At 39.6% G+C, this 144,179-nt stretch overlaps 1 protein-coding gene and 2 long non-coding RNA genes across 7 annotated transcripts in view; 2 read left to right on the top strand and 1 right to left on the bottom strand.

The window, feature by feature from the left end:
• LOC147366169 (uncharacterized) overlaps nucleotides 1-123 on the top strand; it is a 1,196-nt gene extending 1,073 nt beyond the window's left edge. The window contains exon 2 of the long non-coding RNA XR_015133209.1: nucleotides 1-123. This exon is cut by the window's left edge and continues 21 nt beyond it. This is a non-coding gene — a long non-coding RNA (uncharacterized LOC147366169).
• A 24,434-nt stretch (nucleotides 124-24,557) lies between these two features.
• Nucleotides 24,558-31,970, bottom strand: LOC147366168 (uncharacterized). Its single transcript, XR_015133208.1, has 3 exons — nucleotides 31,832-31,970; nucleotides 25,251-25,330; nucleotides 24,558-24,681 (listed from the first exon to the last, which is right to left on the bottom strand). It is a non-coding gene; the product is annotated as an uncharacterized LOC147366168 (long non-coding RNA).
• SGK1 (serum/glucocorticoid regulated kinase 1) lies at nucleotides 31,722-143,952 on the top strand. Of its 5 annotated transcripts, XM_086317958.1 has the most exons (14): nucleotides 31,722-32,283; nucleotides 76,529-76,744; nucleotides 115,497-115,572; nucleotides 138,649-138,724; nucleotides 139,167-139,242; nucleotides 139,652-139,756; nucleotides 139,860-139,943; nucleotides 140,045-140,176; nucleotides 140,441-140,553; nucleotides 140,896-141,019; nucleotides 141,459-141,554; nucleotides 142,011-142,166; nucleotides 142,270-142,359; nucleotides 142,755-143,952. In XM_086317958.1, the coding sequence occupies exons 1-14, from the start codon at nucleotides 32,215-32,217 to the stop codon at nucleotides 142,920-142,922; spliced, it is 1,581 nt and encodes a 526-aa protein (XP_086174084.1). In that variant the 5' UTR covers nucleotides 31,722-32,214; the 3' UTR covers nucleotides 142,923-143,952. The 5 variants fall into 5 exon arrangements, with proteins under 5 accessions (XP_086174084.1, XP_086174085.1, XP_086174088.1 ...); XM_086317959.1 differs by lacking the exon at nucleotides 76,529-76,744 and having other exon boundaries at nucleotides 31,812-32,283; XM_086317962.1 differs by lacking the exons at nucleotides 31,722-32,283; nucleotides 76,529-76,744; nucleotides 115,497-115,572 and adding an exon at nucleotides 135,136-135,839.
• Nucleotides 143,953-144,179: the final 227 nt, after the last annotated feature.

The raw sequence follows: 144,179 nt of genomic DNA, 5'->3' as shown, positions 1-144,179 counted from the left end.
CCCTCAAAACACTTGCAAAGAAACTGAATGTTTTAACTAGCGAGACTAATCCTGCAGCCTCTCAGATCTACCCAGCTCAGAAGTTACAGTGGAGAATCTGACCAGTGGCAATTTCCACTAAGAGTAAGTCTTTTTTTTTTCCTTTTTCCTAATGACATATCCATGTTGAGCATTTTGAGCCATAAAAATATTGAGAAATTCCCCTTTCCCCACCCCAAACCTCCACCCCAGTAATTTTCCTTTTCACACATGCCTCTTCATTTCCTGATTCTGGTCTGGGCGTGAAGCAAAAGTACCTGAGTCCAGGCAGAAAAGCTGTTTTTAAGATAGTTTTGGCCTAACAGGGGCAGGAAATGCCAATAACTTTATGCAAACTATTTCTCAATGAAAAGCCAAACTGAATGCATAATATGGGACACTTGCATAATTCAGATGATGCTCAGATAAGGTCCAAACAATTAGAAACACCTTCCAAGAGACACTTCGGAGGCCACTGGGTAGGTATGGATTCTCCCACAATGAAATTCTGAAATAAGAGACAATAATCACAATTTTTTAAAAGTGTGAACCCCCAAGAAATAACAAATAACATTTCTATTGGGAATATTGCTCCAAATACTAACTTGACTGTCAAACAGTGGGAAAAAAATTTTTAAATAGGATTGCCAACAAAACCACAAAAGATGAGGTTTTATTCCTTGAGAAAAAAAGATTATTTGATTCACTCTTCAGTCCTTGCCCTACTACACATGTTCACTGCAATCAGGCCCTGAGGTAAAACAAAATGGAGTTCCTTTCCCTGGTGTATTATAAGGAAGAAATAAAGAAAAGGAGAGAGAAAAAATGAGATTATCCAGGCAGAGTGCCTGATCCTTCCACAAAGACTATAAGCCAATTTAAAAAACAACGTGGATGATATTTGACATCACCTACAAACTGGCATTCACTATTGGCGCTTGTCATCTACCTCTGTAAGGATTAAATTATAAACAACTGTGGCTGCTGACGCTCAACCGCTCTTGAAAGCAGTTCAGGGTGCAGATCAGGAATGAAGCACTCAGTCCTCTGAGAAAATCTGACAGAGCAAGTGTTTCAGATAGTTAGATACTCTCAGGAGAAGACTTATGCACCCAATTCTTGCATTTCCTCATATCTAGAAAAAAAGCACTAAAATCCTCCATGATGACCTCTGTTCCTGGTGACTAGTCGAAATCTTCTGCAAAAAATATGTGCTTGACTGCATGAACTCCCCCTTCACCAAAATCACAGGTATACTGACCTTCCTCCTACCTCTTTGGAGCAATTTCTCAGAGCTATCTGGAATGCTGTCTCCCAGGCTATAGTCCTCATTTTGCCCCAAATAAAACCTAACTCAGCTCTCACATTGTGCTTTTTTTTTTTTTAAGTATTTATTTATTTGTCTGTACAAGGTCTTAGGTGTGGTGCACAGGATCATCAATCTTCTTTGTGACATATAGCATCTTCAGCTGTGGCATGTGGGATCTAATTCTCTGACCAGGGATCTAACTCAGGTGCCCTGCATTGGGAGCTTAGAGTCCCAGTCATTGGACCACCAAGGAATTCCCACACTGTGCTTTTTTTTTTTTAGTCAACATATACATCTTTCAGTGGAACACGACATTAACAAACTGATGTTAACAATATCTGGGTTACAAAGTTTGAAACTGAATCATCTTCTTCAACTGTACCTTAAATCCTTAAACTTGGGTGTTTATCATAGTCTCTATTCTACTTCCACCATAGGTGCTTTTGAAATTGTTATTGCTGTTTGCAGTCATGGTTTGTAGTCCTGTTTACTATGCTGGGATTAGCATTCAAGAGAAACAAACATTTTAGAATTTGCATTGGCCTTGTTTTGACCCTCCTGATGAATCACCTTCAGCCGGTGGTTTCCCAGCACTACCACAAGACTGTTTTCCCCCATTACTGCAGAACGCTGTTTACGCTGATTCAAATTCATGTCCAGGCAGGGCTGTTTGAACTGCTTCAGGAAAGAGCACTAAGGCAAGGCCTATAAGTAGCTAACCCCTTTCCCGAAAGTCTAGATGGTAGGAGAGGGTATGAAATGAGACTTTCGAAATAACTCGCTTTCCAGAAAGCCTGAGGTTTTGTTTTCTTTGGATAGTTGATTCTGAGCATAATTCCATGACTTAAAAAAAAAAAATTATTTACTTGGCTGCACCAGGTCTTAGCTGTGGCGTGACGGATCTAGTTCCCTGACCAGGGATGGAACCTGGGGCCCCTGCACTGCGGGAACACCACCAAGGAAGTCCCAATAATTCCATGACTTTTAATTGCTTTGCTCCCAAATAGTTTATGACTGTTGAGAATGGTCACAAAACAGACGGTGGGACTGGGTGGAAGGATGCTGGATGACTAGAAGAGACCCAGCTATTGTACATCTTCTGCAAAGTCCTGCACCCAGAATAAGCACTCCAGTCTGTGTTTGTCAATAGATAATCAAATGAATGAACACATAAAGGAATGAGCAGGAACAGAATACTTAGCTAAACTGTACAGGGAATGAGACCTTGCAAACCCCAGAAGCTCACTTGGGCAAGGGCCTGCTAATTCTAAACACATTACAGTTGGATGGGTTTCCTGGCACTGATCAAGCCCCATCAAACAACCCAGGTCAGAGGTTAAGGATGCGACCCTTCTTCACTGTATTGTTGCTAAATCAGCATGCCTATGGATGACCCTCAATTCCACTGAAATCTCTATTTTACAAATTATCCTTGCTCCAGGCCACTGTTCCTCCACCCACCTGCTACCTACCTAAAAGCCTTTAACTATTCATTTCAATCTCCTCCCAAATTAAAAGGATTAGGGAGCAGACTTAAAACCAGTTTTTCTTTGAATTAAACACTCTCATGAAAATGAGACCAGGAAATAGGGGCGAGGCAATGGTAAAGAGAAGAGGTTGCAAAGCAATTCTGCTATGTGACCGATTAAATCCCAGTCCTCCTATAACTAACACTGTAAATCTGATGATGCTGCAGGAGGGGCAAAATGGAATCCAAACAATAATAAATGAAGTGTAGTTCAAACAATTAAACCACACTGAAGGGGATAGGGGAGAAAAGAATTAACCTGAGTAACTCTGGGAAATACTAACAAGCTAAACAGATAATAAGAACTGTATTCAAATACACTCAAGTACACTACATCTCTCATGGGTGTGGGCTAGCAATTCTGAAACTATCTTGTATGGGAATACCAGACAACCTTATTTGTCTCCTGGGAAATCTGTATGCAGGTCAAGAAGCAACAGTTAGAACCGGAAATGGAACAACGGACTGGTTCTAAATTGGGAAAGGAGTACATCAAGGCTGTATACTGTTACCCTGTTTATTTAACTTATATGCAGAATACATCATGAAAAATGCTGGGCTAGATGAAGCACAAGCTGGAATCAAGATTGCCAGGAGAAATATTAATAACCTCTGATATGCAGATGACACCACCCTTATGGCAGAAAAAGAAGAGGAACTAAAGAGCTTCTTGATGAAAGTGAAAGAGGAGAGTGAAAAAGTTGGCTTAAAACTCAACATTCAAAAAACTAAGATCATGTCATCTGGTCCCATCACTTCATGGCATCATTTAGATGGGGAAACAATGGAAACAGTGTCAGACTTTATTTTCTTGGGCTCCAAAATCACTGCAGATGATGACTGCAGCCATGAAATTAAAAGATGCTTGCTCCTTGGAAGAAAAGCTATGACCAACCTGGACAGCATATTAAAAAGCAGAGACATTACTTTGCCAACAAAGGCCCATCTAGTCAAAGCTCTGGTTTTTCTAATAGTCATGTATGGATGTGAGAGTTGGACTATAAACAAAGCTGAGCACCAAAGAATTGATGCTTTTGAACTGTGGTGTTGGAGAAGACTCTTGAGAGTCCCTTGGACTGCAAGGAGATCAAACCAGTCAACCCTAAAGGAAATCAGTCCTGAATATTCATTGGAAGGACTGATGCTGAAGCTGAAGCTCCAATACTTCGGCCACCTGATATGAAGAACTGAGTCACTGGAAAAGACTCTGATGCTGGGGAAGATTGAAGGCAGGGGGAGAAGGGGATGAGATAGTTGGATGGCATCACCAACTCAATGGACATGAGTTTGAGTAAGCTTCAAACAGGGAAGCCTGCAGTCCATGGGATCACAAAGAGTTGGACATGGCTGAGTGATTGAACCGAACTGGACTGTTGCTGTTGTTTAGTCACCAAGTTGTGTCTGACTCTTCTGAGACTCCATTGACTGTGGCCCACCAGGCTCCTGTTTCCATGGATTTCCCAGGCAAGAATACTGGAGTGGGTTGCGCTTTCACTCTCCAAGGGATCCTCCTGATCTAGGGACTGAACTTGAGTCTTCTGCATCAGCAGCCTGATTCTTTACCACTGAACCACCAGGAAAGCCTCTATGTGTATATTAGGATTGAACAAAAAGAAAATCTATCATGGATAGTGAAAGAAAGATCTCTCAACTGTTGGAAAAATGAGTCACAAATCAGGAAAGGGGACGGTTAGGTAGAATACATCCTGTACTTCACCGACAGTGTAGGATCAGAAATAGAGGCATCAGTATAAACTCATGAATGTAAATGTGTGTACACAAGTGTGCACTCTTAACAGTGATGGCTTAGAATTTATCCCCTCTCCTTTTTTTCAGAGGGCTCCCGTAAGGTCCTTATAGACAGAAGGAAAATATATTTATTCTGTCAGTATTTTTAAGAGAATACCAGGTTCACACTAAGAAATGGCTTTCCAAATGAGGAAATGAGGGTGTTATTAATGAAAAGCAGAGCCTTAGGGCAGCACTGAATAATGGGGTCCAGGAGAAGTTAAGAAAATACTAGTAACAGTAAAAAGGACAAGTATTTTCAAGATGTCTTAATCTAGGAGCCATGTACTAAGTACTGCAAACTCCATCTACTCCATATAATGCTCATAAAATAGTCACACATTTAGAGACCACTGCTTAACTTAAATAAAATCTCTTGATCTGCAGAATTTGTTTAAAGGCTAGTCACACATTTAGAGACTACTGCTTAATTTAAATAAAATCTCTTGATCTGCAGAATTTGTTTAAAGGCAGAAGTCCTCTGGTTTAAAATTTTCAGAAAAGCAAATCTAAACTTTTAGGACACTTTTAGACCATTTTTGAACTAACAGTATCTGATCAAAATGAAAGGCACAACAATTCAAGAGTTGATCTGAGATTCTTCAGACTCAAGAAATTTAGTACAGCAACAAACTCACTTTCTCCAGAAAACTTTCCCTTCTATTAGTCACTTGCACAATTTGAATGAGACATTAGTCAAACAAAGAGGCTTGATACCACACAGAATGAATCACTCCCAATTCAGAGAAGGTGCTGAGGGGATACTGACAAGTAATCTACTTCTCTGTTTCTGAGGAAAGAGTTATTTGTGTGAGATCAAGAAGGAGAGAGGATAACTGTTAACACTTCATATCAAATGAAGACATGAATCAGAGAATTAGCAGGTACCCAAAGACTTAGGTCAGTGGAAAGTATGACAGCAGGCACTCTTCACAACATTGTCTGACCTAGGATTTTCTTGTTTTTGTTTTGCCACTGACTGTGTTGTCTTCCCATTGTCTATAGAAACCTTCAGTTCAGTTCAGTCGCTCTGTCGTGTCCGACTCTTTGCAACCCCATGAACTGCGGCATGCCAGGCCTCCCTGTCCATCACCAACTCCCAGAGTCCACCCAAACCCATGTCCATTGAGTCGGTGATGCCATCCAACCATCTTATCCTCTCTCGTCCCCTTCTCTTCCTGCCCTCAATCTTTCCCAGCATCAGGATCTTTTACAGTGAGTCAGCTCTCCGCATCAGGTGACCAAAATATTGGAGTTTCAGCTTCAAGATCAGTCCTTCCAATGAACACCCAGGACTGATCTCCTTTAAGATGGACTGGTTGGATCTCTGTGCAGTCCAAAGGACTCTCAAGAGTCTTCTCCAACACCACAGTTCAAAAGCATTAATTCTTTGGCACTCAGCTTTCTTTATAGTCCAAATCTCACATCCATACATGACCACTGGAAAAATTATAGCCTTGACTAGATGGATCTTTGTTGACAAAGTAATGTCTCTGCTTTTAAATATGCTGTCTAGGTTGGTCATAACTTTCCTTCCACGGAGTAAGCGTCTTAATTTCATGGCTGCGATCACCATCTGCAGTGATTTTGGAGGCCAGAAAAATAAAGTCTGACACTGTTTTCACTGTTTCCCCATCTATTTCCCATGAAGTGATGGGACCAGATGCCATGATCTTTGTTTTCTGAATGCTGAACTTTAAGCCAACTTTTTCACTCTCCTCTTTCACTTTCATGAAGAGGCTCTTTAGTTCTTCTTCACTTTCTGCCATAACGGTGGTGTCATCTGCATATCTGAGGTTATTGATATAAAAATTGTAGAAAATTTGTGCCCTACTAAATCTGCCTGTGCTGTACCAAACAAAAGCCCTAAGAGGCCAAAAATGTTTAAATCAAACTTCAGTTGTTTGCTTCCTTTGCTTGATTGATCTTTCTGAGAAGTTTACAATAGGAAAATCAAGGAAATCTGAAAGATATTTGTTGTTGTTGTTCAGTCACCAAGTTGTATCCAACTCTTTGTGACCCCAAAGACTGTAGAACTCCAGGCTTCCCTATCTCTCACCATCTCCCAGAGTTTGCCCAAGTTCATGTCCATTGAATCAGTGATGCCATTCAACAATTATATTGAAAGATATAATCATAAATAATTATAGACCCATCCAGGAGCTATTAATAAAATTATTGTGCGCAGACCTTCTTTGAATTTCAAAGCTATGGACCTAGAAAGATTACCACTATGTATGAAGTTTATATTACAGTTCAGCTGAGAGTTCAGGTTTTTTGAAATTTATTGAATAATGTATTTTAATTGAATAAATTAACATGTGTTGAATATTGAGTAATTGCTAAACCTAAAATCTAGAATTCATTTGTGCAACAGATAATAATTGTTTATGACGTATCAGGGAGAAGGAAATGGCAACCCACTCCAGTATTCTTCCCTAGAGAATCCTGTGGACAGAGGAGCCTGGTGGGCTGCCATCTATGGGGTCACACAGAGTCAGACATGACTGAAGCGACTTAGCAGCAGCAGCAGCATGATGTATCAGAGACTCTGTCTACTTACTGAGGAAATAGAGACAAATCAACTGGACACTGCTCTAATGAAGCTTATGAATGGAAGAGGCTATATAAACAAATTAAACAATCTGATGCAATATAAAGTATGAAAAGGATGCAGAAATAGAAAAAGGAGAGAGATTTTCATCCTGGAAGTGTCAGGAGTCTTAAAGAGAAAGTCCTGCAAAAACTGACATTTGAGCTGGTTCTGAAGGAGAAATAGGAAGTGACCAGACAATCATTAGGAGAAAGGAAAGTGGAGGAAGAAAGGGGGCAGGGCTTTCGTGGAAAAGAACATAGTACGTACAGAAGAAACCATGAGATAGTGTCTCATCCTATAGAAGTTAAAATAGCATTATTGATGATTAAATGTGCAAGGTGATAGGGAGCAAGCAGAGCCCTGGGACGACAGGAGCAGACCCCATAGGAGGTCTTCAGCAGGTTGGAGCCGCCTGCAACACAAACACTCTCAGGCCCAGCCTTGAACTAACAGCCAACGGGATGCCAAGGAGAGGCTTGCATTAGTATGAACGTCTCTGGCTTCCCAGGTGGCTTAGTGGTAAAGAATCCACCTGCCAGTGCAGGAGACGCAAGAGATGCAGGTTTGATCCCTTGGTCAAAAGGATCACCTGGAGCAGGAAATGGTAACCCACTCCAGTATTCTTGCTCAGAAAATCCCACAGACAAAGGAGCCTGGCAGGCTATAGTCCATGTATACAGTCTGGTTAGAAATGTTTCTCCCCAGTGTTAATCTTTTAAGAATGTTCTAGCTGTTCTTACCTAATTAGAAACGCTCAAATCCCATCTTGCAATGCCTTTGTTACATGCCCACACTGTACATTATGAAGTTAGTTTGGGGGAGTTATGTCACTCCAAGTTTTAACCAACTCAGATCTTCACTGGGTTGGTATGTGTCTCTGTCTTTTCAGTTGAGGGTCCCTTTGTAATCAACTGATTAATTCAACCCTGTGAGCCCAGTCATCAGTACACATTTTAAAGTTCTTTCAAACAAGATTTGCTATAAAAGATGAAATAGGAAATGTACCTAGCAAGTGAATGAATAATGAAGTTCCTGCTGCTTTTTGTAGACATTCCATTAGACGGAGCAATGCTGGCTTCACCACCAGCGAGAAAAAGTACAAGTAGTTTATACCTGCCACCAGCTCATCCACTCAACATGCTCTGGAAGAATCAATCCCTTTAGAGAAACTCAGATTCATCCATGTTGAGAGCAGTATGTTGGATGGCACTCTTAGGGAGCGGTTTTGTCAGCCATATATTACAGACAAGATCTCAGAAAGGCATGGGACAGGCTCCAAGCTAACCATGAGCTGAGATTGCTCCACCAGCTCTTACATCATAGCCAATAAGAAATTTGTTTTCATAGGAAACTCTCACTACCAAAAGAGCAAGCAAAAAACTAAGCTTCTGGCTTTGACTTTAAAGGAAAGATGCCAGCTTCTAAGCTCATCCTTTAATTGCCTTATACGTAATAGAAGTGGTTGTTAGTGTAGTGAGCAAGCCGGAACAATGACGTGGAAGCCCACGGTTCTCTATTCCCACTATGGAAAGTTCACTGGGCTGTGTGATCTGAAGTAAACCAGAGGATGCAGGAGATTGGAGAAGAGCTCCCTTTCCTTTCAGACACACAGTGAAGTACGATGCCTTTTCTCCTTTGCAAAGCAACCACCAAGTCCTTCTCAGAAAGATGCTACAAAGACGCTTCAACCTAGAACAAGAGTGAGTCATAGTTTATAAAACTCAGTGGTGCTGCCAACCCGCCTCTGCCCTCCCTCACAGTTTTTGTTTTCTTGGTATGATAATTAGTTGTTGGCATTATGAATGTGTCTTCTGAGGGAAAAAAAAAATGTGGGCACGTGTTATTTCTGGAATGAGGATGTTATGCGCCCTACTGAGGTAAGCTATCCACTCAGAGGCCAAGTCCTGGCCAACATGTGGTCACCTAACCCAGAGCACCAGTTCCCTCATGTTATGTTTTACCATGGAACGTGATTTCCAGTTATACTGACTGGCTTGTGCTGAGTTACACAGAAAGCAAACTCTGTTCAGAAGAAGCAGCAGTGCTACAGTTACCCCAAACTTGAAAGTTGTCATCTGGTGGTTTCCAGCCTCAAGACACACTAGAATCACCTTGAGAGCTTTTGTGAAAATACCATTGCTGGGGGCCTCCTCTGAGCAAGTGAGAAAGAATTTCTGGGACTGGGGTCAGCCAGGGCATGGGTGTTCTTTCAAAGCTCCTCAAAGTGTTTCTGAAGGAAAGCCAAGGTTGAGAACCACTGATATCATCCACAAAAACCCTTCCAAATGAAACTGAGATCCAGAGAGGCTGATGGGTTGTCCTAAGGCCCATAACATGGCTTGTTGGTTAGCGTGCCCTCATCTGTGTCTGTCTCCTTCAGGATTATGAAAGCCTTCAGCATTTGAACCACATAAATTTATTTGAACCATATAAATCTAAGTGCCCCACAGTAAATGTTGGATGAGGGCAGAGCCAGGAAGGAAAAGAAGGCTCAGAATCTGTCCTGCCTTTGGTTTCACAGCCTCTAAGAAAAACTGTTACTAGTATAAATGAACAGGAATGTTTTAGCCCCCAAATGAAATAATTAAATATCAGTTTCCCCAGACTTCTGACTTACTCATTTCTGGAAAAATCCTGAGTCAGATCACCCCTAAAATTTCAAGCTGAATAATTTACCTCAGCAAGTCCAGCTGTTAAAGCCAAGAGCTCGACCTTGTTCAATACCTCAAGCTTCACTAAATTCTTATTTTGTGGCGTTTCATTTATTTCCCTGGTTAAACTTGACAGTTTTCAGTTAGTATCCACTCAAAAGGGCATATTGTCCTTCAGTACCAAGACTCCAGAGGGCAGAGAATTATGGCACGTAAGTGCTGTGATTAAGGAGACATAGGCCTAGAATCTGAGAGTTGCTGAGGACTCAGCAGAGGCTTCAAGAGTGTTCTATGACATTATTGGCACTACACACTGCCAGCTACACATCTTTCGCCTTCTAGTCATCAACTCAAGTGAAATCCAGTTCATGAGGCATGGTGTGAGGATTCAGAATTGGGCCACAGACGTCGGGGACCCTGGAACTGTGCATCAGATATTACCGTGTTGGGTCACGTCCTCCCACTTGAAATTCTGACACATTCTGACCAGTTTCCAAATGCCTGCATCCTTTGTCTGAGGGTGTTCTTTGGACCTGAAACCCACTTTACCCACTCATGTAATACACTGGAAGTGCCAGAGAAGGAAAATCTCCCCTCACCCCGACCGTGGCTTTTGACCTCAAACTGGCAGAAACTGGGATGTCTGGCTCCCATCCCCCTCAGGTGCAGGAACTCCAAGGAAGACACACTGGCCTTGTCAATACATGGTCATTTGATTTTAGAAAAGCCACTTAAACTTTCTGAGCATCCCTGGCTTCAAATGTAAAATAAGGAGATGATTTCAGTACTGCTTGGTCATAGCAGCAGCCAAGGGCTGATTCATTTGACTGCCAAAGCCCTCCTTAACCAGCCCTGGTCTGCTTTCTGCTCCCTTTCCCATCTCTAAGTGTACCCCTCCCCCATGCTTCTCTCCAGTCACAGAGAGTTTCTTTGAATTCTTACAAGTGGTACATTTCCCACTTGCCTTAGGACTCTTACTCATGCTGTCCCTCTGCCTGGAACACTCTTCTTCCTTCTGTTTATTTGGCTCACTCCTACATATCCTCCAGCTCTTAGCTGAAATGTCACTTCCTGCAGGGAAGCCTTTTCTGACGCCCCGTCTAGGATCCTGCTCTTACACGCTACTAAATATAGTATTCCTGCCATCACGTCTGGCATGCTTTATAGTAATTCCTATTTTCTTCTCGGAGTCCACCTCCCTCCCCAATAACCACCATCACTGGCTTTTAAGCTCCTTCCAGGCAGAAACCCAGTTTATCTGGCTCACCACTGTATCCCTGATATCCAGTCCAGTGGCTGCACGTGGAAGGTACTTGATAAATAACAGTCTCACAAAAAGCATCCTTGTTTAGTAAACATTAGAGTTGATGAACCGGAGAAGGCAATGGCACCCCACTCCAGTACTCTTGCTTGGAAAATCCCATGGATGGAGGAGCCTGGTAGGCTGCAGTCCATGGAGTCACTAAGAGTCTGACATGACTGAGTGACTTCACTTTCACTTTTCACTTTCATGCATTGGAGAAGAAAATGGCAACCCACTCCAGTGTTCTTGCCTGGAGAATCCCAGGGACGGGGGAGCCTGGTGGGCTGCCGTCCATGGGGTCTCGCAGAGTCGGACATGACTGAAGCGACTTAGCAGCAGCAGAGTTGATGAATAAGATTTTGGAATAGAAGTCAAAGCAAAGTTTCCCAACCAGAGGGTCAAGGTACTGCCTCAAGTGGTTTGCACCCAAGATACAACGTTTCCTTCAGCCCTTCTACTTGAAGAAGGGGTGTATGAGTTGGAGCTCCCTATACTCAGATGAGAACAGCTTAATCTTTTTATCTTAGTGAAGGCTGTCACTATTTTTAACATGAAAAATTTTAAAGTTGGAAAACACTTTGTTAAAATAATCCAGCCCAATACTTTTTAAAACGTGGAGTTGAAATTTGGAAAAGAAAATTTAGTAGTGGAGGGGAGGAATAAATTAGGTTAGGATTAATGTATATACACTACTATATATTAATATAAAATAGACAATCAACAAGGACCTACTGTATAGCACAGGGAACTATACTCAATACTTCATGATAACCTAGGAAATGACAACCAACTCCAGTATTCTTGCCTGGAGAATTTCAGGGACAGATGAGTTTGGCAGGCTATAGGCCATGGGATTGCAAAGACTCGGACATGACTGAGCAGCTAACACCTACTTACTTAACCTATATGGAAAAAGAAAGTGAAAAAGAATAGATATATGTATGACTAAATCACTTTGCTATATACCTGAAACTAACACAACATTGTAAATCAACTATTGTTGTTCAGTCACTCAGTCCTGTCAGACTCTGCGACTCCATGGACTGAAGCATGCCAGGTTTTCCTGTCCTTCACCATCTCCTAAATTAACTATACTCCAATATAAAATTTTAAAAAGAAAATTTAGTAGCAAGCATTGTACCTGAGACATGTCTGGAAGCAGAAGGCATTGCATTCATTAGCTGTTAAGGTCAATACTGCCTTCATAGGTGGGGCCTTTCTGACATTCCTTGAGGCTTGGTGGCCTGATGGGGGTTATCTCAAAAATTCCTGGATCCTCCAGGGATGGGACCAAGTATTGATACAAAGAGCCACGCCCAACACATTCCAACAGCCATCTGTCCAGAGTACAGTCCAAATTCCTAGCATGCTTAGACCTGGGACCCAACTTTGCCTGTCTTCTCTCCATGCTCATCGTCCTCCGTATCCTGCCTCCCACTTGCCTTATCTGTATTTATCTCCAGGCATAATGCTGCGCACCTCTCTGTGCTGTTCGCCTTGCTCTTCTTTCCCAGTCATAGACTCCTCCCTCTCACAGTTCCCGCCCACTCATTACTCCTATTCATCCTCTGAGATGCCACTCAAGTGGATTGGACGTTCCACTCCAGGCTTCCCCTGTCTAACCCCCTGCCTCCCCCCACCCCACCCCCCGGCGTTTTCTTCCAGTGGGTTTACATATGGGTTTCCTGTGACCTACCTACTCCACCCTCAACCAGACGAAAGGCATTTGAGGACAGGACCCACATCATTTCCATCTCTATCTCCTCAGAGTCACAGTGCCTATCACTAAATAGGTATTCAATAAAAATTTGCTCAAATGCACTAAACATTATGTTTCGTGTGTGTGTGTATGAGAGAGAGAGAGAGAGAGAGAGAGAAATTTAACCCTTGTCTGGCCAACAATCGGCCCACTTTAAATTAACTGAAGATAACTTGATTACTTCCAAATTGTAGTAAAAAAAAAAGTGTGCCATGTGCAGTTGAAGTACTATTCAATAATTTGCACAGATGGGCAAAAGTAAACATCTTGGCTTAAAGCCAAAGCAGAACAAAAAGCGAAGTTCTATAAGGTCTACAGGTCTCTTCATTTTGAGTGCTGAGATGGCAGACAACAGCCCTGGTGTGAAACACCTGGGGGAAGGAGCAGCATTCTGGACACTGAACTGCCAAGAATAACTGGCTATTCTTCAGGGTTCTCACACGTGCAAATGGGTGGCAACTGTGACTCTACATTGATAATTCCAAAGAAGTCTGTTTTCTGTTTTAATCAAGCTGAATAGAAGTTGTCCTTTGTTGAGATGAATGAAATCTGCAGTTATGTATTGGAATTCATTTCCAAGGGAGGGGTTATCCTAGAAGCCTTGCTCCATCTAGCACCACCCTGGCGCCTGCCCTAAGCACCAGACCAGCTGTCCACACCCTGGCCAGGAAAGGGCAGGGCTGCCTGCACGGATATCCAGACCCTGGGATGGGGGACCGCCACCCCACTGTCCTGTCCCAGGCTTTCAGCTCTGCCTGAGGTCTTGAGAGGTTGGGTTTGTAGGGATCTGGCTTGTTTAGGCCTTTGGCATACTCCCCACATCCCCTGTAAACCACAATATTGCTATTTATTGAGCAGTTGTCAGATAATGTGCTGCAAATTTGCATAAGACCTATCCTCCTCTCACATGTGGAGTAACTGAAATAATTTTTGAAATCAGTTTTCCAAAGCTGGAGAATAGAAGTGTTGGGTTAACCCCTGGGGGGCAGGGAGGTAGGGGTGATGTATTAAAACTGTAATAATACTTATAGTTTCTTTGTTTTTTCACATATATCAGCTCATTTTATCCCCACAAAAGTCCTTTTAAGCAAACAATATCATCCTCTTACTGATGAGACAGGAAATTGAGACAGAGATTAAGCAAAGGATGGAGAAATGCACTGGTAAGCACGTAATGGTAAGGCTTCCTGGTGGCTTAGAAGTTAAAGCATCTGCCTGCAATGTGGGAGATCTGAGTTCGATCCCTGGGTGGGGAAGATCCCCTGGAGAAAGAAATGGCAACCCACTCCAATATTCTTGCCTGGAGAATCCCATGGATGAAGGAGCCTGCTGGGCTACAGTCCGTAGGGTCGCAAAGAGTTGGACACTGAGCGACTTCACTGACTTAAGCACGTAATGGGGGTGGAGAAGAAGACCACTTCTTGTCTTTTGTTTCAGAGTTGTACCTAACCCTTAACACACACACACATGTACACACATATGTACACACACACACACACACACACACACACACACACAGAGAAAGGTTTCACTTTTGGGAAAAAGAAGCCAGGTGGGAAAAGAATTGGAGAAAGCCAGATGTGTAATTTACATAACACAAGTTCTTCGGTACCATGGGAAATAAATTATAAGATCACTCATGGATAATTTAAGTACAAGCTAGGAGGTCTGGTAGACTTCAAAATTAGCTCACAGTAAGGATAACTGTCTGACTCTTTGCAACCTATGGACTATAGGTTGGAATTCCATGGAATTCTCTAGGCCAGAAAACTGGAGTGGGTAGCCTCTCCTTTTTCCAGGGGATCTTCCCAACCCAGCGATCAAACCCAAGTCTCCGCATTGCAGGTGGATTCTTTACCAGCTGAGCCACAAGGGAAGCCCAAGGATAACTGAGTTCTGCCCTGGTTTCTATCTATCTTTGCTCAAAAGATTAAAATGATGAAAAGATGAATGTTTTTGCAATTTAACTCCACCAGTAAAAGCATTCAAACTGAATTCCATAATAGCAGCAAGAATTCAACTTCAAATGAAGACAGATTGTCTCTTGCTGTGAAGTGCAATACGTTGCCCCTAGATTCTGAAGATCACAAACTGTCCCTTAGTCTGAAGGCCTAGATTGTGGATGAGAATACAGGGTGAAAATAGCTCTTATAAAAATGAGCTATTGGTCTTATGAGAGCTGCCGGGGAGTAAAGTACTTTAAGGGATGAATAAACCTTGCAGTCGAAAGTGTCACTTTCATCCATGAAACAACAATGCTGGTTCCTACCACTTGCCCTGGTCCAATAGTTCCTCTTCCTAGATTAACATCACATTGGTTAATAATGACAAGCCAAACCATGCTGAGTGTCGACCTCCATGAAAGATTGTAAAACTATGTAAATCTAAAGGGGGACATCAAGGAAGGTGCATGACACTGAAAATAGTTTCCTTGTTACTCTGATGATTAAGGTTGACATTAGAATGAGGTCAAGCCATGACAATTTTTGTTTTAGTTTGTCAGTAGGCCATCAGGATTATAGTCACTGACTGCCATCATCACCAACTTTCTAGGTGCCAGTGTTAGAGAAACTGCCAATCCTGCTGGGATGACTTAATACTCTATTTCCAAAGAAGAACATAATACTATATTAAGAAATTAGGTCAATATTTAGCTTAAGCATCATTTGTCAGTAGATAATTTTAAGCAAAGGGCAGATGTAAATTTACCTTGACCAAAAGCTCATCATGTGTAATTTGCTGTTACAAATCTATTGAAATATTAAACCACTGGAATTCTGGAAACTTCAGTTTCCTGTACCACAATAGCCTTCATGTATCTTAAACTCGCTTAGGGGCTTGCCCTTTCTGGTTCCCTTGCTGGCTTGTTTCCCTTTGCCCATAGGGCTCATTGCATGGGCTCCTTTAAGCCTTCATTTGAAGTCACCTTCCCAGAAAGGACTTCCCTGTTGTTCTTTTTATTTAAAATTTTTATTTTTGGCTGTGCTGGGTCTTCAATGTGGTACATGAACTTTCTCTAATTGTGGAGCACAGGCTCCAGAATGCACGGGCTCAGTAGTTGCAGCGCCTGGACTTAGATGCCCTGAGGCATGTGGGCTCTTAGTTCCCCAACCAGGCATTGAATCCACATCCCCCGCATTGGAAGGCAGATTCTCAACTACTCCACCATCAGGGAAGTCCCCCTGCTGTTCTTACATTTAAGCCTTCCTTCCATGAGCCCTGGCACTTCATATGGCCCTATCCCATTTTCTTTTTCTCTATGATCTGCTTCATTTTCTACCTATTTATTTTATTGCTTGTCTTTCTGTCCCCACTAAATATAAGCACCAAGGACTTTTTTCTCCGCTGCTAAAATTCCTTCTCTTAGACGAATTTCTAGTAAATAGTAGCCATTCAGTTGGATAGCAGATGAGTGGATAGACGGATGGATGGATGGATGAATAGATTGGGTAGGTGGATGGATAATTATTGGACCCATGAATTCTTTCAGTTAACTGGCATCCAACACAGAGAACACAGGTCCATAAGTAAGAAAAGGACAAGCTGATTTCTCAGTTCTTCTCTTGGCAACGTTGTCATACAAGTCAATTATTCAATTCTACCCTGTCAGTCCTGAAACCCTGTATTGATCCTATTGCTACATGGTAATTTTTTCACTTATCCAGGACAGCCATGTGATAATAATCATTTGAGTCAATCCTAACAGAACAGCATTTTATGATTTGGTTAAAAAGAGGGATTAAAGTGGTTATTGAAGATGTGTCTATGGAAGGATCTCAAGTCCTCATGTGAGTTGGATGTAGTATAACATAGACCTCATAGGCCAGACTCTGCATATGGTCACTTGTCAGTGCCAGTTTTTATGCACTTAATAATTATTCAAATTGATCTATTTTAAATGCATTGGGGCTTCCCTGGTAGCTCGGATGGTAAAGAATCCGCCTGCAATGCAGGAGATCCCGCTTCGATTCCTGGGTTGGGAAGATTCCCTGGAAAAGGGATAGGCTACCCACTCTGGTATTCTTGCCTGGGGAATCCCCAGGGACAGAGCAGCCTGGTGGGCTGCAGTCCATGGGTCAAAAAGAGTCAGACACGACTGAGAGACAAAGCACAGCAAATGCATTAGATGCTAGTTCTTATACCTGTTCTTTTCTACTATATATTAGGGATCTTGCAGCCCCCAATGTTCTCACTGAAAGAGGAATTTCTTATTGGTTTTGTTGGGTCCTAATTTGATCTGAGAGTTCTGTCTTCCTCATAAGGTGTCTGTGCCCCTCTCATCTCTGCTGGAGGTGAAGTAGAAAATGGATTTGCAGGAGTTTAGCGCCTAAAGATGGTGGATCCTCCAGTCAAGGAGCAGGAGGGGAAAGAGGAGGCCATCATTCAAAGGCTATGAAGGGACCTCATTAGACAATCATCTGCCAGATCTGCTTCTTCTCTGTTTCCTAGTCTTAAACATGGAAGGTTCTTCTCTTCCTCTCCAGTTTCTGTGGTAAATTAGTCCTCTCTTCTCCCTTCTCCAGATCTAGGTTTGTTTTTTTTTTTTTCAGAAGGGAGTAAAACCCTGCTCCCTGCACAATAATAAGCTCCCACTTAGGACAGAGTTTTCTGTGAGGCTTGTTTTTGACTTCACTGTGGCTGGAGGTGGGATGGGGTTAGAGGAGAACAGCCAGATGAAAGAATATACCAAAAAAATACGCACATTAATATTTCAAGATATAATCCTTTTTTAAAAAAAATATATTTTAAATTCACTTCTGTGTATTTAGCGCCTTAGGAGCAAAGAAAATTTCTGAAGATATTTTACAAACTGCTGTGCCTTACACACAGAAGAAATTCAGTAAAAATCTGCGGATGTGTTCTTTGAAGGAGCCCCAATCTGGAAGCATCTGTGAGGAACACATGCCTAAGAGAGAATGGAAGCTAGTGAACACGAAGTGGTATTACCCATCATTTTTTTTTTTAATATTTATTTATTTGACCATGCCAAGTCTTAGTTGTGACATCCGGGATCTAGTTCCCTGACCAGCGATCCAACCCAGGCCACGTGCATTGGGAGCACAGATTCTCAGCCATTAGACCACCAGAGAAATCCCAGTGTTACGAATCTTTGATGTAAACACTCCTATCCTGATATCATGGAGGTCCTGACACAAAATGCAAGGTAAGAGTCACACAGCCCAAAGAAATAATATGACAAAACTGTAGAGCAAAGTTTATATTAATGGTGATGATGTGATGATGATAAAGATTTTACTTTTAACTATGTTCCAGGCACTGTTCTAGGTCTTTTACATACATGAACTAATTGAATCCTTATAATAAATAGTCTATGTGATCTATGTTCTTGTAGGAAACATTTGTGTATGACATAAGACAATCGACTCAATATGAAATAGCAAAATAGAAATTGCAAAAGATTAAGGTTTTGAGTCAGTGTCATTTTCCCGTTAAAAGTCTTAATACTCACCCCAGGGAAGCAGCGTATTGCATGATATTATAGACATTTGCATTTTTTTTTGTCGTGCTCTAAAGCTCTCCATTACCACAGAAGAGGATTTCCACTCAATTAGATCATGAAGCAGAAGATTATGCGAGTTGAGTCCCAAGATGTAAAAGACTTAAAGAGATTGTGTGTAGGGAAAAACTAATTGAAAGCAAGCAGAGCTGTACTGGAATGTGTGTTCATGCTGTAGTAGTGTCTGCTGTGAGCAGTCAAGTATTTATCCCTCTTCCTTTGTTCCTTCATCTGTGTATCTTGAATGGTACCACTCATTTCCAGTAGAAACGAATCATGCATCCTCAAGTTGGATGGGGCTAGCTGAGTCTAGAGGGTTTCAGTCCTTGAGTATCACCCTGTCTAATGTCAGCACTGTTTATTTAGAATGAAAATTAAATTTCTGAGCTGGGACAAACTTGGAGAGAGACAGCCCCTGAATTTGCTGTGGTAGGAGTGAATACCCTCAAAAAATATATTAAAGATGCAAATTAGGGTAATAAAAATGTTGCCATTTTTATCAGTTATTAAATGTTGTTATTTAATCTGATGTTTCAGGACAGTGGAATTTATGGAGTTATAGGACTCCATGGAATAAGAAAAAGCTGAAGGAAGTGAAGTAAGTTGGAGAAAGACAAATACCACTTATATGTGGAATCTACAAAAATGGTGCAAATGACACAAATGACTTATTTACAAAGCAGAAATAGACTCAGACATAGAAAACAAACTTATGGTAATCCAAGGGAAAGACAGGGAAATATAAATTGGTAGTATGAGATTAAAATACAGCTTAAGCTAAGCTAAGTCACTTCAGTCGTGTCTGACTCTGTGTGACCCCATAGATGGCAGGCCACCAGGCTGCCTCGTCCCTGGGATTCTCCAGGCAAGAACATTGGAGTGGGTTGCCATTTCCTTCTCCAATGCATGAAAGTGAAAAGTGAAAGTGAAGTCGCTCAGTCGTATCAGACTCTTAGCGACCCCATGGATTGCAGCCTACCCGGCTCCTCCATCCATGGGGGTTTCCAGGCAAGAGTACTGGAGTGGGGTGCCATTGCCTTCTCCAAAATACAATGTATATGCTACTATATATAAAATAGATAACCAGTAAGGACCTACTGTATAGCACTAAGAACTATACTCAATATCCTTGGAATCCTCCAGGCAAGAATACTGGAGTGGGTAGCCATTCCCATTTCCAGGGGATCTTCCCAACCAAGGGAAGAGATCAAACTTGGGTCTCTGCATTGCAGGTAGGTTCTTTATTATCTAAGACACCAGGGAAGCCCAGATAAATATATATATATATATATACTGTATTTCAATAATTTTTTTTAACTGAAGGAAGTAGTATTAAATTCTTCATCTGATTTGGTGGCTGATTTCTTTTTAAATGTAATAACCTCGTGGTGGTCATTTTATTTTCTACTTGAATGACAGTAATAAAATGATGGTCAATTGTGGTATTTAGTTTTCTGAATGAGGTTTTGTTGATTGGATCATTTGATAGAGCCCTGAACTTGTGAGATCAAAGTTTCACGCCCTGAAATTCATCAGAGCTCGTTTACCTTCACTGCCCCACACTGAACCCCAACATAGTTGTACTGCTTGTCATCACAAGGAGGAGCAGATGGAGGAGCGTGACTAGGGTAGAGTGTAGACGATGCTCAAGAAATAGTTGTAGAAGGAACGCTGCTTGAAATTACAGCCTCAAATGTTACATTTGGCAGCAGTTATCAATAAATGTCATCCCTTTTAGCTACATTTGGTTCTTCCATATTGTAGAGTATGTCTGAGGATGAAGCAATAGGAGTACGAAAGATACTAAAAATAGTCATTCCATGGGTAGCCAGTGAATCATTCCCTGACACAACTTAAAGTGCAATAAATGTCACCATCTGTTAAGAACCAGCCCCCTACACACACACACAGACACACACACACATACAGAGGGGGTCCAGATCTAGGGGGCACCCCACCCCAGACTATGCTATGTGACATAGCTAGCCAGCCTACACCTCCCCAGCACCCAGACCTGAGAAAACCGCAGCCCTTTCAAAATTGTCTTCCTGGAGCCCAGCAACCTCTTTCTTCCTCCCTCTTTTTGGTGGGGAACATGAAAGGAAATGGTTTTATATATCCACTGAGGCAATAGAGAACCTAGAAGGGGCCACAAAAGGCTAGATCCAGCCTATAGATAAATTTTTGTTTCATAGAGAGTTTTTAAAAATTAGGAAATTTTTCAAAAATATATGGTTGTGCAACTTCTATAAAATGTCAGACAACCCAACACCACCAGACTAATGTTTCTGTGGGTGATAATGCACTGGCGCTGAGTAGCAGCAACCCTTTTCACAGGGCCCCATTCATCTCAGTTCCTGACAGTTTCATTCATTTTCTTAGCCCACCTGCCCCCTAACAAGTGTTAAGTTTTTGACTTGGTCTAAACATTGGTGGTGAGGTGGAACATCTATAATAGTGAGAGAAATCTCAAAAATATCAATTCATTGATCAACATGATTGTAGCAACAGTTTTTTGAGTGTTTGCACACATAGCTTCCCTCTCTTTCAACTTCCCATAGCAACAAGCAAATAAATTGCATGAAACTTCTCATAGGTGTGGAAATATTCCAAATTCATATAATAACTCATTTCAATCTTCTCAGAAACTTTCTGAGGTAAGAATATTTTTAGCTCTATTTTTAGATGAGGAAACTATGGAGCGGAAGTTAAGTAACTTTCTCAGTGTCACGTTGCTAGAACACAGTGCAGAGTGAAGAACAAAACCCAAGCAGTCTGACATCAGAGTCTTTGTTTTAGTCATAATATGGTTCCATGCCCTGCATCCATTCAGTTAAAAATTCTGTTCTTCAAAGCATCTCCTAATATCTATGAAATGGGCTTTCCCGATGGGTCAGAGATGAAGCATTCACCTGCAATGCAAGAGACCTGGGTCCAATCCTTGGGTTGGAAAGATCCCTTGGAGAAGGGAATGGCAACCCACTCTAGTATTCTTGCTGGAGAATCCCATGGACAGAGGAGCCTAGCGGGTCCATGGGGTCACAAACTGTTGGACACAACTGAGTAACTAACACTTCTTACTTCTCCTTATAAAGTGCCTAACCCAGTGTCTGGCAGTTAAAAAGCCTTCACAATCTAGTGTTTTAGATACTACTAGAATATTTCATTTAGCATCCTTTTTGTAAAGGCATAACCAGGTCCAACTTAAACTCCTGCCTCCAGCCTGCATGTGACTTCTTTCTCATCTTCTCCTTGTGTTTCTCCATCTGGCAACAAGGACAGAATGCCAGAAGCCACAAAAAAGTAGGTCTCAGCCCCCAAGAAAAGAAATTGTACTTGAGGACTTGTAGTGCAAGGTGAAAGAGGCATATTACTGTTATACTAATACCAGTGAGCATATATTATGTAATATAATACAAAATTGGCATGTATTTTTCAAAAGATAAAACATGACTTAAAGAAAATCTTTACTTGCAGGTGGTTGCTTTGAGTTAATGTCCTCAGACCCCTCTAAAAACTAGGTCCATAGTCCTGTGAAAGTATGGTCCAGCTCCTGACAGAACACTCCAAATGCTTTCTGCCTTCCATGCCCTGAATGCTCCTTTGTAGTCACCGGTTTCAATGACATCTTCCTCTATGAATGTTTTCAGGTAACAACAGCAACAGCAGCCATATCTTGCAGTGTGCCAAGAACCCTGCTAAACAACTCACATATATCTCTCAATTATTCTAAGAACTCAAAAAGATAGGTACCACTGTTGTCTCATCTTTAAAAACCAGAAATAAGCTTGGAAGGCTTAAATCATGTGTTTCAAATCGCATAGCAAGGAAATGATGAAGACATTCAAACCCTGGCATATTTACTATTAACCATTAGACCCCACTGACTCTAGCACAACAACCCATTGTTTCATTATTCCTCTGTGGTTGATTTGAATATTGGGAAAGACCCTGATGCTGGGAAAGATTGAAGGCAGGAGGAGAAGGGGACAACAGAAGATGAGATGGTTGGATGACATCAGTGACTCAATGGACATGAGTTTGAGCAAGCTCTGGGAGTTGGTGATGGACAGGGAAGCCTGGCATGCTGCAGCCCATGGGGTCACAAAGAATTGGACACAACTGAGTGACTGAACTCAACTGAACTGATTTAAATATGCATATTGAATCAATGAGATAAAGAGGTGAAACTCACTGTCCTTTATTTAGACCATATTTCCTTCCTCACCCAAATAGTATTGATATATATCTAGTAGATGACATAAATATAGTTTAGTATATAGACACTTAAAATTAGAGAGGTCTCATTTTTCATAAGATTGTCATTTACCTAGAACGCCTGGCAACAAAACAAATTTATATTACATTTTAAAGCTTTTCAATGGTCCATTTTATTATAAAAATAGCACACACAGGGTAAAAATAAGAGTATTCCACTGAAAGTACACTTTAAGCCCTTTCAGAAAAGTTAAATATTAGTATTTTGTTCAGCCAAAGCTGAGAAGGGAATCAAGGCAGAACTCTCCAGTAAAACCCTATATTAAAAATTAAAAATAGAAACATAAAATAATAGGCTAGATAAGGAGTTTGTATTTTTAAAATATAAATAAATAAACAGGAGAATTTTTAAAGAATATACTGGTCTTTCCCACTCCATTCAATAGCTTCTGTTCAAATGTCAAGCCTGTACATCAGTGACAAGATAGTGTAGAAGGAAAGGCCAAATCCAAGGAGAAACAGTCACTAAAATGTTTAACCATTTTAATAGGTGACCTTTCACAGTCCAAGTGATTTTGATTGCACATAACTTCCCCAAATAGCTAGCTTCTCTTCAGAATGTGCCATTATATTTTGAACTAAACATTATTTTCTCCATCCCATCTAAAAAAACCTAAACCTTCCATTCAAATTCTTATAACTCTCTTGACTAGGAACTTGGAGAAAGTTTCATGAAAACCTTATGACGCAAATTCAATTAAATTCTCAGTCACTTGCCAGGATCCTGTTTGTCTGAGCTTATCTCTTTTGATTAAGAAGGTTACTTACAGGGAGAGGTGGTTTGACTGATTTTGTAATCAGTAAAAAAAAAAGAAAAAAAGAAAAAGAATAGTCAATAAAAGAAGGAGCTACCACTCTTCACGCAGATTTTATTAAAGAGGCTGTTATAACGAATAAGGATTGGCAGCCAAAGGCTGGATCTAGGGAAAACTGAGTCATATCCTAAAGAAATGTGACTGATATTTAGTCCTGAACCCTGTGCCTAAGAAATGACTGAATCATCAACAATTACTTGCTGTCCTATTGCTTGATGGATACATATTACTATATTTTTTATTCTCTCAAAAAAATTATTTATTTGACTGCATCAGCTCTTAGTTGTGACACATGGATCTTTAGTTGCAGCTTGTCATATCTAGTTCCCTGACCAGGGATCAAACCCGGGCCTCCCTGCATTAGGAGCATGGTGTCTTAGCCACTGGACCACCAAGGAACTCCCTCTCTTCTCTTTTGTATAGATTTCATATATTCCTGTGACTGGCTAGATTCAAATGGGAAAGTCACTAACTGTGATTAACTTGGGGCAAGTCAGTCTCTCTCTGGGCCTCCCTATTATCATCTATACATGAAGGGTTTGACTGAAAGATCTCTAGGGTCCTTTGCAGCAGTATGTTACACTCTACAATTCTAGGAACTGGCTGTGATCAAATACTATTCTTTGTAAATGTCCAAACACTAAGCATTGCACCTAAAATCTATGAAGTATATACTCAGAGATGAATAGCATTTTGTTATGCTCATAAATGCTATCTCTGCTCCACAAAGCCTGAGAGCTCAGCTGAAAAATTTCAAACAGCTGAGATGATTCAAATACTTCAGGGCTGGAATTATCTGAAACATTATCTCTTATGTCTGGTTCCTGGGCTGGGTTGACTTGAAAGCTGGGCTCAATTGAGGCCGTCAACCAGAGAACCTACTCCTGGCTTCTTCATGCAGCTTGAGGTTCCTCACATTGTGGTCTTTAGGCCACAAACCTCTTACACAGTGGCTCAGGACTCAAAGTAAGACAGTTGCAATGAACAAAATAAAGCAATTTGACCTTTTATGACCTAAGCTCAGAAGTCACATAACAGCACTTTCACTGTGTTACATTGATTAAAGAAGACACAAGCCTAATCAGATTCAAAGCGAGGGGTCATCAACCAGATCCAACCTGTCAATGAGAGCAAATTGAAGTATTAGCAACCATGTTTTAAAACTGTCATAGGCAGATATAAACACATAGATATAGAAATATGTACACATATGTGTATATCTCCTTTAATGTTCACAACCAACCAATTAGGTAGTATTATGTCTATTTTTAGCTTGCCTGGAATCACATAACTAGTAAGTTTCAGAGGCAGAATTCCAGTCCATCTATACAAAGCCATGCTAATTCTACTAAACCATATTAACTGGAGGGGAGACCCCATTCATTTCAATGTTTATTATTCCCACTCTAATAGTTTTGAGTTGACGTTATATACATGATGTCTGATTTCCCTTGAAAACAAAATAAGCCAAACTAGATGAAATTGTGTTCAATTTAAATAAGCATAATTTACAAAACAGATAAACCCCAGTTAAACTCAGAGAGTTTCAAATTGAAGCCAATCCCATTCAGGGATCAATTCACCCTAAGGCACAGCAATTTCTAGGATACTAAGGTATGAGGCTCCTGGTTCTTTGTCTCTTCCGGGGCCACTCCCACCATTGGATCTATCTACCCAGATCACTTACCCTTTTGATTTGAATTATCTGAGAAACTGATTCAATTTTTCACTGCATGGACCTCTTAGAGAAAAAGCCAAAGATAGTGCCTGTAAAATGGAGAAAACATAACTCTGTTATAGGCTGCTAATTTCCCTCTAGCATCTTCTCAGTCAGTACCAATCCCAGTAGCCTATTGCATCATATACAGAGCATGGCGAGATGAATGACAAGAGCAACCCTCCAAGCCAGTGTTCATTTGTGCTCTCCATAGAGAAACGGTTAATGAACATCTTTTGGACAAATCAAATTGAAAATACAACTTCTGACCTCATTTTTAGGAGTCATATTGAACTTGATCTTAAAGGTTGAATGTTGAGAGAAAAAGGAGAGACATTGCTAAAAATATTCCCCACTGCCCAAAATTGCATCCAATAATAAGGTTATAAAATCCATTACCATCTAGAGTTTCTAATTCATTTCTCAAAGTCATTCAGAAGACAATCTAATTCACAGATGATAATGACCTTTACAGAATGCTCTCCTGACCGGCTCTATTCATTCCCACTGAGTAGGTACACGTATGTGCACACAGAAGTCTGAATTTGTATGTTCTCCAGGTTTCCATCAATGAGACTTTTACGATGGCAAAGTCTTGCTGCCTGTTGAAAGCATCCTAACTCAGGAAGAAAGAGATCACTGTAATAAGGATCGTCAAGTCTAAAGGGAGTTCAAAGGAATATATCTTCTTTAAAATAAACAAGCTTTGTAGGTTTTAAATCCCTTGTATGATTTAAGTGAGGGAGCAGAAATAGATGCATAAATGTGAAATCTGGCAGAGCTGCAAATTCACTGTTTATGTTGAATGAATTATCACTAATATTCAAATGAGCAATTACTAACAAATTGATTTGTCCCCTTGGGCTACATGTTGTCACATTGTCACAAGGAGGAGCCAATTTTTTTAACACCCTCACTTCAGAAAAGGCTACGTCATAAATATGTTTGATATCTTTATTATGTGGAAACAATGAAAGAAAAAACAAAGGAAGAGAGGTCAATGTGTGTGTGGGTTCCTATGTAGGGGAGCAGGCCCAGGTTAAAAGCAAATAACAGAGAAATGTAGGGAGGTATCTTGAATTTTTAATCAGTTGCTACAGGGTCTCTTGAACTAAGGAACTAAATTTTGCAAGTTTATCTAAAAATCTTTCAGGTAATAGAGATAAATAAAAGTCCAGTTTATTTGGTGATCTGGCTAAAACCATACCATGAAAAAAAATGTCAAGTGCCTTAAATGTGAACTAAATATTATCATTAGGTAAGATTTGCTAAGACAAATACAGGTCTTTGTATTAGATTGTTCTTTTTCTTAGAATGACTAGCATATACTTGCCATTCAATAGATAGTCAAATCAGATAACATTGAAAATATATTTGCCAATTAGATCATTTTGCCAATTAGAAGAATATAGTTGATAAATATTATCTCTGTGAGGAAGCTGTATATCTATGAATTGCATGCCTTTTTTTTCTTTTGTAAATATAGTTAGAATGAAAACCAACTCTAAGGCTGTAGTACTTTAGCCTTACTTAGTCTCTTATCTACAAAAGGGATGCCATTCTGCAAAGTTCCATGAACCCATTCTGGTATTGATTCTTCTTATGTACATAATTCTTTCTCTCAAAGAAAAATATCATGAACTGATATTCAAGGCTTAATTTTTCTTTTGTAACTTATCCTTTAATACATGCACGAATTAAATGAAAACTAATTTGGTGAAACCAAAGAATTCTAATTAAAAGAAAGATTCTTTCCTACATACAAAAATAAATCCATAATTCCCAGTGGGCTCTCCTAACTCCTAATTGCATACCTACCACTATGGCTGGAGTTTTAAGCAAACGATCCAGTCATCCGGGTCAAATAGGAATGTAAAACATTTCTCATCATGTGGTCTATTTGTGTCCTTTTCTCCTTAGGGACATTTGTCACTAGACAGATCTTTAGTTGTTTATCATTTTTTATGTTTTCCAGGTTGCTTTGGGGGAAAAAAAAGAATTCACATTCCATTTAGTAACTAAGCCTATGACACAAAAACAATTTGATCTATGGAAGGCGAACTTTCTAAAAAGTACTACAGCAGTATACCTGTCTTACTTCAGTAAAACCAAAAATGTCGAGTTAGGTATTATTTTACAGGCCTTTTTATTAATACATATTATCTGATACTTTTGCTGCAACATGGATGGACCTAGAAATTAACATATTAAGTAAAGTAAGTCAGAAAGAGAGAGAGATATCATATGATATCAATTATATGTGAAATCTAAAAAAAAAATAATAGAAATGTACTTAAACACAAAATAGAAACAGACTCACAGACATAGAAAATGAACTGATGGTTACCAAAGGAGAAAGCAGGAGAAGGATAAATTAGGAGTTTGGGATTAGAATATACATACTGCTAAGTCCCATCAGTCGTGTCCGACTCTGTGCGACCCCAGAGACGGCAGCCCACCAGGCTCCGCCGTCCCTGGGATTCTCCAGGCAAGAACACTGGAGTGGGTTGCCATTGCCTTCTCCAATGCATGAAAGTGAAAAGTGAAAGTGAAGTCGCTCAGTCGTGTCCGACTCCTAGCAACCCCATGGACTTCAGCCCACCAGGCTCCTCCGTCCATGGGATTTTCCAGGCAAGAGTACTGGAGTGGGGTGCCATTGCCTTCCCCAGAATATACATACTTTTATATATAAAATGGATAACCAATAGAGACTTACTGTATAGCACAGGGAACTATATTCAGTATCTTGCAATAGCCTATAATGCAACAGAATATGAAAAAGAATATGTATGCATAGCTGGATCACTTTGCTGTACACCTGAAACTAACATAACATTGTAAATCAACTATCTATTAATGAAATTTATTTTTTGCATTGATACTTATATGCATTGATGCATTTAAGGTCTCTCTAAGGCCTTATGAGGTAGACATAATGCATTTTGTTATTGTTTTACAGATGAAGAAACATGTTCAGTGAATTGAAGGGACTTATTCAAGGTCATACAATTAGGGAAGGGAGATTAGTAACCAGATCTTCCAAATCTCTCCATGTCTTTTATATATTGGTAGTCAGTCCTACCTATTTGCTTTATTTTATTATTTGTGTTATAGTCTAAACATTATACTTGAGAGGAAAAGTAAATATATTCCAAAAAGCAAATAGAGGATTAAGAGATTCTTTTTAACATGAGAGTTTTTTAATAAAAAAGATGTGTCATCCCAGGGTCTCAATGTCATTGAATCTTAAAGAACTGGGAAGAATTAAGGGTCATTGGGTTTAATTAGAGCTCAGTACATTAATAATGACGGGAGTTTACTTTATGGTTTAAGAATTTCAAAAATATTTAACAATTCTTACTAACAGCCTGGTGCCAGAGTCACTGATGTTAGCTTTACACAGTGTTTTTGTTTTTTTTTTCAATTCATTTAAAAAACGTTCATTGAATGCCTAGCATGGTCCAGGCACTATAGTGTAGGCTGAAGCTACAGAAATGAATGAGCATGTTCAATGAAAAAAAAAAGTAAGAAAATAAATTACTTAAATTGAAACAAGTTTAATATGTAAGCAAGATGTTGTAAGAGTCCAGGAGTTATTTTCTGTTCTACCATAAGAGGTAGTCTATGGTCCTTTGTAGATACTAATGAGCTTGGCAAAGGAGAAATTTATAAAAAGCAGTCACTCTGAGCCTACCTGCAGGCAGTTTTATTTATGAAAAGAGAGGTAATAGATGAGAGATGCTTGCTTTTCCCTGAGAAGCCAACACAGTACAGTTAAACACATTATCTATTATTACAGATGATCAAAATATCATCTCAAATAATGGGCTACCTGATCTGGTCAGAACCCCTGCCCTTTGCTTCTCCTTCTGACCAGGGAGAAAGAGACCAACCTCTGACCAACCTCTACTTATTCTTTAAAGTTCTGAACTAACTTTGAGGAAAACTTCCCAGGCCTTCCTCTCTAAACCACTCAGCCACCCCTCCAAACCAAGGTGAAGTTAACACTTGTACATATAGAATCATATATAATTTATATCATTCTTATTATATAAAATATAAAGGCAGAAAGAGAAAAAGGCAACAGAGGATAAAATGGTTGGATGGCATCACTGATTCAATGGACATGAACTTGGCCAAACTCTGAGAGATGGTGAGGGACAGGGAGGCCTGGTATGCTGCAATCCATGGGGTCACAAAGTGCCAGACATGCCTTGGTGACTGAAAAACAACAGTATATATTGCATAATATATGTTATTTCTAACACACAATAATATATCATTCTTTCAACAATATGTGTTTCTTTAGTGGGCTGTGACTTCATTAGGATATTTGCATTCACAGGACCTACCACAGGATCTAACATAGACTCAGGACAGTGTAGCAGCTCCAAAGGGGTGGCATATAGTGGTGAGGAGGGATAGGATTTAGCTTTATCCTCACCTCCTCTATGGTTTCTATCAACCTTCCCTTTTCACTCCAAATAAATGTACAGTGCACTTAAAACCAGTATGTGTGCTGTATCAGTGTGGAATCAAGGCAAGGTCCCTAGTTCCCACTTTCAACAGGGTCTTAGAGAGGCCTTCTTTTGCATATCACTCAAATTCAATTACTATCTCTTAAAATACTTTTAAGGAAGGGGCAGTATGAGAAACAGGAAAGAATTTGAATGGCCATGATTTATTTTAATCAGGTTTATTGAACTGTAATTTATATAGAGTAACATTTTCTTCCTTCATATATAAAGTCTGATAAATTTTGACAAATGCATAATCATATAATCCACCCCATCATCATGATAAAGGACATTCCTACCTGCCTCAAAAATTCTCTTTGGGGAGTTCCCTGGTTGCTTAGCGGTTAGGATTTTGTGCTTTCACTGCCATGGCCTGGGTTTAGTCCCTGGTAGGGGAACTGAGGTCCTACAAACTGCCTAATGGGGACAAAAAAAAAAAAAATTCTCTTCAAACTACCAGAGTTTTAATGAACTCTTTAGAAGAACCCCCAAAGCTATCACTGCTGGAGTTTAAATAATATACTCCTTGCATCTTGCACAACTTAACATATATCTCCAAAATAAAGCACTTATTTTTCTTCAGTTATAATACCATCATGTGGTTGTGTTACATTTTCTTTTGGAAATCTCAAATCATTTAGCTAACAAGATTTCATTGTTATTCCCCACCAAACCTGGTCTAGCTCTAAAGATGTATATTCCAATTCAATGAAATCAGTGCATCTCTTTCCCAGTTAACCTTGCCACAGACCGTCTTATAAATATGTTAACAATGTTAGGCATATCGCTTTTAATGAGCTGCCCATTCATTTTATCAAGTAGACATTGTGCCTTTCCCTCATTTATTAACTATATTCCTTTGTGGTGACATTGAAAAGGCTCTACATCCTGGGGACACTTGCTCCATTTGGATATAATAGATACATGGAATGACACAGCACACAAGTGAATGACTAAGTAAATAAATGAGTGAATGAACGAAGGAGTGACTGCCTCCATTTCATGGATGAGGCACCTTCTGAGAGGCACCATGAGGTCAGTTGACTGGCAGAAAGCCACACACTGATGTAGCAGTGCCCAATTGGATGCCAAGATTGTTTTCTTTGCTCTCTCTATTTAGCTATCAACTTTGTTAAAAATCCCCATAAAATATCGACAGGAAAAAGTAAACATGGAAAAATTGGCCACACACAAACTACGTGGCTCTTCAAAATGAATTTAATTTGTAAAGAACAACATGAGTAAAAAATGAGGAAGGGTAGATTTTCACTTAATGGGGGGAAAACGCTTTCCCCTCTTATTCATTTTGAGTCCTCCTTTCTGTTAAATGGATTCAGTGACACTTTTTGGTAATGCCCTTTGTATTTTTTGCATAAGACACTTTGGATATATGCCCATTGTGTTCTTTTTTTAAACAGATTCCTTTAGTGGAAAATACACACATACACACACACACAAACTAATGTTCACAGTTGCCTATTATATTATGACAAGTAGGAAGAGGACACTAGCAAGGTTCTACATAATGAGAGATCATCCATTGTTACACTTTATTTTTCTCCACATTTGGACAGATCGGGAATAAATTTGATTAAATTTCCATTGAGAACCGTCCCCTCCCCGCCCGCAGGAATATGTATCAACAGAATTTCAATGAGCATAAAATTAAAACATTCTGCATGTTATAAGAAAATCTGATTTAAAGGATCCTAACAACAAAAAGAAAAGGGGAAAAAGCTATTAAAGTAAACCTCCCGAAGGGAGTCAACTGCTTTTCAGTGCATCCTGCGCTGATGCCTACTCTCCATCCGCGCTGCTCAGATATTCATGAATCGCTGTGTCTTCCAGCACTGCTTTCCCTCTCCCTCTGCTTTTCTGGCGCGGCTCTCCCTCCCCCTTCCTCCCCCCACCCCCCCGTTCCTCTGGCTTCTGCTCTTTCTTACTCCTTCTCTCAGCTGCTTAACTACAGCTCCCACTGGAACTTGCACAATCAAAAACAGCTCTCCTCTCCGGCAGCCTCCACAAGCGCATCACCTGGAGCAGAGCGACTCTCCCAGTGCACACGCCGCAGAGCAGCCAGGTAGCTGGGGGCGCGCAGAGGGTGCCCTTCTCCTGCTGGGCAGCAGCCAGAGCCTCTACTCGGAATCCGGGGCATCCTGGGGTCCTGTTGCGGTGATGCCTGCCTTTCGGAGCAGTGATGGAAAGAGAAGAGCCACTGTCGGTGGAAACTGAGAGCGGGGAGAGGTTGCTGCAGTAGCCGGTGCTGCAGAATGTGTGAGTGAAAACCTAAGCCGCGCTGGATTCTCCATCCCGCTCGGTCTTCGTCAACTAGTCCAGGAGGCAAGTCGGGAACCAGATGCATTGACCAGGTGGGGGCCACCCTGGATCTGTTAACCGTGAAGTCCCCACCGTGGAAAATGGTAAACAAAGACATGAATGGATTCCCAGTCAAGAAATGCTCAGCCTTCCAATTTTTTAAGAAACGGGTAAGGACAGGTTTTGTTTGCTTCTTTTGTTTTCTGCTCTTGTCTGAAATGCCTTTGATTGCTTGCCGGAGGTAAGCCCAAGTTTCGGTGGCAAAGCCCCAAATGGAAGTCGTGTGTGTCTGGTCGCAGTTGTCCAGCTGGGAAATAGACCTGCCTTGATGCAGATTTGAGGGTGGGGGCACCTAGGCAGAGTTGCTTTGGGAGGAGGGGGTTGGGCTGAGATGTCCTAAGGATGGTTTAGAGCTGGGAATGGGAATTTCCCAACCAAAGCCACAAGATTACAAACAGTTTCAAAGAGAATTAGCCTGGGTACAGTTATCGGCTAGTTAATTTGGTTGGGGACTAATTCCGTGGTGCGCTCTCGCTCTCTCTTATCTTTGAAGGCTTCAACTTTTCCCACACCTTTCATTCACTCGGTCTCAAGTGCAGCTTTATCATCTTCCTGCCTCAGAAGCATCAGCTTCTAGCTTCCCAGATTCATCTGGCCAATAACTTGCTGAGTCCTTATCTATGGTAAAAATAGCAAAGGACTAGAATGACCTTTCAGAGAACTGATGGAGTCCAGCATTTTAAATCCTCTATTTCAGGTTGCCTCAATTTTACTTGGTACAACCGCCTTTCTTTTCATGGGCAGTGTGAATTCAAGTGATAATATGGGGTTATGCTGCTGTATACTTTTATTTCTTAAATTCTTGTTCTTCTGTTCAGGACGTTAATGATACATTGCTTGTAAATGAGCAAAGAAAAGGGAGGGGGCTTTCCTTGTGTTTCACAGTAAACTCAGTTCATTGTAATGGTCCCACTGGTGGTCTGCGTAAATCTGCAAATTTATACATAAGTGAGAGGTAAGAAATGAATGATTGTTAAGCAACTGATGACTGACATTCTTGTGGAGAGTTTCTTAAGCAACAGCAGCTTCCTCCAGCCCCCAGCTGCCCTGGTCTATTTGATACCCTAGGGCAATTCCATCAAAATGATTCTCTTCATTCATTCCCGGTTCCTTCATTCAGGTCTTCCATGTGCTGCTCCGGAAACACAGCCCTTCACTTAAATCACCAACAGAACACAGTGAACTACACACTGGGCTGGACTATGTCCTGCACCAAGTGGGCAAGCTGGGAAGGCAGGGCTGGGAACAGCATGTCAGTCCAGGTCAGAGGGCCAACACAGTTTCCCACACACCTGTGACTGAATTCCCATCAGTCGAGCTAAACCTTCCCTAAAGTCCATGGGTCAAAACATATTCATTAAAACCAAAGCAAAACCCACGTTGTCCTGGCTTCTGCACCGGAGGCCTCAGCACCTGGCAAGGAGGTCTCCCGCTGGAGGAGACTCAAGTTGAATTGGAGCAAGGCAGTGCCACTTCTCAGAGTCCACCATGTTTCTTCATTTTTCCCTGTAGCCAAGATATTTCTTTCCAAGGAAAGATCACTTTGTAAAAAACAATTTCCAACACAGTAAACAAGTGTTTTGATAATAAATAAAAAATGCCATAGCTCATAACTCAGTAGTTAAACTCTTTACTCTCATTTAATTAATTAACTAAATGAATGAATTAAACTCTTTACTCTCATTTAATTAATTGATTGGTGGTACTAAGGGGACAGTGATGGTGATTTTTTTTGGTTGGTTGGTTTTTGGTTTGTGTTTATTTATTTACTTTAATACTTCTCAATCAGATATATTTAATCAACTGAGTAACTGTCAAGTAGATTTTAAGTTTTCTCTTATTTTCTTTGCTATCAAAATGTGCTATAATAACTGTTAATTTACTATCTAGTTTCTTTTTTGCTTAAAAGCCGAATTTAACAGTAGCCTTCAGTTGCTGCCTCTGTAGACCTTGCATTTTGCAAAGAACTAGCCAGGGTACTGATGTCTAACCTGAGTGCTTGCAGAGAGAAAGAACATGAAACCAAGATATGTAGGAGACCTAAGAGACATGGGTTCTATCCCTCCATCAGGAAGATCTCCTGGAGGAGAACCTGGCAACCCTCTCCAGTATTTTTGCCTGGAGAATCCCATGGACAGAGGAGGCTGGTGGGCTACAGTCCATGGGGTCCCAAAGAGTCAGACATGACTGAAGCGATTTAGCATGCACACACCCATCCAGCCCCGCAGCTTCATCTATCTTTGAATCTGGATCTATCATTTTCTGGAGATAGTATCAGAAACCTCCCCTCTCGTTGTTCTTACTCTTCAAGGACAAAACAGCAGAATATGCCTTTGTGTCAAATCATGGAGGGCCCTAAGGGATAAAGTCTTTGATTCTTGTCCATACATTATCATTTCTGAAAGTTCATTTCAGTCTGTACCATGACTTTGCTATAGGTTTTGCTTTTTTATTCCTTTGTTTGTTTGGGGTCTTTAATTACACAGCTGATATGTAAATAAATGCGTAAAACATTAAGATAATACCCAGGTAAATCCCTCTGCCTTTCTTATCCAGAGGTAAATGTTGACATCTATCTTTCCCAGATCTTCTCTATGCATCTGTATGCATATTTATATACTAGAATGCCTTTGTTCTCAGCTAAGAATAATCCATTTTTCTTATATTCTATTGTTGAAGTTCCACAGATTTCTGCATATTTTATTTTTAACCTACTTAGACAGTCTTACAAAATGAACCTTTGTCCAATGCCCACATTAAACCATGAATAGATCTTGGAAAAAACCCATAGATTTTTTAGGGCTTACTAAAAACATGGATTTTTTAGGGCTTACTAAAAACATGGAGGTTTGGACCCAAATTTTGATGGCAGAAAGCTTAACTAGTGCTTCCTACGCCTCTGAGATATTTCACAAGAAGCCTAAGAAGGTCGCCAAAAGGGAAGGCAGAATGATCCACCCTGTGATTCATTTAGAAGAATAAGTGTAGCACCATTTATTGAGAGCTTGCTATGTTCTAGAAGTTATGGGTCAAGTGCTTTATACGTATTAGCTCATGAAATCCTCAGAGTCATCCTGTGAAGTAAGAAAACATTAAATGTGCAAAGCATGGCTTAAGAGAGATTAAACAACCAACCCAATATCACTTAACTAAAAAGTAGCAGAGCCAAATTTTTGATTTTCCTTGACCCAAAGCCCATATTCTTAATCCAGACTTTCTGTTTTTGAATCACATTCCCACCCCCTTTTTTCTTCCATAACAGAATCTTTTTTTCTCCCCAAGTAAAAATTTTATGCCATTATGCAATTTATAAAACCTACAAAGGGAACTAGTCTTCAGCTGACTCTCTCGAAGCTTCTTTCCAACCCTCAGTCATGACTGAGGCAGCTCTGGGGAACCCAGCCTCAAGGAACACAATCTAAAGAAAGGCAGTCCTGGTGCTAGTTGCCCCAAATCCTTTGGATTTATGCTTGCCACCGCCATGTCTTAAAAGCTCAACTAAATCAGCTTAATTTCATTTAGTTGAGAATAGCTAAGCTAAACTCGGTAAGAATTCTACTTCCATTCTGTATGTGTTAATGATAAGTTAACATTAAATGCCTATGGATTATTCTTTACTCTTAGAATCTCTGAAAAATTCATTTAAGATAAATGGAAAAATGTCCTTATCAGTTTTATTGTCAAAATCTAAGAGCTTTAAAAGGTATAGGGTTTGCTAAAGATAATCCATTTTCATGGATTTAAAGATTTGTTCATGGTTCAGATTCTTGCATGGACTGTAGCCTGCCAGGCTCCTTTGTCTACCTAATTCTCCAGGCAAGAATATTGGAGTGGGTAGCCATTCCCTTCTTTAGGGGATCTTCCCAACCCAGAGATTGAACCTGGGTTTCCTGCGTTGCAGGCAGATACTTTACCATCTGCGCCATCAGGAAAGCCTGCATTATGACTCAGAAAACACCAAAAATGATATTATCTTCAACTTGATAACCCATTTTGGAAATTCCTTAGGTATGTAAATCAGTTCAGTTCAGTCGCTCAGTCATGTCTGACTGTGACCCCACAGACTTCAGCAAGCCAGGATTCCTTGTCCTTCATCAACTCCCGGAACTTGCTCAAACTCATGTTCATCAAGTCGGTAATGCCATCTAACCGTCTCATCCTCTGTCATCCCCTTCTCCTCCTGCCTTCAATCCTTCCCAGCATCAGGGTCTTTTTAAGACTTCTAAAGACAGAATCACATTATCTTTCATAACATTTCAGAGGATAACTAGGCAGGATGGAATTTTGGATTTGGAATATGCACCTTAGAAACTCTTTCATTGACCTACCTATTTTAAAGATGTAGAAACAGTGCTTGACAGGTGAATCACTTACTCAACTAAAATGGGGCTAAGCCACTCCTCACAGGTAGGCTTTTCACTTCCAGATCAAGTGTCTTTTTTTCTTTTTTTTATGCTCTCAAACTGGTTCAGTGCTTCAGGCCTCATTCATTCATTCTTTAAGAAATATAGTAGGGACAAAATCTAGTTCATCTTCCTAGTACTAACTGCCTCGTGACCACCAATTTTGACAAGACACTTCTTTTGAACTTGTTTTGACTCAGTATATCATGATTTTGTGCATTTGAACAATCAATCTTGCATTATTCTTTACTAATGACAATGTTTTATAATGACCATCACTTATGCTTACCCCAGTGGCTCAGCGGTAAAGAATTCGAGTTCAATGCCAAAGATGCAGGAGACCAGAATTTGATCCCTAGGTCAGGAAGATCCTCTGGAGTAAGAAATGGTAACCCACTTGAGTATTCTTGTTTGAAAAATCCCATGGAAAGAGGAGCCTGGCGGGTTACAGTTCATGGGGTCACAAAGAGTCAGACACGACTGAGAGACTGACCACCACCATACTTACACAGCCCTAATATTGTTGACCACTGCTCTAAGAGGCCGAAGTATGTTACACATTTAATTTCTCAAACATGAAAAGTCTATGGGAGATACTATTGTTATCCCAACATGGTAGATGAAGAAGTGTCATGGGCCGAGGTAGAGGGAGTAATCCTACATCATACAGCTAGTTTGTGGGAGAGTCAGGGGTTGGATCAAAGCATATGGCTGCAAAGTCTGTATCCTTCACCACTGCACATCCTATCTGTGATGTTAGACAATCCAGTGTGGTCGAAAGAGACTTGAAGAGGTCTGATGGCCCTAGCTTCCTCCTTTCTCTAAAAATGATGGGGAATAAAGCAAAGGGTTTCCGGCTAGTTATTATGTTTCTTCTAGTGAAGCAGAGAAATGAGATCAACCTCCTCTGAAGTGGTTATTCTACACCACTGTTTCTAAAACTTCATCCCTTTATATTTTACTTCCCTTGACTGTTCTATTTGTTGCTGTTCAGTCGCTAAGTCGTGTCTGACCCTTTTTGACTCCATAGACTGCAGCATGCCAGGCTTCTGTGTCCTTCAACTCCTGAAAGCAGCTGAACTGGAATGATAATAAAAGTCATTTTCTTATGGAAAGCTCTTTACGTCTTCTCAGGGGGCTAGCGTTTACTGAATGTTTCCTAAGGGTCAAGCCTCGCTAGTATAACACTTTACTGGTATAATTGTCACAATCACTCCATTATTCCCATTTCACAATCAAAGAAGCTGAATCAGAGGAGTAAGCAGTCCAAGGTCATGGTGCTAGAAAGAGGTATAGCCAGAATCCAAATTCAGGCAGTCAGCTTTAGCACCACCAGTATTTCCATTGAAGCCACTGCAGTAAATGACAGTGAGGCAATCACCTCTGTAGGGATGTAAATTCCATCCAGAGAGGATTATGTGGGGTGGAGGGAAGTGGGGAGATCATGGTGGTCACAGCTGTGGTGAATGACATCTCCCACTGGACTCCTGGAATGACCTTCCACTGGAAGACAGTAGGAATCAGAAGTCTGTCTTGGATTTATCCAAAATATATTTAATTATACTTCTTGAACTCCTGGTGGCTCAGAGGGTAAAGCGTCTGCCCACAATGAGGGAGACCTGGGTTCGATCCCTGGGTCGTGAAGATCCCCTGGAGAAGGAAAAGGCAACCCACTCCGGTACTCTTGCCTGGAAAATCCCATGAACGGAGAAGCCTGGTAGGCTGCAGTCCATAGGGTCACAAAGAGTCGGACACGACTGAGCGACTTCGCTTTCACCTTCCTGAAACCACAGTGGAGATTTCAATGGCTTCTACTGTACTGTCTTCAGAAGTAGCTAAAGTCTGAGCCATTTGAGTCACCCCTGTGTGCACTCGAGGGCATAGAACACAACTGCAGTCACCCTGTGCTGTAACCCAGGACCCACCTGGAGCTCCCATAGGGCAGGAAGGTCCTTAAGGATAGAGAACCCGTTACCTTGTTCTCTGTATCCCCTCCTGTGTGTGCGTGTGTTAGTTACTCAGTCATGTCTGACTCTTCATGACCCAGTGGACTGTAGCCCATCAGGCTCCTCTGTCCATGGACCTCTCCAGGCAAGAATAATGGAGTAGGTAGCCATTCCCTTCTACAGAGGATCTTCCCAACCTAGGAATCAAATCTGGGTCTCCTGCATTGCAGGCAGATTCTTTGCCATCTCAACCACTTCTATATTTCTAACTAGTCAAACCATATTTGTTAAATGAACGTATGAATCAAGTAAATCAATGAATCCTTGTATTAAGTGATCCCTAAGTGGTTGCCTTGTCCTCCTGTTTCTGTCTTGAGATAGATGAATGGCTTAGGAAGGTAATGCATTTTAGTTCTGTGTTTAGATGTGGATATTATATGTGAGGACTTTGAAAAATAACTTAAATCCAACTCAAAGACAAGTTGTCACTACACTTAGCAGCTGGCAAGGAACCTTGAACTCAGCTCATTTTACGATCAGTGCTCACACCACAACTTCTTTTCTGTAATGATTTCCTTGTCAGGACAAACAAGACAGACACAGTCATGATTCATTACTCTCTTTTGATTTTATATTAATATAAATCACTGACTTCAACACTATATGTTATGCATTGTATATTATCTTACCTAGAATCCTTAAAGCACCTTCCCAGTTATTATGGTTTTTCCTCATTTTTCAAAGTGATCTTAGGAGCCCCTTAGTGTGAAGAGAACTTTGAAGTCAAGAGGTCTTTCCTGCTTTGCACAGTGAGTCTTAGGGGGTTTGGACTGGAGCAGGGACTGGTTAGGTTTGGTTGTGCTAGGGGATGACTCTTCAGTAGCACAGTACACAGGTAAGGAGTAGCAGATATTTGTCACTTTGGCAGTTCTCAAGAAAGCCCTGGATAGTTAGGCTCTCATTCTGCCACAATGCTTAGAAAATCTTGTGAAAGGAAAGTGAGTTCCTTAAAAGTTCCACTTTTTGGAAAACAAGTACACATAAACTGTTGTAAGAGACATTCTGAGTGCACCCATATCTTATGATCTATAAATGCTTAACAAGATAAAGCAAATCTAAAACAGAGCATGGCGAGTCACTGAAACACATGCCCTCATTTGGAGATTTCTGATTATAGAAGTGTAAGGGGAAGAACTGATAAGAACTGAATGGATAGAAAAGCTTAATCAGTAATTTAAGTGATGCTAAAGATAGTTTTAGAAGTGTAAGGGGAAGAACTGATAGGAACTGAATGGATAGAAAAGCTTAATCAGTAATTTAAGTGAAGCTAAAGATAGTTTTTTATTAAAGGAAATATCATGATGTTATCTTTTTTAAAGTGTGATGTATTTTTATGCACACTAGATAATCCAAACAGTTAAGCAATACTCCCCCCACCCCCGCCCCCGCCCTGGCCGTGCCTCGAAGCTTGTGGGATCTTAGTTACCTGACCAGGGATTGAACCCCAGGCCACAACAGTGAAAATGCTCAGTCTTAACCATTGGACCACCAGGAAATTCCTGAAGTCAATGTTCTTAACACTGGCAGATAAGGAGAAGCCTCCTGGCTTACATGGGATGCTGTTTCCTACCTGCTAACTAGAACCTTGGTTCCTAGCTTGGAGCATAGAATCTTCACCAATGATGGGGTAAGGATGTATATCCCTTGCATGGAGTTGAAGAAGGCTAAGTTCACAGGGCATACAGTTTCTCAAAGGGCTTTAACTGGAGCAGTGGCCACTACTTCTCTGGAGAGTCCCATCCTTCAGAAGTCCCACCCTTCCTAGCAGAAAAGCAGGCTGCCCAGGTCCTTAGACTCAATGCGTCCGCCAGAGCTGGGAACAAGAAAGTCATCTGCCAGACACCTCCCCAGATCCTTGGTCAAGGGCAGGTGGCCCCAGCCATTAGCCAACTTCCTCTGGCAGCCTACACAGTGAGCTGGCAAATTTTGAAAGCTTCTGTGTAGGAGGAAGAGAAGAAGGAGGCACGAGGAGGGCAATGGCGAGAGCAGACAGCCAGGGGGGCTAGGTGCTGCCTTGGCTTCCTTCTGCAGCGGCTCCGGCATTTGCGGACAGGATTACTATTAGTGTTTGTTTTCTCTCACACCTATTTCTTCGCAGCATTCTGAAATGATTTCATAAGTATTTACAACAAAGAGAAATGAAAATCAAGGCTGTAACTAGGACGGCAGGAGAATCTTCCCCTGGTGATGCAAGATGCCAAAATATTACTCTAATTGCTTCCCAGAGCCTGCTGTGACATTTTTCTGGGAAGAGTCCGCTGAGCTATTTTTACAGCACGGGGGTCACCTTGGTCTCTTTTGTCCTCCTAAGTCAGGGCAGTCACCCAAAATGCCTTTGTTTGGGGGATGACTAGTCATAAGGTTCTTTTCTTTTTCTCTTCCTCTAGCCCTCCTCTTCTTTTCTCTTTTTCCTTTTCTCCCTCCACCTTCCTCCGTCTCTTTCTCTCCTGTCTCTGAAAGACAGGCTCACATCAAGGCCAAAGAGAGGAGAGCTTGACAGAAAATACCCCTAGACTCGTGTTCCACAGGAAACAGGGAACCTGTGTTCTTCTCATTCAGTGGCTTCAGGAATATCTTGCCACCTCCGAGTCTGGTAGAGTGAACCAGACTCTGGTAGAGTCTGGTAGAGTGAACCAGCCAGTATCAAAGATCCTAACAGCTCCAAGATATTAGTTTCTAGAAACAGCAAGGTAAAAAGGGCCCCCAAATAGTTAAAACATTTTAAGACTCAAATTTTTGTGGAACCAACTTTAAAATATTCTGAGAAGGAAAAAAAATCAAATTGTTCGATATGTAAAAATATGTATTTTCAACGTTTTCTAGTCATAAATATCTTTTCTATAGATTGCTTTTTCTGAAAATTGAATATCCTTTGAAGCCTAAATCTTTGGGTTATTTGTGGGGGGAAAAAGTGTAAGAAAGAAAACTGAGTATGTAGCTTCTAGAGTAGTTAAAAAGATTCAAGTAAAGCTAAGCTACAAAACAATGGAGTAGTACGAAAGTAAAGACATTAAAAATGAACTTTCTTTAGAGTCTCTTATAGCTTCTCTGAAACCTAGAATATAAACTCCCTGAGCCCAGAGATTTTGTCTGTCTTATTCAGAGCTTTGCTTGAGTGTCTGGTACATAATAGTATAATATGTAGTAAACATATGTCAATAATATATGTTTAATGGATCAATAAAAACAAAAGGGTTTGGGGAGGGCAGATGAAGTGTAATTATAATAACAATACTCGGTTAAACAGAGAGGGCATTGATAATGAGAAAGAATTTAAAGAAAATCTTAGTGTCCATTTTTCACTGCTTTAAATAGTGCCGACATGGCAACCCATAAAAGTGAAGAAGAACTAGAACCCAAGGCATTAATGAATTAAAATACTCTAACACAGGTAGTGAAACAATGTTTTTGTTTGGTCAGTCTTGGTACAAACTAGATTTGAGCACAGAACTTGAAATTGGATTCTATTTTGATGATTGGGTTAGTGTTTTTATGCTGTTAGATGTAAATGATTTTTTTAATATCCTTATAATAACAAGAAAAGCTGAATGAATATATTGAAAGTGAGAGTGAAGTTGCTCAGTCGTGTCTGACTCTTTGCGACCCCATGGACTGTAGCCTACCAGGTTCTACCATCCATGGGATTTTCCAGGCAAGAATACTGGAGTAGGTTGCCATTTCCTTCTCCAGGAGATCTTCCCGACCCAGGGATTGAACCTGGGTTTCCCGCGTTGTAGGCAGACGCTTTACGGTTTGAGCCACCAGGGAAGTATTAGTGTTTTACTGAAGAATATGTTTAGCGGAATTGTAAGGCTTAAGGAGTTAAGAGATATCAAAGACATTAGTCAGTTCAGTGTAGTCGCTCAGTCGTGTCTGACTCTTTGCAACCCCATGGACTACAGCACGCCAGGCTTCCACTCCTGGAGCTTGCTCAAACTCATGTTCATCAAGTCGGTGATGCCATCTAACCATCTCATCCTCTGTTGTCCCCTTCTCCTCCTGCCTTCAATCTTTCCCAGCATCAGGGTCTTTTCCAGTGAGTCAGTTCTTCACATCACGTGGCCAAAGCATTGAAGTTTCAGCTTCAGCATCAATCCTTCTAGTGAACATTCAGGACTGGTTTTCTTTAGGATTGACTGGTTGGATCTCCTTGCAGTCCAAGGGACTCTCAAGAGTCTTTTCAACACCACAGTTCAAAAGCATCAATTCTTTGGCACTCAGCTTTCTGTATAGTCCAACTCTCACCGCTATACATGACTACTGGAAAAACCATACCTTTGACTAGATGGACCTTTGTTGGCAAAGTAATGTCTCTGCTTTTTAATATGCTGTCTAATGGGGGAGCTTGGTGGGCTGCCATCTATGGAGTCGCACAGAGTCGGACACGACTGAAGCGACTTAGCAGCAGTAGCAGCAGCAGGCTGGTCATAGCTGTTTTTCTGGGAGCAAGTGTCTTTTAATCTCATGGCTGCAGTCACCATCTGCAGTGAATTTGGAGCCCAAGAAAATAAAGTCTGTCACTGTTTCCATTGTTTCCCCAACTATTTGCCATGAAGTGATGGGACTGGATGCCATGATCTTAGTTTGCCATGATTAAAGACATCTATGGCACTTAATTCATGGCGGTAGATTATAGAATTTCTAATTCATCTCTGGGTGAGAAGTAAGAAAAGCTTCCAGAAACTATCTTTGATTTTCATGGAAATGGAATTGTATCGGTTTCTTAGGGCTGCCATAACCAACTACCACAAACTGAGCGGCTTAAGCAATGAATTTGTATTGCCTCACAGTTCTGGAAGCTGAAAGTTTCAGAGGAAGGGATCAGCAAAGTTGGTTCCTCCTAAGGGCTGCAAGGAAAGGGTCTGTTCCAGGCCTCTCTTCTGTGCTTATGGATGGCCATCTTCTCCCTGTATCTTCCCTCTGTATTTATCTGTCCAAATTTTCCCTTCTTAGAAGGACATTGTGTGTGTGCTCAGTCACTCAGTTGTGTCTGACTCTTTGCAGCTCATGGACTGTAGCCTGCCAGGCTCCTCTGTCCATGACATTTTCCAGGTAAGAACACTGGAGCGAGTTGCCATTTCCTTCCCCAGGGGATGCATCTCCTGCATTGGCAAGTGGACTCTTTACCCTATCTCCACCTGGGAAGCCCTTTATAAGGACATTAGTAAGTTGGATTAGGGCCCACCTTATTTTAACTTGGTTACCTTTGTAAAGACTCTATCTCCAAATAAGTTCACATTCTGAAGTTCTAAGGTTAGAATTTCAATATAATAATTTGGGAGCTGGACACAGTTCAACCCATGACCAAAGTTTTTCTTTATCATTAAAGTTTCAGTTATATGTGAAATGGAGAACATCCCAACAGGATGGGCTCTAAGGTATAATTTTTTTTTACTTTGTCAAAATCATTTGTAAATTCTAGGAAACAAAATATTGCAGGAAATCTATCACACTGGAGAGTATCAGGTTATATACAGGGGTCTGGTACATGAGAATATGTTTTTAAAAATATGGGGATGTGTTAGAAGTAAGTAGTAATTTAGAGAAAAAAAATGCTGCTAAATGTTATGTAATAAAGCTTTAGGAGCTTGATGGCTGATAAGATGTCTAATATAGCATCAAAGAGCTTGCAACTAAACAATAATGATCTGTAAATTAATTTCTCCGAACAATATCAATATAATTGCTTTCTCTTCCAACACTTAACCTAAAAGATTAAATGTTACATAGTAAGAACCAGGACTTGGCACTTACCATATACAGGGCCTTGCTTATCAGCTTTGACAAAGCAGTCATATCTAATTTATTTGTCCATTAGTCAGTTTCTACGTAAAAGGGCCCACACCTTCTCACCTTGCCACTCATAAGATGCTGAAGCCATTGCTAATAATTAGTCTTCTAGGACAAAGGAAACATTAAATCAGTCATCTGAAAGTAACCCTTGGACCTAATCTCAATGAGATGGAATTTTTAAATCTGATATCTTGACAGCTCTTGCGTTATGTATTTTATTCTTTTCCAAAAATCAGAACAATGAAAATTCCTAGCAAAGAAAATTGTCTTTCTTTCTAAAGTCAGTATCTTTCAAATAACAGGTTCAGAATTAGTGTTGAAACGACCCCCATTTTGTTTTTTGTATTATCATCATCAACAGCCAACATGAATTGAACACCTATATGTGTTAGGCATTATGGTAGGAATGCAGATATAAAGATTATATCTTCCTTTAACAAGTACCTACTATATAGCACAGGGAACTAAACTCAATTATCTTGTAATAATCTGTAAGGGAAAAGAATCTAAAAAATTATATATAACTGAATCACTTTACTGTACACTTAAACTATCACAACACTGTAAACCAACTATACTTCAATTAAAAATAAGAAAAAAAGAAATATTTACCTTCAGTCTCCCTATCTTACCCCATCCTCAGGAACTTGGATCACATCTCTCTGGTATATACTGTTTATAATGCCTTGTACTTTTTATTATGGCACTTGTAAATTTGTAATCACATATTGGTATAGCTATTTAATTAACATCCTTAACATTAATTAATATCCTCCTGGACTATGGCTCAAAGGGTAAAAGCATCTGCTTGCAATGCAGGAGACCCAGGTTCAATCCCTGGGTTGGGAAGATCCCCTGGAAAAGGAAATGGCAACCCACTCCAGTGCTCTTACCTGGAAAATTCCATGGATGGAAGAACCTCGTAGGTTACAGTCCATGGGGTCACAGAGTCGGACGTGACTGAGCGACTTTACTTTCACTTTCACTTTTCTGAACTATGATCTCTTTGAGGACAAGGACCTTCTTTCTCTTTTGCTTCCAATTATACCCTCAGGGCTTGGCACTGGGAGGGTTATCAATAAATCCTTGGGACTGGGAGGGTTATCAATAAATCCAATTTATTTATTCAAAAATAAATTGAAACAAATAAAAAGATAGGATATTATGAAATTCTGATAATGGGAGAGAGGAGTTAATCTTAAAATCCCTATTGAAATGAAAAGTCCCTTATATTTAATTCTGCTTTAAATGGAGGCATATGTGAACACTCCGTGTCTGAGACACGTTTGTATTCTAAATGACATTTCTTTGGAAGCTTTTTTTTTTTTTTTCTATCATTTACTGTTCCCTGTGAAGAGATCCACATAATAAATTGCCCTTATAATTTAGCAGTAGGCGAAAGATTCTTCTTTTCTGAAAGAAATCACAGTTAGCATGATATAATCCCACAGGTTTGCCTCAGTTGCCAAGAAACTCAAAGCTAAATTTAAAGGTAAATTTCAGTGAAAAAATTAGACAGATCTTCAGAAATGACTTCTCAGTTGCTGAAGTTGGTTTTGAGCTTGTGTTTTTCTTTTAATTCTGTTGTTTCTCACTGTAACCTGCCTCAGATGGTCTCTAAATCAAGATAGATGGTACATATAATATAAAAAAAAAAGCAAAAAGGACCTATCAAGGATGAGTTCCAACTATTAAAAAAGTGGATAATGATTACACAGATGCATCACTATTATGATACACAGCATACACAGAAGAAAATGTAGTTCTAAACTATGAAGTGCTTCTCTGCTGAGTTTTTCTTCTTGAAAATGCTGCTTGCTTCAGACCTAATGAAATTAACCACTGGACCACAGAGTTAATGGGTTTATCATCTTGGCTGTCCTACGTAAGCCACTGGGACTCAAAGTAAAACTGTAGGAATGTTTACTCTCTGTCCCACCAAAAAAGAGTATACTTTTCTTCCCCCAAAGTGTACTATATTTATGTTGTCTATTGTTGCATAACAAAATAACCCCCCTCAAAAAATACCCCAAATTGAATGCTGAAAACATCCCCCCCCACCATTTCTTCTTCTTCTTCTTTTTTTTTTTTTTTTTTGGCTTATTATCCTATGGATTAGGAATTCAGGTTGACTCATTAGAGTCATGAGTGGGTCCGTTCCATGATGTTGGCTGGGTCCTTTCCTGGGCTGTGTTCAGCTGGTGGCTAGGCTGTGCGGGAATGTTCAAGAAAGCTTCACTCTCATGTCTAGTTCCTCGCTCCTCTATTGGCCTCTCTCTCTCTTCATGTAGCTTGACTTTCCTCACAGCATCATGGGCTTAAGACGGTCAAACCTCTTAAAGGGCCACTGGCTTCTGAGAGGATGTATTCTAAGAGAAAAGTGGAATCTGCCAATCTCATAAGGCCCAGACTTGGAGGTTCTACAGTGTGACTTCCACTGCATTTGATTCATTAAGAAAGTCACAGGGCCAGTTCAGATTGGAGACATGGAAACATAAACTTCACCTCTCAGTGGAAAGAGTGGCAATTTACTTTTACTCCTATTGAATATTTCTATTTGTGCCATTGAGTCATAGTGTAATTTTTCCAAATTGTGTCCAATTGTATTGATTTTTATCCCTAAACATTTTTTTTTATTTATGCATTTGGCAGCGTAAAGTCTTAGTTGCAGCATGTGGGATCTTTGATCTTCATTGCACACGCAGGATCTTCAGTTGCAGCATGCAGGATCTAGTTCCCTGTGACCAGGTGTTGAACTCAGACCCCCTGCATTGGGAGCATGGAGTCTGAGCCACCAGACCACCAGGGAAGTCCTACCTCTAAACTTCTAAAATCAGAACATTCTGAATTACACTAAAAAGTAGCTTAGTCTCTCAGTCATGTCCGATTCTGTGACCCCATGGATTGTAGCCCACCAGGCTTCTCTGTCCATGGGGATTCCCCAGGCAAGAATCCTGGAGTAGGTTGCCATGCCCTTCTCCAGGGGATCTTCCCAACCCAGGGATCAAACCCAGGTCTCCCACATTACAGGTGGATTCTTTACCATCTGAGCCACCAGGGAAGCCCCAAAAGTAAAGAAACTCCCAAACTTTAATAGGACAAAACTATTAAGGCCTTCTAATAGGGATCAGACAAAATAGGGATCAGTCAGATTCTTAGCTGCATTCTTACCAGCTTTGTAATATTGGACAAATGATGGAAGTTCTAAGCCTATTGACTTATCTGTAAAATGGGTTTTAATGACAGCTCTTACCTCTTAGAACTGTTGTGAGAATTAAATGATATAATGTGTGTAAAGCATTTGACTTCAGTGCCTAGTATCTACTAAGTGCTCAAAGCATGTTAGATATTATCAAGACAGACCTCAAAATTAGAGACCTACCTTTCTACCCTTTCTACACTGTCTGTTATGGTGTAAGTTGTGATTTTACTTGTATGTCTACTTGTAAGTATGCTGCTCTCAGACTACTTTGCTTTTGGATTTTATTGCTTAAAGGTCATTTCTCAAAAGACTTATGCATGGTCAGTAGGCTCACACTTTTACTGAGTTATTTAGATGCTTCTGGAGGCTTAAGAACTAGTGAACACAATTAATCTGTCTTCTATGGATACATCTCCCTAGAGCAACTGCAGTGGTCCAGCTTCATTGCTGAAATGATATTTCATTTGCCCAAGATCTCATTAAATCAAATGACACCAAATTACTCTGCTTCCTTAGCTATATGTGCACAAAGCACTGAGGAAAGAACAGATGCCTAAACCCATAGGTCCAACGTGTAATCAGTTATTAATGCCATTCGATCTAAATGTAATGCCAGGTTTTCCTTTCTAATCTGTCTTGCATTGCCAAGTCAAGATTTGATAAGAATTTGAAATTCTAAATCAGAACGCATTGTAACTCATGCACATTCAGATGACTTTTAAAATTCTTTTCCGACTCCCCTTCGTGAAAATATTTCTTATTAAAGGCTCAGAAACTTGAATTGCAATGAATTTTCATCCCTCTGAACTCTAAGATCAAGCTCTTTGGTATTTCTCTTGTCATGTGGACATTTATCCATCATCTCAACTTCCTCTTTCTTGGCATGAAGCCCAGTGGACCACTCTTGCATGAAATGCTCGTGGCCCAGGGCTGACCAGGCTGTCCTCCTACCTCTGGGCTATTTCTTAGTTCCATTTCAGGCTTCTCCTCTCCATTCTATGGGATTCTGGGGGAATATGAGAGTGGTTCAGGTTTTGTGGTTGGCTAACTTGCCTATCTCTCTCTCTCACCATCTCTTTCTCTTTTCTCTCTCCCTCTCATTCTCCATCTTTCTCGCTTTCCCATACACTCTCCTTTCTCTCCCCTTCCTCCCCCTCTTGGAACACACCAATTTGTTCATTCCTGTGCTTTAAATTCAATCCATATGTCTTTCTTAAATTGATCAGTTCTCTAAATGCCTGATTCCTATTCCCAGTTATCTACTTAATATTCCTGTTCAAATGTCTCACAGATAACTTGAATTAATCATGTCCAAAAATTGAACTCTTGATTTTTCTTCCTATCTAATTTTATTCCTTCTCTAATTTCCCCCAGCTCAGTAGCTGAAATTGCCAAAGACTAATTTGTTACAACCAGAAACCTAAACATATTCCTCTTTCTTTTCTTCCAACATCAATGCAATAAATTAATTAGCACATACTATTGAGTTTACCTCTAAAACGACTTTTGTTTTTAATCCCCTTCTCTTTATTTCCAGGGCTTTGGTGCAAGCCACCCCCATCACCTTATCTTTTGGACTCTTTAATAAAAAGTCTTTTTCACTCTCATCTCTAAATCCACTCCTCCTTGCCTTTCACCTCCTTGACTATCCCTTTAAGAAATCTCTGCACTTTAGTCAGATTACAGTGGAGATTTTCTTGAGGAAAAAAGGCAGTGAAAGAGGACAGAACTTCTCCAGAGTCTTGTAGAGAATAGCAAACTTGGCCTTAGAAGCTGAGTTCCTTCTTTGTGACAGTAAATCCTTTCAGATATCTACTGTTGTAGTTTGGTTTTCTTGATGTACTTTTTTTTTTTTTTTAATTCAAAGAAGTATTTCATTTTGTGAAGAACTGAGGTATTTGGGCCCTCTTGAGAATAGCTGATGCTAATATGCTTTAGTTTAAATTACATTATTCATCCCCACCTACCAAAGGGCAAAAATAAAGTCATAGTTTTGCTAATCGCAAAGCTACCAGAGGCTTCAAAACCCTGTCAGAAGGAAATGGCCTAATTCTTTCTCTGAAACTAGAATAAACAGACATATCTAGACACTATTTCCAAATTGGAAATCTTTTTTCCAGATTGGAAATCTTTGTTAGTTGGCTTATGAAGCAGAAGCATAAAATAATATTAAGAACCATATTTTTGTATAGGTTTTACTATAATGTCAGCTGACCGCTTTGGATGGTTTAAGTCCTCCACATTTGGGACACATTCAGCATCCCTAATACCTTATACCCTTTACTCCTTGGCATAACTCATCACCTCTGTTATTATAGGAAGACAGACCCTAGGCCTCCATCTTGTCAGTCTTACCATTCTTCTATCTGAGAAGTCTTATTGTTGCCCATCCCTCACCCTTACCCACACTCAGCTAAATCCTACACTTTTTTCCTACTCAGCTTCATGAGGTCCATAACACTTAACCAGATGTTAGAAATTGCATGGGTTACTTTCTACAAATGCCTCTTCAACTCTTAGTAAATTCTGACTTATAATAATTACCCTTTAGTGATTGATCATATTTACAAGCACAGGTAGCATTTTTATAGCACTTAATTTAGAAAATGTTCAATGATTTCTTTCTCCCTGTGTCTAATAGTTCAGCAATGCAGGTAGGTGTCCTTAGCTTTTCTTTACCAACAAGGATTCTGGGCATCAGAAAGATGAAGTAACTTTCCAATGGTCACACAGATAAGAAGGTCCACGTCAATTGGTGACATTTGAGATCCCCTTTCCATTATATCACATCACTTCTCTAGCAACTGCTGTGGTTTTTCACTGGGCATTTTATACTCATCATCTATTATTGCAGGAACTTCAGATAATGGAAGTGGAGTTCTTTATTTTCATGCTAATATTTGTCAGATTTTTTGGTTTGGGTTTTTTTTTGGTCAATTCTATTTTCTAAATAGCTCTAGCTCCCACTTTCCTTACTTCCTGAATGCCTGCACTGCCTCTTCCCTAGCTCAGGCCCCCTCCATTCTTCCCTGAAGAATTGCTGCCACTATTAAACTGGCTTCCTGTGGCCAGTTTTAACACCACAGAATCCTCCAAATTGCAGTCTGGAAGAACTTTCTAGAACACATGTTGGAGCTTGATGTAAATGCACTTTTAACACTTCAATGTTTCATCATAGCTCTCAAAATAAATTCCTAACTCCTTAGTATTGCATGTAAAGCTTACCAACACCTGGCCCTTGCTTACTTCTCTCACCCCTCCTGTCTTTCTCTTTTTCCTTCTCCTTCCTCATCCACAAATCTCATTCTCCAAGCATGTTGAATAACTTAATTTTTTCCATCTATATATCTCACCATCAATCCTGGGGCTCATCATCTGGGTTCACAGAGAGAGATGTCTCTGGATGGAATCCAGAAACTTGGATGGACAAAACTTCCATTTATTTTCACCAAACTAATTGAACTTTAGTATTTCCTCCAATTATGAATGTAACCAATAAATGGCAGTAGTATTATTAGGACCTGTAATTTTATCACTAATAGAAATCACAGATATTTTTCATATCACATGGCAACTGTTGAAGGTACTACAATATATTATGTATGATTATCATTACAAAGAAATTTACAGTTGTTATTATCTCTCATCTAAACCTTGGTACCTAATACAGCAAGAAAGAATCACATATAGTGCTGAGTATATAGTACTGAAATATTTTAAAAATTTTGCTACCTGCAGTTTAATACAATCAATTGCCTTTGTAATCCTATATATTTTACTTTATTCATTAAAACCTAATTCTAGGAAAGGGACCCCTAGGCTTCACCAGATTGTCAGAAGGGTTCAAGGCTCAGAAAAGGCAAGATCCCCTGTCATCATGGTTCCCTTTCCTTAGAATGTTCTTTTGAACTCCACACTCTTCACCTGGCCAACTCTCATTCATTTCCCTGGATGTGATTTATTCCTTTCTTTTTTTTTCTTTCAATTTGGCTATACAGCAGGCATATAAAATCTTAGTTCTCCAGCCAGGGATTGAACCTGTGCCCCCTGCAGTGGAGGTGCAAAGACTTAGCTACTAGACCACCAGGGAAGTCCCAAGGGTGGAGTTTAAAGGTAACCCTTGAAGGTCTTTTCCATGATCCTCCAAGATTGGGAGAACATCATGTCTGTTTTTTTGGCAGTGAACTTTGCTCAATTATGGACCGATTTCACTATGGTATGATTATCTTTCAATCAACTGACTCTAACACACATTCAAGCTCTTTGAGGCCAGCTCAGTGGCTTTATCTCTGTTATATCCACCATACGCAACATGTAGAGGTGCTCAGTGGTCCTCTGTTCAACTGATTCTTACACCATTTTAGCAGCATGCCATCAGTGCCGTTCATTCATACAAACATTTATTCTGAATCTCCTAGGTCCCAGGGACTTTCTAGGCACTGGAAATAAAGCAGAGAATAATACAGAAAGAAATTCCTCACCTAGATGCTTACATGCTCATGAAGTGAAGCTAGTCAACAAACAAAATTCATGAAGTAAAACATTTCAGTCACAAAAGAACAACTATGTGATTCCTCTGTTACAAGGTACCTAGAGTACTCAAAGTCATAGAGACCAAAAGTAGAATGGTGGTTGCCAGGATCCAGGAGAGGAAAGAGGGATGCTGCTGCTGCTAAGTCGCTTCAGTCGTGTCCGACTCTGTGTGACCCCACAGATGGCAGCCCACCAGGCTCCCCTGTCCCTGGGATTCTCCAGGCAAGAACACTGGAGTGGGTTGCCATTTCCTTCTCTAATGCATGAAAGTGAAAAGTGAAAGTGAAGTGGCTCAGTCGTGTCCGACTGTTATCGACCCCATGGACTGCAGCCTACCAGGCTCCTCCATCCATGGGATTTTCCAGGCAAGAGTACTGGGGTGGGGTGCCATTGCCTTCTCCAAAGAGGGATGAGAAGTTACTATTTAACAGGTACAGCCTTTCAGTTTAGGAAGACTGGTCTGAAGATGGATGGTGGTGGTCACACCACAATGTGAATGAACTGCACACTTTGAAATAGTTAATATGGTAAAGGTTATGTATATTTCATCACAATTTTTCAAAAGTAAAACACACTATATTAGATGGGAAATGTGCTGGAGAAAAGTAAAGATGGGAAGTGGGAAGAAGGAAGCCCTGAGAGAAAAGAGGCTGGGAGAGGCCTCAGAAGTACAGATTTCTTGCTTGTTTTTGCTCAGGGTCTGAGCTTCAAGCACAGACCACCTCTTTGGAAGAAGATTCAGAAAGACCTGACTCTTCTATATGATCATCAGCAGTGGATACGAAAGTAGAGGTTTTTTTTTTAACATGTGTTGCTAAGTTCCCAAGAACTGGTTGCCTTGCATTCCCCTAATGCCTTCTGGGAAAAGCATACATTCAGTGAAAGAAATCTTTAGGAAGAATATTGGCGTCTCTAATTGTTACTTGGACCTACCATTTATCTTTCTCCTCCATTTTTCAGTTTGACATAAGCACTTCTCTACTGTGCATCATCAAAGAATTATGAGACCATTTGAGGAGGTGAATAGGATTCATTTTTGAAAAATCAGATAATTATATCTGATTTATGTCTCTTGTGTCCTCATAAATCACCTTAATATCCATGCTTCTGTAAGTTTGGTTTTATACTATTTATTTTTCTAACTCACGAAGATAATCAATGGAGAGTCCAAGTCTAATTGTAGTCTTTCAGTGAGTAGATTGACTTCTGGTTCTTTTTTTATTAAAATACAGGCTTTTATTCAAGTAAATACTATCAAATTTTGAGGTTTAAAGGTTTGATTTCAAAGTTTGATCTACAAAATATCAAAACAACTGGCTATAAAGTGAAACTTCTATCCAGTCAAGGTTGTTTATGCTTTGCAATATCAACCACAGAGCCTAGTTGATTTTTTTTAGGATATTTTGACAAATAAATAAACACAGGCCTCCTAATACTCTTGTTTGCCTCTAATGTAAAATTTCTGCCATGCAAGGACACTGCGACCAGAAAAGTCTCATGAAACATTGTATCTACTACTCCTTTATAATGTTTTCTTATTTAGTTATAAAAATTGCTTAGGAGTTCAAAAAATTACAAATCATTCTCAATGAAATAGTGAGACTTTCATACCTTACTGGAAACTGGCAAATGATGAGTCATCTTGTCTTGCCTAGATCCTAAAGTACAGATTGCCAGAGCTGAATTCTTTAAATATTAAAAATATTCCTTCCTTCTTCTTACCATCTTCTGAGACATTCAGACAAAAAACATGGAGTTGAACTGAGAACACAACCTAGAAGCAAGCAAGTTATCTAATTATAAAAATGACATGTGACTTAGAGAACAAGCTTCTGTGATCATGGTGCTACCATTAATTTCCCTCTTTGGATCATTTTTAATTCTTTCAAATAGGAACCCGTTGACATTTCAATCATTGTGAAGATGTATTAGTACCACTTCTAACATTCTTAGAAAATGGAAATATTTAAGTGACTGCTAAAATCAGAATCCTAGACTGAATATGTTATCAGCCTCAGGGTTTTAAGGCCAGCAATGTCAGAAACTTTTAAAAGTCATTTCTTTCATAATTTAGATGAATTCTGAATCCTTGTCATTCTTTTATCCACTTTCTATATCTATTTAATTTAACATAAAATAATCCATTCTCTTACAACATGTAATCTATTCCTGGGCTTTATTTTCATAATGAAATTCATTTGTGCACAGTAACGAACCCCATGGTTTCATTAAAGGAAAAGAATTTAACTTGTCTGAGTCTTGCTTTCCTCATCTGTAGAATGGCAAAAGCTCTTATCACCTCTAAGAGCATGATTTGTGAAATGATTTGCTCTCTTGATGTAGTTTGTAACCAATGCACACACCCACCACTCTCCTTCAGCACAGAGCCCGATGATTTCTCATCTGAGCTCTTTCCAAAGACTCCTCACAGGGCTCTACCCTGCCTAGCTCTCTTCACTCCACAAACTATCCCACACATGGTTGAGCTGCAGAGAAACATCTCACATGCAAGAAGCAGGTGTGAAACTGGCTTGCTCCAGAATTTACAAACCCTTAAACCCAAGGTCCTCAGCAGCATGTCACCATGCTTTCCCACTTGTGTGTGCGCTAAGTCATTCAGTCGTGTCCAACTCTGCAACCCCATGAGCCTGCCAGGCTCCTTTGTCCGTGGGATTCTCCAAGCAACAATACTGGAGTGGGTTGTCGTTCCCTTCTCCAGGGATCAAACCTGAGTCTCTTATGTGTCCTGCAACGGCAGGCGGTTCCTTACCACCAGCGCCACCTTAACTCTCTTTCCCACTTGCCTTTCTTCTAATCCTCCTCCTCCTACTCCCTCTCCCCTTCCTCTGTCCTTCTTCCCCTTCCTCCTCCTCCTCTTTCTTATTCTTCATGTTCCCTGCAATTGTTCATTTGGTCATTCAAATATATTTACTGAGGACTGATTCTCTGAGCAATTTGTAAGGTGCTAGAAACAGTCATGAGCCAAACCAAAGAAGTTCCAGGTAGGGCACTACTTATATAAAGACCTAGGTGAGAAGAAGTGAGGAATCTACGAGAAGAGGTGTATAGGCTGAGTGGCTGGAGTAGAGAGTCTGAAAGTAGGGGCAAGTTTGTGGAATAAAGTGAAAAAAACAAAAAAAGCAATAGAACCTCACAGACTTCTTAACGTTTTGTGTAGCTGCATCATTATTCTGAGCACAACGAGAAATTCCATTGGTTGAACAGAGCTGCAATTCCCTGCAATTTTCCTTCCCCAAAGTTAGTGCTTCTGCAGTTTCTGAAGTGTGAACTACACTCTTCATCTCTCCAATTCATAAGCATTATCTCGAGGACTAATTTCAATAGCCATCTCTTCCATGGAAAGGTTCCTCCTCTCCCTAAACCAGATGAACTTGTATTGAAGCCATTTAGCTCCTTATCTCTTTCAAGTACGACACTTCTAGGGTCTGATATGATAGCTACTAGCTCCATGGGGTTATCAAACACCTGAAATGTGACTAGTCTGAATTGAGAGTAAGCTGACGTACATACCAGAGGTTAAAGTCTTTTATGAAAAAAAAATAAAGAACATAAAATACTTCATTGATAACTTCATATTGGCTACATTTTGAAATGATAATATTTGATTATGTTGGGTTAAATAATTATATGTTCATGCTCAGTCGCTTCAGTCATATCTGACTCTTTGTGACTCCATGGGCTGTAGCCTGCCAGGCTTCTCTCTCAGTGGGATTCTCCAGGCAAGAATACTGAAGTGGGTTGCTATGCTCTCCTCCAGGGGTTCTTCCTGACCCATGGATCAAACCCGCTTCTCTTCTTTACCACCAGTGCCACCTGGGAAGCCAAATAATTATATGATTGAAATTAATTTCCTCTTTCATTGTCCTTTTTTTTAATGCAGTTAGTGGAACGTTTTAGATTATTGATACTTATGTGGTTCACATTATATTTCTAGTAAACAATACTCTTCTAAACTGTATACTTCCTGAATGGTGAATGTTTATTCAATTATGTATTTGTTTATTCCCCTAAGGAACATGCTAGCTCATCCATAGTAAAGACTCAGTAAATACTGTTTAAATTCATTGCCATTCTCTAAAGTATTTTTTAAAAGTACTTTGCAATTTTAATACACTTGTCATTTTTAGAGATGTGTAGCCAAAACTCCCCAGTGAAAACAATGGGTGGGGAAGGCGCACGGGTTTTTTCCCCTTGGGCCCCGAGAAGGCTGATGTACAGAACATGTGGTTTGACCATGGCAGACACAGTGGGTCATGACGGATGATTCAGAAGGTTGCTGTTTCCAAAACAAGAATTTTTATTGCAGTATGTGGAAGGAGCATTAAGACAAGAGGATCCTTGTGGTTTCTCACTGTATCTGTGGAAAAAATCTGCGGTTAAGGTTTAAATTAAACTGACATTAAAAGAGCCTTTGTAGTTACAATGCGCATTTTAACATCTGTTGCTATAGCTATACCAACACTGAATATTGTGAGTGATGGTTTAGGAGTGGTGGAATAAAAATGTGGTTTCCTGCCTATGATTTTCTAGGGTTGACTTGGTCTTTTTTAATGATGAGACATAGACTAAGGAAAATTATTAAGCGCGTAGAAAAGAAAACAGAAAGCAAAAATTATTAAGATTCCAAGCACTTCTGGTATGAGGGGGAAAGTATTTAGGACTTCCCAGCACCACAGCTGTAATTTTATGGATTCTTTTGTTTTGGGCAGTTTCAGGTTTAGAGCAGTTTTCCTTATGGTTCATGGAGGCTCTCCCATGGCAACCCTGCACACACATTCTCCTCTCTGTTAAGGGACCTTTGAGGATGAACCAAAAACTATTTTTCATCATAAAATAGTTGGGAACACCTCTTAACCAATTTGTAAAACTGACTGCAAAGATATTTTGTTTTGAGCCCTGGTTAAGATGTTTCATTTTAGACTAGTTTTCGTTCAATTGATTATGGCCAATGGGAAAAAAACCACATTATTGGATTTTCCTCTGAAGAAACAGAGGGGGAGCTGCATCCAGAATTAATAAACACCTCTCTAATATACCATCATCATATGTAGTTATGGTAATGTTGTTTCTGTTTGTTTCTCAATAAATTTGAGTAAGCTCAAAGAACTTTTGCTGAAAATAATTTAATTATGCCAAACATACTGTATATGACAAATTCTAGGATAAAAAGGTGCTTGTATATTTGTGGTAGTGGTATAGTACATTCTGTGGCAAGGCAGCAAAAACGAGTAGATAGGATTCTGAAAAACGATGGACCTGATTCTGATCTTACTTGCTCTGTGACTTTAGGCAAGTCAAGTGGCCTCTCTGAGCCTTAGTATTTTTTATATATATACATAAAATAGGGATGATGTTGGCTTTGTGGGGCATTATGCATAAGAGGGGATAACTGCACAGTCCCTGGGACACAATAGTTCTTCAGTAATAGAAAACTGGTTTTAGTGTATTGAGACATTATTGATGGAAACATTGGTGGAAATTTGACATCATTTTTACTGAAATAGAGTTTTTACTTGAATGAATGCTGAACATTTATGAATCTAGAGTAGGGAAAAAACATCAAACTCAGGTTCTGTAACCTCAGATATTACCTCACTCACAAATCATGACATTTTACATACTCACTGTTAATATAGGGCACCAAAAATTCAATAAAAACAAACAAAAACAACCTCTCGAATAATCATTTGAATTTTAGTGTATTTGATAGCATTTTTTTCCCCTCAGAAATCTAGTCTCTGAGAGGAAAGCAAGAAATTCTATGAAAACTGACTTTAGAAAGAACAGTTAATATTTTTCTTCTTGCTCATTTATATGCAGTAACCAAAATTAGTCATTTAATCACTGTTCTGAGATGATTTCTTTACCAGGCTAGTATATGTAGAATTCTGAAATAAGGTCTGAAAACCCGGGTTAACTAGAAAATTAATGTCAATTACACTTAAGTTTTTCCAAATGAATAAACTTTTCTTCTAGTCAAGGACTAAAAATATTTTTTTCACCACATGTAAAATCTGGAAAATTTTAAATATGTCTGTTAAAAACATCTTCATTTCCAGGAAAATGAGAGAAAATAATTAAGAGCAACATGGAGATTTTAAAAGGTGAAAAATAGTAGTGAAAAGTATATTCAATTCTAAGATTTATGATTTCTCTTCAGCTCATTATAAAATAATACTCTTTTAGAAATTCCTTTTTAAAATATTTCAAAGCCTACATTCTTTTGAATTAATATAATTGCATTTAATTGAATGAAGTAAATGAGAACAGAAACAAGATTATGTTAACCACTATCAGAATACATACAATATCCTTCAAGATAGCTAGACATAGGGACTTTAAAACAGGCATAATTTCTGTCTAAGAACTAATGATTAGAGTTAAAAGTTGTCTCATTTTAAATGAGAAAATCCATTATATTCATCTCCAGTGGTAAGCGATGATTATTATATTGTAATTATATTCTATACTGGCTCCATATCTCAGCCAAAGTTGCTGAAGAGTAGGAAAAATAATTATAGCAAGAAATTCTATGAAGTGTACATCAAGGAATGTAAAACTCGAGGGAGAAGTCTTTCATGAGAATGGCTTGCATGTTGGCATCCGGGTTGGGTACACAGGGCACACATTAAATATGTATTTTGCAGGCTGATTTCTAAGTCACCTCCCAGCGTTGAAGTTATTTTCATAAGATTCCATCAGTAGTATTGAGAGATGCAGACAGTTGCATTAGGCATTACAACATTATAATACCATTTGTGTATTTCAAAAATAGCCTTTTAAAAAATTCTGTATTCTATGCTTATCTATATAGAATAGAATTTGTTTTTCTGGCTACACTCTCATAGAAAAATTTGTGGAAATTGTACATTGTTAAAGCCATTTGGCTGAGAGGTTACCTAGTTTGGTAAGAAAAACTCTGCTATTTAAGTTTATAAATTTCCTAACCTTCTCCAAGTCCTGATCTGTTACAGAATGGTTGGATAACTTCTGAAAAGCATCAGCTTTATATTTTGCAAAATTAGAACCATGTGAGAAGCTTTACTCAGAGGAAGAATATGCAGCTAGGATGTTTAAGCTTAATACAATGGTCCACAAATTAGAAATATTATTTGATGAACCACAGCAAAGTCCAGTAAGAACAGTTATAAGAGCAAATAAAATTCCAAAGAATAATAAAAGAGCTGTAAGGAAGAGACTCATTTAATGCCTAGAACCAAAGAAAAAAGCATCATTTGGGCACTTCACAGAATGAAAGATGCTGTCCAGGATTTGTGGAGAGCAAAGTCAAGTGGGCCTTAGGAACCATCACTACAAACAAAGCTAGTGGAGGTGATGGAATTCCAGCTGAGCTATTTCAAATCCTCAAAGATGATGCTGTGAAAGTGCTACAGTCAATATGCCAGCAAATTTGGAAAACTCAACAGTGGCCACAGGACTGGAAAAGGACAGTTTTCATTCCAATCCCAAAGAAAGGCAATGCCAAAGAATGTTCAAACTACTGCACAATTGCACTCATCTCACATGATAGCAAAGTAATGCTCAAAATTCTCCAAGTTAGGCTTCAACAGTATGTGAACAGAGAGCTTCCAGATGTTCAAGCTGAATTTAGAAAAGGCAGAGGAACCAGAGATCAAATTGCCAACATCTGTTGGATCACAGAAAAAGCAACAGAGTTCCAGAAAAACATCTACCTCTGCTTCATTGACTACACCAAAGCCTTTGACTGTGTGGATCACACAAACTGGAAAATTCTTAAAGAGATGGGAATATCAGACTACCTTACCTGCCTTCTGAGAAATCTGTATGCAGGTCAGGAAGCAACTGACATGGAACAACAGACTGGTTCCAAATAGGAAAAGGAATACATTAAGGCTGTATACTGTCACTATGTTTATTTAACTTACAAGCAGAGTACATCAAGCAAAATGCCAGGCTGGATGAAGCACAAGCTGGAATTAAGATTGCAGGGAGAAATATCAATAACCTCCTTTATGACACCACCTTTATGGCAGAAAGTGAAGAGGAACTAAAGAGGCTCTTGATGAAAGTGAAAGAGAAGAGTGAAAAAGCTGGCTTAAAACTCAACATTCAAAAACCAAAGATCATGGTATCTGGTCCCATCGCTTCATGGCAAATAGATGGGAAAACAATGGAAACAGTGAGAGATTTTAAGGGTCTCCAAAATCACTGCAAATGGTGACTGCAGCCATGAAATTAAAAGACGCTTGTTCCTTGGAAGAAAAGCTATGATCAACCTAAAAAAAAGTGAAAGTGAAGTCACTCAGTCGTGTCTGACTCTTTGTGACCCCATGGACTGTAACCTACCGGGCTTCTCTGTCCATGGGATTTTCCAGGCAAGAGTACCAGATTGGGTTGTCATTTCCTTCTTCAGGGATCTTCCCGACCCAGGGATTGAACCTGGGTCTCCCGCAATGCAGGCAGACACTTTACCCTCTGAGCCACCAAGGAAGCCCAAACAGCATATTAAAAAGCATAGACATTACTTTACCAACAAAGGTCCATCTTGTCAAAGGTCTGGTTTTTCCAGTAGTCATGTATGGATGTGAGAGGATGATCATAAAGAAAGCTGAGTGCCGAAAAACGGATGTTTTTGAACTGTGGTGTTGGAGAAGACTCTTGAGAGTCCCTTGGACAGCAAGAACATCAAACCAGTCAATCCTAAAAGAAATCAACCCTGAATATTCATTGGAAGGGCTGATGCTGAAGGTAAAGCTCTAATACTTTGGCCACCTGATGTGAAGAACTAAGTTATTGGAAAAGACCCTGATGCTGGGAAAGATTGAAGGCAGGAGGAGAAGGGGACAACAGAGGATGAGATGATTGGATGGCATCACTGTCTCAATGCACATGAGTTTGAACAAACTCTGGGAGTAGATGATGGACAGGGAAGCCTGGTGTGCTGTGGTTCATGGAGTTACAAAGAGTCAGACAGGACTAAGTGACTGAACTAAACTGAACTGATAACATGTACACTCATTTCACATACTCACAGAGGGCTCACCTGCCTTCCTGTTACCATCATTTGTTGTCTTTTAATTCTTACCACTTTTTAGATAAGTATGATCATTACCTCTTAAAGGATGGGAAAATACTCAAAAGTTTATTAGCTGCTCAAAATCACACTTATTAAGTCCAAGAAACAACACTTGAAATCAGATCTTCTAACAGTACTACAAGACAGTGAGAAAAACATCAAAATTGACAAAAGCTAAAGCTGTGAATGGATACATGGATGAAAAAGTTGGATCGAAATCATAAAAGTATGATTATGGCCTCAATTCAAGGAAGGTGGAATAGAAAATGAGACTGTGAAATTTCCAAAAACTGGAACCACTATTTCATTCAGACCCCACAGGGTGACAGATAGTTACTTAGCAACTAATACAGCAAATATTTGCTGAACTTGATGCACGCAAGACTCTGCTTGGGGTGACAAGTGAAACAAAGATCTCTAAAGTGAAATCTTTATTCTTAAAAAATTTACCATTGAGTAAATGACACAAGTTAAGAAGTTAAGTTGCTGCTATAAGGCATCTATTCACCCCTTTACCCATATATTCATCTACAAATACTTAGACATTTCTATGTACCCTCAAGACAGTCATGAATAAGATATAGGTAATAAAATGATAATAGAAAATATCCTCTGCAGGGTAGAGATGTCTTTCAACAGAGAAAAGCCTCTGGAAGACTGAATGAGGCCTCTGGAAGACTGAGACTGGGAGAAACTCTTCACCTGGGAAAGCAAAATGATCAAGAACAGAGTTGAGGATTCCTAGGAAAATGAACTGAGCACACCAACCCCACACCTTTTCATGCTGGCTCTTATATGTTTCTGGAGGAAAATGACTAGGCAGGCAACAGCTATAATGAGAAGACAGTGATAAGTAAAAATATTAAAGCCTATGAATAAAAAGCACTTGGTGGTAAAATTATAAGTAAATCACTGATCACTCCCTAAGTCAAATAAATGTCAAAATCAAATAAATGTTGTGGAAATCACTGGTCCAAGGACCTGTTGGAAGTTTTAGAGTAGTTCTCAAGGTCTCCTGCAGTCTCTTAGAAAAAGGAATGGCAACTGGCAAAGAATCAGTCTTAGAGACTGAACCCTCAGGGGAATTCTGAGTATAAATGAAGTCCTCCTAGTTCATATACCCATGACATGTTATTTTCTCCTAACCCTTCTTGTGTGATATTATGGTGAAAAATTCTGTATTTCTCATAATCCCAAGAGAGGAATATACCTCATGGTAATCATCCATGAAAATAAATACTAGCTGGAATCTTTAAAGAGTGCATGAATCATGTTGCCATACAGTATACCGACTCATGTGAGAAGTTTGAAGTAAAAATGTGGGGTTCAAGGAGGAAGATACTTCATGGAGTTGTAATGAGCCTTCATGAAGATGGTTTTACTGTCAGGTTTTCAAGTTTGGGTAAGATTTGACCCTGCAAAACTGAGAAGAGATGAAGAATAAAAGTCACTCCTATTGACAAGAACATATGAGAATCCAGAAGCTCAACAGTCAAAAAATGAAGGATCTGAAGATCAAATCATCTGTTTTGGCTGGTACATGGCAGAAAGGTAGGCGAATCATGGGGAATCAGACAGTAAATGTTACTTGGGCCAGAGCATGGAGAGATTCCAGGTAATAGCTAAACAAAGTGACTTGGCACTTATTCAGTAGAAAATAAAAAGTCATTGAAGGTACTAAGTAAGGAAGTAATATAATCAACACTATGTTTTAGGAAGAAGACACCAGCAGGAAAGTGTAAGGTAAGTTGGAAAGGGGCAAAAGAGAAAGGGAAATGAGCAGGCTGCTGCGATAGTGTTTAATCACCACTTAACCTATGACTCCTGGGTTCCTAAAGAACATTCCCTATGGGACTGAGGAGAGAAAATGTTCTATTGAGCTCACTGTCTGCTGACCACAGTTCTTATTTCAGTGAACAGTGTTTCCTTAATACTCAATTCACTAGAGGCAAGCCTAGAATTCAAATTCCTTGTTTTCATATACTCTGAATTTTTGTTTTGTTTTGGTGGATTTATTACCCAAAGTACCCACCAAAATCCATTTTAAAACTTTTATTTCACATTTTTGAAAGATTCTTTCCTATTTTTTGATTAATTAGGATTAATTTCTTTTATATCAGAATGTGTGCTTAGTTGCTCAGTCGTGTCCAACTCTTTGCAACCCCATGGACTGTAGCCCACCAGGCTCCTCTGTCCATGGGGATTCTCCAGGCAAGAATACTAGAGTGGGTTGCCATGCCCTTCTCCAGGAGATCTTCCCAAGCCAGGGATCGAACCCAGGTCTCCCACATTGCAGGCAGATTCTTTACCATCTGAGCTTGCCAGACCAAGTATTTGCCCTATATTTCTTTATGAAATAAAACTATTTACCTTATGTAATCCTGGACATGGCCAGTCAAATGATTTAACACTTTTTATTATCTTCTGGCACTTGGTGGAGGGTTGAGAGATAGCTGGATTATGGAAAGAAATGAAATTTTGGTCATTATTGATTTCGGATATAAATAAAGACCATAAAATCCAAACTGTAAGAACAATTTGAGTTCAAGCAATTGGACAGTTTTTATGCTATATACAATCTTCATCCTATAGTCTGCTCTGTCATTTGCACAAAGAATAACCTGAATTCCATCTTCTCTTTCCCCAAACAAGGGCTGATGTTCAGTTGATATGCATTGGCAAGACATACTGATTCTGAAGTACTGAAATATTTCTATAAGGGTTAGTATAGCCACTATCCAGAGCCTTCTGAGTGTTTTCTCCCTCCAACCAACCCAGCTGTTCTTGCCTGCCCCAAAGGACTCTTCAAGAACTCTCTACAATCTAAAAGCAAAGAAGTGAAATTGGAACAGTAGGAGCCCCAGACAAACCTCCTGGGCTCTACAGACAATGTCTTGTGCTCTGTGTCCCTGCTGTTCAACTGGTGAAATATTTTGAATTATATCTACCTAAAAGCAACTTTCTTTTCCCAGGGAATTATATTCCTTGCATCTAATTACAATAAAAGTAAACAAATTTTTTTTAAAAACTGCTTACTTTATCTGGAATCTGGGTGTGATGTGTCTCTGCTTCTCAGTTCTGCCTCTCACTAGGTGGATTATTATCTCAGGCTTTTTCATGTGACAAGAGATAGGCTGCTGGTATTTCCTCAAGACGCTTCCCTGCTGCTGCTAAGTCACCTCAGTCGTGTCTGACTCTGTGCGACCCCATAGACGGCAGCCCAACAGGCTCCCGCATCCCTGAGATTCTCCAGGCAAGAACACTGGAGTGGGTTGCCATTTCCTTCTTCAATGCATGAAAGTGAAAGTGAAGTCGCTCAGTCGTGTCCGACTCTTCACTACCCCATGGACTGCAGCCTACCAGGCTCCTCCGTCCCTAGCATCTACTATCCAAAAAGAAGAAAACTCTACCTCCCAGTTTCTGTATGAAAAGATTGCAGAGAAGGATCCTGATTGGTGCTGATTAGGTCACGTGCCAACTCTTGAACCAATCACCGTGGCCAGAGGCATGAGATTTTAAACAGTTGTCTTTGCCTGAAAGTTATATATGATGCTCTCCCCATAAAGCTGAAAAGTTTGCTATTTCCTTTTGAGTTTAATGAGGACCATATTACTATAATGCATTAATATGTATTTCTGGATTATATACTCCTTTCTCATTTACTTATTTTTCCTTCAACAACACTTCAGCTGATGATGCAAAGTATTGCTATCCTTTGGCAGATAACAGCATTTCTGGAAAGGGTGGGATCTCTAGGGATAATGTTTGCTGGACTCTCTCTGATTCTAATTCTTTGTTTTAATATTATTATTAGTTTTTTTCACATCCCCAGAATTCATCTGTCCTGAAAAAAAAATGTCTTTTTCTCCTTCTCCACTTACACAGATTCATAGTAATGATTATTTTCTTCTGTCTCAATTGTCCTGAGGTCGCAGTGAGTTTTCAGATTTCAGCAGTTTTCATAGGACTTTCAAACATCTGCAATTCATTCTGAATCCCTTCTCCCATCTCCCACAGTTTCAGTACCTCACAAAATTCTTGAACATAGTAAGAGACTTACTAAATATCTATTTATTAGCTTTGACTCCCTTCTTGTTTTCAGGGAACAGTTAAATCTTAGCATTTTCTTTATAAAACATGAAGTGAGGGAAAAAATAGAATACTGAAATAGAAACCATTACCAATGCAGCACAAGCATCATTTGGAGGAAAACTGTTTTTGCATAAAATTGAAACTGACTGTACTGTGCAATTTCTTTTATAAGAAGATTCGAGGAAGAAGCAGGAACATCAGGGAGTAGTAATAAGCCCCCATTTTGGATGTTAATCATCCTCCCTTTCATTTAGCACTTGCAATTTAATTAAGGAATGTACACTGTTCAAATAATGAGACTTTCATTCAGTCTGTATCATTGCAATTTAAATGGATTCTCTAACAACTGCCCTTAAGACCATAAGATTATTTTAAGAGCCCTGTGAGGTTGTTCTTTTTTTTTTGTCTTTTTTTTCCAGTTTATCTAATGGAGGTAATACAGTTGTGGATGAATGTGACTGGATTGGCAAGCAGAGAGAAAATGTAGTGGGTAAAAATAAATGTCACTTGATCATTTGTTCATTCAACAGGCTAAGCACAGCACACTGTAGAAGTAGGAGTTCCAGACTGTCGTAGCAGAACCCAATGAAGAAATGGCCTTGAATCTGTGATGTGGCTGAAAGGCACTGTGGGGCTTACCCGCTCTAAGCTCTTCATTTCACAGATAAGGGCAGTGAAATTAAGTGACTTGCTCACATGAATGCAGAGCTAGAATGGGAATCCTTTTCTCCTAAATCAGTTCATTCATTTCTGTAGAAAACCATTTTTATATTTTAAATGTTTTTTCTGTTCAGTAAATTGTGAGAAAACCCAAATAACTTATTAAACTGACTGTTTCACTCCAGAATAACAGGTGACTCAGCAATGAAGAATCCATCTGCCAGTGCAGGAGACGTGGGTTAAATCCCTGGGTCGGGAAGATACCCTGGAGAAGTAAATGGCAACCCACTCCAATATTCTTGCCTGGGAAATCCATGGACAGAGGAGCCTGGTGGGCTACTATCCATGGGGTAGCAAGAATCAGACACGACTTAGGGACTAAACCACCACCACTAAACCATCACTGTACCTAGATTATTAAGGAATTTAACCGTTGTATGAAATAATAAACCTCTGACACTATATTACATTTGGGGTAGGGAAAGAGATGGATCTCAAGGATGATAAGGTAGCATTCCAACAGCAGATGCAGATGGCACTTCCACTCTACATTATCCTCAGGGATAACCCCTCCCAGTGCCCCCTCCTGGGTCTGCCCCCCCCCCCCCCCCCCGTCATCTCCTGCCCTCCTATCCGACGCCCTCAGACCACTAAGGCCCCATTCTTTTCATGCTTCATTCAGTTTTCCCTGACCTTCACCCAGACACAGAGAGCTTGAAAATAAAATATTAAATTGTTAAAAATCACTGGTGAACCTAAATTTTTTAAAAAGGTCCCCTGGGTTTAGAAACGCACGTAGAAGATGTGCCTCCCCAGGATGCCCTCTGTACACAGTGCTCACTCCTCTCATCAAGGCTGCCTTTCCCCAGCATGTATTCTAACCCATTCAGTTCAGTCGCTCAGTTGTGTCCAACTCTTGCGACCCCATGGACTGCAGCACGCCAGGCCTCCCTGTCCATCACCAACTCCCAGAGTTTACTCAAACTCATGTCCACTGAGTCCTGTGTGTGTACATTTGTGGTCAGTTGTGTCCTAGTTGTCCCTAATGATGACAGCTAGCTTTAGCACTGTTTTACAGCTGTTAATTTCCATGTTGATTCTTAAAGACAATTGCTTCTTATTTTTTCTTCACTGTGCCTTAAATGGTATCAGGCTTTAAGCCAACAAAGAAATATTTCTTTATAACTTACTATATGTTGGGATCCGTGCTCTGGGGCATAATAGTGAGCCTCTTTCCTTGGAAGCTTCAGCTCAAAGTCAAGGCCGACAGGAAATGGGGAGGGGGATGGGCTTAGGAAGAGGGAACACACAAAAGAAACTTTGTAAATGCTACATTAATGAATAAATGAGAAAACAGTGTCTTTCTCCTTGTGAAACTCACATTCTAGTAGGAGAAACAGACAAGTAAACCAGAGTGAATGGGTGTTTCCATTTGAACAAATAAATACCCTAGTGGGTCAAGGGGTGGTGAGAAGTCAGACAATAGCCGACTGTCCCAAGTGTGTGACACTTAGCAAGGCTGACCCAGATGGACAAGATGGGTTGGAGGGAAGAGTTTGTATACAGTTAAAGACTTAAGAAACCAGTCTTTAAGACATCTGCAAATTAATGACATGGTGGAAGAACTGGATGCCCTGGGGACGTGATGGCAAAGGAGAATCCAGATCTTAGGGGAATTGGTATCCCAGGCCAAGGAATTTAGACTTTACCATTTAGATGAGTGTTCATCAATTTGTGTGTCACCTGTTAGTGGGTGATGAATCGTCAGTGGGTTGCATCATTTAATAAGCATTTTAAATGAATACATTAGAATAGAAAATGTCAGGGCATTTCATGTGAAAAGAGTAAGTTTGGAGGTAGATCAATTGTTTCAGTTTTATCTCTCTACATTATTATATACGTGTATGTGCACAGGATTTTCTTCTCTCCTTTTTTCTCTCTCAGCTGCGCCTGCAGCTTGTGGGACCCCAGTTCCCCAGCCAGGGGTTGAACCCAGGTCATGGCAGTGAAAGTGTGGCGTCCTAACCGCTAGACTACCAGGGACTCTACAGGATTTTCTTACAGCACATCCACCCTTACCAAACAGGTTTGAAAGCCACTGCTGCCATAGTGGGGAAACCATTGAAGAGTTTAAAGCTGGGACAAGATCAGCTTTTGCATTTCGAAAAATGCCATGGTTTCAGTAAGAATGGATTAAAGGGTCAAGGCTATTTAGGACTTGGCTTGAAGAAATCAGATAAAAGACAATAAAATCATGTTTCTCAGATGGAGAAAAGGCTGTAGACTTGAGAGCTGCCTGATAGAGTGATTTGCTGACTCATTCCCCCTTTTCACCTGTACTGCTACTCTTCTTTTTTGGCCCTTATCATTTCTTTTCTAATCAACGACTCCTGACTCATCCAGTTACTTGTGTCCTGCTGCTGCTAAGTCGCGTCAGTCGTGTCCGACTCTGAGCCACCCCATAGACGGCAGTCCACCAGGCTCTCCCGTCCCTGGGATTCTCCAGGCAAGAACACTGGAATGGGTTGCCATTTCCTTCTCCAACTTGTGTTCTAGACTGGCTCAAATCATCCTTTGTACTGCACTGAAAGATAAACTGGACCAGGCCATTCTCCTGCTTTAAGTACTTCAGTGACCACTCAACACCTCACGACCCACCTTTCTATTAAACTTCAGTTCCTGCCTCTCCTTTTGGCCTTATTTTCAATACATCCTGTGCAGATTCTTATCTCTGTGTTTTGGCTTCTGTCATCCTCTCTGCTGGAAGTGTCCTTCTTATTTCAATTCACCTGGCTTCCTTTAACTCAGCCTTCAAGACTCAGTTTAACCATCACTTCCTCCAGGAAGCCTTCCTTGATTTCTCCCAATGGGAGAAATGGGCCAAATACCTCCCATTTTTTTCTGTCATGGCACTTTACATAAAACTCTCTCAGGGCTTGGAACCATAATTATAATAGTTAATATAGTAATCATGTGTTCACCCAGTGCCAAGCACTGAGTTTACTTGCATTATCTCATCTAGTTCTCACAAAACCCTGATGAGATTGGTATTATTATTATCTTCATTTTACAGATGTAGAAACTGAGCTTTGAGAAGGCTCAATCAGTTGCCTAAGCAGGGCTTTGCAGCCAGGAAGTGTGGTTCTACAGCTCATGTTTTTAACTATTTGCTACACTAACACATACTATGATGTGATAAACCACAGGCTCCTGGGGTTGTACCCTCTGAAATGCAAGCGACCGCACTCAAAGGTCACTCAAACAATTACATTTCTTTGTGTCTCCACCACCCAGCATAATGCCAGGCGGAAGAGTTGAACTTTTGTTAAAACCATTAAATGCTACAGAGTTTGCCAACCAGGTTAACTACTGAGAAGGACCCATTGGATTTGGGAATGAAGTTTGTTGGCATCTCAGTAAAAACTTGTTTTAATGGAATAAGACTCTTTGTCACCTTCTTCCCTTTAGTCCCAGAAAATATAAAGTGATCTATAACATTTGTTTAACGGATAAATTGCCATGGGTTGAGGAGTAAATGAAAGGTAAAGAGGTGGAGATGGTGTTTTCATGCAGCTTAGCTAAGAAGGAAAAGGGCTGCAGTGGTGGTGAAAGGGTTTTTAGAACCAGGAGGTTGGTGGGTGAAAAGGTGGTCTTATATGTTTAGTTAGTTTGATGGTTTTTTAGAGATATTGCAAGAACAATATGCTAGGAGACAGTAGCCAAGAGAGAAGTAAAAAATCCTGGAACAGAGGACTGTCAGAGGAGCCAAAGCATGTGTGGGTGGGTTAGCTGTGGCCAGGCTAGCCAGGTTCTTTCCGGGGGATCAGCCCAGCCTTGCCATTTTCGCTGAGTCTTATTTTTTCAACTCAAAAAGCAAATGGCACATACTGTTCCTTACAGATATTACTTGAAATAATTCTCTTCTACTTATTCTTTTTTCTTTTTGTCTTTTTTCTTTTAATTTTCTCAATCCAAGAAAGACTAATTCAAACTAAAATCTCAGTCCCAGAACTTAAAGGACTGAGAAAAAGTTCACCTCCATTTCCAAAGAACGATTAGGTCAGTGAATTCTGAGCTGTTTCTATTTAAAGCTTGGTGGGTGGGATGGGGTGGGGTGGGGTCCTCAATAGGGAGGAGGAGGAAGGGGATTTACAGAGCTGAAGTGTAAGGACTGTGTTTGGTGTTGAATCCTCACAACCTCATGCTGGTAGAAAGGGGAGGGCTGGCAGCTGTAGCAGGAGACGGATCTGAGGGTGTTGGTAACAGTGTAGAACAGAACGGTGAGATGTGGGCATTCTCATTGCTGCCTCTCCCCCTTCGCCCTCCCCACCACACCACCCCTAGCCTAGACCTGGGGAAACACAGGGGGAGACCCTGAGAATCTAGAACAGGATGCAGTTACCTTGGTCAGTGCTGAGAAGAAAGGACTGGGAAGTCCCAAGGGTGATGGCATGAAAGGATGGGGAATTCCAGAAGCCACTCTGTCTTCTCATGGAGTCTGCTCTGCAGAGCTGTTGCCTTGTAAGGGAAATAGCTATGCAGAGCATATGTGATTGAGGATGGTAGCAAAGTAGTGTTAAGATGTATAAAGGAATAAATATAGTTACGGTAAAAAATAATCAAACAATTCCTGTTTCTATTGCCTACTATTTGTAAGTCCTAAGGCTGGCCTCTGTGGAATCAGAAAGAAGCCTGAGATGTTGTCCTCACCCTTATGCTCCAGTTAGACAGATGACACAGGATAACAACCAGTGAGCATCAAAGTCCCATTTTTTTTTAATTAAAATAATATTTATTTATTTAGGATGTGCTGGATCTTCTTCGTTACTGCGCGGGCTTTTCTCTAGTTCCAGCAAGTAGGGGTTATTCTCTAGTTGTGCACAAGCTTCTCATTACAGTGGCTTCTCTTGCTGCAGAGCACAGGCTCTAGAGTGCTCGGGCTTCAGTGGTTGTGGCTCCCAGGCTTCAGAGTGCAGGCTTCACAGTTGTGACACACAGGCTTAGCTGTTCTGAGACATGTGGGATCTTCTCAGACCTGGGATCGAACCCATGTCTTCCTCATTGGCAAGCAGATTCGTTACCACTGAGTCACCAGGGAAGCACCAGAATACCACAGTTTTATATAAGCAATAAACACTACAGATGTTCAAAGAAAAGAAAGCTGGATGATGACCACAGATAGCTGAAGTGAAGAAATCAGATTAATATCACTGACCTTGTCTCACAGCACTGTTATATTTTAGGACTCATGCTGGGAAGCAGCCCCAGGTACCAAAGTGAGAGGAATTTGCCTTCCAGGATCCTTCTCCTGAATTACATTAATGTCATAACCAGCCTGTTGGCAGGCACCCCTCTGGAAAAGGAATAGGTGCGGAGATCTCTTTTCATGATCAGTTGAATTATTCAAATAATTCTACTGGAAAATTTGCTTGAATATATCTGAATTGAAGGTTATGGTGGCACCATATAAACAAAGTCAGTTTTCTATAATAAAAAACACCCCTCCGGAAATTGCCAAAATCTGTGTCCAACATCAAAGTTTTCTTAGATTTAAAGGAAAAGACAGCTCTTCACTCCCAAAAAACAAAAGGAATGATGCTGCCCTGTGAATTCCTAGATAAGTACCTGAACACTATAATGGTTCTGCATCAGTTGACATCATTATCGGCTAAACATAGTAAATTAAGAATAATATCTGTTTACTATTTTGTAATGGGAAAAAAGCACTAGTGGAAAATCCTTCAAAGCTGGCCAATCTCTTTAATCCCATCTGGTGATTTTCTAGTCAGGGATTATTGCTTGTAGAGATTTTTTTTTTTTTTTTCAAATAAAGAAATTAACAAAACCAGGACAGACTGATTTAGCTAAGAAATTGGCTTAATATTTTGCATGCACACTGTTCAGCAAGAGTAGCTGGGAGGTTAAAAGGCTTTACTCTTTGACCCTGCTGTCTGGAGAGGTAATTGCTGCTTTAAAAAATCTCGTGCAGTTTGGAGAACAGGCTTCCAGAAACCCCAAGTGAGGGAGTTCTTGATTCGTCCAGGGTCAGAAGGATGTCTCACCCCCAGTGTGTGTTTGTTTACAAGGCTAGCCACAAACGGGTATGTGGCTCTGAATAAAACCAGGACCAGGTGGCCTAGGAGCCGGGACGGCAGCCTGTATCCGGGCATTGATTTTTCTCACACACGCAGCTGCTCCAGTTTTCCGACAGCCATTGTGACAGGTCTCTGAGGGGCTCCCCAAGCCACTCGCTGTCAGCGACTCCCTCCAGCAGTGCAATTCATCGCCTGAAGGAACACAATAGGCCGCTTGTAGCTGGAAGTCCCTCGGGGCCTGGGGAGAGGTTCTGCACTCAGCAGTTTTGGAGGGCACCTTGCCTGCGTCCAAGGCCGGAGGGAGGGCCCGTGTCCAGCCGTTCTCTCAGGCTCAAGCACACGTCATCAACCGCGTCATGATCAGGCCAATAAAGACCCCTTGAGAGGCCCCAGAGCAATGAAACGTGTAAAGGAGTAGTGTGGAGGGACAGGCGGAAGCCAGGATGAGGGCTTAGCCAGAGGAGATAAACCATTTCTAGACAAAGCAGGCGATGGCTGCCAGTCACCGTCCTGTTACAAAATGTATTACTTTGTCTATTTTTGTAACACCTTTTCCCCTAACGGCTCTGGAGAAAGGTAATAGTTATAAACTTTCCTCTCCACATTCTCTGTGGAAAGAGAGGGAGGGTCCTAGTCCCGTGTCTGTGAGACTCCAAAGGGGTTAATTTGTTGAAGGTCATTTGGAATCAGAGACCTTTCTAATGAAATGTCACCCACTACCTGCGCCCAGTGCGAGGTGTTAAGTCTCAAAAACTCCCTCTGAGAAGAGTTGAGAAAATCATATATTCAGTTAGTTTACTTGAAATATAATAGATTCTAATAACCAAAGCCCCAGGAATATGACACATGCATCACAAGTAGATCCTGGCAAGTCACTGGGCTTTTTCCCTGGAAGACTTCAGCAGAATATGGCTATTGGTTTCAAGCTTCCAAATCATTCAGCTTTACAGCTTTAATCTTTCCCCAGAAATCCCATAAAATTAAAATTGAGTCCTCCCACCCCCTATGAGCCTGATCATTCTTCTCTGCTTTACTTCCCCCCTTATTATTTATTTAAATAATTTATTCCCTTAATAAATAAATTTATTCTTTTAGTCATAAGTCGAGCTCCATGAGGGTAAGTTTTGGGGGATCTGACTTGCAAATTTTCAGTGACTGGATTATGCCTGACTCGTAGCTGGTCTCCAACAGTGAGTGATAAACCCATGAGTGGAAGTTACTGGATTCTTTTTAAGTTAGACGATACCAAATCATTTTATTTCTACTTCATAGCATTCTATTTCGAACATACTCTACTTGAAAGAATAACTTCAAGGGTCAAGCAGTGATCCTTGAAGGTGTAGGATATATTTGACTAGGGTTTTATTTGGGCACCATTGTTTGCTTGGGGGTTTTATTGTTTATTTGTTCATTTTTAAAATTTAAATTTAAGAACCCTTAGCAAGCATGAACTCCTAGTTTGCCACAATCTCCAACACTCCCTATTTTTATACCCTAGTCTTAAGGCCTTACAGGTTTCCCGTTCTTGCCAGCCTCTGAAGGCACTGAGTTTGCCAGCTTATATCCTAGTAGAAGCTAGTAGAAATTGACTTGCTTAAACTAAGATGTGTAGTTTTTCCCACCTAATAATTTACATTGTGACTTTGGGCAAATTGCTAACATCTTTGGGTCTCTTTCAACTCTCAAAATATCAACCCTGAATATTTGTTGAACTGATACTGAAGCTGAAGCTCCAATACTGATGCAAAGAGTCAGCTCATTGGAAAAGACCCTAATGCTGGGAAAGATTAAAGGCAAGAGAAGAAGGGGGTGACAGAGGATCACATGATTGGATGGCATCACTGACTCAGTGGACATGAGTTTGAGCAAACTCTGGGAAATGCTAAAGAACAGGGAAGCGTGGAATGCTGCTGTCAGAGGGGTTGAAAAAAATCAGACTTGATTGAGCAACTGAAAAACAACAACGAATGGGTTGTTTGACAGCCTATGCTCAGTCATCTAAACCATTTTGGAAATTCTTAGCTGCTATCAAATAAAATGACAATCCTTTATGTGACTCTTAATCCCTATGATTTCTAACATACAGAAGTTCACAGATCATTTGTGTTCTCTGAAGTGAGATCTCTAAATTCTTGTCCCTTTATAAACCACCCTCCCTTTTTTTTTCTATAACTTAATGGAAAGTTAGATTCCATCACATGGAAAGTCTTCCACTATGCATTGAGCAACTGTAAGACCGTATTGCATAAGGCTTAGTCTAGATATCGTGGTCCATAAATATGAAACTTTTATTTCAATACACCTAGATTCTTAGTAAGGTCATACAAATTTATATGATGATAAATCTGTTTAAAATTCTATTCATAGTAACCCCTAAGTTAAATCTACTTGGCAAAAGAGACATGGAAAGTCAGCCAGAATAGATTGATATTAAAACACAAGGTTGGCAACTAATCAGGAATGCTTACCAAACTTCAAGCTCAAATCTCTCTGAAGAAGAATAATAAATATTTTCCATCTCTAATTTAATTTAGTACTTTTTAGATTGATCAAAAACACATTTGGTACCATCATCAGGAAGAAAGTTTCTACTGTAGTCTTTAACTCTGAGAGTTTCATTTAGACTTTCATTAGTGAATCAAACAAACACTTTGAATGCACCTACTAACATGCTTATGGGGCCCCACATCGCAAGAAATACTGATGGAAATCTTCCCAGTGCTAACATGAGGATAGTAAATGTAAAAAGATTATTTTAAATGGCATTTAAAAGATTACCTATACATAAAACAATTAAAAGATATGTATGTAACCAAAGGAAGAAATATAGTGACTTTATTTGTTTGAGATTCTTATATACTTTAAAAGAAATTATTCTTTAAAAAAAAGTTAAAGAATAGAACACTGTAAAAAGAAGGAGAACTAAGGCATCCATGATCCTAACAGGTAACATATCAGTTTCTATTTTGCCTGTTACTTTCTTGCTTTGTCTATAGATAGTACATGTATTTTTACATTTGCAATTATAGTGATTGAACAATTTTGTATTTGGCTTTTTTCATATAATTACATTCTAAACATTTTTCATGTTGCCACAGGGTCTTCACAATATTTATTTTTAGTGATGGCATAATATTCCATCAAATTGCTTAAACATTCTTATGCTATTGCAATTTTAGTTTATTCTCAGTATTTTTCAAAAAAAATTTAAAAATCTAGTTGTGAGCATTACTGACTAAAATTGAGTACTATGATTTTATTTTTTTCATCCTTTTAGTATACACTATTTTCACCAATTGTTTAACTATAAAAGAATCCTCTGGAGTTTCAAAGAACATGAAAAAGACATATTAAATCAGGATAAATTTCAAATACTTGATGACAAGTCATAAAGTACTCCCGCACTTGTTAAAACTGCATGCTTGTAAAGCAGTAGACTCTGGATTCAAGATGCTGGGTCCTGCCTTTGCTTGATACCAGTATTGTATGTTGGGGAAACTTGCTTCATTTCTCTGTGCCTTTGTCTTCTCATCTGCAAAATGGGATTAGTAATAGTACCTGTCATGTAAGACTATTCTGGGGATTAAACAAAACTCCGCCTGTTAAATACCTAGAACAGTGTCTTTCGTATTTAAAGTGCTATATAAATGTTATCCTTTAAAATTATTATTTTTTAAAATTTTGACAGCGCTGGGTCTTCGTTGCAGTGCACAGGCGTTCTCTAGTTGTGTGTGGGCTTAGTTACCCCTTGGCAGGCAGGACCTTATTTCTTCAACCAGGGATTGAATCCTCATCCCCTTCATTGGAAGGCAGATTCTTAACCATTGGACCATCAGGAAAAACCCAATATCCTTTTGATGTTAGAATAGCTTTACTTTTTTTTTTCCTCTACTTTACAAGAATTCTACATGAAAGTAAGGGAAGTGGTGAGTTTTAAAACTTTAAGAAAAAAAAAAAAGTGAGATAATTTCCTAGCCAGGAGCAACTTTGTTTATAATCAAGCTTTTACAGTAGTGAAATACGTATTAATTCGTTTAGCAGCAGTTAGACCCTAAGCTCTGGCATTAGTGTTTCTCTGGTTGGTTACAATACCTAGCAATTCACCCTAGACATTTGTGACTATCATTCTGTCAACATAAACATAATAGTAAGAGTCAACGTAAAATTGGCACCATTTACTCAACACTGTGTGCCAGGCAAAACACTTGGACATTTTCAAACAGTTTAACATCTGGCTCAACAACCTCAGAGGAAATATTATTCCCCGAATCTTACAGTTGGAGAGACAGTCTCAGTAAGTTGAAATGATCAGCCAAAAACCACACACTCTGGGTGAGTGTGAGTAGCCAGCATTGATGGATTCGGATTAAGATCTAATAGAGAAGTGGAGAGACTCCTTTCAAGAGTGTCCATCCCACCAAATTTCCCACCAGTGCCCCATTAGACATCAAAGTAGGTAAAACACACTTTTTCTTTCCTTTGCACATTGTAGGTACGAAGATGGATCAAGAGCCCAATGGTCAGTGTGGACAAGCATCAGAGCCCCAGCCTGAAGTACACAGGTCCCTCGGTGGTGCCCATGCCACCAGGGGAACCGGACTTTGAGCCTTCCTTGTGTCAGACGTGCCTGGGAGACCATGCTTTCCAAAGAGGGGTTCTCTCTCAGGAGAAGGAGTCGTGCTCGTGGGAAACTCAATCCGGGTGTGAAGTAAGTTTGCTGTGGGTCCATTCTCCTGAAAGGATTCTAGGTCTTTGTGTGTTTTTTTGTATCCGTTCCAGAGTATGCTTTGAAATTTATTTTTTTTTAATCCACATTTGTAAAGCTTCTGAAGAGAACGTAGAATTGTGGCCTGTGTTAGCTTGTTGTACTAGCTATTTTTTCAATAGACTTTACTTTTTAGAGCAATTTTCGGTTCACAGCAATGCCAAGAGGAAGGTATAAAGATTTCCCATACATTCCCTAACCCCAGACATACAGTCTCTCCCACTAGCAGCTTCCCCACCAGAGTGGAATATTACAACTGATGAACCTACACGGACACAACATCACCGGAAGTTCATAGCTTACACAAGGGTTCATTCTTGATGTTGCACATTGTATGGGTTTGAACAAATGTATAATGACGTGTATCCATCATTACAGTATCATATGGAATAGTTTCACTGCCCTAAAAACCCTCTGTGCTCCACTTAAGCATCCCTCTCTTCTCCCAACTCCTGGTCAACCATGGATATTTTTGCTATCGCCATTGTTTTGTCTTTTCCCGGATGCCATCCATTGGAATCATCCAATAGGTTGTCTTCATTTTTTATGCTATTTCAAGACTGATACAGCAACGTTTTGGTCAACTAGAAGTTGCTCCTAAGTTGTTTGATCACACAGAGATCAATTCTTGTATGATGCAAGAAATATAACAGTTATCTAAAGTTTGTAACCACCACTGAAATATTTTTTGCTCAACATGATTTGACCCATAACAGAGAACTTTATCAGTAAGTTTTCATATATACTTATATTTTTATTTTTCTATACCACTCCCTGAGGTTTTTTTCCAGGGTGGGGACGGGGGGTGGTATAATAATTTCTCTTCTTTAAGAAAGCCAAATACCTGATTTATTTCATAGTTCTAAGATTTCTAAGATTCAATATTGTATTTTTAACTTAAAACTCAATTAGTCTTATTTATTTTGACTTTTTAAACCACCAGATTATATATTTATATTATTACCAACTTACTGACATAAAAACATAACAGTAAGAAAACAGGACATATTAATACAAAGTACAATTAATTGCAAATAATCTTCCACTATATTATTTCAAGTTAGTGCATCATAAGATGATAAATGTTAATAACTCCTCCTTCCTTTTTTTTTAAAGTCAGCAATTTGCAGAGATAAAGAAATCAATTTAGCTGCTAAAAAATAAAGATAAAAAGGCTTGAATCTGAATTCCTTTTAACCCTGAGAAAGGCAGTATCTTTGAAACTGTTACCTCATTAAAAAGTAACACCCTTCTTTCTAGGGTTATGGGAAATATCAGATGAGATACATATATAATATTTCATAATCTATAAAGTGCCATGCAAATAGAAGTCATTATTATTTATGTTTGCTGATGTACATGTTAGCTAAGCTTGTAAATCTGTAACACTGAGTTAGACTTCCATGCATAGGTTCGAAGTTTGCTGATCTACTAACATTTATCACAAGGCATTATTGTTTCCCCTCATGAAAGAAATGGCAACCCACTCTAGTATTCTTGCATAAGAAATCCCATGGACAGAGGAGCCTGGTGGGCTATAGTCCATGGGGTCGCAAAAGAATTGGACAGGACTTACCAACTAAAATAACAACAACAACAAATCTGTTGTTTAGTTAGTCACTGGTTCAACTCCATGTTAATCATAAAAGGCAATAAATTGATTTTAAATGCAAGGATTGGCAAACTTTTTCTGTAAAGATTCAGAGAGTAAATATTTTAGGCTTTGTAAGCCATACAGTCTCTGTCACTCTGCTTTAGCTCTGCCCTTGTAGGAAAAGCAGCCATAGATAACACACAAATGAATGGGCCTGACTGTGTTCGAATAAAACTTTTATTTACAAAAACATGTGGCTGCTCCACCAGTCATACTTTGCAGACTCTCAGACTTTTAATGTCTAAAAAGACTTTGCCAGCTCCTTAGAGTCTAAAGAACTATTCATGACTCAAAGGCAGAGAGAGAGCTCTGCAAATCCTCTATAGAGCCCAAATGGCTAGTCCTAAATGTTTACTGGATGGCCTACTAAAATGCCCAGCTGTTGGGAGTAGAGCTAAGTTAATGAATAAGTGAAATTCCACTCAAGAAGAAACAATAAACAAAGAACTGGGAGGAATTTTTCTTTTACTTTATCCAGGATTATAGGTGACTCAGTCTCCAATTTTCAATAGATTACCTGGGTTTGACTCGGGCTTCCCTGGTGGCTCAGTGGTAAAGAATATGCCTGCCAATGCAGGAGACAACAGTGGGTTCAACCCCTGAGAAGATCACCTGGAGAAAGAAATAGCAACCTACTCCAGTATTCTTGCCTGGGAAATTCCATGGAACAAAGAAGTCTGGCGGGCTATATTGTCCATGGGGGTCACAAAAAAAGTCAAACATAACTTAGAGACTAAAGAACAACAACCTGGTTTTGACTAGGTGGGTTTTTTTCTTAAGGTCATCACAAACCAAAGAGACACTTATATTTTGACAGTCTAAAAATGAATCTAGGTACTTCCCTGGAAGTCTAGTGGCTAAGACCACGCTTTCACTCTCAGGTTCATGGGTTCAATCCCTGGTCAGGGAACTAAGAGTCTACAAAAAAATAAAAAAGGTAAAGCTATACATTGTGTCCTTTCGGAATTAAACCATGAAATAGTTCCTTGAGAAGTCACCTCTGTCCTTTTAGGAAGTGGAGATGTGTGCTGAGGAGTCGGAGAGGCTGTTAGACGCAGAGGCCTGGTAGTGAATATCTCCAGTTGTCCCCAACAATTCCTGATGTGGATTATTTTAAGCAAGTCATCAATTCATCCTTCCTGCTCAATGTCCCCTCCTATGAAAACTAGGATTATTCATGCTTGTCATCAAGATTCTTCCTAGGAGTTTTTTGGTACTTTGCAGATGAAATGGGGTTTAAAAAGACTTCTGTAAATGTAAATTTACATATAGTGTTCTGGAGTCAAGCAACCCATATTCTGCTATAGCTCTGCCCCAAGGTCAATATATGAACTTGAACATGTCACAAAAGCTCTTAAACACTGTATGATTGACCTAACCTAATTAACTCTAAAGCCCTTTTTAGTCTGAAATCTTGTGGTTGGAATTTGATGACCTATAAATGAGAAAAAACAATATTTGATGTATAAAGCATAGAAATCGAGGTGAGAAGATTTCAAATAAATAAGAAAGCAAACAAAGCACAAGTCTTTTATGCATAATTGTGAGGGTTTTTTTTTTTTTTTCTGACTTTAAAAATAGTACAGTCTAAATGTTACCTTTAATGGCCAAAATATCACTAAAATATATACTGCTGTTAGTTTGTGCCAGGTCTTGCCAATTGTCTAGTTCAGTTCAGTTCAGTTCAGTTCAGTCACTCAGTTGTGTCCGACTCTTTGCAACCCCATGAATCGCAGCACACCAGGCCTCCCTGTCCATCACCAACTCCCGGAGTTCACTCAGACTCACATCCATCGAGTCAGTGATGCCATCCAGCCATTTCATCCTCTGTCGTCCCCTTCTCCTCCTGCCCGCATCAGAGTCTTTTCCAATGAGTCAATTCTTCGCATGAGGTGGCCAAAGTACTGGAGTTTCAGCCTTAGCATCATTCCTTCCAAAGAAATCCCAGGACTGATGTCCTTCAGAATGGACTGGTTGGATCTCCTTGCAGCCACCCAGCCTGGCCCACCCACATTGTCTAGTTAGTAGCCTTTAAACATGTCTCTTCCATGGAAGAAACTGGGATATACGTACTGCCAGTAAATCACTCAGAAAAACAATATCGTGATGTTACTAGTAGTGCTATCTAAAAATGGACTGTTTATTAAACAGACCTTTCTGGGAATGCGATAGGAAAATGATAACATAGAGCTATGTATGCTGTTACTGAATTATGCATGCCAGAGGAACTAAAGTTGAAGTCAACTTTTAGTTCTTAGATGGAAACTATACTAGGTTTTCAATGGGTGCATGCTGACTAAGCATATTCATAAATTCTATTCTGCACTTTCTCTCTCACAGCACCTCCAATATCCAGACCATCCTAGCTGGAAAACAAGAAAGGAGTGTTTTGGTTTAGTTTTTCTTTTACATTTTTTTTTATTTATTTATTTCTTTGGCTATGATGCATCTTAGTTGTGGCATGTGGGATCTTCAATCTTCACTGCAGCATGTGGGATCTAGTTCCCCAACCAAGGATTGAACCTGGACTCCCTGCATCGTGAGCTTAGAGTCCTAGCCACTGGGCAACCAGGAAGTCCCAAAAAAGGAGTGTTTTGGAGTGGCAGAGGGGAAGGAAATCTGCTGTGAAGGAAAGCATAGGATTGGATCAAGATGGCAGCCTGAACATTTAGTGTCATCTCTTCTTCCCTTAAATGACAGAAAACACTCACACACACACACACATTATAATTTATAATAGTGCTAGAAAACAAGCTATGCCATTGTATGGATAAGAATCTCTGAAAAACAGAAGGCAGGTAGGATTGATAAGAAAGAGGTTGATGAGAAACTACAGTCCAAAAGGATCACATTAAAGACATACCTAACAGATTGGAATACTGTAAGCTTTTGTATTCAAAAGAATACAGTATGTTGAAAAAAGATGTTGATCCACACAAGACATAATAAAAGGAAAGCAAGGTTTCCCTCATAGCTCGGTCAGTAAAGAATCTGCCTGCAGTGCAGGAGAGCCGGGTTCAATTCCTGGGCTGGGAAGATACCCTAGAAAAGGAAACGGCAATCCACTCCAGTATTCTTGCCTGGATAATCCCATAGTCAGAGAAGCCTAGCAGGCTACAGTCTATGGGGTTGCAAGAATTGGACACAACTTAAGCGACTACACCACCACCACAGTGTTAACAATATTAATATCAGAAACAAATACAATGTAAGGCAAAAAAATTTTGAAAGGAACAAAGAGGAATATTTCACATTGATGAAAGATAGCTATTAAGAAAAGAAAACATTCACCAACCTTTATGCACTTAGTAACATAACATGGAAATATTTAAAGCAACAAATAATAGAAAAATTCATATCATAGAAGAATATTTTTTTCATACTTCTCCCAGGAATTGCCAGTTCAAGAAGACTGATAATATGTGAGGATAGAGGACCTTAATACAACAATTAACCATATCTGATTTATGCTGAGATTAGTATCCAGTAAAGAATATACTTTATTTTAAGCACACATGGAACAGTTACAAAAACTGACCAAGAATTAGATCACCAAGCGTATCTCATCAAATTCCAAAAAGCAGAAATCACACAGGCCCTACGGCTAATTACAATTTGATAAAATTAGAAACTGAAAACAATATGAGAGTCACACTGCCATTCTCAGCCAACCACCCACCTGGAACTCACAAACATTCTTCCTATAACTCTGGGCTTACAGTAGAAATAAAAAAAGAAAACTAAAACTAAAAACTATTTTAAGTGCCTACAGTTCCACCAGGGAAATGCAAATTGAAACAATGAAATCCATTTGTTTTTAATCCATCAGATTGTCAAAGGTTGGAAAATTGATAATGTCATGGTAAAAGTTTAGGCCAAAACACTAGTAGTGGAAGGATTTTTTAGCAATGCTCCTCTATTAAAATTTTTTAAATCTTGTGCCTTTTAACTTACCAAATCTATATCTCTACCATTACCTTAGATATGTACTTATTTGTGCTGATATTGGGGACAGACACAGTGATAGTCAATTAGAAAAGCAAATTAAAGATGAATATGTTTATAGCATCATCACATTTTTTTTAAATTTATCGTTTCTCTCTTCGTGTCTGTGTATGTGTATGTGAATCTATGAGTGTATGAGTGTGTCTATGTAAATGCAAACAAAATGATCTGGAAGTATATATATCAAACTGAAATGGTGATTACAGCTCTCCTGGGATTCAAATGGAGAGATGAGAGAGGGTAGAGTAATCAAGGAGTTTAGCTTTGTCAATATTGGTTGAACCTCTCAAGATCATATTAGTGTATTACCTGTTAGTTTGGAGAACATTACGCTCACTAGAAAACTCATTTGTAGAGAGGAAGTTGCACTGGTTGAAATTCAGGCACCATCACAAAGATGGTTTCACACTATGAGATCATTCCATCACTACAGCACAAAGAAAGGCATTGGAGGAAAATGAAAACATACAATGTTTGTGCTCCCACAATGGCTTACTTATCCTTCTGTCTGTCAATCATTTTCCCCCTGCCCTTTGCGATGTTTGTTAGTGTGCAATCCCCGCAATTTTTAAATCTTACATGTTCATTTTCCTGTCTCCTCTCTGGGTCTTGCCTACATACTCAAAGTTAATGTGCTCTTTTTTTTTTCCTCTTTGCCTTTATTAGCTGAAATGGAAATTTTGTTCATGGAATTTTTTTAACATGAAAAGGAGAGACTAAGAAACTGTAGTCCATGCTGGTTATAAATCACTTACATTCCAGAGACACTGCATGCCAAGGGCTCATGACTGATTCTCATTAACTTCGCCCTCTCATATGGGATAGATTTGGCTGAGTGAGGATTTTGTTAGACTTCTCTGTCTGTCTTTCGATTGAAGATAGCTCTAAAGATGCTTAGTCAGCAGCTGACAACTGAATCCAGGGCGCTGTGCACAGGTTTTCAGACCCGGTGAAGTCAGTTCCCTGGAAAGAGCTGCCAACTTGGAGAAATTATTAACCACATTACCAACCCAAGAATTAACGTTGAGCTTTTGACATGATTAAATATAAGGTCGCTGCCTCTTCTTCATCCTCAGCAAATCATCACAGACAATAATAGAAGGCACTTTTAATTAAGCCAACTTGACACAGTTCTGGGAGGGCATCTGCCTCATGTGGCTTTTTCAGCGTCTGGGATGCCTTCCCTCCATCTGTTAGGCTATTGTGGCTCAGGGAGGTACACCATTACCTTTATATTTCTTCTCAAAATGATTGAGCTGTTCCTTTGAAGCTCAGGAAGCTTGGTAGTAAAATGATCAGCTGAGGAATAGTTTCCATACTGATTTACTTTCACATGGTCTTGAGTTTTTCTCATCTTTCTTAAGAAAAGGCTATAAACGATAGACTTGAGTCAGCCAGATGGCTTAATAGATTTCTGGTTTCTTTCAAGTTAAATAATAAAAATGGGTTTTTGTGAAGGCTTATAGGCAATAAAGTAATAGTCCTTCCAATGGCCCTCTTCCCCATTTTTCTGCTCTTAGCATGACTGATCATGGTCTCTGGGGTCGGGGGCGTGTCTGGCGATTTCTAAGCTTATCACACACAGTAGTCTTTTTCTGCACCAAATTTTAAGCCATGTCATCTTTGAGAAGGTATTTATCACAAATAGCAAAAGATTAGACTAAAAAGGCAGGGACAAGAAAATGCCCTAGGATGTGATGGAGTGGATGGTGTTCTGTCTAGAACTAGAGAAGCTGGATTCTTCATGCAGCTCTACCACTGACAGGTCACATGACCATTCACATGCAACTTGATCTCCAGACTGAAGATAAAGCAATGCTGCCCACTTCACCTAGCTGATGAGAGGATGAGAATCAAAGGAGAGAGTCTGTGCAGAAACTCCTAAAAAAAAACCCTCCATAAATAGCACTTGAAACACTGTTGCTGTTGTTTAGGCACTTAGTTGTGTCTGACTGTTTGCGACTCCAGGGACTATAGCCCTCCCGGCTCCTCTATCCATGGGATTTCCCAGATGAGAATACTGGAATGGGTTGCCATTTCTTTTCTCCAGAGGATCTTCCTGATGCAGAGATCAAATCCATGTCTTCTGCATTGGCAGGTGGGTTCTTTACCACTGAGTCACCTAGGAAGCCCCAGTTGAAATATTGATATTATTAGTTGACAAATACACTTAAAGATAATAAAAGCTAAAAAGACTTTAAAACAAGTATGTCAGTCTTTTTGTTTTTTTAGATATTTGTTTATTTGGCTGTGCTGGGCCTTAGTTCTGGTGCTCAAGATCTTTAGCTGCTGAATGTGGGATTTAGTTCCTGACCAGGGATCAAACCTGCATTGGGAGCTCAGAGTCTTAGCCACTGGACCTCCAGGGAAGTCCCCAAATCAGTCTTAAGCAAAATGTTCACACATTTCCAAACTTTCCTAATAACAATAATCATAACAACAACAACAAAGAATGCTACCTGGAAAATAATATGTTTTAGGAAACATTGAAAATGACTTAGTTACCCTCTTGGGACAGTGAAAACTCCTATGATCACTATTGCCAATATTTATCTGAATATTATTGTTCTAAGACTGAGGCAGAATTGGAAAAAATAATTAGTTTTGGTTCCCCAAAAAATTGGAGTTTGTTTTTTCCTAGAAAAGCAACTTTAAAAAAAAAAATCTATTTCAGGCAGTGGTATATAAAATAGGAGAAACTCTGCTGGTTTCTTTTGGCAGTTTTTGATTTTTTTTTTCTCCCTTTATTCTATAGTAATTTGGAGTGTCCCAAGTAACTTACAATTCAAGCATTTCTCTTTGGCTAAGAACCAGAGGAAAGATTGCCTTGCTATCCTCACTAAGAGTCACTAGTTAGCTGAAATTTCCATTTTTAGATTTTAAATGTCTTTTACTATAAATCTATCTCTTTTCTGACTTTTCCCCATGATTTTCAAAAATTAGGTAAGAATTATCATAGTAACAATATTGAGATATTTAAATATAATTCCAGTTATTGTACATGTGCCAACTCTTTTTTATTTTTCTGTGTTCTCTTTCAGTTTTCCTCCTTGGGTACCTGGTTTACCCATGATTGTTATCATAGTGTATGTATAATAGTAAAGCTGACTTTATTCTACTTAACCTTTATCGAAAACATTTTTATGTTGTAACATAAATTTAATAATTATTATGGTTAATATTGCATCAAATTGATATCATTTAATGTAACCACAGACCTACCCTTAGGCCTTTCATTTTCTTATTTTTTTTTCTGTTTTTGATAAGCCTGCAAATGATTTTTCCCTTCAATCTGAATGACGTTAGAATAAATTGGACCTTAGTATAAATCCAAAGCAATGGAGGAGAGTTTAAAGATGATTATGGTTCTTGGCAAAATACTTTCATGACCAATTTAGAAAAAGTCAAATAAATAAACATGCCACCAGCATTATATGAATAAACCTGCTCCACAAGGGCTTTACTTCTGAAGGTAGTGACATGTTTTAATTTTTATTCATTTAATGAAATGACGCTTCAGTGATGTGATATGCATTTCTTTCATTAACAAAAAATTTAAGGACTTTTTCTAATTTTTTAATTCATTACTTCTAAGTCTTCATGGGAACTGTTTTGTTCTATCCTTGCCTCTTTATCTGTCAGAATTCTGCATTTATTTTTGTTAATTTAAATGAATTATTTCTATGTAGTTTGACATTCTCCTTCAACTTCTTTCAAGTCTATCTGTGGCAGATTTTTTCCCCCACTCTAAGAATTGGTTATTATAGCCACATAAATGAGACAGGCTTGGTTTTTGTACTATTAGAGAGGAGGTATCTACATTTTATTGTTGTTTAGTTGTCATACAGACTCTTTTGTGACCCCATAGAAAATAGCTTGCCAGGCTCTTCTGTCCATGGGACTTCCCAGGCAAGAATACTGGAGTGGTTAGCCTCTCTCTCTAAGGGATCTTCCTGATCCAGGAATCGAATTCACATCTCTGGCATTGACAGGCGGATTCTTTATCACTGAGCCACCAGGGAAGCCCAATATCTATGTTAGTCTAAAGCTAAAATAAGCACACGCTCCTCCATCCAAAAAGGTACAGAGCAAGGCCCTGTTGCCAACAGAAGGGCAGCACATGAAAGACTGCCAGGTCCTGGGTGATTATGGCTTCCTGTCTGTGCCACGTGCACCTTTTATGTCTGGCTAAACAGCCTGATAACCAGGACACCGGTTTCTCCTCTTCCAGGAGTACTTCTCTGTTTCCAGTTTATGTTTCCAGGGCTCTCAGAGCCAGGAGGCCACCTTCATCCAACTCAGTGATTCCAGAGGCGAGGACCAGGAATCTGCGGGGGGCGGGAGTCGGGGGGCGGCTGTGGGTGGCGGGGAGGAACGTTCTGCAGGGACTGGAATACAGGAGGAGGCAGCATGGCATCCAGGTCACCAGCTTTCCCCTCTAGGCACTGACCAAAGGACTGCTTTCTCCACAACCTGGCACACACTTCTGCTGTATTTAAGGACATGAGTTAAGTCACAAAAATTATATTTGAGAGTCAGACTTTGGAATAAAACAAGTTTATGCCTGCATTCAGAGCTCACTTCATTTTGATTACCTAAGCTCTCCTATGAGGTACATCCCACCAATATGCCTACTTCCCAGGAGATTAGTCTGGAAAGGAATAAGGGAATCCATCCAGGCTATTTAGGACATAAAATATTCCAGGAAAGTTACTCCCTGTCTTCTCTGGAAATCTCTAGCCAGTGTTACACTTACCCTTGGGTTGGAGCGTATTTCATTGGCTCTTGTTGTATGTAACCAAATCTATCCTGCTTCTAATTAAACTTATTCCTTTTAGTATAGTCCTTTCCCAGAAACCATATGGCTGTTTTCCACTATAATAATATCCCTTCTTAGTAGTTTTGAGACTTTAAAATTTCTAAAAGAAGTCTTTTTACAAACTACTAAAAATCTACAAGCAAGAACAGAATTTAAGGGAAAGCAAGTTTAACTGTATGCCATTTGATTTTTTTGTGTGTCATTATTTCTTGTTCCTCAAAATTTACACCTATATTTTTTCTTGGATTATTTATTGAAATGATAGAGTTTAATTTATCAAGATGTATCCCTTTAGTGTAAACTACCCTATAAAGAACAAGCTAAACAAAAATGTGAAGAATTTTATGAACGACTTACTGATAAGTTTCTTATAATGGTATACCTTAACTCTAAACGTTACCTTTGGGGACCTAAAAAGACTCTTCTTGAAAACCTTCTAAAGACAAAGGAAATAAAAATGATGAATATCACCTTGATATTTCCTATTCACACAAAGTAAATTGCTTCTCGTTCATTCTGTTTACACAGCGAGACTGGGGTAAACACCTAAATGTGCCAAGACACATTTGTCCATGTTGTTCACAATAAATATGTCATTCTATTTTCACTTGTCTTTGTGAGCCTGTAAATAAATCAATCTATTTTTAGGCAAGATTCTAGCAAAGCTCAATTTGGTGACATCATCTCTTTAGAGAATCATGACAACCAATAGAAGTACACTGATATGTAAGTGACTCAGCTGTGTTCCATAAGAAGATTAAACTTTTTGTATCGACCTTGAGTAGCAGACATTGGCTGAAAATGTATTAAAAACCCCCTTGAAGTCAAGCCAAACTACAGCTTGCTATCGATAATTTTAGTGTACTTTTCCAATGTCCATCAGCCTTGATAATTATAAATAAACAGTTCTGTCCTCAATTCACTTTTCTTGTGCTGATAGGTGGTTTTCTTTGTGAATAGATTTTATTTTATTTTTTAAACATTTTTTTTTGTATTGGGGGTATAGCTGTTTAATAATGCTATGACAGTTTCAGGTGAACAGTGAAGGGACTCAGTCATGTATATGCGTGTATCCATTTTCCCCAAAACCCCCTCTCATCCAAGCTGCCACATAATATTGAGCAGAGTTCCCTGTGCTATATAGTTGGTTATCCATTTTCAATATGGCATTGTGTATGTGTCCATCCCAAATGCCCTAACTATCCCTTCCCCTCATCCTTCTTCCTGGCAACCATAAGTTCATTCTCTAAGTCTGTGAGTCTTTTTCTGTTTTGTAAGTAAATTCACTGTATCATTTCTTTTTAGATTCCACGTATAAGGGATGTCATACAATATTTCTTCTTCTCTGTCTGAGTTGAGTTTAAAATACCCTTTCAAGAGATTCATCTAGATTTCTTCATGGGGGAAAACACTTCTGGCTGGGTGGCTCCCTAGTTAAGTAACACAGGGAGCATAAGTTTTAAATCTTTGTGGAGTAGAAAATGCTAAATGCATTAACTTGGTAGAAGAAAAAAAAATAAGAAAAGAAACATATGAACATTACTATTCTCTACTTGGCTTAGCATTGCCGTATCAACAGCACTGAGTTATTTTTTTAAAAAGCAGTCTGATATTAGCATACAGGCAGACTTTTAAGGCAGTGACTGCCTAAGAAGGATACTAGAATGTGGAATCTCCTCTCAGCCCATGACACAGTCTTGGTTTTTTTCTCTCAACTAGTGTTTATTGACAGCTTCTATTATAGGTCAGGCAATAAGTAGTATCTCACAGAGTACCTTCCAGGAGAGGGGAAAATACTAATAATTAACCAGGCAGTTATAGTACAGTGATACATGGTACCAAAGGAGAAGGTACAGATTGTACTTAAGAGGGTCTCATAGTCCATTGTTGATGGTCAATGAAGGCTTCAGCAGAATAGAAATGTAAACAAAAAATTGAAAGACGGTGTTCATAGCAGCACTATCCACAACAGCCAAGACATGGAAGTAACCTAAGTGTCCATTGATAGAGATTTGGATAAAGACGTGATATATATGCATGCATGTGTGTGTGTGTGTGTGTGTATAAACATACATAATCGATATTGCTCAGCCATAAAAAAAAATGAAATACTGCCATTAGCAGCAACGTGGATGGACCTAGAGATTATCATATTAAGTCAGACAGAGAATGACAAATATCACATGATACCGCTTATATGTGGAACTTAAATAAATGATGCAAATGAACTTATTTACAAAACAGAAATAGACTCACAGATATAGAAGACAAACGTGGTTACCAAAGGGGAAAGGTGACAGAGGGGAATTTGGCATTAATAGTTACACATTATATTTAAAAGAGATAAACAAGGACCTACTACATAACACTGGAAACTATATTTAGTATATTGAATAATCTATAATGGAAAAGAATCTGAAAAAGAATGTATATGTTTTGGCTTCCCTGATAGCTCAGTTGGTAAAGAATCTACCTACCATGCAGGAGACCCAGATTCGATCGCTGGGTCGGGAAGATCCCCTGGAAAAGGAAATGGCAATCCACTCCAGTAATCTTGCTTGGGACATCCCACTAGCAGGGGCGCCTGGCAGGCTACAGTCCATGGAGTCACAAGAGTTGGATATGACTTAGTGACTAAACCACCGTGTATATATACCATAAAGTGATTCAGTTTATACATAAGCTATACACCTGAAACTAACACAGCATGGTAAATCACCTACACTTCAATTAAAAAAAGAAACCCAGGCAGATGGGACAAGTTACCAAAAGCCTGGAAAACTCAAGTGGCATAGAGAATTTGGAGCAAGGAAAATGAAGCTGAACTGGGACACAAAGAGTTCGTATCATTATGGCTTTTCACAAGTCATTTTAAATAATTTATGACAATCCTCAGTAAACAAAGGTCCACTGAAATATTTCTATTACAACAGTGTTATCATAAGGCATAAAGAATGGATAGGAGAGAGTCAAATTCCAGAAATTCTTCCACTGAAGATTTATGGCTTTGGATTAAGGTTTATGGCTCTGACCCTGTTGTGGATAAATATGCTTGAGAATTAATACAATAAGCTTGATTCTTGTTTTGCAAAGAAAAACAAGGATTCCAGATTTGGAAAAGGGTAACATTAACCAAATTACTAAAAATTTCCTCCTTATTAAAATAGGGAGGAGGATAAAAAAGAAGAGTCTGAAACCATGAATGAACTTTGTCATTTGCCGAGTTTGTCGTTATTTAGTGACTGAAAAGGAAAGATGAAATTAAGATGTGGAAGAATTGAAAGTTTCAAAGTTTGGTAGCTGGAGAGAGTGGGAGACAGAAAACAAGAGAGGGAATACATAATGATCACAAGCTCTAAGCCATTTTGTGTTTGACCTGAGGAATCTAACTGCGTCTTGCAGAAGCAGAGCCTTACGTGGACCAGATTTAGGGAGTTCTCTCAGTTGGGAGTGATTTTAAGTAAAAAGCTCTAAAAGGCCAAGGAGAGTGGATGTTTTTAAAATGCTTCTGCATCAGCGTCATCAGTCTTTGTATGGGAAGATGACACCGTTGACCTTGTATCAATGGTAGGCATGGTTTCTAGCATTAAAGACTGGATTTGTCTTGATCTGTTCATACTCTCTTGCCTAATCTCACAGAAGACTAATAGAACAAGTTTTCAGTAGACTTGGAGGGTTAATCTGACTGACCTTCCCTGGGCTTAAACAAGGGCCATGGTCTTATAGCACAATGCTCTAATCAGCTACACTAATCAGATCCATGGTTTACAATACACACGAGGAGAAACAAAATAATAGCATTTGAAGAAGTAGGGGGTTTTATAGTGATTTTTTAGCCACTGAAGAATGCAAAAGTTCCAATTTTCTTCATAATTGAAATCATAACAGCTGTGGGAACTTGGTTATTTATCAAAGATGCAAGGAGGAGTCATAAGGCTTTATTTCATGGATTAAGCCTAAAAGCTGTATGTACTTTCATGAAGTCTCATAATGGATTGGTAATGGTTATTATGGAGGATAATATTTATTTCGACAAGTCAGAAATACCAAGTACAAAAGATGTTTAAAGCACAAACAGCATAGACTGCTTCACAAATGCACAGGCTGAAATTATCTATAATTTCAGTGAATGGCATAAATTGTATGACATAAAGTTGGCTCTGGCTTTCATTTTCATGGTAAGGACAGCTTGTAAATCAGTGGCATGACTCATGGGTCTCGGGGATGGTGCATCAACCCAGCACCTGCTTTCCCAATCAGTCAAGTTACACTCATATCAAAACACAAATAACCGTAGTCTTATTAATCTTAGCCACCAAAATTAATCTTTCAGGTTAAGAGGATATGCAAGTTTAAGCTCAGAGGGTTCATTTCCTCCTGGTGGCGTATACCATACACTTAATTCATTAAAAAAAAAAAAGTGCTATTTTTTTCTGTAGAGCACCACAGGGGTGACTGCCATTCTGGATTCCGTGTTTGTGGATTTGTGTGGGCCATATATAGATACATTTTACAAAAGGCCACAGCACATGTGACTTTGAACCGAGGCCATGTGACAAGCAACAGCATGCCACCCTCACCTCACTTTGGGGAAGTCCAAGCTTCACAATTACCACACAGGATGTCTCATCAAAGATGGATTTTCCCCCTCTCTCTGGAGGGAACACATTGCTTCCTTGCTCTTCCTCAATTCTACAGTACAAAAATGTTCTCAAAACAGTTAGTGATTTTCCCTGTCATGAGTGACAGGGAAAGGGGTGGGGTCAGGCGGTGGGGGTAGGGAATGAGGGGTGGGTGTTGAGGGTTATGGTGTAGAAAAGGCAGTGAGAACAAGACCTCCTAAGCACTCTGTTCAGCCCACCATGTCTCTGGGCATCCTACTTGATAGTGACAGATATTTAAAAAAGAAAAAAAATTATCACCAGCTCACGTTTGTATCCAGCCTGGTTTTATTGTCAGATCTCAGTTCAAAGCCCAGTGCTGACACTTAGCAGCTGTACTCGAGTTTCCTCATCTATAATATGGATAATAATACAAACTGAGTAGGGTTGCTGTGCAGTTTCAACAAGAGAATGTATAGACATGGATTCCATTTCTCTGTTTCCATTCTCCCTCAAACCCCTTCCTAGTTTCCCAAGCCTAAAAGAAATTAAACAGGTCTAATAGTGAATATCATATGGTGATTTTGAATTATGTGTCATGAGCCCAGTGTGCTGTATCTCTTTATTTTGTAATTTGTGTGCATATGCTACTACACTTATTAATCAAAGGCTATGACCTATGTCTTTTTGTTCAGTAAAAAGAGAATTAAAAGAGGAAGTAAAGGTTGCAGAACAGCTACATTATTAAACAATCTTGTGTCCAGGTCACTTTTCTAAAACAAGTGAGCTTTTGACTAGTCAAGGTATCCTGTCAACTTATTTCTGGTGTCATTTCCAAATTTCTTGAATGGAACTGGTGGGAAAACTAGAGGAAAGATCATCAAGGTTGCTTTTCTTTAGGGCAAAATTTTTAGTATTCCCATCCCTGATTCTGAAGCCTGTGTGCTATGCTTAGTCATGTCCAACTCTTTGCAACCCCATGGACTGTAGCCACCAGGCTCCTCTGTCCATGGGGATTCTCCAGGCAAGAATACTGGAGTGGGTTGCCATGCCCTCTTCCAGGGGATCTTCCCAACCCAGCGATGGAACCCAGGCCTCCCTCATTGCAGATGGATGCTTTACCATCTGAGCAACCAGGGAAGCCCATAAATACTGGAGTGGGTAGCATATCCCTTTTCCAGGAGATCTTCCCGACCCAGGAATCAAATCAGGGTCTCCTGTATTACAGGCAGTTCTTTACCAGTTGAGCTACCTAGCCCAATTCTGAAGGCTAGGTCTCTCCTGAATACCTATAATGGACAAAGCTACACAGATTATTTGCTCAACCCACAATGTGACCTGAAATATTCTCACAGAAAAATAATTTCACTGACAGTTTTTTCCCATTGAATTGCAGCTCCTTCCAGAAAGTTGGATTTTCTACATAATCTCAAAATCATCTCAAGCAGGTGTGTCTTTAATTCTAGGAAATAATTACTGCCTGGAAGACTGAACTATTAGGACCTAAAATATGAATAAAACCACAGCTCCTAGAGTTTTTAGATTGTTCTTTAGAGTTTTCTCACATTCAGTTTTAACCTTATCAAGACAATTTTTTTTTTTGCCCATAAAGGTAAAAATGCAATAGAATGTTTAAAACATAAATAATAATTATCTATAAATTAATAAGCAGCATCCTAAGCTTTCTGAGAACAAGCCAGACAGTAGAATTCCTTTGTGCAGGGTTAATGAATGGCATAGATTAGAAAACCACTAGCAATTTAATTTCTTCAATGATAGTAGGTTAAAACTGTAAATTAGAATGAAAATAACAAGGCCATAACTCGGTATATAATGAATTGCCCCAATTATACTTTTGTAACGTACTTTTAATTTGCCTCCATTCAGGCAATTTAGAACTAAAACTTAATCATTAGTATGTTAACGATGGCATATATTCTTTATTATTCTCATGGTCATCCATTATTATTGATTCTACATTTCTTATACCAGAAGGCAAAAACTAAATAGGAAAACTTATCAATAACAACACTTTAAAGTATTTTTTAATTTGGAAGATTTGAGAATCTTATTAAGGATTTTTATCACCAGTTGGAATTCAGACGATCACTATATAATCTAGTTTATACTCAAGGACAGGTTACTATTTTGAAAACAAAAAATTCTAAATGCTGGAAGAGCTATAAAGCTACACTGGATAAATTTCACATATTCAAAATAGCTCCACCACTGGCCCAGGCCACCTATCTGCCTCATTTTTATCCCTGATTTCAAAGTTCCATTTCAACACTGAGTGGAAGAGACATCTGTTAGTAGATCAGCAATCCATCTGCCTGCCTTCACATTTCTCTCACTGCTCCCCTCCTTCAGCTCAGTGATGCCTGAGTCCCAGCATCACAGCAAACACTCCAGCCCTCTCAATCCCTGTCTCAGTCTTCATCCCACTCATCTCTGGCCTGTTGTTTTTCTCAATCAGCAACACCATCAACCTCCATCACTTTCCTTTTCTTCAGCATCCTCTGGGACTATTGTCAGTAAAGGCCATCATATCATCAATCAACTTTTTCCTCAAAACCCTCTCTCCACATTCTTACCTTGTTATGCAAGATGGCAATATGTGCCATGTACTAAATAGGGTTTGTTGCCAATCGTGCTTTGAAAAAGCCAGGTTAGATTTCTCATCACTTCCATTTGGACAGTGTGCTCTGTGAATCCCCAAGACAGAATAGCCTGAATATTATCTGGATTCACTGGACCCAAAAATCTCCTATAAAGAAACATCCTTAGGAGAGTGCTGCCTTAGTTGTGGCTTGGCTTTCTACTGGAGATGACACAGCTTCTCCCGCACTCTTGAGCAGAAATGGCCTCTTTTCCAGCTTTTTCTGCCCAGAGGCCAAAAACTGGGCAGGTGCTCTCTAACAAAACCTCTGAGAAACTTCACCACCTTTGCTCAATAACAGCCTTATCGTCATCATCTACTAACCTCTAGGACAATTCTTCCTATTCCTTAATCACTTTGGTGGCTGATTAATAATTTTCTTGTCTACTCTTTCATAAGCAATCATTCTATGCAAATTCAATATTTGCTCTATGATTCAGCTAATACTAACAATTCAGATCCATTCCCTTCTTCCCATCGCCACTATTGCTTAGTCATGCCTCATTTTTGCAACCCCATGGACTGTAGCCTGCCAGGCTCCTCTGTCCATGGAATTCTCCAGGTAAGAATACTGGAGTGGGTTGCCATTCCCTTCTCCGAAAATAACAATGGTAGTAGTTATAATCACTGATATGTTATTTTTGAATGTCTTCTGGTCACCAATGAGAATCTTTAGCAGCTGACATGTATTATCTTATTTAATGTCCACAAGCATTGTGAGTAAAAGACATGCCATTGCTTCCAATTTACTGATGAAGATAATAGTATTGAACAAGTCCAAGTTTACACAGGGCATTAAGTAGCAGAACCAGGATTCAGAGCCATATTTAGCAGATCCACAATGTTCTCCCTGCTTTATAGCTATTCAAATTCTTTCATCAAAACTCTGTACCTCCACTTCACATCACCAACAGGCATGGACATTTGCTGCATCTTATGATTACCCTATACTGTTTCTTCTCCAAGGTTTTATATTCTGCGGTTCTCTCTTGACTAAGACTTTCTGTGCCCTCCCCCATCTCCTCTCTCTCTCTCTTTTTTTTTTTTTGGCCATTCTAGGTCTGCATTGTGGCACACAGGCTTTCTCTGGTTTGGTGCACAGGTCCAGTAATTGGTCCATGCGGGCTTAGTTGCTCCACCTCATATGGGATCTTAGTTCCCCAACCAGGGATTGAACCCATGTACGCTGCATTGGGAGGCAGATTCTTAATCACTGGACTACCAGGGAAGCACTTCTTCCCTCAGTTTCACTGGCTGTCCTTCTCCTGATCATGCCCTCCAGTCATTTCTCTTATACCCCCACTCTTCATCACAGAGATCTCATTTTTATCTGCTGAAATGGCAGGTCCTCTCTCTTAACTACCAGAGATTCCTACAGTGTGTTTGATGTGAGGTGGACCCAACAAGCGGGGCATGGTTTGTAGACAGTTTTGAGCAAATATAACACGGCAAGATTATAAAACACGTTTATCATTATCTGAGAGGTCATCTTCAAGTATCACCTTCTCCCCCAGTGATCTGGTGGCACTAGGGACCAAGCTCTCCCAGAAACAGCTTCACATGCTTGCTGTCATCCCTTGCTTCTCCATAGCCCCTTCTCTCTGCACCCAAAGTATAGCCTCTAAAATCACAAACTTTGGGGATGTTGAGATTAGACGGGACCATAAAGTTCATGTAGCCCAAACCCTTCATTTTACAAATAAAGAATGGAGACCTGAAGAGGCCCACAAACTGATATTATCAAAAAGAAATTGCAGAAAGATTAGATAAAGGTAACAGAATGTGCTGATGTCCTTTAAAAAAAGAGATTTGCTTCCCCGTTACATCCCTGTCTATTTTTTATCTGCCATGCTGTTGTGGGTTTAGATCTAAACCCCCATGCACATATATTTCTCTTGCTCACTCACTGGTTGAGAAGCTCATATGTAATCAGAGGAAGAAGGGCCCACTGCTTTTCACAGCAGCACAATGAGGCTCTTTCTGTTGGGTGGGACACTCAGTCTAGATTTCCTTTGCACCAGATGGCTGGTCCCCAGAGGCTCCAGAGCTCCTGGGATCATTAGGATTCCAGATGTGCTTGCTACTGCTGATCTGGGGTAATGTAATGCCAGTTCTGTTCTTGCCAAGTATGTTTTCAGCTGTTAGACTATATTCAGATATATTGTTTGGCATTCTCTTAATACATATGATAATTTTCATTTTCTGGTTTGATCCTCAAAATAGGCATTATTTAGTATTTAAAGATATTTAGAGTTTAAGTAGTTAACAAACACTGCTGTATGAATAGCGTGTTCTAGAAATGTATTAATGAATATCTGAGACAATCTGATTCCCAGAATTCCAAGATGTCTCCTTTCTTAACACATCGAACTTGTTCTGAATTCAATTATACTCTTTCCAATTTGCAAAATAACTCATTTTTCATGTTCCTCAGTAGGATGTACTTCGATATTAGGGGGAAAAAAGTTTTTACTTTAATGTGCTGCAGATTGAAAACCCTTATTAAGGCTAGTCTGCCTTATTTCCCAGTTGTACTAATTAAAAGTACTAATTATTTCCATGCTAGTATCTCAAGACCATCTTGTGATGCATGAAAGGTATTAAAAAAACAAACAAACAACTGACCGACTTTGGGAATCATATGAGAGAACTGATATTCTTTAGTCTCAGTTAGAAAATTTTTTTACATCAGCCCATTTGACTTTCGTTCTTCTTTGGTTTCAGGTCTGTTCTGGGTTTCTGCCATGTGCCATGTGGGAAGTAGTTGCCAGAATCCTTTTTCTTTATATAGTAGTTAGTGTAATTAATGCTGAAAGGAGACTCACCTCCCTCCTGAAGCTAATAGGCTTCTGAAAAGCAGTTTTCATACCGAATTCTTTTCATTTATGAAGGAGTTAAACCAGATTTTCAGGATCCTTCTTACATCTAAAGTCAGTGATTGTCTTAGACCTTAGGGTCATTTTTCTAATTCTTAAATCAACCCATTTGTTACTCTCATGAGAAATAATCCAGGTGTGCTTAGGCAGGAAGTCAGTTATTTACTTTTCTATGCAAAAGGTGGGAGAATGGAAGAAAGATTATCTTTCCAGCTGGAAGGCAATCCTTTCCCAGAGATATATATAATCTCTTAAAAAAATTTTTTTTAGATTCCAGAACAATTATACTCTAAATAATTATTAAGGCACATAAACTGAGGGAGCCTTCATATTGGGGGGTAAGGTTTCTATTTACACATTGACAGGTACAAAATTTTGTGAGTTATGTGAATTCTCTAAAGTATATGCTATGTGTGTGCTAAGTCACTCAGTCGTGTCCAGCTGTTTGTGACCCTATGGACTGTAGCCCGCCAAGCTCCTCTGTCCATGGGATTCTCCAGGCAAGAGTGGAGTGGGTTGTCATGCCTTCCTTCAGGGGATCTTCCTGATTCAGGGATCAAACTCGTGTTTTCTGTGTCTCTCTCCTGCATTGGCAGGAGGGCTCTTTACCACCAGGGCCACCGGGAAAGCCCCTTGTCCACAGTATACTATTCTCAATGGCAAGTTTATTCTATTTTAAATTCTCTGGGTTTGCAAACATGTTAACTTACTTGCTCCCTTCGTCTACCTTTGCTTGAGAAAAGTGAATATTTGGGGGCAGGCTGTTTCAGTAGATTCAGACCAGACAAGCAGACATAAAATAAAGTCAAACCTTCCTAAGAAGTGAGTGCTTGGATAACTGGAATTGAGTTTATTTTATAAAAATAAGGCCAATGAAAATGAATCTCACGAGTGGAATGTGTTCACTCAACAATGACTTTATTTATAAATAATACAGCAGCATTAGAGATGCTTGCTGTAGGTGCTTGTTGTTCAGCTGCAATGATGTGGGAGGTGTAGGGGGAAAACAGCAGCAGTGGCTTCTACCTAAATCCCATTAGCATTTGGGAGTTAATATCCTCCTAATTTTTAAGGAGAAAACTGGAACTCAAAAGGTAGCAGACCATTCCATTCTGCAGTTAGTATAATTAATCTCAAAAACCTTTAACATTCACTAGTTACAATATAGCTATTTCGGATATTTGAGTTGCTGGCAAGCTACTGCAGAATAGTCATTTCTTAATGATTTTTTAAAAATGACTTATCTAGGGCTATTGATAGAAACAGCTAACTCTGGGGATGAACCATAGAAGCTATTATAGGAAGAGAAAATACCCAATAGTATGTAAAATATGTTGGAACTGAGTCATATGTAAATTTTTTTTTTAACTTCTTTCACTCTTAAATTCTAGTTCCTGGAATCCTCTCTTCACAACTGACTCGCAATTTATTTTGGGACAAAACTGCCAGTTCTGTACCCTTTCACTATACGTTAGAATTCACACAGAAAAGTCAGAGACTAATGGGATAATCAGATAAGACTGACTAAGGAGCCTTTCATATATGTGGCCGTGTGTTACCATGGAACATCTGACCTCCAAGTCCAGGCTGACCTAAACTTTCTGTGTGTGTGTTTTTTAATTTTACATTTAAAAAATTTTATTTATTTATTTAGTGCCCATGTACTGTGGTATGTGGGATTTTATTTCTTCCTCCTGCAGTGGAAGCAGAGTCTTAACCACTGGACTACCAGAGAAGTCAAACTCTGTTTTGAAATTAAGTTTCATCATGGTTTGTTTGGAAAAATGAGTTGATTAGAAGTACTGAGCTCATAATTTAGGTGAAACACTTGATCTTTTACTTTATTTACAATAGTTGTTGTTTTCTACTTCCTTCCTGTCAAAATCTTTCTAAACCTTTTAATAATGAATTTCATGATTTTTAAGTAATCCCTTTTCTTTTTTCTAAAAGGAGTTTGAAATTACGTTTTCATCTTTACCTTAATTGTTTTCTTTCTTCTCTTTGGTTTACCGTGTTCAGCTAATTTGGCTTCAGAGTGTACAGTAATTCCCTGGCTTGAAGAAGATTCTCTTCAGGGACTAGAATCTTTGTCCTAGAAGGGATGTGAGTATGTCGCTTCCCTTCAGAAAGAGCCAACCAAAGAAGATACCACACAATAATTATTTTTATGGTTCTACAGAAGATTGCCCAACCTCAACCTGTGTCTCATTTTAACATAGAAATACTCTTACTCTGTTTCAGTTCAGTTCAGTTGCTCAGTCATGTCTGACTCTTTGCGACCCCATGACTGCAGCACAACGGGCTTCCCTGTCCATCACCAACTCCCGGAGCTTGCTCAAGCTCATGTCCATCCAGTCAGTGATACTACCCAACCATCTCATTCTCTGCCGTCCCCTTCTCCTCCTGCCTTCAATCTTTCCCAGCATCAGGGTCTTTTCCAATGAGTCAGCTCTTCACATCAGGCAGCAAAAGCATTGGAACTTCAGCTTCAGCATCAGTCCTTCCAATGAAAAAAGTCAGGACTGATTTCCTTTAGGATGGACTGGTTGGATCCCCTTGCAGTCTAAGGGACTTTCAAGAGTCTTTTCCAACCTCACAGTTCAAAAGCATCAATTCTTTGGCGCTCAGTTTTCTTTATAGTCCAACTCTCACATCCATACATGACCACTGGAAAAACCATAGCTTTGACTAGATGGATCTTTGTCTTCCCAACCAAGGAATCGAACCCAGATCTCCCACATTGCAGGCAGATTTTTTACCATCTGAGCCACCAGGGAAGGCCTTACTCTGTTTAACCAAAGCCTTTATACTTCAAACCCAGCCTGTTTACTCTTGTTTTATGCATAATGCAGATAGCCCACCACCTCCTAATAAAAAAGCTCTCCATACACCAAAAAATGTGATCAATTACCATCTGGACTTCTCTTCAAGAAAATGAATAACAGTCCTGTTTACTTGAATCATCTTGCTTTCTTCCTGGTTATCTTTTAAATAATTTCTAAGTTTTCCAATTAAGTCTCCAAACACGGGTTCCAGGAGTTCATGCTTTCGGGGTTATATTAAGATCGTCTATGACTCCTTCACATCATACTCTCATTTTACATTTATTTACTTTTATATTGGTCTTTTTAAATGTCTTATTATTAAAAACATGATTTTTGAATCTAGATTCATATTTGTTTTGAATGCAACTGATTGGTTTCAAGTATGAGTGTCTACATAGAGTAGAGGTTTTAATGCAACATAACATACATAAAATTTATCCAGGAAACATCTATAGAAATTATAACTAGAGCTAAAATATCTGTATGGTTTCTCTATTTAATTTTTGTTCCCAGTATTTCTCTCCATTTAATGTTGGATGAATTTTCCAGTTCTATGTTTTTCCAGCAAGTTTCTGGCCAAAAAAAAACCCCCAGAAACTAGCTGCATAATACCAGTACAATAACTAGGCCAATTTAATTTGGCGTCAGTGTGATTATGAACAAATTTAGAGCCTTTTGAAATGTTTTGAGCTATTTCTGCACGAATTATATTTGAATCTCAGGTTTATTGTTCCCCCCGCCTTTTTTTTTTGGAAATTAGGCTGAAAATGATTATAGTAGATGCAAGTATGCAATTTGTAGTCCATTAATTTTGTTAATCCCTCTGAAATTTTGGACCTTCATAACTGGTAACCTTGACTGACACTGGCATTATTCCGTGTGGATCTTTGGGAAGTTCAATAAAATGCTGCCCTGGCATGTGTATTTTCATTTACCTTGGAAGAGAATCAGGTCCATGGGGAAAAGTAGGCAATGGAAAAAATTATTTCCATGGGAAAGTAGGCAATGGAAATAATGGAAATAAAGTCCTAGAGCTTAAAGGAAAATCTTCAGAGGGGAACTTTGACACTCCCCATCCCCTTTTTCTCCATGACATAAAATAAACCTGTTGTGAATTTGTGCTAGAGGGCCTTGTCTTTGCACAGGCCCAGAGAAATCTGAGAACACCAAACTAGAAGAGAAAACTAGAGGTGAGGTACACATACATTCATATTTATCAATAACTCTGTGCTGAAGGAAGCATGAGATTATAGCTCAAAAGGCATATCATTTGTTCATTTATTGTTTTTAAAGTAACAATTTTTATCAGGGCCTTTTTTAATCATTAGGACATTCATTCCAATACTACACTCCCTAGATATGGACAAAGTAGTTCTATTTACGTTAAGATAAGCAGATAGATAGGTAGACATTTATAGATGTAGATGCTAGATAATTTTTAAATTATGAAGACAATATATTACAAAAAATCAAAGAAGAAATAAAAGAAAGCATCTATAATCCCACTACAGTAAAAAAACAAACATTGCTTCATGCACTGACCTGTCTATCCTTTGTACACAGTTGAAATACAATGTTATATTGTGATTTCTTTTATTTAACATAATATAGGTAACATTTCTCCGTATCATCAGAAACATTTCAGAGGCACCATGTGAATAGTGGCTATGTCTTTCTTTACTCAGTCATTTCCTCGTTAAAAATTAGGTTGCTTCCAGTGTTCTGTAATTGTGAACAATGCTAAAACAGCTCTGTGCATATAATCATATGAATTATTTATTAAGGACAAATTACCTAAAATGAAGCAAATAAAAATATCAAGGATCTTAAAATTCTTAAAATAAATTATAATAGCTTTCAGAAAGTGTTATGAAAATTAAAATGAACAGCCTATGAGAATACTAGTTTCCTAAACCCTTGCCAGCATTCAATATTGCCATTAGAAATTAATCTGAATATTATTATGAAAACAATTATCTTTTGAAACCAAATACCAAATTCTAACCAAATACCATCATTGCTAACCTTGTCTTCTTACATAGGAAAGATTCAAATAAGTCTTATTGAAAATATTTGAGCAGGCATTTTCCACTAAGCTTTCCAGTGAATAGCTTGAATTATTCGAGGAGTGTGGTGATAAACCAGTGCATAGTCTTCAATTATAGTCTACTTGAGTAATCCTTGAGGCAGATTTTCCATAACTTCAAAAGCTAAAGTCTAATTCATCTCAGGAGAGTTACATAAACCAATGTGTTCTGAATGACTTTCTTCCAGCCTTACTCAGCAGTTTTAATGCAAGGTCAGATTCTGTTAATTATCACATCGTACTCTTATGCCCTGAACTAAATGCCTTTTTGTGTACAGACTTCTTAGTGGCTTAAACTGGGAAACAAAGTACTGGTGAAAGAAGTGTTGAGTCTGGAAGGAATTGCAAAGCTTCTAAGCAAACCTTTTCCTTTTTATTTGATTTCCCCATTTCTGACCCTAAGGCCGCATTCTTGCTCTTTTCTACAGGGAGCAAAATTTAGAGATGTATGTGTAAGCATGCATGTACACACACATGCCTTCACACAGAGGACATCATTGCAAATATATATTTGTGTGCATGTGCCTGGGCCTTTTCTGGAAGACCCATGAGAAACAGCTCGTGGTGTAGGATTGGGGACAGATAATCAGGAGTAATCCTTCCCCTTAATAATCAACTTAGTTAAGAAATGGATCACTTTCGTGAATATTCAGACTATTCTTCTATCGCTTTTAAAAAACTAAGCATATGTGATCAATATAAATGGTCATAGAGTAAATGTAAGAAAGTGGCGTGATTTGATGTAGCAGACTGTTCCAATTCATTTTTCTTTATGCACTTGAATGCTACAGGTTTCCTCTTCCTTTTTTCTTAATATTTTAAAAACATATTTTGGCCACACCACACAGCATGTGGGACATTAGTTCCCCAAACAGGGATTGAACCCATACCCCCTGCAGTATAAGCATGGAATCTAAACCACTGTTCTACCAGGGAAATCCAGCTACTGGTTTACTCTTGTTAGGTTAAAATACTCAACAGAAAGCATAAGAGTTTGAGGACCAAGTCAAGGTAACTGACAACCACAGTATACATGAAACCAAGCCTTGTCATAAATCTACCCCTCAATCTCTCTCTTCTGTGACTCCAGTGATTTGTAGCAACCAACCACAGCAGGTATAAGTCCTGAATTTTCCTTCTGTTTGTAAAGAGTGTTTGGAAATCACCATGGGAAACACTTGGGATACACAGAAAATAAAGTAACATGAGCAATCACCTGTATCTATTTGCCTAGGACACAACTCTGTTTTGAGAAAAACTGAGTAATAAGATATATTTAAAAGTAAAACCACAGTTTACCATTCCTTTATATACGAAGTTATCAGTTGATTGCCTACTAAGTTTGATGCTAGTATGCAACTATGCTATAGCACTGGAAACTCGTAAATAATTCAGAGCACAGTCTTTTTTCTACAGAGCTTATAACCTAGTAAGATCGAAATTATAAGTAATAAGCAATAGAAAAACTCCTTTTTGTTCAGGAAGGATACTTCTTGTGCTTTGTTTTGCTTCCTCTCTCTCCCTTTTTTGTTTCTATTTCCTATAAATGGAGAATTATCCTTACTTAATTTTTTAGGATTACTCTGTGAACAGGTATCATCTTTTTTGTTGTTCCATCACTAAGTCATGTCCAACTCTTCGTGTCCCCATGGACGGCAGCACCCCAGGCTCCTCTGTCCTCCACTGTCTCCTGGAGTTTGCTCAAATTCATGTCCGTTGAGTCAGTGATGTTATCTAATCATCTAATCCTCTGCTGCCCCCTTCTCACTTGGCCTTCGATCTTTCCCAGCATCAGGGTCTTTTCCAGTGAGTCAGCTTTTCGCATCATGTGGCCAAAGTATCGGAGCTTCAGCTTCGGCATCAGTCCTTTCAATGACTATTCAATATTGATTTTTTTTTTTTAGGGTAAAAAAATGTCATCTTTAATCTCCCCACAACAAACTAATGATTGAAACCATAATATATTTTATATCGCCTTTGAAGAAAGTGAACACTGATGCTACTGAGAATGAATTTCATTTGTTCTTCTCTTTCAAACAGCTTAAAAAGGGAGATATAAAGCCCCAATTTCCAAAAAAAATAAATTTCAAATTTTCAAATAAGATTTTATTAATATACTCGTGTGTAATAGCTATAAGTCATTTGACTTCAAGTACCTATATATTTGAAGGCAGTGTGGTATAACAGTTAAAATGGGCTTGATAGCTGCAATTACCTTTTCCAAGGTACCTCAGTTTCCTCATCTATAAAGTGGGGATAGTGATAATAATACCTTTCTCATAGGATGCTGTAGGCATAAAGCAAGTTAGTGGATGTGAAACACATAGAACACAGTGCGTCTTCTCCTTTGGTTTAACTGTAGTCCTTTGGCCTGGAAAGCTACAGCTTATTTATCTCCTTACAAGGTTTTCCAGCAACATCTGCCATTTTTCTGAACTGGTTGGGGAATTATCGCTTTGCTTCAGCCCTTACATAACTCCCGGACAAGTTCCAAGGGACATACATTCAGCAAGCAACATACCGTCTGAGACCAGGGACTAAGAATGTGGGCTGTGGGGGCTGGGGGAATTCCGACTCTTCAAATTGTCACTAAACTGGGGTGGGGGTGGAGTACAGGCAACTAAAAACGTTACAAAGCTTTCTTATAATTTTTAACTTACTCCTTTTTGATTGTTTTATTGTTTTTGATTACAAACCTTTGACTGTTTTCCAGAGTTTTAACAAATTTAGTTGATAATTTTTGTTTATTCTTTGATGTTTCTGTCAGGGTCAGGAGCTTAGAGGTGCGTGCTCTGCCATTTGGCTGATGACACCTTCCTAGATAAAATTTTGAAGGTTAGCTTGTCCATACTTTGTTCTTTCCTGCAAAAAAGACAAGAATACCCAGAGGTTGTTCTGGGGCTAAACTGAGTAATGAGGTAATTAATGTGCCTGGCCCATTGTAAACAGTCCTTTTTTTTTTTGTTAGTAATTATTATACTGAAATAAACTGACTTGAAATGCTTGATATTCTAAGTTAAGGAAAATTTCAATACCAGGTTGTAGTAACCTTTACTTCCCTTTTAAGATAGCTAAGGGTAGCACTCTTGCTTCTTCAATAGTAGTCTCTTGCCTTTAAATATCTGGAATGTCTATTTGATCCTTGGCCAAACTCTGGATCCACAACTATATTTCATAAATATTATAGGATCTCTATAAGAAATGATAAAATATGAACTCAATTCATCTAAGGATTTCCTAGAGCCCACTGAAGAATAAATAGAAAAGAAAATATAGACAGAAAGAAAAGGTAAAAGTAAAGCTACATGTGGAATACCTGCAAAGGGAAACAACTCATGCAGGATCTCCTTGGAATACTCAGACTCATGCTGTTATTCTGCTTACTTCCCAGAAGTTAGAGCTCAAGTGATCTGGCTGGGATCAGAACCTTGCATCTCTTAAAGTTGAAATTTAGTACTCAGTAAAACTATCCACTTCTCCACATGTTATATAGATGTTTTTCATTCCCTGGACATTCTCCTACTTATTTCTCCATGGGCCTAATGACCTACCCACTGAATACCGAAGAGATGTGGGATAAAGAATCATTGTCAAGATGTATGATTAACTTGGCTAAACGTTAACACAGTTTTGCAATGAAAACCTTCCATCTCTGCCATTCAAAACTTTGTAAAAGATGTATTTATGGTGGTTTTGCTTATGCAAAAACTGCATTTCATAATTGTCAGTATTGTTTTTAACATGTGTTTCATATCAGATACAAGAAAGGTCAAATGAGAGCTGGAAAAAAAAAAAAATGTTGGCCAAATCTGCTGTGAGTGAGTCTTCCAGCACATCTGGGAAACTCTGTAAAAAATTAACATTCTGGACTCATGGGAGGGCAAGATTATTAACTGTTTTTGCAGAAGCAGTCTATGTAAGCCAAAGCATATAAGAAATATTTTTAGATCTGTAGACCATTAAATATTGTACAGTTAGTCCACTGCATGAGAAAAACAGTGGGCACTTAAATGACGATGTCTAGTTCCATTCACAGAGGAAAAAAAAAAGAAAAAAAAAATAAACTGTGCATTTGTTGGCAATTGCATTTGACAGTTTAGATTCTATGGTTAAAGTGTTACTAGAGAATTGAATATCAGACTTTTTTATTAAAAGAAAATTGAACATTAAGAGTTATAGCACAGAGCAAATTATAATCATATTGGCCTTGAATCTGACATAGCTTCTGTATAGAGAAGCAGTAGAAATATTTCTCCTAGAACCTCACACAAAGTCTAGATCCAAATTTCTATTTTTTCTTCCCCTCCTGTCAAATACCTTTTTGGAGGTAAGCTCAAGGAGAAAATTACTAAGAAATATATTTTCATTTGCAATGAGATATTCAAAACATTTGTTTTCCCCAGAAAGCCTAGGTGTGGATGTTTGTTCATCATTTAACTTCAGTCTGGGAATCATTCTTTATGTTACCTTTAGAATGTACAATGACCTTGAAATAAGCATATTTAGTTTCTTCCCTGTACCCAGTAGATAAATACGGCTTAATCCATGTTATTTCTGTTTGGTTGAAGTTGGTTTAAGCATGTTAGAGATCCCTGGGGAGCTTAAAATTATACTGACACTTTAGTCTCCTCTCTTCTTGCCTGCAGCTCTGACACTGGTGTTTATTTTTTAAGTTCCTCCATGATTGAAAACCACTGGAAAGCATGTGCTTAGATGGAGGAAAGAAATCTAATCAAGGGCTAGACATGGATCAGCCATGGACAAATCCAAATGATTTATCAAATGGAGTCTGAATCTATACAGATAGTTTTGAAGATTACTTTTTCCCAGCCACATAGTGTGTTATTATCACAGACAATAATCTGAAAAATGAAAAGCCAATCATTAATAATGTTTCCAACAAATATATTCAGTAATGGAGTATAGCCTATACAATTTTCTGCATTTATATGAAAAGAAAAAAAAAATGGTTTGGATGGCAATGTCAAAAACTAAATATCAGGTCAGCCTGGGCTGGGGAACAGTGTCTTTCACTCCTAATTATTTATGGGAACATCAGCTACTCTGAGTTGACCCTACTCTAAATCATTTCAGTCCCCCAACACTAAGAATTCAGAAGGGTTAAAGCGCTAGGGGAAATAAAGATACGTGTTAAACCACATTATTTTGGCATAATGACTATCTTTTTAATTTGAATAGCTTGAGTGAGATTTATAGTCCTTATTTTTAACTGTTTAGAGATTAAAAACTCAACCATTCAGCACGTGTTTGTTGAATACCTACTGTGTGCCAAGCAAACCTTTATGACTCATGAAACTTATAAGAGACCATTTTAAAAAATGAAGACAATTACATATGAAATGGTGTTAAGTGCCATGGAAAAATACAAAGCAGGAAGGGGAAAGAAGTTTTCATTTTAAACAGGGTATCAGGAAAGGCTTTGCAGAGAAGGTGATGTGTAAGCAGAAACCTGAAGGAGATTAAAGTTATGCAGATATTGAAGTAGAGAAAGTTCAGGTTTCAGTGCTCAACAATCACAGTGCCTAGAAAGAAGTATTTTTACTTTTGCCAATATTATTTGTACATAGGTAATTCAGTTAACAGAGTAAACTTCTTCTATCAAAAGATTTTCTCTTCCACCCTCCACTTTAACATGATATTCCTATTAACACATTTGACTGTATAATTGTGGACAATAACTGACCAATTATTGAAACCTAGAAGAAGCTAAATCTAACCCTAATTTTAACTTTGCCAATTTTTCCAATAAGGAGACAGAGCGTAAGAGAGATTGTGTAACTTGTCCAGGGTCACGTGCACAGTCACGTGTGGGGCTGCCATGTTTTATCCAGGTCTGTCTGACTCCAAAGCCCATGATCTAAACAGCTATATCTTATTATTTCTGTCAACTTTGATCTAAAATAAATAAGACTTCCCTGGTGGTACAGTAAACAGGAATCCACCCGCCAGCGTAGGGGACATGGGTTCAATCCCTGTGCCAGAAATATCCCACCTGCGGTGGAGCAGCTAAGCCCATAAGCCACAACTACTGAGCCTGAATTCTGGAGCCCACCCGTCACAAGTAATGAGGCCCATGAGCCTAGAGCCTGTGCTCCAGAACAAGAGAAGTCACCTCAATGAAAAGCGTGGCACGGCAACAAAGAGTAGCCCCCGCTCGCAGCAACTAGAGAAAGTCCACGAGCAGTAACGAAGGCCCAGCCAGCCAAAAATAAATAAAGAAATGAAAATAAACAGTAAATGCAAGGAAGCTTCTCTTAACCACAGTGGATGTATTATAAACAATATAAATAGCTTCTGTATCTTTTTCTGTAAGTCATTTTACCTCCTTCTTCAGAAAACCATTTTCCCATCTGTTTAATAAGAGGCTGAACTAAGTCATTTGTTAAATCCTTTTTACACACAAAATAATAGTATTCAGTGATATATTCACTGTGGTCATTTTAACATCTTTTGAATCCTACCAAATCTTGGAACTGGACGTGGAACAACAGACTGGTTCCAAATAGGGAAAAGAGTACGTCAAAGCTGTATATTGTCACCCTGCTTGTTTAACTTATATTCAGAGTACATCATGAGAAACGCTGGGCTGGATGAAGCACAAGCTGGAATCAAGATTGCCAGGAGAAATATCAATAACCTCAGATATGCAGATGATACAATACTTATGGCAGAAAGCGAAGAAGCACTGCAGAGCCTCTTGATGAAAGTGAAAGAGGGGAGTAAAAATGTTGGCTTAAAACTCAACATTCAGAAAAGTAAGATCATGGCATCTGGTCCTATCACTTCATGGGAAATAGATGGGGAAACAGTGGAAACAGTGGCAGATTTATTTCGGGGGGCTCCAAAATCACTGCAGATGGTAACTGCAGCCATGAAATTAAAAGACTCTTACTCCTTGGAAGAAAAGTTATGACCAACCTAGACAGCTTATTAAAAAGCAGAGACATTACTTTGCCGACAAAGGTCTGTCTAGTCAAGGCTATGGTTTTCCCAGTAGTCGTGTATGGATGTGAGAACTGGACTATGAAGAAAGCTGAGTGCCAAAGAATTGATACTTTTGAAATGTGGTGTTGGAGAAGACTCTTGAGAGTCCCTTGGACTGCAAGAAGATCCAACCAGTTCATCCTAAAGGAAATCAGTCCTGAATATTCATTGGGAAGACTGGTACTGAAGCTGAAACTCCAGTACTTTGGCCACCTGATGCAAAGAACTGACTCATTTGAAAAGACCCTAATGCTGGAAAAAATTGAAGGTGGGAGGAGAAGGGGACAACAGAGGATGAGATGGTTGAATGGCATCACCAACTCAATGGACATGAGTTTGAGTAAACTCCAGGAGTTGGCGATGGACAGGAAGGCCTGACGTGCTGCAGTCCATGGGGTCACAAAGAGTCACACATGACTGAACAACTGAACTGAACTGAACTGAAATCAATGGCACAGTCAATAAACATGTATTGATTGCCTTTTCAGAGCTAGGCACAATCTACAAACACCATGACCCCAAATAATTTTTACTTAAGAATTTAATTATATGCTTTGGTATGGAATTTATAAAGGTTTGACCTGGATTCCAGTCAAACTAACTCTGTGTGCCTATTTTCCTTTGTGTTTTAACGCATAATTGCAGATGTGTTACTGTTTATTCTGGCAACATTATTGAAAAAAATATGTAAGAAAATGGACTACCTTAAAGCACCCCAAATAATCATATATTGCTGTGCTCCCTACTGATTTCATCTTATTTGTTACCTCCGTGATGCTCATCTCAATCACCAGCATTAGAAAATAAGTTCCACGAGGGCAGGGACACATCCATTACCCATCTGTGCATGTGGCTCGTATTATTGTACCTACTATACAATTGGTTATCCACAAATATTTATTGAATGAAGTGGGTAATTAAATTAATTTCAAAACTGAGGATAGGTCTAAGTTTTAAAAAACCTGTATCAGTTCTCCACTGAAATGTTAACAGTGGAGACTTGGACTCCAGCCCTCAATCTGTCACTAACTTAAGCTATGCAGCACAACTACTGATCTCATGCCCTACAGCCTGAATGCTACAACTGTACTGAAGCCCACATGCCCTAGAGCCCGTGTTTTGCAACAAGAGAAGCAACTGCAGTGAGAAGCCTGCACACCACAACTAGAGAGTAGCCCCCACTGGCAGGAATTAGAGAAAACCTGAGCACAGCAATGAAGACCCAGTGGAGCCAAGAATAAATAATTAATTAATTAAATAGAAAAAAGAAACTGTGATCTCTGATGAGATTCCTCGACCAAGCTCTTGATCAGACTTCTACTGTCCTTGTCCAAACTGTCATCTTTATGAGGGTGGAGGTTAGTGATACCGGATCTGCTGGACTGTGGGATGTTTGCTGCAGTGAGACAGTGTGAGTGGATTCTAATCCTGCCCTGTGTGAGGTGGAGGATTGTAGCCCAGGGGTGGAAGCCAGAGAAACCTACCTGCTCATGACTTTGTAAGTTGAAACCTTACCACTAGATACCCAAAGGGGTTGTAGTCTGAGCAAATTAGAGATAAAGCAAGTGCTCCTAGGAGGACTGAAGACCCAGTACACACACAGGGGACCACCGGGGCTTGGCAAACCTGCCATGCATGCTAGCTTAAACACAGTGCAGATGGTCCCTTTAGCTGCCAGAGACTGTGGACAGCTGAGACCACATTTGACCATCCTCCTGGTCACCAAGTTCCGAAGTTCTGCAATGTTTTGGACTCCTCTATCTTCCCTCACATTTAGCCTCTCATCAAGCCATCCCAAATGACCCCAGGCCCCTTCATAACCATCCCTTCCTTCCCATAGTCACAGTCCCCATTCCCAACCTGCTGTCACCCACTACCCTCTGATGGTACAACAGCCCCCTAATCTCCTCAGTTTGGGTCTTGTCTGACTCTGGCCTCTCACACAAACTGCCAAGGCTCTTGAATTTCCTCAGGGTGAAGGTCTCATTGACATTCAAAGCCTTCCACTATCTGGCTTCTACCTAGTCTCCAATCATTTCTCCCAGGAGCCTTCTACTCCCATGAAATTGTTCAACCAATTTGCTAAGACACCCCTTGTTAACTCGTGCTTCCAAGCCTTTGTATGGTTCTGCCAATTTGCACACTTTTCTACTGCCTCCCCACCAATCCAATATTGCCAGTAATTTTTTTTTTTGGCCGTGCCACACGGCCTGCAGGATCTTAGTTCCCCAACCAGGAATCAAATCTGTGCCCCCTGCAGTGGAAGCATGGAGTCTTAACCATTGGATCACCAGGCAAGTCCTGTCACTATTCTGAAAACATGTCAGATCTTCATCACTGAAGCCTTGTTTGACAGCTTTGCCCACTCTGTTGCCTCTTCCTTTAAACTGACCAGTTTTAATAACTATGCTACATTCTTCACATCGGGTTTGGAGGTACTTAATATCAGGCTGCATATGATTTTGTGGTTCTCTATGTGCTGTTCCCAAATCAGAACATAAAATCCAAATGATCAAGTTTCCTTTGTGTTCTTATAAACATCAGGGTTGCATCTCGGATTTAAATAAATGATTAATAAATATGCTTTGAATGTAATAAACCCATCCAAGAGAAAAAGATCAAGGAAGGGTTTTCTTCCTCCCAGATACACAGAACTGAATTCAAAATTAATGTTTGCAGGATGGTTTTACATCCTGTGGTAGTGTCCAAGGGACATTTCTAAAGCCTTACAACAGCAATTTGAGAAGAAAAATGTCATTTCTCTGGATATGAAGTTTTCTTGCTTACTTTTGAACATCATGTAACCTAAGATGGGAAAGAAGGAAAAAAACCAAAGAGCCTATTGTGGATTTATCACTACTTCAGCCACTTATGACAGGTCTTGTGAAGACTCAGCAGGACTGACATCTGATATAGACTTTTCTCATTCTGTGAAGTACCTAAAACTATGGGAATCAATTTCAGAGCATAACTTATAAGCAATTGCAGTTTATATAATTATGAATGAATTTGCATAAATGTGTGCTAAAAATATACTCCATGAACTCTATAGATACCTTGTTGTGGGTACTTTGGTGCTTGGGAATCATGAAAAATAGCATGTTCTTCTTACACAAAGAGCAAGAAGGCATTCTTGATAACTCTGAGTTTAACAGAAGCAGTGATAAAGAATTATTCATAAGTAAATGAGATTTCAAGGAATGATGTCTGACACAAACATCACAATTACAGCTGAATGCAGGAAGAATGCTCATACATGGCAATTTTCCCTAATGGGTCCATAGTTATAAAATCAATTAGAACCTAAGTAAAGAAGTATCAAAGTGTGGATAAGTCACAGTGCATTCTTTACTTTCACAGTACTTTCAATTTACAGGTTCTTGGGAAACATTTTAGTTACTCACATTTGGAAATAATGCTTGTAGTCCCTCCCAAGTTGTTCCTCAAAACCAGTTCCTTATTTCTGGTGCTATTATCTGACCCTGCCCTGAGAGCTCCTAAGGAATTAGCTCACAGACCTGAGAGGATTTATTCTGGAGTAGAGTGATCTCAATAAAGAGACTTAAAACCATTTCATGTGGAACATTGGAAGGAAAGAGCATCAACTAACCTGAGAAGGGAAGGTTAACGTGAAAAATATTATCTATTTTCCAATATTCTAGGTATTATATTATCAAAGAGAGAGTAGATCTCTTCAATGTAACTCACGGGTGAGCTAGAACCAGTGAAAAAAATTTCAGGTATCCAGATTTCAGTTCAATTTGTAAAGAATTTTCTAACAAAGGGAGAAATATTTCAGTGGAAGATGTAATTCCTTTGAAGGAATTTAGACTGGGGCTGTTTAGTGAAGTTTGAGGAGGGTTTTTGTTTTGCTGCTCAAAATGTTATCCATGGAATGCTGCTGATCTGATATTCTTTTTTTCCCCCTTGAGATTTAAATTTTAATGATAATTTTCACCATGATTTGACTTCTAAAATTATGGTTCCTATCAATTAAAAATGTGCTACATTACCAGAGACGTTACTTTGCCGACAAAGGTCCATCTAGTCAAATTTATGGTTTTTCCAGTAGTCATCTATGGATGTGAGAGTTGGACCATAAAGAAGGCTGAGCGCTAAAGAAATGATGCTTTCAAACTGTGGTTTTGGAGAAGACTCTTGAGAATCCCTTGCACAGCAAGGAGATCAAACCAGTCAATCCTAAAGGAAATCAACCCTGAATATTCATTGGAAGGACTGATGCTGAAGCTGCAACTCCAGTACTTTGGCCACCTGACTCATCGGAAAAGACCCTGATGCTGGGAAAGATTGAAGGTGGGAGGAGAGGGGGACGACAGAGGATGAGATGCCTGGATAGCATCACCCATTCGATGGACATGAGTTTGAGCAAGCTCTGGGAGATAGTGAATGACAGGGAAGCCTGGTGTGCTGCAGTTCATGGGGTTGCAAAGAGTCAGACACACAGGAGCCACTGAACAGCAACATTACCAGAAAATTCCATTAATGTAGACCATTTATGTACTTATGTATGAAATATTTTGTGTGTATATCTGATGCACTAACAGACATAGAATGATGATTTATTAGTAGATGTTTTTGTTGTGGGTGGGGTTAAGAACACAAGAGGGGTTAAGAAGTCTACCCTCTTAACAAATTTTTGTGTGAAATAATGTTAACTATAGTCACAATGTTGTTAGGCAGATCTCTAAAACTTAAACTCCTTATATAACTGCAACTTTATACACATGGTATGGCAACTCCTTATTTCCCCTTCCCCCGGACCCTGGCAATCAACATTCTACTTTCTGCTTTTACGTTTCACTACTAATGCCTCTAGTAAGTAGTATCATGCAGTATTTGTTCTGTGTCTGGCTTATTTCACATAGCACAGTGTTTTGAAGTTTCATTCATGTCATTGCATATGGCAGGATTTCCTTCTAAGTCAGAATAATATTCCATTGTATGTATATACTACATTTTCTTTATCCATTCATCTGTCCATAAGCATTTAGATTGTTTCTACCTCTTGGCTATTGTGAGTCATGCTACAGTGAATGTGGGGGACGCAAAGAACCCTTTGAGATCCTGATTTCTACACATCCCCTGATGGTAATTCAGAACAAGAGAAAGAGTTTGTGCCAAGTTGTAAATGAACACACCGCTTCCTTCTTTGATAAAGACTTGCTCTGGAAAGAAAATGCCAACAGAACTAAACAATATAGTTAGTGACAGTCTTGCTGCAGTAGAAGGTGTATTTTGACTATCTTGAGAGTACTTTGACTATAGCTGGAATGGAAGAAATTTATCCTTTAAATAATAAACACTAGGGAATTTTCACAGTAATCAAAATATCACATTGCGATATATATATATATATATATAAATGTAACTTCCACTTTAACACTAAGATTTGTATTTCCCCAATTGAAAATATGTTTGAAAGCTAAACATCACAATCATAAAATCGCGCACACACACACAAAAAGTAAATAAAATGATCATTGCATGTCTGCAGTTCTCTGGTATTTATTGTAAAAAATCTATTAGTTGAATATGCATTAGGCAGTCTTTAGGTTAAATAAATAATATATATTGCATATATGCATGTGCTACTATTTTAAATACAGATTCTGTTATAATGATAAAATAAGAATTCATTTTAAAATGCAACTGGATTAAAAGTAGCTCTTCCTTATTATGTGTTTTCCCAAGCATATACAGTGAAAGTACTATCTCTATTATATAGAAGTCCAAAATGTTTTATAAGTGATATAAGAATATACATTACATAGATACATTCGCTAATCCTGGTGGGGAGGGACTTCTGCATCCAGGCGTGCAGTTTGCATACCACAAAAGGCACAGGAAGAGGGAGAAAGTGGGAGAGGAACTCTAGTTCCCATACGCTTTGGCAGTAAACCACATCAGGTCTGGGGTCACCATCCATCCCAGTTTGTCCAGGACTGAAGGGTTTGCCAGCATTTGAGGCTTTCAGTGCTACAAGCAGCATAGTCCTGGCCGAACCAGGAGGGTAGGTCACCTTAATCAGGGCAGAGATGTGCTGTATGTGCAAACTTCAACCTTGGAATCTTGCCCATTGATCTGTAGGCCTGAAACAGTGAAGCCATTTTTTCACATCACTTCTTTCCTCCTTATGTTTTCAAGGTGAAAGAGCCAAGTAATCACGCCAACATCCTGACCAAGCCTGACCCAAGAACCTTCTGGACTAATGATGACTCAGGTATTTTTGGAAAAGTACATTCTGGCCCTATGCTCTACAGGAAGTATGCTCTAGTAATAACCCTACATAAAGGCAAGGTTGAGGAAAAATTTTGGCTTTACTTGCTTTTTTCGTTATACCTAGTGCAACACTAGAATGTACCTCACAATCACTTTTTTAAAAGTCCCTTTATAAATCTCTTTTTTTTTTCAATATCTAAAACATGTATACCATTAAATACAGCTTGATGAATTATGTATATCCAAGTGTTGAGGGAACAAAGCAACGAGTCTATTTCATGGAGTAGAGGACAGAGAAATAGGATAGGGTGGGCAAATACACGGGTTCCAGTGTCTCTTCCAGGGTGAAGAAAGATTTTAAAAACCCTAAGTGAAAGTGAAAGTTGCTCAGTCGTGTCCAACTCTTTGTGATCCCATGGACTATATAGTCCATGGAATTCTCTAGACCAGAATACTGGAGTGGGTAGCCTTTCCCTTCTCCAGGGGATCTTCCCAACCCAGGGATCGAACCCAGGTCTCCCACATTGCAATCTGATTCTGTACCAGCTGAGCCACAGGGGAAGCCCATTAAAAACCCTAAGGCAAGTCGTATTCCAAATACTCAGTGGAGGGCAGATGTGACTTGTGCTATCAATCCCAAACTATACATCTAATCAGAATCAGAGGAATGCCACTTTCTGAGTTTGGGGAATATGCTTCTGTTGTATAATTAAAAACTGCACTCCGACCAAAGGTGGAGTGTGCTTTTACAGGAAATTGAAGACGCTTTTTCATTCTTTTTCACAAACACATTGAGCCGTGAGGCCTAATGACATGAAGTAATGACACTAGAAATGAGAAAGCAGCAAAATAATTAAGACAGTGGTACTAGAGCTTTCACCTTCTCTATTTAAATAGGGCCTAATTAAATGGAGAACAGTGGTGACACCTACTATTTGTATTAGGTCTCCTGGTTTTACAAAGTATGCTCGCAAAAATCCAATTCAAGGTTTGGGCCAACCCTGTGAAATAGGAAGGGCAGCCTGTCCTTACACCCATTGTGTGAGAGATGAGATCAGGTGCTGAAAGAGGGTAGCTGACATCCAAAGCTAATGAGCAGAGAACGCCAGGGCTGGTGGTTGGATGGAGAGCCTGCATGCTCGGTTCTGCATTACTCTCCCCAGGAAGAAGTAGCTCTCCTTTGAGAAGCAGCATGAGCTAAATTGGTGCTTTAATCTTTTATTTATAAAAGATTGTCAAAGACCATGCCTATCTGCAAAAGCGGGAGGGGTTGAAGAAGAGAGTGAAAAACTCTCTGCTGTCTTTTTTTTTCAAAGACCAGGCTTACAGTCTAAACTTGTTATCAGTTTAATCTGTCAAAAAAGATGTTCTGTCTTTTATGTCTTTTGAAGAATGATGAAGAAGCATGAAAGTGAATTGGCCTGTTTATGCCATCATTGCAGTCCATTAGTAATAGTATAGCCACAAAATAAACAAACCATCCACTGGCTAATACTGCTGTTAAGATCTACAGCACTTCTGTTGTAAAGAAGCTATATAGAGCAAAACATTACAATCAGAATATAAATGATTCTTAAAGTTAAGTAGAGAGAATGAGATGAGAAGAGAATCTTTACAGGCCAGATCAGAAAATGATGCTCAGGCACTTTTTGGAGATGAAGAAATTATGTTACAAGAAAAATGAATGCAGGACATGTACAGAAATGGTGATAGGAATCATTCAGAACTACTCACCTTGGAAACTCTGAAAACTGTTTGTGTCATCAGTGGGGTTACAAAGAGAGTATCCCTTCTGTAGTAGCAGGTCATCTAGTAAAGATTCTTTCCAATAATCAATTCTGAGACTGAGGTCTATGCCTAGTGCTTTGGTGGGGGGAGGTAGTTTTTCAGTTACTGAGACATGGATATTAAAATCTCTACTTGTAGTCATAGAATGATCTTTTGCTTCTTAAAATTCAGTCAATTTTTGCTTTATCTATTTTGAAGTGCTAATATTAAGCACATACACTTTTATAATTGTTATAATTTCCTGATGAATTGTATTCCTCTTTACCTCTGGTAAATCTTCATTTGAAGTTTTTTTTTTTTTTTTTCCCTGACATTAATATAACCAAGTCAGCCTTCTGATGCCTACTTTTCACATGGTATATATCTTTTCTATCCATTTACTTTCAACCTATCTGTGTCTTATAAAGTTCTTCTCTTACAGACCTCATATAGTTAGGTTTTCCTTTTAAAGATTATCTGACAATCTCTTCTTTTTACTTGGAAAGTTTGGACCACTTCAGTTCAGTTCAATTCAGTTGCTCAGTCGTGTCCAACTCTTTGCGATCCCATGAATTGCAGCACGCCAGGCCTCCCTGTCCATCACCAACTCCCGGACTTCACTCAAACTCACGTCCATCTACCCAAACTCATGTCCATCGAGTCAGTGATTCCATCCAGCCATCTCATCCTCTGTTGTCCCCTTTTCCTCCTGCCTCCAATCCCTCCCAGCGAGTCAACTCTTAGCATGAGGTGGCCAAAGTACTGGAGTTTCAGCTTTAGCATCAGTCTTTCCAAAGAACACCCAGGACTGATCTCCTTTAGAATGGACTGGTTGAATCTCCTTGCAGTCCATGGGACTCTCAAGAGTCTTCTCCAACACCACAGTTCAAAAGCATCAATTCTTCAGTGCTCAGCCTTCTTCACAGTCCAACTCTCACATCCACACATGAACACTGGAAAAACCATAGCCTTAACTAGACAGACCTTTGTTGGCAAAGTAATGTCTATGCTTTTTAATATGCTATCTAGGTTGGTCATATGGAGAAGGCGATGGCACCCCACTCCAGTACTCTTGCCTGGAAAACCCCATGGACGGAGGAGCCTGGTGGGCTGCAGTCCATGGGGTTGCGAAGAGTCGGACACAACTGAGCGACTTCACTTTCACTTTTCACTTTCATGCCTTGGAGAAGGAAATGGCAACCCACTCCAGTGTTCTTGCCTGGAGAATCCCTATGTGTCTATGGGGTCGCACGGAGTCGGACACGACTGAAGCGACTTGACAGCAGCAGCAGCAGGTTGGTCATAACTTTCCTTCCAAGGAGTAAGCTGGACCACTTAACTTAGTGTGATTGTTAAATATAACTATACCGTCTTAGTATTTGTTTTCCTCATGTTCCTTCTTTTCTTCATTTGCTGTTCTTCCTTTTATGACTTCTCCAAAATCATTTGAGTATTTTTAGAATTCAATATTAATTCATCTACTGACTTAGTGGTGGCTCTGAGGATTAATTAATAATTTTCAAAAACCATTATAGAAAACTTGCTATCCCACTCATCTTCCCATCCTTTACATTATGATTCACATATATATTACTTCTACATATGAAATTAAATCTACAGTATAATAGATTTAAAGGAAAACAAGAGGAAAACTATTTTTTGTATTTTCCAAGATATTTACTATTTCTGATGTTCTTTATTTTTTCTTGGAGATCCAGTTTTCCTTGTAAATAATTTCTTTTTAACCTGGAAAAACTTCTTTTAGCATTTCTTATGATGCAGTGATTCTCTAACAATGATATCTCTCAGTTTTCTTTTATCTTTATGATATGCCTTTATAAATGAAAATATTTTTATTTAATTCTTAAAGGATTTTTTTATAGGTATAAAATTCTGAGTTAGATGACTTTTTTTTTCCTTTTATCATTTTGAAGATTTGGTCCATGGCCTCTGGTCTCTGTAGTTTCTGATGAGAAGTCAGTGATGATTTAAATTATTGCTATTCTGATTATAGTATGCTGTCTTTCACAGGCTGCTTTAATTTGTTTTTAATCTTTGGTTTTTATCAGTTTGTCTATGATATATCTAGACTAGAATCAATGTTCTTTAAGATGTAGATCTCTGAAGTTTAGAAAGTTAAACATTCTTCTAGTCTATTAGCAGTTTTGTTAGAATTTGGATCTGAGGGATGCAATTTTTTCAGTTGTAGTTTCTACACCATAGCGTGCCCCTTCTTTATCAGGACATCAGCACCCCAACTAAAACTTCTCCTAGACGCCTTCAATTCTGTGAAGTGTAAGCACAAGCCAAAGCAACTCTGCAGCTGTCCTTCTGCAACATGCAAATTTATGAGCCTGCAAATGGATTCTTTACAAAGACAATATTCTAGGTCCAGTATGAATTTTATTAGGGTGTATGTGTGTGTTAGTTGCTCAGTTGTGTCCAACTCTTTGCAACTCCATGGACTGTAGCTCACCAAGGCTCCTCGGTCCATGGAATTCTCGAGGCAAGAATACTGGAGTGGGTTACCATTCTCTTTTCCAGGGGATCATCCCAACCCAGGGATCAAACCCAGGTCTCCCTCATTGCAGGCAGATTTTTACCATCTGAGCCACCAAGGAAGCCCTTTATTAGGGTAACTTTTACCAATTCCTAAAATAATGGTGATGAAATGATTCCACCATTTCCTCCAGAAAATATATATCAGTGAATGGAATATTTCCATTCAAAGCCACCCATAATCAGAGAGTATTTCATTTTCATTTAATCTAATGTACAGTCTCTTGATGTACTGCTTTAAGTGGAGTTCAGTGTTGAAGATAACTAGTCAAGATGGTTTGATAGAAATAGAAGTTAAATTTAAAAATCTTTTGTTTTGAAGTAGGGAATTACTGAGGGTTAGCTTGCCTTGAAATCTGGTGAAATGGCCTTAATTTTCATACTCAATATCTTTTTGCATGATTGCCAGAGGATGGGGCTGGTGTGCTCAGTTGCCTTATACATATATGGTGATGGGAGAAACAAAAGTAATTTTTAAAAGCTTTTTTTAAAAAAACACATAATATAAAAGTAGTAGCATATGTTCATTATAGAAAAGAAATGGAAAATTCACCACCCATAATCTTCCCACCACACTTCTTTCATTCTCTCTCTCACTCATTCCCAGCATTTGTTCTGACAAAAAACAAACAGGCTGTACAAATTTAGGCTCTTTCCTATTATCCTTGTTTTTAGGCTTTGAAACCTGATTTATTTGGTTTTGCACACCTTTGTTTTTCAGTCTCTGGTCCTGCAGTATCCTGTAGCATCCTCTTAAATGAGAATTTCAAAGTAGGATGAGTTTCCTGACACTTTTGGAATGTGTGTTTTTCCAGGTATTATTATTAACAACACAGATAATAGTCTTTACTTAGAGGAAGTCAGATAATGAAGTGGTTAAACAATAAAGTTTCTTTTGCAAGGGCCATGATTTTAGTGGGCACCTGTTTTGCCAGGTAGGAAAATGCAGCTTCTTCATGTTCTCCCTGGGTTCTTCCTTGAAGTCACCTTTTAACAAAATGCAGTTCTACCTTTGGGATGTTCAAAATGTCTAGATTTCATTCAAGCAAACGTTAAAGAGCAAGTTTCATTATTATATAAATTTTTCCCAGATGGAAAATTAAATTTTCCCTTTTATTTTCAGGATTATCATTATCTCTTTCTATTTTATAGTGATTCATCACATTTTAAAATTAAGGGCAAATTTGGGGGGATGTACAAATCAAAATAAAGAGGAATATTCATATTTATTTGGGAGCAGTAATATTTTCTGCACCAAATGTAGAAATGAAATGATTCATAGTTTAGAAACATATGGACTACAGAAATATGTCAGTGTTTCAGAGAATACATAAAATTAGATCATTGAATTAATATAAGGAGAAGGAAAACTTCATTCCACAGATCTTTTAAAATGAAGAAAACATAATTTCTAGATTTTTTTTCTTAAAAAGCATAACACTCTTATATTTAATATCTAGGAGTTGCTTCATCCCTCAAATATGGCATTATCTGATGAGAATGTTAAATAGATTCTCAAATATGAGAAAATATGAGAAAAGTTAAACACACTCTGCTACAATGGAAACCTTCTATCTGATACTTGTTGGCCAGTGTAGACTTTGTTTCTTGCTATTAGAGATAAACAATTTAATAAAAATCTGTGGATACATGAAGATCTCAGGTAGACTGACCTCATTTACTCAGTTCCTAACTAAAAAAGGTAGCTATCTCAGTGAAACTCACCTTACCCACAGCACGAAATTCCAAATAACACATAATGTCACGGATGGGAAGGGCTTTCCTGATGGCTCAGTGGGTAAAGAATCTGCCTGGAATGCAGTAGACATAGGAGACGCAGGTTTGATTCCTGGAAGATCCCCTGGAGGAGGAAATGGCAAACCATTGCAGTATTCCTGACTGAAAAATCCCATGGACAAAGGAGATTGGTGGGCTACAGTCCATGGAGCCTTAAAGAATCAAACACGACTGAATAACCGTGCACATGTTGACTGGTGGGAGCAAGATGATGCTAGGCTTTGGAAAGGACAGGGGCATAATCATAAGAACTCTGCATTCCTGGATGCTTTTGACTTCCCCTACCTCTGCAACTCAAACTTTTCTAAATCACACTTGGTATTTATCCCCGCCCCCCCACCTCCCATCTTTGATCAGAAAGCCACAGTCATCCTCAGTTTCCTGAACCACATCTCTTCCAGTCAACTGGACTCACATCAGAGCTGACCGGCAAACCATCTGATCATGCCTCCCAGTGAGCCATGCATGGATCAGCAGAAAACTGCTCAAAACTTCACCTTCTGCTGTGGTTAGTGTTGTGAGCTCTTGAGGAAGGCCTCCTGAGTTTGCCACTAAGTTCAATGCTTATTACCTGTGTGACTTTGCACAAATGATTTCACGTGCAAAAATAGAATATTATAATAGGTCATAGTTTTTGTGAAGGCTAAAGGAGATAATTCAGGTAAAGTTATTAATAATTTACAGCTCTGTCAAGCATATGGTTAGTGGTCAATTTATGATGACTCTTCTTATTTGGAGAAAGAATTATGTCATTTCTACAAACCTGAAAACTCATCCCCCTGCCGTATATAAGGTCTGCAAACTATGGGTTGAAAGAAGAGTACATTTTATTTTGTCATTACTCAATATTCCATACTGTTCTCAACCCATTGCTTGTTTATTCTTTTATTTTCTTCTCCCTAAACTAAGAAGCTCATCATCCATGTTATCACACATAGCACTGATAAGCCTTCTGAAAATAAATATATGGTTGGACTGAAAAGAGCCCTCAAACTGAAAAGAACCTTAGACATTGCTTTGTCATTTATATAAAATATCACCTTTGTCAGCAAGAATCCGTATATAGCAAAAAAAAACCACACAAAAATGTTTAGTTTTGCATAACTTTAACCATTTACACTGATTTAGAGGGTTCCAAGTTCAAGGACTGCTTGTTTAGTACTGTAAATAAGTGAGTAACAAAATGTCATTTCAAAAGTTTGCTGTTTAAGGATACTTAGAGTCATGGGCATCTAACATTTAAGTTTGACAGCAAAATGTTATCAAATCTGATCTCATGACAGTCCTGCTCCCTGTTGTGTGAATGAATAAGGGTGTGGCTATAGACTCAGCCAGTTCAGTCCAGAGAAACCCCCTCTCTCTCCCTTGAATTGTGTCAATTAAGGTTTACAGTTATAGCAAAGTCTGTTTCTCTCCTTGTTAAACTCATGATTTTCTCTTCCTCTTGATTATGGCCAAAATTATTATACTTGTTATTTCTGCTGTTTGACTCAAGGCTGTGCATGCTCAGCTCAGTCGTGTCTGACTCTTTGCAGTCCTTTGGACTGTAGTCTGCCAGACTTCTCTGTCTATGAAAATTTTCCAGGCAAGAATACTGGAGTGGGTTGCCATTTCCTACTCCAGGGATCTTTCCAACTCAGAGATTGAACCTGTGTCTCCTGTCTCTTGCTTTGGCAGGTGGGTTCTTTACCACTGTGCCATGTTGGAAACTCAAGGCTACACTAGCAATTTTTTCACAATGGCTAATTTTTCTGATTCCCTAACATTCTTTTAAAATATTTACACATCATAGTATTTCCTTGTGCCCATTTTATCCAAATCATTCTTTTCATGTCTAAGATCTTTGATTTCCATAGTATTAAAAGACATTACATTGTGGTCAACAGATGGAATGGTATCAGGAAATTCCCTCACTTAAAATAAATAACCAAAATAGATTAAACGCAACTTAATAATTTTAGTGAAGTTATTTTTCTCATATTTTAATAAATCTTTTCTCATTTTATAAGTTTATACCAGAGTGATGTGATAGTAGATTTTTAAAAAATCTAGTGGATTTTAGTTACAGCTAATGTTAAAATGCCCTCATGCATTTTATTATTTTAAACATGCTGAAATATTCACCTTTTGACAGCTTTCTTTTTGCCCAAGAAAGTGTCCTGCAGTACATGATGCATAGACATGAGATAGTCGGGAGGTAATATGTATATCATAGGAAAAATAAATGGAAAAAAAAAGGTTTTTTTAAATTTTATTTTTTTATTGAAGTATGTTGATTTACTATTTTGTGTTAGTTTCATGTGTACAACAGTATGATTCAGATATATACATATGTATTCTTTTCCAGATTCTTTGCCCTTATAAACTATTAAAAAATATTGACTGTAGTTCCCTGTGCTATATAGTAAGCCTTTGTTGGCCATATATTTCTGTCTTACTGGTGTATATGTTAATCTCAAACTCTTAATTTACCCCTCTCTCCACGCTCCCCTTTAGTAACTTTGTTTTCTGTGTCTTTGAGTCTACTTCTGTAAGTTCATTTGTATCATTTGAATAAAGGGTTTTGGACTGTTTTTATCATAATAACAGAAATATTTTAGCCCCATCAAAGATAGACAAAGCTTACAAAATTTGAAGAAAAATGATTTTACAACTTTAAAATTGTACGTAAGAAGAATAGGCCAATAACAATAATGAAAACGGGTTTCCCCTGGGATGAAATGGCCCACAGAGAGGGGTGGGTGCAGGATTAGGGAGTGAGGGTACAGGAAGAAAGGGGTAGGATGGATCCAGTTGAAACTAGGAAGAGGGAGGTTTATGTAAATCGGGATACTCAGAGATGAAAATAGAATTAAAATTTAGGGCAAGGAGACCCAAGCAAACTCATTTGTAAAATGAGAGTTTATTGAAGTAAATCCATTCTAAGATTCTTTCTTACTTTGAAGTTCCTTTATTCTATGAAGGTGTGAATTTGAAAATAAAAAGAAAATGCAAGAGGATTTAGGGGAAAAAATGGTTTAGACAGGGCTGGGGCCTTTGGAATAGACTTCAATGAATGTAGCACTGAGAACTCTGACCTTTTCTCCTCAGAAACATATGGCAATCAGTTCTTTATTAAAATTTTGGCTCTTAAAAGAAAATTTTATGTTAATATTTCAGCTACACTGTTCTTATAGGCATTAAATTATATAACATACTTGAGTTATCAAATTGTTCTCCCATACCTAATCTTATCTTTCCAATCACCCTGAGGGATTAACTATAATGAATGGGTGTTAACCCTGAGGACACTTAAAAGAAGTTAAGTGCTCTGCCCAAAGCTAAATATTAAGTCATACATTCTAAAACACTGAGCTGGAAACTCAGATCTCCTGGAAACTCCTCCAATTCTCTTTCTACTGCTTCAAAAGGGTAAGTGGGGAGCTTTGTTAAGGAAAGTAGTTTGAATGTGAACACAAGTGGTTGAGGAAACAGCAGTCAAGGAGGAGATTCTAAGTGACCTGTGAGCTTGCCATTGGGTGGGGCACTTGTGAAAAGGAGGAAATTAAGGCAAAGAGGGGGTTTGTTTTACAGAAATTAGATATACTGTATCTCTTTCTGCCTGGCACTCTGCTAGGACAGGGAAGAGTGCCTGTCACTCTATGGACAAGGAAGCAAGAGTTTTCTGCCTTGAAAGCTTAGGTAGACAGACTAGACAGTCACTGGTAGGCTATGAATAAAATAGTGTAAACACAAGTTAAAATCATGATAGTTGCCTGCAGATGAAGGATTGGTTTTTAAAACAGAGAGGCAGATTGTTTTACTGGTTAAAAGTAGAGCTTTTGGTATCAGAACCTACACTTGCATTCTGGTTTTGTTTTTTTTTTTTTTTATTTTTGGCTGTGCTGGGTCTTCAAAGCTCTGCGTGGGCTTTCTCTTCATTGCTATGCTCAAGCTTCTCACTGCGGTGGCTTCTCTTGGTGCGCCAGAGCACAGGCTCTAGGTGTGTGGGCTTATAGCTGTGGTGCAGGGGTTTAGTTGCCCTTGGCATGTAGGATCTTCCCTGTGCAGTGAAGTGAAAGTCACTCAGCCGTGTCCGACTCTGCGACTCTATGGACTGTCGGCTACCAGGCTCCTCAGCAGACAGTCTGTGGAGTTTTTCAGGCAAGAGTACTGGAGCGGGTTGCCGTTTCCTTCTCCAGGGGATCTTCCTGACCCAGGGGTTGAACCCGGGTCTCCCGCATTGCGGGCAGACGCTTTACCATCTGAGCCACCAGGATCAAATATGTGTCCCTGTATTGGTAGGCAGATTCTTAACCACTGGACCACCAGGGAAGTCTCCTGGTTGTTTTGTTTTGTGGTTTTTAAAATTTTTTATTCAACTACGGCTGATTTATAATATCATGTAAATTTCAGGTATACAACACAGAGACTCATTTATACATATATATATATATATATATATATTCTTTTTCGGATTCTATTCAGTATATAATAGAGTATAGTTCCTTGTATTATACAGTAGGTCTGGTTTTGCCAATACTAGCTACTGTTGTTTATCTCTTTAAGCCTCAGATCTTAAGAATGAATAAGGGGTTTATAACAGTTTTTCATAAGGTCATTATGAGGATTAAATGAGAAATTGTATAGAAAGCACTAAAGCATAATATCTGCCACTTAGTATAATGTTGGCTATTATAATAAATGCCCTAAACTGTGGAAGTTACAGGGAGGAACATGTTCATTTCTGCTTATTAGTATGTTAGCATCATCTGGCCAAGTGCCTGGCTTTAGAACATGCAGGAGAACTATTCCTTAAAATAATTTATAAGGATATTTGAACATAGTCTAAGAAAAAACTCTACTAACTGATGCTAGTTGACAATGGTAGAGATAGTCTTGGAAGTAGAGGAAAGTCTAGTGAAAAAGAGAAAACTGAATAAATGGTTATTAGGAATATCATAGGGAGGTTCACAGTCCCTAGGATCCTTTTAACACCAACGGAATCTGTTCACAATTCTATGAATAGCATGAAATGAGGCTGGAGGTGCTGTTCAAATAAAAACTCCAACTTTCATATATATACACAATGGTTTCAAACTTTAAAACAAAGAGAAAAGGAGCATTTAATGTGCTGGCTATGAACTCTCCTATCCTTCCTACGCATGGCCTATGAATACAGTAGATGTAAGGTGAGTAGTGGTGGGGTTATTTTTGGAAATGGCAATGGGTCTATAATGGTCCAGACACATGCCGTCACCCAATCTCTTTGTGAGATAAACGATCAGAAAGCAGACTGTGAATATCAGGAAAAAATTGCTCTGTGAAGAAAAATAATTGGTTCATCTGGGGAGGGCAATATGTTAGACCATGTTCTAACACGACTACCTGTGTTAGAAACTTTTACTATTATTCCTGGAAGTACTCTACTTATATCTGATATATTTGTTCTTTTTTGACCTCTTTCTGGAAATGTACTTTCTAGTGTTTTTTAAATTCTAAAATTTTAACATTTAAATAATATTAATATGGCATATACTGTATATTACATATACATGTACCTAATTATCTATAACTGTTTTAAGAAAAGAGATGGAAAAAGAATAGTCATTTTGGAGTATCTTATAAGGTTCCTGTTAACCTTATAGAAACTGATGATCTTAAATAATGAAAGTTGTAAGAAAAGAATATGGAGAGTGGAAAGAGATAGAAAGGAGGTAGAGGAAAGTGGTAAGTGGGGCTTAGACAGAAATTACATACATTGGGCTCCTTTCTGGTCTTTGGTTATTTGTTATAATTAAAAGGAAAGTCAGAAGGCTGTGGGCCATCAGTGTTGCTTACAAGAGCAGCTGTGGATATAAAAGTACAGTATTTACAAGGAGGTAAAGAGAAAAAAGGAAAATGCTTTTACTTTTAAAAGGTAAATTCAAAGACTTATTAAACAGAACTTGGCAAACTGGGTTTATGTTGGTACATAGAAACGACATGATTTGAAGAGTGAATTTCAAATAGGTTTCTCATGATGATCTATGTTTGTGTTCTAAGGCTTTAGATTTTTAAGGAATAGTTTATGAATTGTGAAGTAGAATCATTCTAGATATTAATGATAGTAATAGTCTGATATCTTTTAAATCTTCTATAAATGAGGATAGAATATAAGGCAGTTTTAAGCATAAAATTCTATAAACAAATAATACCATAGTAACTTCTTCAGTGACCATATTTATTTAGTGTAGAAAGGGAAGTATTATTCATGATTCCTATCTTTTGCTCACATCTGTTTAATTTCTTCTCTGTAATTTTCTTGTGATCTTAAAAGAAAGCTTATTTTTATTCCTTTAGATGTTATTTATACCTTTTGTGAAGTAGTGATTATGAAACAACATGGAAAAATAAATAAAAGAAGTAGTTAATATACCTGAAACATCTGGCCAAACCATCAGTTTCCTTTTTTTTTTAAAGTATTTATTTATTTGGTTGCGGGTCTTTGTTGGCATATGTGGGATCTTCCCTTGCAGTGGTCGCTCAGTTGATGCTGCTTAGGGGTTTAGCTGCTCCACAGCATGCGGGATCTTAGTCCCCAGAAAAGGAGTCAAACCCATGTGCCTCATGGGTCTACAAGGCAGATTCGTGACCACTGGACCACGAGGGAATTCCCAAACAGTTTTATGTCTGAGTGTGTGTGTGTGTGTGTGTGTGTATGTGAAAGAGAGACAGAGACAGAGACAGAAAAATAACTAATCTTGTTAAAAGCATTCAATAATCCCAACTCTGAAACAAACGAGTGCTATCAAAATTATCTGATGGGATGACCATATGCTCTTAGAAAATTAGGCTCCAATGGTTACCTGGAGAAGGGCATGGCAACCCATTCAGTATTCTTGCCTGGAAAATTCCATGGACAGAGGAGCCTGGCAGGTTACAGTCCATGAGGTGGCAAAGAGTTGGACACAACTGAGCAACTAACACTTGTACTAATGGCTAATTGTGGATGTTCTGATCAAGGAAATAATAATAAAAATAAAAATAAATTTACTCTTATTAACAAATCTAGAATAAACATTTCTCACTGAAATGTATAATCTAAGCAAACAACTGAATCTTTTAATGTCCATTGTAGGGTTTTAATCTGAGAAATAAAGATAAGTAGGAGAAATTATGTTGGGTCCAGCAAAGAGATTTATCCATCAAATATACCCAATATTTATTGAACACTGATTGTAAGCAAGGCATATGTTTGGAAGGAATGAAAGACAATTACACAAAATAATTCTGCTCTTCAGTGTCTCAAGTTACTAGAAAAATATAAACATGTACATGAATTCCTAAAATTCCTGCTCAGCTGAGGGAGCCATTGCTAGTGGTGACAAGATCAATGAGATTATTGGTCTCACAGTTGGGGATGAGCTTTAAAACTTTAAGAAAAGCTGTTGGGAAATGGGGTTCCTGCCATAACTTCTGCAATTCTAAGAACAGCCAATTACAGAGATATAATGGGCACCTCCCAAAGTAGCAGATCAAGAAGAAGTCAGGGCTTTTTAGGCATCAGAAGGTCTAAAGATGTCATACCCTGACATCTGGAGTATTTGCCTACTTCTCATTACCAAGTTGTGCTGCCATTGAGTAAAATATAATATGTACCTTAGGTGACCTTCTGAATGTCCCACAAAAATTGTGTAGTGTCAAGACAATGCCTTCCATACATTTACTCAATATTTTCCAATTATATTAAGTAGATGTCAGATAGTATAATTAGCACATCACAGTGATCTTTCTTGGAATTTTTGCTCGATGGACTGTTGCAGTGCCCAATTTTCATAGGCTTACAAAGAATATTATAAATTATTAGCTAAAAAGAGAGTGGGAGGACTACAAAACAACAGAACCCAAATAATAAAGTCAGCCAGGAATGTTTTAAAAATAATGAAACGTACCCAAATCTACCAAGCACTAAGAAAAAGCAAATGGAGATGTAGAAACCTCAGGAAATAGAAATCCAGGTGCTCAGTATCGAGTCTGTGGGTTCTTGCGTTTTCGTATCGCGGTGTGAGATGATTGTGCCCTACCCTCATGTGATAGAGGACGCCACAGAGTTCCTGGCAGAATCAGCGAGTCCTCAGCTTTGATCACAAAAATGGATAGCTCCAATATGATACCCCTTTTCCAGGACATAGCTGGGGGCCAGTAGTGAAGGAGAATTCTTTCTGTGTGCAGAACTTAAGAGCAGTGCTCCTGGTTCCTCGTTTTGCTTGGAAGGAGACATGGGATTATAAGATGAATTCGTGTTCAAGAAAAACAGTCAACAACCTGCAAGGACTTTGCATCCTCTTCTAAGCGAAAGGATTAGTAGGATTTGGGTATGCAGGATAGTTGCATCATGTCAGGTAGAAACATGACCTTGTCACTGTCCTTTTATAGAGATTAAGTGAGATTTAAGGAGATGAATATGGGTCCAAGTTGACAAGGGCTGGGTTGTTGGTAGTTTTATGTATCAATTTCACTGGGCCGTAGTTTCCAGGTATGTGGTCAAACACTTCTAGATGTTTCTAAGAGACTATTTCTTGTGCGAGATTAACATTTAAATCAGTGATACTCTGCAGAAGAGATAGGTACTATCCGTGGCTCACAGAGACTACTTTTTAGTTGGGGGAGACATATAACAAATGCTCAAAAAGTCAGCTAATAAAACTAATATGCAGGTAACTGAAACAGGGTGAGTGACGCTGTGTAAGTGTTGTTGATTCTTTGAGACAAATGTCAAGAAGGATCCAGTCACGTGAGCATCCAGGGAGGGAAGCATTCCAGGTGAAGGACACGGCACAAGGTTCTCTGAGCCAGATACAAGCTTGGTCTGCAAGAACAGCTAGGCTAGATGGCACAAATCTGGAAGGGAAAGGGGAAAGAAGGATCTAATAGGTAATAGCTAGACAGAGGAGCAACATGAATTGTTTGTGTTGCCTGGTCTTCAAGGAACTCAAAGCCCAGAGAGACACCTGAGAGTTAAATAAGACCCTTGAGATTTAAATAACTAACAGCACAAAATCCTTGACAATGGAGGGAGGGGAGAGGCGTGCAAAGGATTAGCTGACTATGGAGCATTATTAAAATAAGCCACATGACATGGGCCTTCAGAAGCTCCTTTTTAGATTTATCTTTTCCTAGATATCACAGAATTGTACAGTATGAGAGTTGCAAGAAAACTTCCTGCACATTCACTTGAGAAAGTAGATAATCGAAAGGGTTCAACATGCCCAAGCCTGTATTGTAATGGCATTAAGGCATAGCAGGGCCTTAGGAAAAGCAGAAATATACATAAGCATACTTGTGCTTTTGGGAAAGTGCTACTCAAAATTTAACAATTTAAATACAGACTTCGCCCTCCCTGAGTATAGCAACACTGCTCATCTCGGGCATCCTTGTTAGATCCAGGACTTGGCACAAAAGAGGTGCTCCATGGAGGCCTGAAGGATTAAAGAACAGGCCACCATTGGCTGGAGTTTGTGCCTCTCTCTGTAACTGAAGGATAAAGCTAAACAACTAGAAGATGTATCTTTTGTGCTGCTTGTCTTCTCTCACCTGCTTTGATTGATTCTCCTTTCTCAATGGACCCATATTTATGTTCTATTATCTCCCATCCACCTTGAGCAAGCAAAAACTCCCTTGGTTTAGCTTTTGGCTTACTCTCTGCTTTTTCCACCTTAAAATTTAGCTTTTACTTCAAACATTTGGTAGTAAGAATTTATTCTGTTATCATGGCATTTAGTTTTTTTATTGCCTACTCTGGAACATTGTGTGCATGGAGACCAAGGGAGGACAAAGGACTTTGAAAAACAAAGAGGGTAACCTTGTCAAGCCTTTGAAGGAATTCCCATCCAGCTGCTCTGACCTTGACACAGCAGATTAAGTGGCCCGTACCAGGTGATGCTAGTGGTAAAGAACCTGCCAATGCAGGAGACATAAGAGACTCAGGTTACATCCCTGGGTTGGGAAGACGCCCTGGAGGAGGGCATGGCAACCCACTCCAGTATTCTTTCCTGGAGAATCCTTTGTACAGAAGAGCCTGGCAGGTTACTGTCCATAGGGTCACAAAGTCAGACGTGACTAAAGTGACTTAGCATGCACACACGCCTGCTAGATTATAACTATGCTTGTCAAAATTTTCACTCATCCATCTTCCAACTACATAAATTTCCCCACTCTAACTTCCAACACTTCTTTATATATGCTTGTGTATGCAAATTTGCTCATTTTCAATGAGATGGGGTAGGAAAAAAAGCAAGTATCCTTTTAAGGAGTGAGTGATAGTTGAGTGATCAATCACATTTTGCTTTGAATTAACTTTTCAAAACACATTGTAATGTTTTGCTACTTAAAAGGGATTTTCCTTGGTGGCTTTTAGATCTATTCACAATAGGACTCAATCTACCTTTGAAGGTAATTCTGCACCTGCCCCCTACCAGGTGAGATCATGTTTACTACTGTATCTCCTGCATCTAGCACAATGTCTGATGCATAGTTCTAGAAGAATCTGTGGATGAATGAATCAATGAGTTCCACCATGCCTAGAGCTGTATCAGATAGAGAAGTACCTCTGCAGACTAATAATCAGCACTCCTTCAAATGAATATGTTTTCTAAGACATTATTAATTCCATATTATTGGAGAGGGGTGGGGTGCAGTGAGAGGAAGAGGGGAGAGGCAGCTAAGATATTTTTTATTTCACCTGAAAGTGCTATTTTCACACTTTAGCAGTAGCAGCAAGAGGGCCATATTCATTTGCTTGTGTGTAAGGTTTGACTAAGGACCATATTTCCAAATTATGCAGAGATGCTACACAACACCTGGAAGTTTGGTGCTCACACTATTTCCTCTGCCTAGATTGACTTCTCTCTTTTGTACCTGGTTGGTCTTTCCAGTATCAAACCAAATGTCACTTCTTTGTGGAGACCTTCCTCAACAATTCTGAGTCTACTGCCCTCCCCAGTAGAAAATTCCTCTTTGTTCCATGGCAGATTTCTCAAACTCTTTTGTCTTAATAGTCATCATGTCATATCATAATTTATGTGTCTATCTCCCCACTTAGAATGAGTGCTTAGAAGTTAAATAACCATATTACTCATATTTATGTTCCTTGATCTTAATATTGGGTTAGCCAAAAGTTCATTTGGATTTTTCCGTAAGATGTTATGGAAAAACCTGAAAGAACTTTTTGGCCAAACCAGTAGTTTTGCTTACTTGATACATGCTTGCAGGAATGAATAAATGGAAAGGAAGGAGGCAGTGGGGGAGGAAGGAAGGAAGGAAGAGATGAAGGATGGATCAGTTCAACATCTCCTGTGATGATTAGCTGAGAGCAGGGCTTTACAGCAGTTGGCATTGACAGGGGAGATAGGAGGCAATATTTTAGACTTTGGGGGGCCACAGGCTATGCCACTGCCATGGGTAGGAGGTGGAAGAGGCACAGAAGTCTACTTCAGTGACAAAGGAAGGCTACTGGAAGGAGATAAATCTTGCCTTCAAAGCAACGATTGTTACTTCACAATTGTGCCTATCATCTGTCCAACTCAGAAGTAAAAGAACTTGCTTAATCCTTAATAAAGAACAAATGCTGATAGAGGAAACAAAGTAAGGTCTGCAGACTAGACAGCTACATGTCCATTATTTAACAAAACTCTGTTCCAAGGATCTTACAGTGCATAGTCTTGTTTAGTCAAAACCACTGTCTAAGGGGAAAAGATAAGCCCTGCATAAATAAAGCCTGTAGTTTTGTGGGTTTTAATAACTCAACACTATTAGTCTAGATAATGTGTTCTCTTAGTTATCTGCTGTATCACATTCCTAACTCCTTTATGCATGTCAATTTTGACAATTACGAACAGGGAAGGTAATAATCACTATAGAACCTGTGTTCTATAAATAGACTTTGATTTAACCACCATTGCTAATAATTCAGTTCAGTTCAGTCGCTCAGTCCTGTCCGACTCTTTGCGACCCCATGAACCATAGCACGCCAGGCTTCCCTGTCCATCACCAACTCCCGGAGTCCACCCAAACCCATGTCCATTGAGTTGGTGATGCCATCCAACCATTATTACTATTACTATTATTGCTAGTAATAGCTATCTTGAATAGGCTCATTTGTCATCATCATTTTCTATTTGATGAATACAATAAAAAAGATATGTACTAGCTGACAACCTTCAACAAAAACTAATCCATTTTGTTGCTCTCTAGAGTAATAATTATGTTTTCTGGATGTACTCTCTTTGGTGATGTTCCAAGGAATAGATTTTCTATGCACTAACCAATAAACCAATAAATATGGGACCCTAAACTGTGCACAGGATTGTTCTAGAATTTATGACACTTTGAGCAATATGAAATAATTATATTGCTCTATTATCAATGGAAGATATTGTATCTAAGAATGAGTGATTGAAGACTAACACAGCCAATACATTAAAGAAGTAACTCAAGAGGGGAACTTAATTATTTTGCATGTTTGTAAATTGTAGTTGTATTAAAGTGGGGGAAAATACCATATCTTTTTAAATCCCTAAGATTTGTATGTTTTCATATTTAGACTTCTGAAAAGAAGATAAATCATTTTAGAAGTCAATGTCTGTGTCTGAAATTTGCTAGTGAAACCATTTTTTAATTTTATATTGACATTAAAACACTTTAACAGTAAAAAAAAAAAGTTAAGTCCTTTTATGTTTCAAAATACTTTCTCTAATATGTTGAGAAATACCAAGAATTTGTTTTCTGGGCCTTTAAATTAAATGGAAACAGGCAAATCTCAGTAAAGCTCTCAGGTTACAGTATTTGTAATTCACCAATCAGGAAAAATTTTACTTACTAAGAAGAAAAGCTAAAATAATTTTCGTATTAAGATACACATATATTGGGAAATGTTTTGTTTCAGTGCAAACGTTACGTCTTGGTGAATAATTCCCGTTTGGGAGTTTTGATTGCAGTTTTCCCAATATGAGGAATAAATGCGACGACTGGCATGGAGGAGTGGGGAGGTGATTAGCGTATCTCATATCTAGCCTTCTATATATTTTCTTTGCGTGAGATGTTGTAGAGGAATTACCTGGAACTGATTAAGCCCCAGGAGAGAAGTGGGGGAAACGCTCCTTCGGGAGTTCTTCTCCGGGAGAACGCGAGCGCCCTCTAGACTATTTACGGACAGATTCTGGTGACGCAACCGCGGCCACTTCACCTCCACGGAGTGGGAGGGAAGGGGCCGGATTCCTCCCGGTGGGAGCACTATCTGAACCAAAGAAAGAGGCTGGCGACGGGAAGGAAGAACAGATCAAGCGTCGGAACAGTGGCCACAAGACAACCTAAAGCCTGTGCAGAGTTAGGTGCGCGTCACACACAGTTTCCCCGCCTACCTCCCCCCTACCCCATCCACCCGCCGCCGTGTGTCACCTTCCTGTTCGGAAGTCTTACTAGGTTGCTGGGACAGAACAGGGGGCGCCTGCTCCACCCACCAGGTATCCGGTTGGAAGAAAAGCCAGTCTCAACAACTTGATTCTCCCCGTTAAATGATAAGTTTAGCAGACCGTCTGTCTCCAAAGGCTGTACATTAGGGGAGGGGGAGGGGTGAGCACATCAGAGGAGGCCTTTCGGTTCCAACCACAAATCATATGGTTGTGCCTCTTCTCTATTCCACTTAGAGCCCTCTGACTTAAATTCCTCGTTCCTCCTGGAATGCGGGAAAGAGCGTCTTTGAGAGAAAATGAACCCTGTGCATGTGTTTTGAATTTTTTCTGCTCTGATTTGTGATGATAATCAGTCAGGTTACATCTCTTGTGTGTCTTGCTGGGGGTGTAATAAACCCAGGACACTGATAACTATAATTTTCTGGGTGATGTTGCAATGAAGGGAATAAAGTGGCCCAGTGGTGAACTTTGTAGCTTGTTCCCTTCCTGTATGGAAATTGCCTTTATATATAGTGGGGTTCATAACAAAGCTGGGACAGTCGCCTCTGAGTCATGCTCCCTTGTTATCCCAGCTTTCAGTCTTAAGGCACATAGCAGGGAGGCTACTGTAGCCATAACTAAGCTCTACCTCCAGCCTCCAGAAAGGAATCCCCAACCTTCATATCCTACGCAACCTGAAGAATGAAAGAGGAGGCTATAAAATCCCCTTTGAAAGGTTTGTCAGCTTTTATTACTATCATTTGGATGGAATGGATAGATCAAAGATGTTGCAGAAGATGTGGGGTTACTTGGCATGGGGAGGGCACAGAAAGTGAGTCTCTGGAAGTTTCTCAATGTTTAAAAAACAAACTGGCAGAAACTTTGGTGCAGTTTGGTGTTTCTGGGCATTCTTCAAATTTTGACTTTCTCAAAGGGGGAAGGAACCTCGTGGGAGCAGGCCCCAGGCTAGACTTGTTGAGGTGCAGCATGGGCTATGGGGGCACGGGCAATCATAGAGTCATGTTATATGATTAATCCATGGAAGAGGAAGCAGAAACAGGGCAGTTTCTGTGATTTGGAGTTTCCTAAAAACCTTGCTTTGGGTTGGAAGTGTCCCTTTCAGGCAGTAGTTGTGCTTTTTAAAGAGTCGGTGCTGAGCAAAATCTCCCAGCCAGTCTCCAGGATGTGTTGTTTTCTTCTGCCAGTTTCGGGCTGTTGTAACTGAACAAACCAAAAAGCAGCTGAAGCTACAGATCACATTCGGGCAAATGAGGTGGTTGTGCCTGCAAAACAAATTCCTACCCAAGACTAAAGAAAAACCCCTTCACAGGCTATTCTTGGTGTGACAGCTGGTATTTCGGAGTGTGTCCGATCCAGTAGGCAACTTTAAAATGGCAAGGCCGTTGGCAAGTAAGGGGTCATGGCAGGGCAGCCGCCGCAGACATCGCTGACCAGCGCCAGGCGCTCGACCCTGCGAACTTAATAGCTTGCAGCCCCCTCCCGGCTCCTGGCCCAGTCGCTATGCTCCTGGCTTTCCTGCCGGCGCTGGCGCGAGTCCTCGCACCGGCGGTCAAGCTGCAGCTCCCAGGCATCTCCGAGCGGCGGGGTTACTGAAAGGCACCGCACGGCGGTTCTGCAGCGCTCCTCTCCCTCCTTTGCTTTTTGGAGCGGAGGAGGCGCCCGGCCAATGTTTCAGGAGTCACAGTTACCAGGGACTCTAGAGAAAGAGCAAGGTGGTAAAACTCCAGGGTGTGCCCTGAATTAAACCGGAGGAGGGCTAGGGAAGACGAGTACAAACTAAGACTATGGGGTGCGACCTAGCGGAGTTTTCAGTTCGGGGAGCGGGAGAGGGAACCTTGGGAGTCGATGGTGCCCGCGGTGCCGGCTGCGCATCAATCCGGGGTCACGCCAGGTCGGTCCCCTAAGTTGCCACCTCCTCACGTGTTCTTAGCATGGTGGGGATTAAAAATGCAAGGGGAAAAATTACATGCGGAAAGGACAGAATGTTCCCAAAGATTACATTAGGAAAAAAAAAAAAGTGAAATGCAGATTTTTTTTTCCCCTTAGTGCAGAGACGAATTTTATTTCCGCCCCCTCCCCTCCACATTCCTGACCTCTCTCCCTCCCCCTTCCCTCTTTCTTTCCTTCCTTCCTCCTCTTCCAAGTTCTGGGATTTTTCAGCCTTGCTTGGCTTGGGCCAAAAGCACAAAAAAGGCGTTTTCGGAAGCGGCTCGGCCGTGCACAAGGGCCATTTGTTTGTTTTGGGACGCGGGGCAGGAAATCTTGCCCGGCCTGAGTCACGGCGGCTCCTTCAAGGAAACGTCAGTGTTCTCCTGTCGCCCCAGTCCTCTGCGCGCCCGGCCGCCGCTGCCCATGGGGGAGATGCAGGGCGCGCTGACCAGGGCCAGGCTCGAGTCCCTGCTTCGGCCCCGCCACAAAAAGAGGGCCGAGGCGCAGAAAAGGAGCGAGTCCTTCCTGCTGACCGGACTGGGTAAGCGCCGCTGCCGCCACGCGGGGACTTGCTTTGCGCACTCTTCCACTAGTTGCTCGGATCGGGAAAGAGGGGCTGGGTATCTGGGGCTGCACTGAGGATGGGACCAGGGAGGGAGGGCGGCGGGAGCCCGGGCACCACGCTGTCTCTGAAGATAAGGGCGTGAGGGGCCGCCCTCCCCCGGCGCTGCCGCTCTGCGCCTGAGATAACTGTTGATGGTGCGCTGCACGCCCGGCGAGGGCTCGGGAGACTGCCTTGTGAATTACGGGAGAGGATCAGAGTCGGCGCCGGGGCAAGGGGTGAATCCTAACTGAGGGTTTGAAAAACCAGAGTGGGCACAGAGCCACCCCGATCGCCGCGCACGGGGCAGAAACCGCTCTGATTTCCTGATGTGCCGCGACTCTGATTTCCTCGCAAGGCGGAATAAATGAGAAAGGTGGAAAATTACCCCGGCTGCTCCCTCCCTCCGCCCCGTCCGCCTGCGTTTTTTCCCAGTCTCCGGCCCGGGAGCCAAGGGAGGCGGATAACGGTGCCCGGCCGGGCCCTCCCGGGGCGGTCCACGAGCCCCCCAACCCCTGCTCCCGGCTGGCCCTCTCGTCGGGGCGGAACCGCCCGCAGCCGACCGCTTTGCCGCCAGTCGAGCCGCGCGGCATCTGGGGGCGGGGTCGGGGGCGGGGCCGAGGGCGGGGCCGGACAGCTCTGCTTACTCGTTGTCGCGTGGGTCCCGCCCCCGCGGCGGCACAACGCTTATAAAGCAGGAGACGTGGCCTGAGCGCAGTGTTGGCTGAGCCGGTCTCCCTTTTGTAACGACTCCCCGGCCTCTCTCTCTGGCGATGACGGTGAAAACCGAGGCTGCGAGAGACACCCTCACTTACTCCAGAATGAGAGGCATGGTAGCAATTCTCATCGGTGAGTGTAGGGATACGGCTGGACTTCTAGGTTATTTCTAGGTTACGCGAAGTGGAAGTTTTTGAATGCCCCGGATCAGATTAGTGTGTGTGGCGTTGGATGTTACAAAGCCTTTGTCTAAACGTTTCTCCTCTCTAATTCACAGCTTTTATGAAACAGAGAAGGATGGGCCTGAATGACTTTATTCAGAAGATTGCCAATAACTCCTATGCATGCAAACAGTAAGTTTCGGGGGAATTGGGGGAAATAAAAATAAGTAGTGAAGTTTCCATTTACCAGCAGTAAAGATATACTTCCCATTAATATATTGATCAGGAAGCCAAAGACTTTCCACGAGTGGGGATCCCTTTTCTCTTTAAATTCTAATTATTGAAGACATTTAAAATATTAAAATTAATTTGCTGGTTTGGCTTGCACTAGAGATGCAAGATAAAATTTTCATGTTTTCCCCATTCACCTCCTCTCTCCCTTAAGAACAACCCCCATCTCTGTGTTTAACTGGGTTTATTATTTTAGCTACTGTTTTCTTTAACAGTAATTGATTAGGGTGTTTTTAGTTTAAACGCTGAATCTTCCGGAGTTGAGCCAGAAATTCACTGTTGGTGTTGTCTGCCCCCTTGTGGCGAGTTAGGATGTTCTAAGTTGTTCCTTTCCTCTCTGCAGCCCTGAAGTTCAGTCCATTTTGAAAATCTCCCCACCTCAGGAGCCTGAGCTTATGAATGCCAACCCTTCTCCTCCAGTAAGTGTTCTCTGTTCGTGATACATCAATGGAGGGATCTTAGAAATGAGTCAGTTTCCCTACGTGGATGAATTAAAATAGCATTTTAGTTAGTATCAAGGCAGGAATGCCTTGTTAGTTCATAGCAGACAACTGACATAAGCACTTAAGTATGAATCAGTGGAGCATTTTGAAAGACATATTTCATAAAAGTGTTACCTGCTAAGAACAGCACGATTGTGTATAATTTCCATACTCTGTTTTGCAATATGCACATGTATGGACGAAAGGTATTTTGAAATGTGTTTATAGATGTCTGAGGACCTGCCTAGACATTTGCAGATATCCCATCTCTTACATGGCCTGTACTTCACTTGCAATCTTCCTTTGAAGCAAGGAAAGGATTAAAGGAAAATCTTTTATTTTCCAGCCAAGTCCCTCTCAGCAAATCAACCTGGGCCCATCATCCAATCCTCATGCTAAACCGTCTGACTTTCACTTCTTGAAAGTAATTGGAAAAGGCAGTTTTGGAAAGGTAATTTCATGTCTGAAGCTTTCATTGTTTATAGTCTTTCATACGCTAATTTTACATTCTCCCTGGATGTGAACAGGAAAATGATTTTTAATTTAAATTTCAGGTTCTCCTGGCAAGACACAAAGCAGAAGAAGCATTCTATGCAGTTAAAGTTTTACAAAAGAAGGCAATCCTGAAAAAGAAGGAGGTATGAGCTGGGCTTAGAGATAAGACATTCACTAAACATTAAACTGAAATCTTGGCGCCAAGTTGAAATTTGCCACTAAATCTTCATTGTCCTTTTTCTAGGAAAAGCATATTATGTCGGAGCGGAATGTTCTCCTGAAGAACGTGAAACACCCTTTCCTGGTGGGCCTTCACTTCTCTTTCCAGACAGCTGACAAACTGTACTTCGTCCTAGACTATATTAACGGTGGAGAGGTGAGTGAAGGGGATGGGAACTGACCCCTCGGAGTCTGGGCATAGCCCACTTCATTTAATTTGAGAGGAAACTTTGTAAAAGATAGTTAGGAGAAAATTACCAGATTTAGCATTTCCCTTAACCTGCCAGCATTCAGATAGTTAATAGACTATTTAGGGCTGCTTCCTGCCATTGTCCTCTTTAGTTATATATATGTCAAGACTGATTCAATGCATTGTCCTCTGGCTTGGCAACCCAGGCTAACTCTGTTCTGTCTTCTACAGTTGTTCTACCATCTCCAGAGGGAGCGATGCTTCCTGGAACCACGGGCTCGATTCTATGCTGCTGAAATAGCCAGTGCCTTGGGTTACCTGCACTCTCTGAACATCGTTTATAGGTGAGTTGAAGAGCCCTTAAGGTGCCCTTCTGGTGTAAAGGAGACCATAGGCCAAGCTTTGACAGCACCTTAAAATAATTTGTGTTCAGGCATAATTTGTTCACTTAAAACCAAATCTCCAGCATGTGACTGGTCTTGACTCCCTTCCACTAGGCAACTAGCCAATATGGATTGTGCCTAATTCAGAATAGATTAACAGAACAAGGACTCCCTTTTAGATTTACTAACACAACTACAGTGAATATTAAGTGCTTCTAACAGCCCTAGCAATGATCTTTACAGGAATTACTCATGCAGTGAAATTAATTTATGTGACTACTTTTTTTTTTTTTTTTTAAACAGAGACTTAAAACCAGAGAATATTTTGCTAGATTCACAAGGACACATTGTCCTTACTGACTTTGGACTCTGCAAGGAGAACATTGAACACAATGGCACAACGTCCACCTTCTGCGGCACGCCCGAGGTAGGCACACTCTTGATTTGGTGCCTGGTCTACCCACTCCTCCAGGAAGAGATCATTGCACTAGTGCCTTTAACTACTGAAAGAGTATTCTTAGAAGTGTTCTAGTCCAGTTCAGTGCAAGTAAAATGCATTTACTCTTGGAGGCATAAGAAATTCCATAGCCTCATGTTGCTTTAATTAAAATGAGCTGTTGATAAGATCCATGGTCATAGAAGGTTTCTAAATTCTCAAGATAGCTGAGGGGTACCCACTAGCTTTCTAAATATCAGGACATATAAGTGGACGGTCAGCCTCAAAGGCATCAATTTTATCAGGAAGTAGTCTAGAGAAATATATCCTCCAAGTAGACCCAGTGTGTCTCAGCCCTTTGAAGGCGCACCCATGGTCTTGGCAGTGCCTGGTTTCAGGGGCTCTGAACTCTCTTTTCCTGGTCTTTCAGTATCTGGCGCCTGAGGTGCTTCATAAGCAGCCCTATGATAGAACCGTGGACTGGTGGTGCCTGGGGGCCGTCTTATATGAGATGCTGTATGGCCTGGTGAGTAGCCCATTGAGAATCGGGGAATATTGCCCTGGGTTGATACATTTCTCCCTCTAGATTCATCTGGGCACACAAACCCTTTTGCAGACTTGATCATCATGTCTCTCCCTTTATCAGTAAGCTTAACAAATGCTGATGTGACAGGCATATTGGTTAAATTATTGGTGTCTTAAGATAAACCCTTACCTGGTGGATTTTTCTAAGTTCACACTTTACTAGGTTTGACCACACTTAATGTATGTGAGAGTGAAAAACATGGCTTATTAGCATCTACTCCCACCCCCCATCAGGGTGGCAAAATACAGACACTGAAAAATCCAGGGCAAAGAAAACCTATCAAGTGATAGACTTTGTCAAATCCAGCTTCATGCATTACAGTCTGAGTCTTTACTGGTAATGAGTGCTCTCCAGAGCTTCCAGTTGACTAGTGAGTAATCCTCCCCCTTCTTTCAGCCTCCCTTTTATAGCCGAAACACAGCTGAGATGTACGACAACATTCTGAACAAGCCCCTCCAGTTGAAGCCAAATATTACAAACTCTGCAAGACATGTCCTGGAAGGCCTCCTGCAGAAGGACAGGACAAAGAGGCTGGGTGCCAAGGATGACTTTGTGAGTCACTTTTCCTGTCCTCCTGGGCTGTCTGGGTAGAGCACTAGATCTCACTACCCTTCTTGAATTTTAGGCATCTAAATTCATGTTTCTTTCTCAACAGATGGAGATTAAGAATCATGTCTTCTTCTCCCTAATTAACTGGGAAGATCTCATTAATAAGAAGATTACTCCCCCTTTTAACCCAAATGTGGTGAGTAGCTCTCTTGGGCATGTATGGAAACCCAAGGGCTTCTCTTTTAAGGCAGAGTTGATGGCACTGGTGGGGGTGGGGGGCCCCCCAAGGAATAAATTGGCAGATATTTTATTCATAAACCATTATTTTACCCACAGAAAAAGTAGAACTTCTATCTCAATGAAGCTCACATAGTTTTTCAACACATTTATAAATTAAAGTAGCAAAAGACAGACAGAAAACATGACCTTCATAGTTTAAACTTTACATGGCCTGTGGGTTTTGTGCTTGAAATGGTTTGTGATGGTCTCTATATAGCTCCTAAAGCTTGCACAAGAATTTCCCTGCCTTGTCTCCACTGTGAATTCTTGACATGGAGCATGTTTTGTTTTGTTTTCCTCTTCCTGCAACAGAGCGGACCCAGCGACCTGCGACACTTTGATCCTGAGTTCACTGAAGAGCCGGTCCCCAACTCCATCGGCCGGTCCCCGGACAGCCTCCTTCTCACAGCCAGCGTCAAGGAAGCGGCTGAGGCCTTCCTGGGCTTTTCCTATGCACCTCCCATGGACTCTTTCCTCTGAACAGTCTTAGGGTTGGTTGCAAAGGATTTTTTAGTTAACCTTTTGGCAGAGCTGCCAGCTGACAGGACATCTTAAAAGAGAATTTGCACATCCCTGGAAGCTTGCACATCTTGGCAGTCTTATTGCACACTGTTTGCTGGAAGCTTTTCGAAGAGCACATCCTCCTCAGTGAGCTTGTGAGATTTTCCTCTTTATTCTTCCTTCCAATGTGGTGCTATCTCTGAAATGAGCAGTAGAGGGCCGCCCGAGACAGATGCAGTGGTCTCATTGGCAGGCGGACGCTGTTTTGAGAAGGAGCTTCTGGAGGTCTGTCCGGGCCACGATAACGAATCTTATGAAATGTGCCTTTTCTGATGAGATCGTGTTAGCTCCAAAGCTTTTCCTGTTGCCGAGTGTTTTCGTTCTCTGTTTCTCCTTGTGGACTCCCTGTGTGATCTGCCGTATGAGTGTGGTATGCTTGCTCACAGAAGGACTCAGTTATAGGCATCAATGTGACACTTGCAGGACACTACAACGTGGGACATTGTTTGTTTCTTCCATATTTGGAAGATAAATTTATGTGTAGACTGGTTTTTTTTTTTGTAAGATATAGTTAATAACTAAAATTTATTGAAAATGGTCTTGCAATGACTTGTATCCAGATGCTTAAAGAAAGCATTGCTGCTACAAATATTTCTATTTTTAGAAAGGGTTTTTATGGACCAATGCCCCAGTTGTCAGTCAGAGCCTGGTGTTTTCATTGTTTAAAATGTCACCTATAAAATGGGCATTATTTATGTTGTGTTTTTTTTTTTTTTTGCATTCCTGATAATTGTATGTATTGTATAAAGAAAGTCTGTACATTGGGTTATAACACTAGTATATTTAAACTTACAGGCTTATTTGTAATGTAAACCACCATTTTAATGTACTGTAATTAACATGGTTATAATATGTACAATTCTTTCTCCCCTCCCTACCACACACCTTTTTGTGTGTGTGATAAACCAACTTTGGTTTGCAATAAAACCTTGAAAAGTATTTACAGAAATTGTGTCCTGTGCATTATTTTATATATTTCAGTTCAGGGAACAATAGTAGATACATTTAAAATAAAAAACCAGGGAAATGCTGCTGTGATTGACAGTGACTCGCTTCCTCCAGAAGCATCAGCCTCTGACTCCAGAAGAGAATAGGGCAGTCTTAAAGTCTTTTTTTTTTTTTTTTTTTTCCGGGCCACACTGTGCGGTTTGCAGAATCTTAGTTCCCCAACTAGGG

This window comes from Bos grunniens, chromosome 9, assembly GCF_055505025.1.
Source record: "Bos grunniens cultivar Pamir isolate PY7600 chromosome 9, Bosgru_T2T1.0, whole genome shotgun sequence".
Lineage (NCBI taxonomy): Eukaryota > Metazoa > Chordata > Mammalia > Artiodactyla > Bovidae > Bos > Bos grunniens.
The sequence above is the reverse complement of the archived record's forward strand: the minus strand, read 5'-3'. Positions and strand labels throughout refer to the sequence as shown.

What these genes read in the sequence shown, in the direction of transcription:
- SGK1 (XM_086317958.1), top strand. Translation starts at nt 32,215, where the DNA reads ATGGTAAACAAAGACATGAATGGATTCCCAGTCAAGAAATGCTCAGCC. An exon ending in CAATCCTGAAAAAGAAGGAG is followed by an intron (nt 139,944 to 140,044) that starts GTATGAGCTGGG and finishes TCCTTTTTCTAG; the next exon opens with GAAAAGCATATTATGTCGGA. An exon ending in CCTTCTGCGGCACGCCCGAG is followed by an intron (nt 141,020 to 141,458) that starts GTAGGCACACTC and finishes CTGGTCTTTCAG; the next exon opens with TATCTGGCGCCTGAGGTGCT.